General features: G+C 45.3%; 1 protein-coding gene across 3 annotated transcripts; it reads right to left on the bottom strand.

The window, feature by feature from the left end:
* Window positions 1-306: 306 nt before the first annotated feature.
* Window positions 307-101,875, bottom strand: E75 (ecdysone-induced protein 75). Of its 3 annotated transcripts, none has more exons than XM_076779090.1 (5): window positions 101,689-101,875; window positions 16,186-16,274; window positions 8,049-8,193; window positions 4,477-4,718; window positions 307-4,197 (listed from the first exon to the last, which is right to left on the bottom strand). In XM_076779090.1, the coding sequence occupies exons 1-5, from the start codon at window positions 101,858-101,860 to the stop codon at window positions 2,185-2,187; spliced, it is 2,661 nt and encodes an 886-aa protein (XP_076635205.1). In that variant the 5' UTR covers window positions 101,861-101,875; the 3' UTR covers window positions 307-2,184. The 3 variants fall into 3 exon arrangements, with proteins under 3 accessions (XP_076635205.1, XP_076635206.1, XP_076635207.1); XM_076779091.1 differs by lacking the exon at window positions 101,689-101,875 and adding an exon at window positions 77,959-78,142; XM_076779092.1 differs by lacking the exons at window positions 8,049-8,193; window positions 16,186-16,274; window positions 101,689-101,875 and adding an exon at window positions 5,217-5,694.
* Between the last annotated feature and the right edge of the window lie 20,021 nt (window positions 101,876-121,896).

The following is a 121,896-nucleotide window of genomic DNA, read 5'->3' as shown; positions in this document are numbered from 1 at the left end:
GCGCGTGCGCATTCGTGTATGTGTGTGTGTGTGTGTGTGTGTGTGTGCGTGTGTGTGTGAGTTTGTTTCTCGTGTTCGGGGGGAGAGGGTGGGGGGGTCGTTACATATCTTTTTTTTTCATTTTTATCTTCACGGATTGTATTTTGCGTTTCTCTCCCGGCTGTACTACGGGGAGCGAAAAGGGGGGCGGGGCGGGCGTCTCAACAACACGTCGGCGGCGGCCCGCCGCGTTATCTTCGTTTCCTGTTTTCCTTTCTCTCGTTACCTCTTTCTCGCCGAGTGTATCTTTTCTCGTCAGCAAACCAAGACAAAAAAAAAACCAAAAAAAAAGAAGAAAAAAATCTCGTCCTCTCGCGCGGCTTCTACGACCTAGCCTTACGAATTTACTATTTACATTTCTGCGCCGTACGCTGATTCTAACGAAGTTGCACGCGACTCCTCTCTCTCTCTCAGTATCCTTTTCTCTCTTCATCGCCATCTTCGAAGCTCTTTCTCTTTCACTCGCACGCGCACGCTCTCTCACACACGTTGACTCTAGTCTCGTACTTTTGTTTTTTTTTTCTTTCTCTCTCTCATCCGTCACGCCACACGCGACGTGTGTGTTGTCGCGGTGTTTTGGCTAAAAAAAAAAACACACACACAAACACGGGGTCTCTGTGTCTCTAGGATACCTAAGGTTCTTTTTTCGCGACGCGAATCAGAATAAATCGGATAGACCGTGTTTTGGTTCTCGGGTCGTTCGCCCGAAGACGAGAAGCACGACACCGTGGGTTTCGTGATAAAAGGTACGGTTGATTGCAAACTCTCGGAGGCCGCGGCGGGCCGGGTCAGTCTCATTATTATTAAAATATCGCGATCGTTCTCGCTGGCTCTGACTCTTTGCTTTTCGTCCGAACGTATACGATCGAAAAGCCGGGTTTTTTTCTTTTTCGTCATTTTCGTACATATATATACAGTGTGTCCAGCCACCTCTGGGAAAAATTTTAATAGGAAATTCTATAGGCCAAAATGAGACGAAAATCAAGAATACCAATTTCTTGATTGAAAAGGTATTAATGTTTATAAAGTTCCGCCGGTACACAGCTGCTTGCGTGCGATAGTGGTTTTCACTCAGGATGAGAAACTACTTACTGACTCATCGACAGCCTTACAGTTTTCCGAGTGAGAAAAAATTGGTATTCTTGATTTTCGACTTATCTTGGTCTCTACAATCTCCCATTGAAATTTTTCCCAGAGGTGTCCGCACACTCTGTATATATATACGTTTTGTTTTTTCTCTCTGTAGCTCGTTTGCTGCGATTTTGCCCCGACTGACTTGCACAAGCACGCTCACGCGTTTTCCATTCGTTCTTGTTCCTGGTCGATCGTCACGCACACCCACTCGCACTCTCTCACTCGTGTTTTCTTTCCCTACGCGCACATACACAAGATGATAACTTTTACGATTATTATACCTTACACATGTTACAATAATATTAATTACTTTTTATTATATTCAATAATTATAGTAGAGTAAGATGATCGATGAATGAGGTGGAGACTGTACAGGATGCGCGATTTCCATGATTATCACATGTAGATAGATTATTAATTTCTGTAACATTCAATCTTTCTTGTCTTACTGTTTCCTCCTTGTTTACCCTTGATCGATAACGTTATCTTTCTAGATCGTCCAAACATCCCAGACGGATCTCCGGTAGACGTTATCGTCGATGCTCTGGTGGTAGATGGGTAATCGGGTAGGTAGATTCCTTTAGGTGAACAGGTAAATCCTACACGGCACTCATTTGCTCCCGGAACGGCACTTTCTCGTCTCAAGAGTCCCGTTCCCGTTCGATCCGTCCTTCGGTTTCACCACACCATTTTGGAGAACAGAAATATATTCTTCATAAATACGACACGGAGCGATGTCCGCGAAGGAGGTCTGGACGTTCGGTTTCCGCCACCTCCCACCGTCTCTCCGATAGTGTCTCGCGCAATTATCGATTAATAGTTTAAATTAATAAATTATTTGGTTTATCACGCGCTCAGAGCGTCCTGGCACTTTCATACTTGTTCCTTCTTCGAACGGAGTCCTCCCCCAACGCGCGGTTCGCGACACGCGGATCACGGACGTTACTCGCGCCGTACGGCGTCCCCGACGCGTCCCGTGGCGCGGAGATCGTTGCCAGCCTCGCGAGACCACTACGCCTCGAGAGACAGGGCTTTGCACGGTCCTACCAGTGGCCTCGGCGACGGGGACGGCGACTTCTTGGACAGATTCAACGGCTGTTGACTGTCGGCGATGTCCACCTGCAGCTCCATCATGTTGCTGGGGCAACCGGACAGCATCAAGGTCGCCGCCGCCGTACTCGAGGTGGGCCTTGGACTCGTGCTCGTACTACTCGTCGCCGCCGCGGACAGGTACCTGGGTGACGAGGCGGGCGAGTTCCCGAGCATGAGGTAGTCCGAGGAAGACTGCTGTTGTTGTTGCTGCTGCTGCTGCTGCTGCTGCTGTTGCTGTTGTTGCTGCCGGGCGCCGGTCGTCGTCGTGATCACGGACGTGGCCGGCCACCTGGTCGTCGAGTAGCTGCTGGTGGCGCACTGCAAGAGGCCCTGGGTCCCCTGGGGCGAGCGCGCGGTGATGGTGGTCGTCGAGGCGCACTGCTCCGCGGGGGATGGCGACACCGCCGGCGACCTGGGGCTGCCCTCGCCGCGCATTATATAATTGTGGATGATATCCGTGCGCTTCATCTGCTCGGCAGTCATCCGCGGACCCTCCATCAGGCTCCTGGCCAGGGTGGAGTGCGTGCTGCTCAGCAGACTGGCCGTCTGCGGGCACTGGGGTGCCATCTGGTTCGAGGGACTTCGAGCCGGCGGCGAGGTTAGGTGCAGATGCAGCTGGGATTGCGCGTGCTGCACGATCACGGCCGGCTCGGCCTCCGCGCTGTCCTTTTGACGCAGAGCGCGGAACTTTTTGTGAGGCTTGTAGGCCTCGTCCATTAGTGAGTTGGCGTCGTAGAGCGGCGGTGCTTGGAGCACCCGCTTCAGCACCGGCATGTCCTCGACTTCCTTGTCCTCCGAGCGGGGGCTCGAGCAGACGGAGGTCGGCGCGCTGCTGGCGCTGCTGCTCGCCGGCTTGTCCGGCTTCTCCGTACCCGACTCGATCCCGCTGTCGCTGGGCGAGTCCAGTTTACGGAACCGCGGACACTGGGGCGGCTGGGACGTCTTGGAGAGGGACGCGCGATGAAGCTCGTCGTCGCCGGAGCTCGTGCTGCCGGAATTCGCCCGTCGACGATGGGGACAGAGACCGCCGGCCAGAGTGGCGGCCAGTAGGGGCGCGCTCGTCGCGTGATGACCGCTAGGGGGAGCCACCAGGTGGTACTCGGTCAGGGAGGCGACCTCGCCGCTGCAGGTGCTCTCGGTGCTCGAAACGCTGCCCAACGGACTCTTTACGGCCTCGTCCAGGGTAACGTCCGACGCGGAGCCCCAGGACGCCGGTGGTTCCTCTTCCATCGGCCAATGCTGCTGTTGCTGCGGTTGCTGAGCGTTCATCGCGTGTTGCGTTTGCTGCTGCTGCTGCTGCTGCTGCTGCTGCTGTTGCTGCTGGGCTTGCATCTGCTGCTGTTGCTCGGTCATCTTGAAGGCCAGTAGCTTCTCCGAATGGAGGGTGTTCAGGGTCCTCAGGTCGGGTATCTTCTTCAGAAGCTCCCTCAAGATGTCCGGATGCTGCGGATGGTTCTGAGCCAGCACGGTCTGAAGAGCGTTTCGCAGCTTGTTGTGCATACGCTCGACCAGCTCGGTGTTGCGCAGCCCCGGCCTGTCCGCGGCGATCACCACCACCGAACAGAACAGACCCAGCTCGGCGTCCGACAGTCGCAGGGAGTTGACCCTCTCGGCGAAATCGAACATCGAGTCCATCAGGAATCTCGCGTTGCTGCTATTATGGATGGATTCCCGTTTGAGCACTTGTCCGTTCAGGCATATCATGCTGTTCGTCTGAGCGTCGAACATGCAGGCCAGTCGGACGAGCAGCACCTCGAACACGCCGGCCTTGAGCAGCGTGACCTGGTCGTCCTGAGCCAGCAGGCTGAATCCAGGAATGCGTTTCGCGAATTCCACCACGCCGCGGATCGCCGGCGAGAACCTCTTGGAGAAATCTTGGAGCAGCTCTTGCTGGCCAGTCAACGGTTGAGGGTTAGGGTTCAGGGGGCATGCCTGCAACAGAAGGAAGAGAGCGTCGCGTTGAGAACGAGTGGCGTCGAAGGTCGTCGACGTCGTCGTCTCGCAACTCGGCTTCCTCGTTTTGCGGCCTCTCGAGGACGACTAGTTCGATTTCCGTGTAAAACCGACGATTCTCCAAGGCCCGGTTCGCGCTGACGCAAGCGAGCGTAAAAATGAGCTTTCAAAATAACGCGACGGACGCGAGCAAAGAAATAAAGAAAAAAAAGAAAACGTGCAAATGTAAAATAAATACGCATCGTGTGCGATACTCACCAAGGTTGGCGGACACGCGGTGTAGTTAGGAGTCTCTCGAGCTCGTACGAGGATCGGAGCCACTTTGTCTCTGGTGAAATCGCATGTGTCGAGGTGGGCTTGCACAACGGTGGCTAAGAGCCGTTGCTCGTCCTCCAGCTCGGCGGCTACTGCCTTCTCTTGAGAACGGCTGTGGGAACTTTGCTGCATGGCAGCCAGAATCCTGGCCTTCTCGCGCTTGGGCACACGGCCGAATCGCACCGCTATAAGCAGAAACGGATGTCCGATGGTTAGACGGGAAGAGCAAGTTCGGTCAGTGGTAAGCAGAACGAAGGACGCGTCGATGAATAGTTAATGCGATCAATGGATGAATCATGCAACGGACACGGCGGCGTATCGCTCGGGGCGACCTTCGGGCACATCGGTACTCGCGTGCGTCGCTTCGATCCGTGGACGCGGAAAAAGAAGGCACGCGTCTCCACGGTCGTCGAGCACCTCCCGTTAAAACTTATCACCGCACCAGATACGCGCGGCCGTTCGTTCGTTCGGGCCAGGGAAAAAAAATCGAGAGGGGAAAGCGCACGACTTTCTCGCGCGAGAAATGAAAGTGCGGCTGGCTGGCTGGCCGGCCTCCTCGTGCTACGAATCCACCGATAGAAAGTCAACCGCGCGGCGTGAAGGGTGAAAAGGGAACGCGTGTCACGGAACACCACCGTAAAAAACGCGAACGAAGGGTTGCTTTATCCCCACTGGACACCTACGTGCATTATGATAGTTGACAACTCCGTTGAGGATTCCCTTCAGTATAGGTAACTCGTCTCCCATGACGGTCGAGGAAAACGCGCGATTCTTAACTGCGTCCCCCTGTGCGGTGCGTGTCTTCGAATCGAACTGCACAGCGCACGAAAACTATTTTCCCATAGGCACAATCACTACCGGTCGTCGTTGCCCGGAACCCCGTATGGCGCACCATACGCGACCGATCTCTCGTATCCCGGTCTGATTATTTTTTTTTTTTTTTTGTATTTATCTTCTCGCTCGGTGGTATCCTCGCAACGGATTTGCTTCTGTTTCACGGCTGACTCGTTGTCCCGCAAGTCACTCCAGATCGTATAGTGCGGCGTGCACAGCGCGCCGCCAGACACACGGCTGCTTCGCGAGTTCAAGAAAGGAGCGCGACAGTACGACGCGTGCAGACGCGAGACAGCATCACCGCCGACTGAGTGATGTTCCGCGGGTTGCGTTCAACAGCCCCTCCACTTATTCAGCCATCAACGACTCCCACCACCGGCCACGATTGTGGCCTTTGCCGAGCCTTTGGCCTTGAACTTGGTTTCAGCGACAGCCGCACGAGGCGTACCGCCGACCTATATATACTATATAGCGAGCGAATGTACGCGCCGAGCGTAGCGACCAGCGCGCACACAGGAAGAGAGGGTGTGCGTACCTGTGTGGAACTCTGCCGCGCGTGTGTGCGCGCGCTCGTCACTCTGTGTGTTCGTGCTTGAATACGACAGAGAAAAAGGAAAGAGACCGAGAACGAGCGAGCGAGCGAGCGAGCGAGAGAGAAAGAGAGATATGACAGAGATCTCGTTGCCAGAGGTGACTCTCCTGTGCGCAGATGCGAACTTCCTTTGCCGGGGGTAAGTTACCCTCGACGACCTTGAGCAACCCCTCGCTCTGGCTATTTGCTCTGTCACCAGCTGCCGTCGAACGACTTATCCGTTCACGGACGATCGATCTCTCCGTCGCCGGATATCGTGTTCTCTCTTTCGATGGGATTAACTCTGTCGACTGCACGGCATTCGATTCTTTGGTCGAGTGTGTGGTCTGGTTCATCGTAACGCGAGCCGCTCGAATCAAATACAAACGTTGCCGTTAAAGACATACTACTATACTTTGGGGTACATATCATCGAATCTCTGACTCTATTCTTCTAACACTAATATCCCTAGTTCAATCAGCTTAATCGACGATCGTAGACGGAACAAAGTGCAACCGTGACAGCAGGTTCCTCGCGGGTGTCCAGCCGCAAATTGCGTGGCGGCCAAGTCAGGCGCATCGGTTTGGCGGGACGGCTGGAGAGGAGCATGCGCCCGAGAGCCAGGTGGCTCGACGCGAGAAAGGGGAACCCTCGCGCAGAGGAGAGGCTCGCGGGGAACCGGAGTGGGGGCGCGAATGCGATCACGAAGGGAACGAAGTTCGCGAGGTCTCCGCACGTAGCGTAGCGCCACGCGACGGCGCGTTGTCGCTCCGTGCGCCCTGGTGGGGGAAACTTCTCGACGAGGAGATCGAGCGACACGGAGTGGGGGCGCGAGGGAGATGATCGCGACAGTGTACTCGGCTGGGAAAGGAGGGGGAGCGTGGAAGGAGATGGAAGGGTCACCGGGTACGTAGCGGCGAGTAGCGGTACTCTTTCTACGGACGTCGAGCCGCATGCAAGTCGAGCAATGCCCGACTATTGACCCCGTGGAGTCCACGTTGCCATCGTAGGGACTTGCTTCGCGAACTTTTACTATATTTGTCCGACCGAGACACGCTCGATTCTTAATTAATCGGCTCGTTATCTTTCGAATCCCGATGCCTGGTACAAGCAAACGTAACGGATACTTCAAATGTAACAAATTCGTTTTGTTTTCTTTTTTAATTTTTACAATTTTAATCGAAACAAAATCTTTGATGCAAGAATTCCGTTGAGAGGGAACGTATCGCGAAAAGAGCGACCAAGTAACATCGGAAGGAGTAACGCGTCGTATTAGGTCAGACGTTTTAGTCAGCCTCCGTAAGGTCGCGACTACGCGAAAAAGGCTCGACGCTGTCCACATTCTACTTGCTCGCAGCGTTACATTCCCCTTAACATAAGATATCTCTCTCTCTCTCTGTCTGTCTGCGATACGTTACGGCCGATTTAGCATCGCAAGTGGATAGGGACGTTTATAGATCAGACCGAAGTAGTCGCATCCAAGGCGAACATAGACCAGCCGATGCGGCCGGGTCGTTGACCCCGGGAGGTCCGCGCGTCGATCGAATCACCTCTCGCGGGTTTCGCGGCGAAAGAGGTCAACGGGAGGGATCGGGCGATGTTTCGAAAAGAAAGCAAGCTCGTCGAGGCCCGATCGGGGGATAATCGTGGCTGCTTTCTCAAACGGCGAACTGGCCACTTTCGCCCATTGCGACACTCTTGCCGTGTCGCGGGGAGCAGCGTTACGCAAACGGTCAATGACCTGGCACTCTAGATTTTAGAAACTACTCTTTCGGAGAAATGTGTTACACGACGATCGTGTGTCCCAGGGAAAGCGCGGCTACGCGGTGCGGTAATAAGTTTTTTGCACGACTTTGACTCCGCGCAGAAACGAGAGATGTAGCGTGAAAGGGAACGATGCACAGGAATTTCTCCCGACAGGGAGGTGGAAAATCGTGCTAAACGATCAGGCAAAGCGTAGAGCTCGCGAGAACGAATCTAGAAAGTACCATGCGTTTAAGTAAATACTTCTCGACTCTGATCAATGGATGACGTCGCATAACGTACTCTGACGAGCTCTCGACTGCGCCTCCGCGTAGGAGAGGAAATAGTAAACGTCGAAAAGACTCACCATCACGACTCATGCCGACGGCGATGCACTTCTTGAGGCGACAATACTGGCAACGGTTCCTGTTGATTCGCAGGATGCTGCACTGCTGGTTCTTGGTGCAAGGCCGATACTGAATCTTCTGCTGAATGCTCCGCCGGAAGAATCCCTGCGAATCACCAACGAAACCCTCGTCAGTCTGACCGTCACTGTCCGACGAGGACCCCGACGAGCAATTAGTCCCCGTGCGCGGGGTGGCCAGGTCACATTCGCACAAACACCCCATTAATTCACCTGGGCCAATTGTGCGTCGCGGTTGTCAATCACGGGGGGAATCGGGAAACGACGGTCGCGTGCCTCTCGCACGCCGCACTGGGCCTTTGGTTTCCGACCGATCGGTCCGGCGAAACGATTTCCGTGCGACGAACAACACGGGAAACGACGCTACTGATACGAAACGAACCTTGTCACAATTTCTCGAAGCTCACTGATAAAGTTGCACGCTCGCCCCGAACCATCAAACTCACCAACGAACCGACCGTAACTGTTCGTCGAGTCGAGAAACGCGAGTTTCGGCCAGAGGGGGGTAGAGGGAGGCAAAGAAGCGACCGTTTGTATCGGAGCTTGGCTGTGGACTGGCTCTTTCTAGCACAGAGAGCATAGAGCCTCGGCACATTGCCTCTGGCTCGACGAGGTGGGGGACACTCTGACCCAATTCCCGGACGTTCAACCGCAGTTCACCGCGTGAAAGTGAGAGTCCCCCTTGCGCGCACTGGCGCTCCGCGTCTCGCTCTCTCGCTCTGTCCGTCTCCGTTCCGCCGCCTGACCCGTTCGCGCGCGCTGGCAAACCCTCTGTATCGCGGTCTTCGTCGGGCGAACGGACCGCGCGACCATAGAGGCTCGCGCGCTTCGAGCGCTCTACTAACGGGTTCCTTCCCTCCTCTCCCCTGACGCGTTCTGCAAGGAACCACCCTCCCGGAGTGTCCCGCCCTACCCTCGCCTCCTATTCTCGATACCTCGACCCCTCTGACAGCCACGAATAAACGCGGGAAGCGGGAACCCCCCTTTCGCCACTTTCGTGCCACGGACCGACAGTTTTTTGGGGCTTGTTTGCTTTTCGAGAACGACGATTCCTCTTTACTGTTCCAGGTGAACGACCTCCGTCCTCGACGATGGTTGCTTAACCCGAATCGAGTGCCCGGAGTTCCATTTTCTCGCCTACTTCTACGCCCAAAAGTAAAGAAAAAGAACCAATCGATCGAACAAGACGAAACCATCGAATCCGTCTATCGTTAGGCGTACGTTTCGCGTCGGGTTTTTCACGCGGTAGCGCCACTAATTGAGAATGGCAAAGGAGGTAGGTCAGGGCGGAGGAACTTCCCGGCCCCGTATCGGTCAACGACCTCGCGGCTCGGTTACGTAACGAACGACGCGTGGAACGTCGTCGTTCGTGCCGTTCGTTCGTCGTCGTCGTGCTCGTCGTCGCGTATCTTCACCGCGATGTCAGCGGGCGCAGGCGCGCGTGTATGCACGTATGCGTACGGAATTGGCGACACTCGTCGTCAAGTGACTCTCTCGTGACGTCAGACACGCGACCTCGCCTACCTCAACTTCGTGCACAGCCCGAGACGAGAGAACGATGTACCGTTGCACCTCCGCGCCCGGCCTGTCAATCGGTGCACGCGTTCGATGCAAGTCAATGAACTGTCAGCGTTGCCAATGTTAAGCTCTCCTATCGCCGTCGTTTCCGTTTCTAATTCTTCCTACCCGCTACGGGGTTTCTTTTCAAAAACTGGAATAAAACTTTCAGTTCCGTAAATATATCTTGATTATGACTTTAAAGTACTTCAAATTCCAACAGCGAGCTACTGGAACTGGAGGTCAACGGAAAATATACGAAAGAAATAAGTTTACCTCTATTAAAATTGCTCGATCAACTATTCGCTGTTGATGTTTCAAATTAAGTAGCAATCTAGTCGCGTCTAAGGAAAGATTACGGAAACTGTACGAAAGAAATAAGTTTACCCGTATTAAAATTATTCGATAAACTTCGTTGCTGATGTTTTAAATCGAGTAGCGGTTTGGTCTCGTCTAAAGAAAGATCAGCCACCAACGACTCCACCGGGACGAATTATTAATTTTTTATTAATCCAGGTGCAATGGAATTCATCGGATAACGAACCGTATATTTTCGGTGGACTATTAATAATTTCGCGTCGACGAACCGTAATTAAAGATCGAAATCTTACGATGATTTTATTATCCCGTCTCTGGCTGCGATTATTTTCCGTTGCACGACGACTACCGTGAAAATCACGCAAGCCGCTAAATCACGGACGACAAATTGTTATCGGCCGCGAGCTGGTGTCGCGGATGCCCGGACGAGGCCAGCAACCCCTGTTGAACCCTTTGGTTGGCGGGAATCGGGCAGAGGTGGGACTAGCTGGGGGGGAGGGTGGGATTGTAGGAGAATGCGGTGCATCGATCTCTCAAACCGTGCATTCGCCCTGACGGGCCAGGGGGCGACCACCTTCGCGTGCTGCCTCGACTTACGTTCGCTGGCGCACGCGCCTCCATTGTGTCACATCCACGGAAAGTGCAAACGGATTGCTATCGAAGCCTACGATCCGCCGTGGGAATCGACGGTTCGCCGAAAAATATCGCCCGGAAAGAATGTTCGAGACCGTGGCGATAGATCCGATTCTACGAAGGCACGACAAACTCACGGACTCTATGATCGTCTGAATTGTAAAATCTATCGAAATAATTCGAATCTTTGTAGATACTTGAAATTTTACGGTGGTAATAATTTCCCATCGAAACTATGGTGAATACGTTTTACGTTTGGTAGAAAAAGATAAATCGAAACTCAAGAAAACATTTTTTCATTCGAGGCTTCGGAAAATTTGTCGGATACCCGCGCGATCGGAGTAACTCTGGTACGTCTGTCCACGACCCACTGTTTCTACTTACGCTGAACTCCAACTCGTACTCTGTTTCATGCATACTCGATGAGTCTTTATTCTTTATTTTCGATTTGTTATTTTATCTACCTCCTGTATGTGAAATAAGATTTTCATAACGATTGGCCTATCGAAAACCGTTGAAATTTCTTTCACCGATGGGTACGGTAGAGAGACAGAAAAGTTCAGCGAGTAACTGTGACTCGTATCGGGTCAGACGCGTTAATCAGCCTTCGTGCACCTTGTCTACATTCTACTTACTGATGGTGTCGCATTCCCCTTAAGCCCGGTCTTTCTCGAGTAGTTCTGGCGATCGATCCGAAAACGAGACCTTCCGGCGCGTCAAAATTTCGAGTCGTTGAACGCGGACGTCCGAATCGCGGGACGCTAGGCGATCGTCATCCCTTTTAACGCGCAGATTCCTCGCGTCCAACAACCCCGGGCACCGATACTTGCCGCGAGTCACGTTCACCGGTTCGCTTTTATTTTCCGCGAAAGGAGCGAGTTCGGCGACGGTGCGGGTTTCGCGTGCATGTGCATCGGTGCGCACCCACACACGGCGCAAACGTGTACACGAGAGCGCGTACAGAGATGTAGGTAAGGAGAGTGTGGGATATACACACGACGTGGTCGCGGGGCCAACGACCGGAGCGCGCGATTGCATCGATGGTGGGGGGTTGTCGAGTGGTCCGGAGGGGGCGGTAGGGGAAGGTGAATGTATCTGCTCCCACGGGCGTAGGGCGAGGGGAAGGGGAACGAAGACGGAATACGAACGAGCGAGAAGGAGAGCACAGGAGGCAACAAAGAAGGACCAAAAGGCGAAGAGCGAGAAAGAGAGGGATCCGTCGAGCAATACCAACGGGGGTTGAGGGAGGGAAACAAGAGGGAGAGGAGAGGACAGGACACGAAACGGAGTAACGGTGACGTACATAATGCGCGCGCCCGTCCCGGCGCATGCGCCCCGATAGCTCTACGCTCCGCTCGGGGGCATTAACCGCTCGCGCGTACTCGCTCGCTCCGACGCGCACCTACGACCCCAAGAATTCGCTGCTCGCTCTGCTCCCCGGACGCCGATGTATCGGTCAAGTCGATCGCCGAGGTCAGAGATGCTGATCGCCCGCGCCCGTTTCATCCACGCGACGCGCGAAAACCAGACACCCGGCCACCAATCTTATCTAGCTGCGAAAAACGAGCGACGACGAATTTTTATCGATATTTCGTAGGTAATTCTTTTACGCGAAATTTTACTATGCTTAAAACGATTGTACTTTCTTGTTTTTGGGAGCTTAGCTCTCACGTAATCGGGTGTACCAAATTAAATTACGTTTCACGTTGAATTTTTACTGTTTCGATAAAATTTTTGTTTTTTGGTAGCTCATTTTTTATGTAATCCGGTGTATCGAGTTAAATTAGGTTTCACGTTGAACTTGTAATGTTTGAATATAATTTTCAAAATACTTAAGGACGCGAGATTCTGGCAAACTGGCAAACTTGCATCATTAAAAACTTGAAAAATAGAGTTTATACAAAGTTGCACTCAGGAAAATGTGCATATGTTTCGGGGGGGATATTGTAAGATGCGAATAATCGTTTGAGATTCCAACGAAATCGTAATTTTTGAAATGCTAGAATATATAAAAATGCACAAAAAAACGAGAGTAAAGGATTCTGTAAGCGTCGAGAAGATTTCGAAAATGTACGATAAAACTGAACAAGTAACTGGGTAAATTCAATAGAAACGAGGAGAAGAAATGGTGCCGTTGGCCGACCAGCTTTAATACTCTCGTTTGACCTCGAACAGTTCGCTGCTCTATTCCCCGGGCATCGATACCAGGGAAGTCGACCGCCGAGGTCACCACTCGAACTATTTTCTATTTCCATCCATACTCGGCATCTCTTACGGATCTCTGATTAGATCTATTAACACCATGCCCGATAAGCGAGACAACGGTTATATGCGAGACGATTGAAAATAGTCGATGATATCGTTTTCCGTAAACTACCGCGCAAAAAATATACCATCAACGGAATTCCGACTTTGAAGGTTCGAGTCGATCGGGTTCACCATTATCCCGTAATTTGTAATAAATACGGTTCCCGGCGAGATCCCCTGGCGGGGTGATTAGATTCGAAACGGTGATTCGTCGGATCCCCCGAAGACGACTGAACACGACCCAGAGAGATGATCGTTTCACCCAGTTTCCCGAAAGCGGAGCGAACTCGACGGGCGAGCGATCATCCACGGAGCGGGGTGTCGTATTTCACGGGGTGGCTTTATCGGGGCGGCACAGAAGCGTGACGTTCGATTCCGCGCGGCGGGGGCAGAGCGTTATCTTGAAGCGCTCCCGCTCTGGCCGGCCGGAGATACCGCGTCGAGCGAACACCTACCACGATAATAAGCGGCTGACCCGATTCTAAAGTAGATGCACCGGGGTCAGTAACCCCAACCGAGCACCGAAATACCCGCGCAATCAAATGAAAATGAGATCACGACTCGTTACGACATCAAAAATGACGGTTAGCCGAGAGGGAGGCGGAGGAGGAGAGTCCGCGGCGATAGGGGAGGGAGGAGGAGGAGGTGAGAGACGCGGAGGATGCGACGGAGGTGGAGGAAGGAGCTAGAGGGAGCGGAGGACGGGGGAGGGAAGGGGTCTAACCCGCGGCGGAAGGGGCACCAGGAGGAGGAGGTAACGTCGTGTGACGTAACTGGCTCGGGGGTCGACGACCGGAGGGTTAATGCACCGGTCGCCTGGTTTCAACCCTCCGGAAAAAGAGTCGACGCGCACCTCCACCGTTGATTGTCCCGCCCGGGAGATTTAGAGAGAGGAACGTCGACGCGAAAATAAAGAGAAAAATACCTGTTTTTCGTTTCGTGGCACGATGCTCGCGCACGGTGTAACCCCGGCGCGGCGACGTGCTCCTCCGCCGAAATTTCAAGGGACCTAAACCGACGGTTTCGCGCGCGAATTTCGATCCAGAGAACGTTGACCCTGCTCGAACAGTCGACGAGATATACGAACGTTTCGAAAAGCCCACGATCGACGGAGATTCGGGAGGGATCCCCTTTCGTGAATCGAGCCGCTTATTTAAACGCGACCGGAATATGCCGTGGCTTTTATCGCGCCTTTATCGCGGCCACGCGATCCCGCCAACGAGAATCTCTCGTGCCGTAAAACTGAGCCCAGGTCAGTGACGCGTGCACGAAAAGTGTCGCGGGGGGCAACGCACCGACGAAATCCGGGCCACCGGTCGAGAGAACCTACTCCCTACGGTTCCCGCCATTTTCTACCTTACTCTTTCGAAGCAAAGTTAACCCGAGCGTCAAAAGTTGCAACGTTTACGGAGGACGCGGTATCGTAATTCCTTGAACCTGCGCGAGGGAACGAGGAAAAGTAGCTTGCGGCCGGTCGCGGGAGTCGCCATGGCGAAATAGTGCAACAGCAGCGCGACCGAGCGACCCAGTCTTAAAGATACCCAACACTCTTCCGCGTTCTCTTCCCTTTCCACGGTTGCCTCTTCCAGCACCATAAGACGGTCTCTACCGCTAGCGGCTAGGTCACTCGGCGACTACTCGTTCGGCATAGCGCCTGTTACGGCGCTGCGGCCATAAGTTACTGACCCAGTCAACTAGCCCGGGGCTGAGTGGGGGAGCCTAGACGGAAAACTCGTCGTTTGGTCTCTGTCCAGTTCCTTCTTTCGCGGAGGATCGTAAAATAGGACCAGCAAGTCGGGACACTTTCTCTTTCCCGCGGTCGGCCGTCATCATCTCTGCGGCTTTTCGGGGATCCCGCCGGTCCACTCTCTCTTTCTTTTCATCCTTCTTTCGAGAAACGACCGTCGGGTGCCCGAGAGACCGTTCTGGGGGAAAGTAATCGTCAAAACTCTACAATCGTGACCATCGTCCACCGATTCGTTTCGAGGAAGCGTCGAAAAGAAAGAGAGATCATCGAGTCTCGACGGTCGAGAAAGATCTGCGAACGGAGCGGCGATTCACAACATCTGGCAGCGCGGTTCCCCCTACCCTCGATCCCTCGTCGTAGTGGAGGTGGCAAAGCGGTCGGGAGTGGGGGCAACATTCTACCACTACTTCGAATTCGCGGCCTGCGGTGCCCCCCCCCTTGTGCGCCTCCTTGAAGTCGCACAATGACGATCACGAGGACGTTGGCCTTCGCGGGACGTAATTATCGGTCTCGAGGAAAACAATTTAAATTCGATTCGGAGACTTTGCGGGGATTTTTGCCGGCGATCGACGAATACGTTTAGCGAGAATTGGAGCAAATCGATCGTAAAGAATATTTATGGCGAGAGATTTATTTTCAACGGCGAGAGAATAGAAAAAGGAGGGAACCTGGACGCAGGAAGTCCAACGGACGGATGTGCAGTCTCTGTTACGCGTACCTGTGCAATTTCAAACGTCCCGTGGCGCGGCCACACGAAAACCACCGGACACAAAGCGAAAGGTCCGAGCGTCTACCTGTCCCGGACCCTTCTCACGCGTTTTCCCAATGTCCCGAAGTTTATCGCTCGTCAAACAATTCCGCCACATTCTACCTTTCCGCTACCTTTGCGTAACCGCCCGCGAGGCTATTGTCCCGGGATCGATCATCCTCCACGATTTCCACGAAAAATAAGCGAGCTGACCGTCGTATCCTGTTTCGTCCGATGCTTCTCATCGAAAACTACGAATTCTCGACGGTGTAAATATTCGCTAATTCGTAGCGCAAATACGCGCGTCCCCGGGCATATCAGCTGCGTCAGCGCTCGATAAAGATCGACGAAAGAAAAGGGACCTTGGCGAGATTTTTCGTCTACCGGGAGAGGCTGCTCGATCGAGGAGGTAACGTCAAGGATCAGTTGAAACGTCTCGCGATTTCCGTGTAGACAAGGTCGAGCCCGTGCTCGGTCGATAGCTTCTCCCCCGTAGCCTTGATCGCATCGTACATTCGTATTCAAGCTCCGTTCACTTCCTGGCCACATGGCGTCACGGTTCAACATTTTTCGATACCTTTCGTCGACGCGTCGTTCTTCTTCTCTAATTTCTCCGACGACCGCGCGAGGAAAAATATCGAAAACGTCGCGGTTATTCGTAACGCGACTCCGTGCATAGCAGTCGAGCAAGCAAGAATGAAAACAGGATCCGTCGAATGTTAAAACGGAGTCGCGTTCGAGCGGATATCGAGTGGCGAATTTCGACTCACCTTGCATCCCTCGCAGGAGTGTACCCCATAGTGAAAACCGGACGCCTTGTCCCCGCATACGCGACACAACACGGTGGTCCCGTCGAATTCTGCAACACAAGAGAGAAAAAAAAGAATTACACTTCACTTCGCGGCGGACCGCGAACGTGTTCGCTCTCCACGTGGCGGAGAGCGCGCGTCAGGGAGAAAGGTGGGAGAGAAAGAAGAACACTTTCTCCTCTCTCGCGGCGAGTTACAGCATCGCTGTGTTACAACTTTCTGCTTTCACTCGGCTGTCACGCAGCGCGATCGTTTTTCAGTTCGACGCGGGAATATCCCCCGGATCGCAATCGTAAATTTAATTCCCTCGAGAAACCAGTTTTCGATCGGTCGAGTCGTACCTATGTTTAATTCGGGCTCGGGTTTCGCCGACGAGACGGTGGAGTCCATGGTGGGCATGTTCGGGCTGAGATGATGAGGCAACTGGGCCACGTGATAAGCACCGGACATGCTCTGTGAGACGCAAGACATGCGCGACGCGGCAAACGCGCGTGAACCATGCGACGAGATGCTAGAGATCGGCGATTCCGGTGCCGGGGACGTAGCCGCTGTGGCCTGTGCACTGCTATCCGGCGTCAGAATCATGTTTAACGCGATCGTCGACGCTAACAAGGAATCCAGGATTTTCTACGATCTTTGATCTATCATCCACTTGGCACGGCACTGCACTGACTGCGAGTCGAGGACCGACATCGGTCCACCGTGTTCCCTTGGATCACTGGACTAAATCACAAACTCACTTGTTCACGTAAAATCGATAAATCCTTCTCTCTCTCTCTCTCTCTCGCTCGATCAGTCTGTACCGACTTAGTTGAGCACCAAAGGTTAACCACGTGATAACCGAGGAATTCGAATCACTGAACGGGAGTCGAGATCCTACCGAAGGCAAGGGCAGGTGCGTTCTGTGGCGACCGATGGACACCTCCTCCGTGTTATACGCGAGGACGACAACCGGGTGCACACGAGGCGCGAGAGAGGAAGGAACGAACGAAAGAGCGCGGATGGAAGGCAGAAGAGAGAGTGAAAGTAAGTGTTCGCTCGAGGGAGGTTCGCGTTGGTCTGGCTGGAGTTCGGCGCTGCCGAGTGTTGGTTACCTGGGGGCCGTGCAGCCCTTACTCGGAGCGACGCCGGTGGTGGGGAGGGATTGATGTGGCTGCCTGCTTGCCAGGCTGCCTCGACCATCTACAATGTCTACGCCCTGGCTACCTAGTATGTAGTAGAGGACACACAGCGCACCGGTGCGCTCTTACAGAGCCCCCCGAGAGAGTTCATCGTATTTTCAATGCTGGAGGTCACTGACAACCGGCTGCGGGCCCGGGCACTGGCGTCACGGGCCCAACCAATCGCGACGACGCTCACTGGGCCGCGTGCCGCCGCGATTGGCCCTCGCGTATCCCCACCGCTCGCGCGGACCTCTACCGGCCGGCTCTCCTTCCTCCCATCGGAGGAAGTTCATCGGCCGAAACCTTGACTGAATTACCCCGCAGCAGCGGCCAAGGCCATGCGCCCTCTCGCTCGAGCCAACCGCGAGACCGTAGCTTGTCGTTTCGCCTTCTGCCTTTCGTTCCTCTCCCTCTAACCTTGCCGGCTTCCTCCCGGCCTCTCTTCTGCCTCGTTCCTCTGTCTTTGTTCCCTCGGAGCGATCCTCTGCAACGCGACTCTGTCCCGTTCTCGCGGATTCCCCTTACGCTTCTGTTCTTCTTTCGTCTACATCCAATTGTCACACTCGTCGAACCTTCGATTTTGGGACCTTTCACGGGGGATGGCCAAAGAGGGTGAAAGGTGCTCCAACCCTTGTTTCGTACGTCGATTGGAATGTAATTTGTGCTAGATATTCGGTGGATATTGGCTGTGGTAGATGATCTTTTACTTTTGCACTGTGTGCAATAGGTTCGTTTTGCACGTATACAGAGAGTGGCCCCGCCATAATCGTCCTTGTTGCTTCAGAGATGGATAGATGGCGACGTTGCCAAAAATCGCGGATTTTCAACAATTTGTATGAAACGTATATGTGTATATGTCTTGACGTTGACGACAGAAAAGGCGTTCGGGGGTCCTCCGTGTCGGTGACTCTTTTGTTTATGATACGTAGACTTCGAGAGCAGAGAGACACTCTGGTCGAGAGAAGTCGCTTATGTCTTTTATGTATTTTGTGTCATATAAACATAGGAATAATAAATAATATAGTTGATATCGTTAAGTTTAATGTGTCCGAATTTTTTAATCTGACCACACGCCTGTAACCATCCTTGATATCCTTACAAATTCATATTTTTCCAATTAATTCGTCTCGAAATGGAAATATCGATTCGTTCGTGGCTACGCGAGTTGGTAAAGTTATTTTTACGTTCATTTTTATTATTTATTTGAGTCGTTTTGATTTTCGTATTGGACGAACAGAATTCATTTCGCTAACCTTGCAGATTTTATGTCCCCGTCCGTAGCAAATGCCACATTGAAACCACTCGGTGTCCTTGGGAACACTAGAGGTAGGCCATATTAGGCACACGCACACTCGGAGAAGAAAAACTCTAGTTTCATTAAGAAAAATGCTCGCACAGATTAAATTTCTCAAGCACGCCATTAATTACTGCTTGCGCGTTCGTAGAGTTTTCGGTCCTTCTACGACTTGCAATCACAGTATGTTTAAGATCTAATTCAATTAACGACACATTTTACTAGCCAACGCAACGGTAATTTAATTCCACTCTAGAGTGGAGTTTTAGAAACACCGAACTAAATAACCGACCACTGGATATATTCAAATAAAGGGTCGAGCTGTATACTTTCTTCGAGGAAAGAACAGTTTGCAAACTTTTCCTCCTAAAGAATGCTCGCGACGTACAATTTACCTTATATCGTAGCAATGCCCTTTTCATATGAAAGATTAAAATTTTCAACGGAGCGCAACAAGTATTTCTATAAAGAGTGCTCCACAAACTTTCGAGCGCTTGCAGAGGCTAACAATTCCGAAAACTTCTTCTTCGCTAAGAACACCTTTATCGAAGAATTTCTTGTCATTTTACAACTTTGTGCAAAATTCTAATCCAGTTAAAAATTTCGAGCAACGATGAACGTTTTATGGAATAAAAATTCCAATTTTAATCAGAGGTTAATATAAAAAAAATGTATAAATTCCTGTGGTTAGCTGTTGCTCGAATGTTCTTTGGTCACGCGAAATTCGATGGTGCCGATAACAACTCCGATTCGAAGGACGAATAGGCACGTGCATGCTCGCGGGCAGAAAACGTGATGGCAGTTCGATGAACTTGCCTGTCAGGCTTCTTCGGTTACGCGGTGTTCGCGCGAAACTGTCTCAAGATTTCGGATTGTGTTTGCCGTTTTCTTTAGCGTCCTCTGCTACTAGGCCACCGCTAGTGGAATTTTACGGCTGCAGGCGTATCGTTTTACCGCTGATCGAGTGACTCGAGAAACGATTTCTGTTCGCGCGGGAATACGCAACCTCCAGGGTCCGTCGATCAACGTTTACCAGAATACCAAGTAAAAAGAGTAAACGCACGGTTATTCTTTTCCGGAGTTTAGTTTCTAAATCTTTTAAGATTTATGGCAGACCGTGGACGGTGTGCTTAAAATAATTCTAGTCTATAAACGTGAAATTTGCTTCGAACGCCCCCGCGTCGTTTGCTCGTTACCGCCGAATCGTTTCTCGAGGATCAATAACGTCACGATTAATTGCTAGTCGTGTACTTCCGTGTGATTTATTGCGCTCGGATTGCTGGCTGCCTTCTGGTCCCATTGTGAGGTCCTCCTACGCGGGCTGGTGCGTCGCCGCCACCTGTCGGATCACGATCGCCTACGCGTTTTGTAACACACTTACCTTTGGAACTTTCCTTTCCCTCGAACGATGACATGCGACGAGACAAAGAGATCGGCCGATTCTGTACGAAATGGACAATTTTACATCCCTTGTATTAACTCTGTCATAAACGTATCGCAACAAATTAGATGTCATTCTTCGACTAGTCTCGATTCATTTTTCATTTTAATTTACGATTCATCGAACTGTGTATTTTTATTGTTCGTGGCATCCAAGGAGTTAATAAAAAAAAGAAAACAAATATCTCACGGAAGTCGAATGCAAGAAACATAATTTTTCAAATCGTACCCACCATGAATTTGCATACATAGGCGTGTTTAATAACAAAGTAGGGAGAGTCTTAAAAATGAACGTTTCGTACGCAACGAGCTAATGGAGGGTGAAAAAAAGCATCGTCGAGAAGAAAACTGCTCACGGTGGAGAGATTCCTCTTTCTGGATAACCCGTCCCGAGAGATGAAAAGGGGGAACACGAGTGTCTTCCGGGTGGAACCGGAAGTATCTCTCATTGTCGAGACGAAATCCTCCCGACGAGGGGAGATTGAGCGCGGAAACTCGATATTTTGCTGAAAAACCTCGAACGAGATCCTCCAGGAGGGAAAGGGTCGTCCACAATAAACTGGAAACCCAAACACGAGCCCCTTCTCAACCCTTGCCTGGTCGCAACCCTTTGGCCGAGGAACAGGCGCTCGCGAGAGGCCGGACTCGTAAACGTCGTCGTGCTTTTTTCCTCTCGTTTGGCCGGGCGTCGTCGGTTTATTGCTGCTTCATAAACGCATAAACGTAAACTTTCTCCGGTGTGTGTGCACAGGACCGAAGGTGTCCGACCAGCTTAACGGTCGTCGCGATGGCCGTGGTGTCACGAGACCAGCCTGGAAGTTAACGTCCGCCATCATCTACGCAATAATTTATTTTCATGATTTTATGGCAGCGCTATTACGAGCACTGACCCTGTCCCTCGCCTCCGGCCGTGTCGACCTTCTTCGTCGGTCGATTGCTTTTTTCTCTGTCCTCGCTCGTTTATTCCTTTGTCCTCGTGTCGGTGCGTCGAGCAGCTTTCAATTAGAATACACAACGGCGAGGCTAGGCTACTTTTGCCGATCGGCAACCGATTTTCGTTTCTGGAGCGCGCGTCAGCCGGTCGTAAATCGATCGAACCTAATTTTTCCGTGCGACAGGACGATCGTAAAACGATGGCAAAACGTTACGTTCGATTCTCCTAGGCTTCGTTTAATTTTTATACGAGCAAACAATGTCGAAACAATCTTTTTTTAAAAAAAGTGCATTACTATAGCACCACCCAAGTCACTTCTGCATAGAGTTAGGCAACTGAAAAAGCAATTCTCAGCTGCTGCGTAAGAATAGCACCAAACGGTAGGTGTGAAATATAATAGTAACAATGATACAATTGAGATATTTTTTAGACTTTATATAAGAGTGATATTTACATGAAAGTCATTATTTATCTCTGTAAGCTTATATAGTAAATTTTGTTGCATTACAACTCACAAGTCCGAAACATTAAAGTTTGTTATGCACCGCACTGTAGCGTTCACAGTGTTCTAAAAAAATGTTTACCAAAATTAAACCACAAAGAAAATAGATAATAAAAAATAAAATCGAGGACCAAATAATTGCATAAATCGTAAAGGTAAAGGATCGACCTGGTGCGAATCTGCAAGCAAAGTTGGACGGACCTCGAGTATAATGGCCGGCGACGACGGAGGTCAGACGAAGTCGTTTCCTTGAAATCGGCTAGCGACCTGCAGCGATACCCATTTATATGCAACGAATACACCGTGGCCCTCGCGTGGCATCTAATTTTAATCGAGCAAGTGTAAAGCGATCGCACGTGTCGGCATTATCGGACTCCGGACGAAGAATCCGGGGAAAACGTGCCGGAAGAAAAGCAGAGGGCTTCTGTCTCGACCCTGTGTGCCCAAAGATTAGCAACGATTCTTCTATCCTTCGTTCGCGAGAATCTTCCCAAACCATCAATTAGTCGGCTTCCCATATTAATCAAACGGATTCCTCCTTCGTTTAACATATACGTAGTCGTTATCAGAACTAATTGCAACGCGTATCGTCGGTTTCGCCATTGCAACCGTTATTGCTCGAGTAAATTAATTAAAATAATCACCGTAATTATCTGTCTCTCGCAGATTTGATCAGGCTAGAACGTTCGAAAGCAAAATAAGGAAACGTTCGACGACTCTTCACCGCGAACGTTTGAGGAATGGCTGCGTCAGATTCAACAATAAGGACATCGCGTCGAACGCGACTGCGTGCCGCATCGGCATAATCTATCGCGCTTCCTGAGAAATTTATACAAACGGCTATTCGCCCGCTGGTCGACGACCTCTAGCAGGAAAGAGTATTAGTGAATCGTCATCGTATCGCGTATCGTTTCTTCCACGAATTTCGAGGTTCGTCACATTTCCCTGCATCGCGCGCTGGTTATGTTAATCGAACGTTATGTTTGTTTCTTCGAAGGAATGCGGCTGGTAACGGTATAATTCGATTTTCAGCGAACGCATCGGACAATAGACAAAAATATAATGATTTTTATTTTCGCAAAAATTCTTTTATTTAAAATATTAGATTACTGACTGTTTCCAATTCCAGTATAATAAATTATTCGTTGTTTGCCAACGGAGCAAGGTCAGATAGATCGATCGTTATGCAGGTCACCGTCGTATCTCGATGAAACATTTTTGATCGTGTTATGGAACGCGGCGTAAAGAAAATGACCAATTAACAGCATCGCCGTAATTCGCTGGAAGCGAGATAAAGAAACTCCATCGGTGTTCGAGAGTGCTAGAACAATTCTAGCTCTACGCCCGCCTAAACTTTTTCCACCGAGCATCGTAATAGCGGAACCAGCGACGCGTGGAGAGGCGAAGATAAAAATGTAACGAGCCAGAGCATAATTAGAAGCTATTTTCACGCGGCAATGGAGGCTTCATTGTCTACCTTGCCGTGTCCTTGGCACTGAACGTCCGGTCGCCGACCGACGTTTTGCCTTCGTCGACAGCTTCCTAGATCGTCGACGCTTGGTAACTGGAGTGGCCACGTTCCGTCATATCGTTGACCTCGTGAAAAACATGTCGAACCGATCAAAAGAAACGCAACGTGAACCCTCTCCAACACTCCTTTCAATATATACAAAGACAACTCCTTATATCGAGCGTGGTTCGTTACTGATCAATTGGATTCTTCGGGTTCGAAAACTCTAACGAACGATTTGGTACGACTATTGTAATATTTTGTTACTGTTAACAATTAGTTTTCGTCGAAGTTGGAATGCAACGAAGACTGTGTTGCTTGACCTACTTGTTCTGCTGAATCTACGATATCTAAGTAATCTCTTAAGAAGCTGGGGGCCTAAAGTGTGGACCATGACATAATTTAATGACGCTAGTGCCTCGCGTTTCAAGTTTTTGGTACCCATAAAAACTCACGAGTTTCGACGGAGAACATAAACGTTACTGTGTGACTTCCCCAAGATCAAAGTTGAGGACCTGAAAGTGGATCGAAGTTGATGAAACAAATTATTTAAATATTATTTTGTTCTAACTGTGATATCGAACCACGAATTTTAATACTCGTTATCAAAGAAGACCGAGTTCAGGGTACAAATTTCTTCGAACGACGTTTACTTGGACCACAGGACGGGTTTTAAAAAACATCTGTAGCCTGGCCAGAGGAAGTATTTCAAGGCAGTCGCAACGACGGAGATGCCGTTGCATGTTGCAAACTTTATTATGGTTTATTATCGGTGCAATCGCGAGGTTGAACAGTTATTAGAGTTCGAGTCAAACGCGACGACCTGGCCGGGTTTGGTCGTTAGAGAGCCTATCTCTGATAACTTCCTGGTGTTTTCTCGACTATTAAGTGATCACATTGACGATTATGGCAGCGAGTACGGTAGCTGGTGTAGAATTATAGACGCGTATCTTCGCACTGTGCGATTATGCAATATCGTAATCTTACATAGTAGACGGATACGGTTTATCGGTTTTAGCAGGATAGCTGAAATTTTTTATTTGTTGGACAATTTTAGTTAAAGATTGCCTGTTCCGAATTTTGTTCGATCGCCTTGATGGGGGATTTCAAATTAAATCTTTAATCGTTTCCAGCGGCGAAAGTATTCTATGCCCTTTCCCGGTGATTTCAACGCCCAGAATTCTGCACAAGCGAGATCGAGGCGCTTCGACCGAACACATTTCATAATCTATTTCCTCCGTTGTTTCGTAATAGTATTCGACTTGAATTTCGATATACAGGGTGTTATCGAACTGGTGGTGCGAGCGGGAAGGGGGTGAATGAAAAAATAAGTCCGAAAAGTCAATGATTGAATTTATAAAAAACTTTCTGATGTTCTTCGAACATAAACGTAAGCGTGATCATATGCAAATGTACACGTATTCTACGAACACTTAATATCGATTCATCTAAAGAAAGAAATTTCAGGTTACGACGGTCTAAAATCAAATTTCAGTCTTGCAGACTATCGCGCGGTTTTGATCAGGCAGTGGATGCGTTAAGCAACGTCCTTGAGACCTAATCGATCGCGTCGAGGCTTGCAGGAGTCAACGACCAGTGGAATCCTCGAGGAACCATCGAACTAGGAGCTTCCCAATAGAAACGTTCCTCCGCCAATCCGTTAACGCGACGTATCGTGCGGTTCTTCGGAACGCAATTACAGATGGTGGTGGTGGCAGAGGGGTGGGTGGGGGGTCTGCGAGCCCCTAGCGGGGCCCCATTGTCCCGCGGTCCGTTCTTTCGTGAGAAAGAACGAAGAAAGATTACATATCGCGATAATAAGGTGGTAATCTCGGGAAGGTGCACAGAGGCGTGCAGAAAAGAGAACGGTGCCGCGATGTTCTTGCGGCCTGCGAGCGCACCCGCTGCGTTGCTGCTACCACCGTTGCTGTTGCTGGTGCTGGTGCTGCTGCAGGTTCAGTGACATCAACGCACGCATGTGCGTGACGCGACGTGCGCACCGTTATGCCCATAGCCTGCCCTATAGCGCCCACTGCGGAAGTATAACCATATACTTGCTGGCACGCCGTGTGCGCGACGATCGACGACCGATCTACCTGGACGATCGCTCGTTAGGCTCCCAGTTTTCATCGTTTAAGATCGAATCCGCGACCTCTGCGACCCCTGCGCTGGGAATCGTGCTTTATTCTCGAATCGATCATTCTTCAGACGGAATCGCTATCGTTGCGACGTTTCCGTGTATTATAGATTCCAGTATAGGAGATACTGGAGGTCAATAGTAACACTGACTTTGGAATACAATAACTCAAAAAATATTACACCTGAAATAAAAATTTTTGTATGAAAATGGTACCTAATTATGTGACAGTATTCGATCACGGTTACTTTATTATATGCCAAGTAATACTCAAGTTATTAGGAAAAAATGGAAGACTTCGATTATAGTATTGTATATCATATATGCAAAATTTGCGATAATCGGTACGATGGATCTTAAATTGTTAAAATTGCCCCGTGTTACTATTGACGTAATCGGTTTTAATGTGATTTCAAATATCAAGTGGAGCTATTTATTCTTGGCTTGGTTAATAACTCGCGTCGTGGAATATGTTATATTTGCTAGGGGGACTGAAAGCTGGAGAGAAATCGGAGGAAACCTGTTCTAAAATTTCATACGTTCGCTAGTTAAAGATATATTGAGATAATTTGTCGTACATGCGTGAATGGAGACTGAAATTTACTCGTCCTAATGGGTAATTTATGCGGGCTTGTTAATCATGCGATAGTAGACTACTCTATTGACTTCCATCTTTCCTATAACGAGGGATGGAATTATAATTTTACGATGAGATGGAGGTACTTACGATCAAAATGGAAAGGGCAAATATTTTCGAGATTTGAAACTCACGAATATTTTTTTTTAATACGATTATGTGCGTTCAAGGGTTCAAATGACCATAACCTCCGGATGATCTTCAGCATGGAAATTTGTATTGCCAGAACGTAACGATTTAAATGGATACCGGCGGATTATCTGTTCGGAACGTTACGTTCTGGCAATACAAATGTTCCCACTCAAGGTCATTTAAAGGTCGTGCTCCAGGTCTCCGTACCCAAGTGCACCGTTCATGGAAAAATAATACCTGCCCCAATTTGAACGTTGCAAAATACAAACCTGACCAAACAACTGCTTTTTTTCAAGATCGATTAGACTTTTCAACTCCCTTGTAAAGTTTGCATTGAATCTCAAAGAATATTTTAAATAAATCTTAAATAGAATTGAACGTCACAGAGAAGTTAAACAAACATATCCTCCATTTTAACACATATATGATATTATTCACCGAGGAGCTAAAGAATGTAATTTTCAAGATTACATGTTAAAGAAAATAAATCTGAATAGGTCTCTTGAACTACAACGAGGCTCTAAAACTAAGTTCTACGACATATTTCTTGTTTCCAATTGTCTAAAAACAAGGTTTCGTTTTCGTGGACAATTTGAGGGGTCTGGTCTGGCAGACAACGTGTTAATCTACTTCTTGGACTCCATAAGAGAGCAGAATTCCACTAAAACGTCCATCGATCGATCGATACAGCTACGTCGAACCTTAAAAATCTTCTTTCAGAATTTTGTTACGTAACAGACACGGGTTTTCGAAGCCAACGAAGGGGGGTAGCGGTTCGAAAGCGAGGCGAGAGCTCTCGATTTCGGAGCTCTCGATAATTTAATTCCGCGGGCAAACCGAGCGGCCGCGAGCTTACCGAACCCGTTCGGTGCCGTTGACACAGATTCCGGGGCCAGTGTGGTTCTCGGGCGAGATATGATCGGGGACACGCGTCGCATGAAAAGAATTACGCCAACGGAGTGCAGCGTGCATCCTAATGCGTGTGCAGCGGCCGCGAGCACGTTGCCCGGGCAGCTGCTCTTTCACGCCCACCGAAACCTTCCGTCTTCCTTCCTTTTTGACTCATCTTCCCCCCCCCCCCCCCCCCCTCCTCGTTCGCCTCTGTCGGATTTTTTTGCTTCCTTCGTCGCGCGGGCAATCGACTTCCTCGTGGTCGATTCGAGCCCCTTGGAAAAACGTTCCTTCTCGTTTCGATATCGTCGTTCTGTTGGATATTTCTGCTGTAGCGTACATTTGTACGCGGAGGTCTATCTGCTCGATCAATTTCACCCGTTAGACAATTTTCTTCGGCGGAAGATTCACCGCGAGAAATGCTCCTGGAGCCAGATTTAGGTTTAGAAGTTACATCTTTAAGAAGCAGAGACATCTTTGTCTCTCCAACTGTGTAACGAAATACAATTCTAAATATATTTTGCGGGTGCAATTGTTGCACTTTTAGAAACAGAGAATATCACAATCCGTCCCATTAGCGCGACTCGACCTGTAGAATTAGATCTAGAGGCTGATTTATAAATAGATCAGGTTCAGCAGTTTCATAAGGCTGTCAATTGAACTAGTTCTAGAAAAAATCGGGTACATCGGTCAATTAGCAATTAGATAACGTAGATCCAGAGATAGAACAGGTATCTCAGACCACTCATCCCTCGATTATAAGTTACGGCTAATCGTAGACGCTATTTCAATTGCTGTTTTTATTGCTGTCTCGCCTCTATATTCGTTCGCGACAAGCTGCATTTTCCCTTTCGCGTTCGTCCAGGGAAAATCGTTCGTTGGAGGATTCTTTGTATGATATTCGTCCAACATGTGCATATCAAAAATGTGATAAATATTGTTGTAATTAATATATTTCATTGAAATTTTCAGGAGTTATATTAGAATTTCTTTTCTTGCGTTGTCGGGGAAATTACTAGAAAAACACACGCTTGTCGTAAAACGAGAATACTCGTTTCCCGTCGGTAATGTGTTAACATTCTGAATCGCAAATATTCCACCGTTCATACGAGATGGTCAGTCGTCGGCTGTTGACAAGGTTTTGTAAGAGTCGTTCTCGATACTTTAAAGGAAGTAAACGTGTTTTCATCAATCGTATACCTTTCCCCGTAAACTCAGTTCGATCGTGTCGCGTTGTGGCCGCGATTGTACCCGTCGCTCTGTTGCAATATTTTCTTTCGTTTCGATAATCAAGTCTTTTTTTAGGTTCAAACATATACAACTTACTTTAATCGATCTAGAATTATTTTGTACAATCTTCGATAATTGTAAATTACCAGAGATCGAACACCGTCGTACAAATAACGTGTGATTTAAATCTTTTTTATTTCGATTCGATGGAACCATACGATAGGAGTTGAGTACGAAGCCCGATACGATGGCGAGGGTCGCGATTAAAATAATTTAGCGGTTGCTGGAAGCTGGCGGGGGTCAACGATTCGCGAATGGAGATCGCTGGAGCGACACAGGCCGCGACGAAAGAAAAACGGAAAAAGTAATTTCTCTGCTGGCGCCTCCCGTTGCGGGTCGGACGATGGACGACTTGCGCCGCGACCTGCAAACCGAGGCAAGGAGGCCGTTCGATCACCTTGTTGCACGCGTTGCACATGCATCTCCGACTAGTTTCTCCATTACAGTTTCATTTGGTAATGCATAGTCATGCGAGCGCCTCTGTACCGTGAAACTGGGCATAATTGAAATGGAACGGCCACGGTCGTTGCTCCAAATTTCACGGAACGGACGAACCAAAAATAATTCTCGTACGTATCGCGGAGAAAATTTTCTTTTCTCAAACTTACGTCACTTTCCTGCAAAACACCCAGTCAAAGTTCTCAACGCGAATCGTTAATAGCTTCGATTATTCGACGGCAACAGTCGTGGATATTTGTAAATAAAAGTTTATAGAAAATACAAATTCTAGTTCTATTCTGTTATAGCTCCCCTGCTCTATCAATTAATAATTTAAAAATAAAAACAACGCAGGAACACAATAGATACACATCTCGTTTCCTTAATTCATATACCATCGCTCGCATTAGCATTAGGTCGTCCCAAGAGTTTGTACCGTTCGATATTTTGAAATTGGCGAGGATAAAGTTTCTAATTTAATAGAAAAGAAGAGAAAATTTGTCAGTCCAGGGAACCCTTGAAATTTTAAACGTACTAACATCAAAGCTCAAAGTTTGGAATTCAAACTGGCTTTTCTTGATCGTGCTTGAATCCGATTGCATGAATATTTTAGTCAGCATATAATAAAACTGAACAGTTAACGTTTTAATGAGAAGCGTTCAACAACATTTTAATCAAAAATCAAACAAGTTTTATAACGATCTAATTTGGCTTTGCTAACCGAAGGGGAGAGAATTGTGAAACGAAAAGAGATTACTGCTTTTCATAAAATTCCACTATATGTTTAAAATGTTACCTTAAGCTGTAGTACAAAACTCGAACATACTCGACCTAATAGATAATCTGTGTCTGTCGATCTATTTCAGATTAACTATCTCTTGCAATTTTTTATCTTAAGCACTATGTGCAATTATACAGGGTGTTTGGCCACCCTTGGAAAAAATTTTAATAGAGGATTCTAGAGGCCAACATAAGACGAAAATCTAGAATACCAATTTGTTGATGGAGGCCTCGTTAAAAAGTTATTAAAAAATTAAATTAAAAAATTTCAAATCGTTCTGGAAAAATTATTTTCGGTTGCGGGGATCAATTGCAATCATTTTTGGTCATTATACATACCGCCGAAATCCTACCCACTTTCTAGAAAAAAATCGAGAAGGTGTGAAATTTTTCGACGGAAAAAGAAAAATTCCAAATCGTTTTAAAAAAATTATTTTCAGTTGCAGAAGACAAGTACAATCATTTTTGGTGAAAAGACATACCCCCGAAGTCCTGCCCTTTTTGGAGAAAAAAATTCAGTACAAGCGGAACTTTAAATATTAGTAACTATTTAACGAAGCCTCCACCAACAAATTGTTATTCTTGATTTTCGTCTTATTTTGGCCTCTAGAATCCCCCATTGAAATTTTTCCCAGGGTTGGCCGAACACCCTGTATGTAAATCGATGGGTTCGTTGCCCGTTAAATGAATAATAATTGAGCCATTGATGACGAGTGCTCGGTTGGACCAAGAAGAAGGCCGATCTTCGTTCCGGATTTTCACTTTCACGTTCCGTAGGATTCCCCGCCAGGAAAGACGAAACGCCGAAATTTGATCTCTCGATTCGCGTCGATTCAACAAGTACCGAGGAGCCGCGTGGCCGGTCTGCGTCGCGTTTTTCCTCGTTTTTCGCGATTAATCGACGGAAGAAAAAGCGGTTTACCGCGAACGTCGACGGTGGGAGGTGGAATGAAGCGTACTCGGCGCAATCGACTCGAAGTGGCGATGCGAAGCAGGCCACTTCGGGGCCGCGGCTAGTGGCACACGTTCCTTCTTCTCCGCTCTTTCTCGTGGTCCCCTTTTCTGCCGGTCGAGCATCCAGTACTAATCTCTTTTTGCGCCGTGTTTCGCAGGTATTCCAACAACACGACGCTTTCGTTGAAACGCTCCGGATAAGCTTGCCAGGGGAATCGAGCGTCCACTATTTATCTCCGACGATCGCCGCGCGTTTTCGACCTTGCGATCGAGAGTGGAATGGAAACTCGAGGAAAAGCAAGCTCGAGATACCGGACGGACGGTTGCAGCGGACCCGACCGGAGACTTTTAAGTAATCACTACTTGGATAATTGAATAGTTGGAAAAAGGGCGCACGTTACGAATGCTCCAATTCCTTTTTATCGCGGAACCGTGGTTTGCAGGATACGATTTCTAGTTAATCACTTTCTTCTCAGCGAAGCACTGATAAATGCTTTGCTTCTTGAAATGAAAAACGAGCTTCTTAATTAAAATCGATCGGCAACGATTATTTTTAATTTTATTTCGAGTCACGTCGTACAGTGGGGTATTTGACCCGAAAATCCAGACATGCCTATTATCAAACTTCCATAATTTCGTTAATATTGATACTTTATATTGGAATTGTAGGATTATGGGTAGAATTTCACTTTTATTAAATACGTAAAAGTATATCTTAGAGATCTGTTTTTGAACTGTGCAATTCACCCGCAGAAGAAAGGCAAGAGTGAAGCTAAAACTAAAACGAAACTGTAGACATAAACAGTCATCACTGGAGATGATTTTTGTAACATCGTGAGACGGTCAAATCCAACACTTTATACCAACGGGTGCCCAAGAGATAAAATCTTTTTATCTAGTTTATTTTATTTGTTTTCTTTTTTTCCGAGATTACCGACAGGAATCTTTCGTTTCGTTTCGAACAATACCTTCCAACCTCACAATGCGGTGCACAATTCTCTTTCAAATTGGTCCTGAAACGGTTCAGAAGCGGACATTGCTACACTAGCGAGCATTATCGTCGAAAATTCCATCCCCGGCAGTGTAACAAAGCCAATTCCGGATAATATATTATTGGTCGTATATTAGTCCTAATCCCACCGTGGTTTTCCACTTGAATTTCACGCCGTTCGTCGGTGGACATCGATCGTGTAACGGTTTCTCGCAGTGTTTCTTAACCTTCCCTTTTGGTAGACCTCCCTAAATAGAACTAAATTATTCCCTCTTCGATAATATTCTATCCTCGCGCAACTATTTTCCCGAACCTCGTCAATGTCCAATATTTGTTCAAACAATTTTTAAAAATATACATTCAAACGTTTTACATTTTCTACTAAATAATCCCCCCCACCCAAACAAAAATACATTTTTCCCGCAGAATAGAATCTTTTAAAAAATTCTTTTTTTTCGCCAAAAAATTTAGGCATCTTTCTGAATTTTTTTTCTCGGAAATACGTAGGATTTCGGGGTTATGTCTATTCACCAAAAATTATTGTAATCGACCCCTGCAACTGAAAATAATTTTTTTAGAACGATTCGAAATGTTTTAATTTTGTCGAAAATTTCCACATCTTCTCGAATTTTTTTCTCGAAAGTGGGTGGGATTTCAGGGGTATGTGTATCCACCAAAAATGCTTGTAATTCAACCCTGTAACCAAAAATAATTTTTTCAGAATGATTTGAAATTTTTTAATTTAATTTTTTGATAACTTTTTAATGAAGCCTTTTGCAGGGGTGGTCGTACACCCTGTATATTAAAATCAACACTTTTTTACATTCACGAGACAATCAGAAAATAAATTTATTCTTTTCCGTGGCCACAGCTCGTAAAGATTTTAAACAAAATGAAATAGTATACGTTTGAAAAATTACATTAAATCGTACGTCGAGGGGTTAAGAGGCACGTTTCGCAAAACAGATGTCACGACTGTCTCGTTGCAGAAATGATGTCAGTATCAAAAAGCAAGGGAACCTAGCAATCTTGATAGGAAGGCGTGTCAAGCACCTGCTACGACGAAACAAAGTGTACTAGCTTGGAAACTCTCGACGTCCAGACCGATGTTTACCCAACACTCTGTTGCTTATTTTCGCGTGTACCGCGCGTATCGAGAGCTTAGACCATCAATTTCGACCGCGTCCTTCTATTTTCCATGGTTTCACGTAATTTCTAACTCGAGGCTTTCATCGACCACGATCTGAGAAGCACTGGTTTATTGCGAATCACGGTCGACCGCGAGCCTCGTCCACGAAAAATCACCGGCCATTGTCGACGAATCGGGGCCCTGGGTCCCAGAATCGGACGTGTACAGGTACCTGCACGTCGGTCGGAACAGTAATGCGATTATAAGACGTTGTTTGTCAACGGTCGACGTGATTAGCCGACGTCTGTTTGCCTTCTACGGTAGGATTATCCAAAACAAACGCCTCGACGATGGACTTGGACCGGAAACGACGGGCCCCTTCGATCGAGACTACGATACCGTCGACATTGTCACTGGGGAGAGGTGGCTGACCGCGGTCTACGGAGATTTCAACGTAATTGGGAGACAATGGCGGACTCGTTACGTTGCGGGAATCCTCGTGGGCGTGGCGGTTCCCCGGGAAAGGGTTAAGAAGTCAATCGGTCACGGAAGACACGCTCGTAAATTCGTTGCTTACGGGGCCTCACGGCTTGACATTTCACGCCAAGTCAGCCTCCTTCTTGCTAGTCCTTCTCGAAACTCCAAAGTCCGGTGCTTCGGGGGCGGATACACGAACAATCGAGCGTGAATAATTACCAGACGAAAGCTGGCTACCGTTTTCGTTCGGTTCGGGGAAAGGTCAGGTTCCGAAATTTTACTTTCGCGCCAAAAGATTCGGGAATTTGTATGCGTTATAAACTACGTGTGTAAAAACGTGAGGAGCGTACACCGCAACAATTTTTGCTATTTTCCTTTTTTATCGAATAGGTTACAGTCTTTCCTCTAATTAGGGCATGTATTCGTATCATTACGTCAATTAAATTCAACATAAATTGCTAACAAGTAATATTTATGAGTACTGTAACCTAGTATTAATAGAATATTATAATGAGCGGATACGTGATTATAATCCACGCGTAGCCATTGATTTCCCGGTTATTTCGAATCGTTAAGCAATTCAACGGAGCACTATTATACGCGGAAGTAGTGAACGGCCTTGTATTTCGGCAACGACCGTCCCTAAGGTCGTTTAGGATCGTACGTGATGAATCGTTCGAAGCTACGGTCGATTTCACAGGCTCCTCGTCCTCGATTCTTCCCTTCGTCAAATCTATTTAGTACAAGCACAATGCCACGACTAATTATTATGCGTCGAGGTTACGTCGATGGTCACGTGTAATACTTTTAAAATTCAAAATATAGTGCCTTTCGACACGTTGGCTGCCAGACCAAACCCCTCAAATTGTCCACGAATACGAAACTTTATTTTTAGATAACTGGAAACTAGCATACCCATGAAAATTAATAAATTCTTTGGCAGCTGTTGTACATTTTCCTCCCAAACATATATGCGTAAACAAGGGATGAGAGTTACGAACTAACATTCTACACACGTTTGACGTTAAAAAAAATTCCCGTTAATTTTTTTTTTAAATTTTTCGCTCGCGTCACCCTCGTCGTATGGGTTGGGGCGTCCGTGTATCCGCATAATTTTCACCCCTCGTTACCATAAAAATGCCCAACAGAAGACAGTTTGAAGAGGAGGCGGGCGCGGAGGCCGATTTCCGCGTTGCTTTGATCCGATCCCGAGCAGCTCCTTCCGAGGCCGCGAAGAGGGGAAAAAAGTGGAAGGAAGAAGAGAGGAAAGAAGAGAGGCGATCTCCTCTGACGGTCATCGATCCCAGAACCGCGAGAAACCCTGAACGAAGCTCGGTCCTTGAGCCGAAGCCGGAGACAATGAACGCCGACCGAGTCACCGTCCTCGGAGCGTTGACCCAGAGAACGAGTCCGCGAACGATTAACGAGGCCTTTGCATAACCGGCCGCGGTCGATCGATCTTCGATCCGTGGAATCGTAATTCCCCCGTTCGTATACGTTTCTCAAACGTCATAGATGACGCTCGCACCGCTGGCTAAACCAGATCCCAAATCAAATAAAATATAACCACCCAACGAATTTCTTTCAAATTTTTTTTTTCGCATATTTCCCCCGTGAAACGAAACTAAAGACTGCATAATTTGTCATTTTCTTCTTTGAAAATATTTCTATTTTTAGTAGCAAAGATAACTCCAAGGTTGGGGCTCGAATTTGGAGTGTTTATAAATATGTTTGTGCGGGACTGGAGATTTTGTCATTTTTGTAGGGTTGTGGAACGTTCGTTGATTCAATTTGATGAATAAAAGTTGTTTTGTTCGTGATATTGTTACAATGAGATTTGCTTTCGTGTCTTGTAATATTGTTTCTATGTTTATAATTTTAATACTCGATCTATTAGTTTAGAGTCTTTTACTGACTCATAATGCTCGTAATATGGAATACTATATTAAATATATTTATATTTATATTTGAAGAAATAATCGAACTAACGCAAAGCTGATGCACTTACTTTATTATGTATAATATTAATCTTAGACTGCGATATTTTCTTGAATATATTTTACAAACGTTGCTTTGGAATTCGTGCATATGCACGCCAAATGATAGATGATAAAATCACGATTCTTTAGTATTCAAAATTAGAAACGTATTCCATATTAGGTCAACCGATTCTGTACAATGAATATATACGTTCGATCCACTTCATCCCTCACGCGTGCACATTCCTTTAGGTAACTTAATTATTAAATACTTCTCTCGTTCTATTTACTAGACCCTCGTGTTAGTTTATCCATTAGCTCGTTCGTCTTAATGTATTTATATTTTCTACCAATCCGTGTAAGGCGTTCCAAAAACGTGTAACGCGAAAATATTTTCACCCTGCAAACGAAACAGAAACGTTCGAACAGCGCAACAAAATAATGCCTCGTTGAAAAAGTGAAATACACCCGTGGTGCTTGGAACGTTTGAAAACGGAGAAGAAAAAAGCAAAAAACTATCGCTATAATTTAGTCCAGTTCGTAAACGCCCCTCCCCCAAAAATGGTACCAGGCGCGGAACTCGTAAAAATTGCATCTCTTGTCCAGGGACCGCATTCTCCCCTGATCTGCATCCCGAGGAACGAGACACCGAATCGTCTCGGGCGATCGCCCCGAAACGTCGTCGCCGGGGATCTTTCCCAAGCTGAAAAGCGTCACCCCCGGTGGCTGTCGAGGCGGCCAGACAGAAAGGGCGAGAACAGTCTCCCCAGTAGCGAAGGAAAACGAGATCCTCCGGCTGGCAGACGCGCGAGAAGAGGGCAGCTGGAGGTACCGGAGCGGACGAGCGTCGAGGGTAAGGTCGGTCACGGGTGTATCGCGGTTGCCAAGTCAAAATCGGTCCATGCAGAAAGCGGCTCTATGCCACGAAACGGGCCAAGAGGAGTATAGAACCTTCCAAGAGCTCGTCATCGGGGAGGGGTGGAAATAAAGCGCGAGAAAGAGAGAGAAAGAGAGAGAAAGAGAGAGAGAGAGAGTGGCGGGAGGGGGAGAGACGGCTTCCGCGAATGTTACGGGACTGCATAGCGACGTGGGAGTGTAGCGACTGCACCAGCGCGCGTCTTGCACCGACATGCACGCACGTGCACACGCGCCGATCTTGGGAGTGCGCCGACCCCTACCAGCATGGAAAACGGTCACTGACCTCCCTCCCCTCCCAGCCACCACCACCAACACCCTGGGAGCTCGCCGTCAGACGCGGCACCTGCGACGTCGCGCGAGGGTTGCCGGGGGTGGCGCGGAAAAATCGCGATTCTGCTGTCGTAACGCGTTAACGAGAGCCCCGGGATCCACGGATCCTACGATCACCCGCGATTCGATCGTTAACGCGTTTCGTGACGGATCGATCGTTAGGTTAATTCACGTTGTACCCCACGCTATCGAGCTTGAGGGGACCAGGCAGTCGGAAATTCTCATGTAAATGTTACAAAATTTAACCATTTGTATCAATTTTTTTTTAAGTAAATGTTAGATCTAACACTATAACTCGTTTCCGTAGTCTACTTAACTATCCTTTGGGAATACCAGAAACGAATCAGGTTGGAAGGCAGATATTTAGATCCTTTGACAAATTTTAATACCGTATTAATCGCCGAGGCTCGAGAAGAGTATCTCGATCGATAGTATTCCCAAATATAGTGCGTCGAAGAATTTTGAACGAAGGATTTCGGGTTCGGGCGCAGCGAATTTCGCGTGGCGGGCAAAGTCGGCGCAACACGCTGTTGCGCTACATGACTCTAATTGGTTGGTGGAGAAAGTCGCTCGGAAAAGTTGATTGTACGTTTTTTACCCTGTGTACTATATATAGCAACATGAGCGATCAATTGCCCTGTCATATATATTCGTTTCGTGTTCTGTTTTATTATTTCATTTCGAGGAGTTCGCAAATTGTAGAAAGTTCGATAGACAATTAGTACAGTAGACAATTTTATGATATTCAATATAAATAAAAACACTTCGTTGTCTCTTTCATGCACTAGTTTTACCTTATTCGGAATATGCATCTATTATACGGTCTCCTAGATTAAGTATGAGCAACAATTAGAAAGTACTCAGCATAAATTTTTAGCATATAAGGTTGGTCAATATGCGTTCTCTGGAATTTAAAAGAAAAAGCCAACAGAATTTTTAATCTAGCCAACTCGCCTGCCGATTTGAATTTGTTTAATTAATCCTCTGATAGTTTTAAGGAGGAGGTAATCAGATTGTTAGTGTCTTCGAATATTTAGTTATGAGCACTATACTCGTAGTCTCTTTTTGCGTACTTAAGTAGGTAGAGAACAATGTATATCCTATATAAGTTTATATGCAATTGTACTCCTTTTAAAGGATGTTCACCCGTTAAATAAATGATTTTAACAATTCTTTATACCCAAAACGAAAAATTTTTGAACGTTGCCTTTGATGTACATAAAAATTATCAAGATTATTTTAGTTCACGCATGGGGGATACGTAAAACTGCCGTTTCCGCGTCGAGCAGTTTATCTCCGTTTCCCAGAGACGCGCGCGCGGCAAACGATTCAGCGAACGGCGATAAAGTATCGCGGGGTTGTCAACCCGTGGAAGAGCTACGCGGCAACCGATCGACCGTTAGTTGTCAAATAACGCCAACTAATTTCTCGCGCGACGCCATTTTTCTAAGCCCCAACGCGCTCCGGTCGCATCGGTCCGCAGACGAAATTCGTTTTCGTCGCGAATCCGGCGCGTCAAGTTTACAACGTTGGTCCGTGCAACGTTTAACAATAACTTTAAGTTCATAAGTATTTGAATATAGAAACACGTCTCGTATTTGTATAATCCTCGAGACAAGACTTGTGTGAATTTCTTTTCCGTACTGTTAGTATGCACAGCAATGCGTAGCAATGTTAAAAAAATGAAAAATGACGGGCTATATGGTGGATATAATATTACAATTTATATAGCATTCAAAATCCTGATATCTTTGGTTCCTCTATGTAAATTATTTTATTTTATTGGCGAACAAAACCGTTGGATAAAAAAAATTCAACTACGTGACGTTCCTCTGCAAGAATTCCGATACGTTTTTTATCACGTCCCGGCAAACGAGGTCTCGTTAACGCGTTTGAAATCGATCCGATCGAGCTAGACTCGCGGACATTGTACGTCTGTTTTTACAGAAGTCGTACCGACGAGTACATGAATTCTGAATCCCAAAGAACGAGTACAAAATTGACAAAGTTACAGCAAACGCTACGTGACATTTTGTATTAATAAAGAATGAAACTTCATCGACGCGTTCAAAGAATAAAAGCACGGCGAGCAACCGTTGGGGAGTGGGGGAGGGGGCGAGTGGTCGAAAGGAGATCAAAGGAACAAAGGAGCCCATTTCCTCGATAGGTAACCCAGAGACCATTGGCCGCGTATTCCGAGGTGAATCGCGTTTCGCGCGTATCTTTGTAGGAATAGAGGCGAGGAAGAAGATGTAGATGCCCCGGTACACCCAACGTCGTCCTTCCCCCGCTTCTGTGAGGCGTTAGGTGGACGCGCTTTTCGCTTCCCGGTGAATACGAACGTTCGAGACGCGTCGTGGAATCGCGCGAACCCGCGAGAGGATCGCGGGAGCAGACGTCCAAGAGTGAGAAGAGAAACGAGAGGGGGGAGGACGCGGAGGAGGTGTAACAGGAGCGAAGAAGAAAGAGGGAGAAGAACGCGAAGAAAGAAGGCGACGGGGGAGAAGAAAGAAGGCGAGGGAGAAGAAAAAGAAGTGGAAGAAGACGAAGAAGAAGAAGTAAAAGAGGGGAACGCATCCTCGGGGCCGTCCTAACGGTAGGGCGGGTCACTGCACGCGGCTACGCGAATGCAACTCTTTGCAGTTGCACCGCGAGCGTCGGCCAAAGACTTCGGACTGCAGCGTCGCACCGGTGCAATGCCCTACCTAGGTGTAACGCTCTCGGCTACCCTTGCACATTCTCGCGTCCTGCCTCGTCTGGCTTCTTCCTCGGCCTCCTCTTCCTCTTTTTCGTTCCTCCACCCCTTCACCCCTCCAACCCTCCCCACCCCGCTGCTGCCGCTCTGTGTAACCGAGTCCTTGAACTCGCTCGCAGGGAGGGTGACGTCTGAGAGGAGGAAGAGACCTCTCTTCCTTCGGGGTTATTCTTTGCACCTGGTTGTCGCGCGCCGAGAATCCTCTGCAAAGGGCTTTGATCTCTCGCTGCAAGCTGCCCCTGTCTCCTCCCGTCTCTCTTCGTCTCGATTTTTCTCTTTTTTTTCACGACGCGTTCACGATTAAACTGAATTTTAAACTCGGAGCCTCACGAGCGTTCCAGACACTCTTCTAATTGAGTTGGCGGCTCCGATCACTCTTTATCTTCTTTCTTTTTAACAATTGGGCAAATTAGATTTTGTAGATCGTATACAATAATACGTACGATGAACGTTTGTCAAAAAATGGTGGTTTGAATGGTCAGACGCTATCGATCTATGGTGTCGATTGGCGATGGAGTCGCCATGGTACGCTATTCGAGGAAATGCAATGTGGTCAACGCACAAATCTATCTTGATCTACTTATATTTCTGCTTATTTTTCTTCTATAATAAATGGTAGTGCACGTATCGTGAGAATAAAAAATATTCGTCGTTGCGCGAAATGATATAAAAGCCGCGGTTGAAGCACGTACGTATGGATGTCATTCCGCGCGCGTCGATCGATTAAAAATAGACGAAACGCATTCCTAACAAGCATGCTCTATATTCTCCGCGTAAGGATTATCCGCAGTCGCGTACTATGGGGCTCGTAACGCTCTGGAAAAGGGCGATCGGAAAAGTGGTTCCCACAGGGGTGAACTGACGAAATATTGAAAGGCTAGTATGTAAAGAAATTATAATACAAATTATTATAATATACTACAATTGTTGAGTATCTGTTTGTTCCGTGGAGATTCTCGTGGGGATCGCCATCTATGATATGTGATTAACAGATATAGGTGGCAGTTCTTAGAAGCGTGCGTGATTTGGGTTTAACAACAAAAGATATACAAGAGCGAACAAACTGTAGGAATCTCTCTTCCTAAAATTAATTTCTACAAAAATATAAATATAAAGTGTTAATTACGGGTAAGGAGACATAGTCTTCACCTCTGCTATCGGTAAAACGAAGAGAGATACTTAGGTAAGTAGTAATAGTAAAAATGTAAAGTGGACAATGTGAATCAACGTAGACAGGAGCAAGTGAAAGAAAAGCTAGTCTAGGCATCGTTAAATTAACACGAACGTGAACGCTCTGGAAAAGTTCGGTCCGTGAAATCGCTGGTTGGTGGTCGACCTACAATCACGCGGTACGAAATTCGTCGTATTCCGCGACGGTGCACGGTGCGTAACAGTACTCCTACGTCTCTGCGCTTAGAACGCATGCACACGTTCACACGCTTGCGTAGCGAGAGGTTACGTGCGTGCGTAAGAGCATGAATGACATAACGATCGTAGAGTCGTCGGGCGTCGACCCTGGGCCAGTGCACTACCAGCGCATCAGCGTTCCCGCCAGGAGAGCCTTTCTTACCAAAGAGACGATAATACCGCCGCTTCCTACTTCTAACCTATCATCGTATCAAAAATATTCCTCCTCCTTCCGTAAGCTTACGCATACGCTAACACGAACTGGCTGCTTAACTCGTTCGAATATTTCTCGAAATTTTTCACGTCCTCGGGCTCGCGTTACCTTCTTGATTCATCGTTAGTTGCTTAACACGCTTCTGCATTAATTGTTAAACCTTTGCGGTTGTATTTATACTCGGGTGTCATATTGGTCGAAATTATTTGCCTAATTACGCTTAAATACAATTTGCGAAACATTACTTCGAATTCTGTGTAAGATATCGGTATGGCGAGAGCAGACGTACGACTGTCATTGGATAAGCAAAGAGATGGACGACTTTTCTTTAATCGCGAAGAATTCTTTGTCTGGAAATTTCAGACAGTTTGAGGCAGCTTGAGACACTTTTCTTCTGGTTTCCTTGCTAAAGAACTTGACCACAGAAACTCGGACAAATCTCTCGAAGACTCTCGAAACATGAAATCTGTCGTCGTCGAACAGAGACTCTGTCACCGCGTAGAAATAATATAACGTTAGCGACCACGTAGAAGACGAATTTCGCGTCTAGCAAGAGGCTCTTAAGAAATTCTGACAGTGAACCTGCATAACAGTACTCTCGCGTTTCTACGCTTACGCACGCTTGCGTAAGAGTATGAATGACAAAGTCGTCGACCCGGGTCACCGCGTCACCGCGTCACCGATACGTTCTCTTCTGAAAACGGCTCGTTGAAACGAACGTTGTTTTGACTCGATCGTTTCGGTATTCGTCGCGTTCCACCGTGGCGAGATGTTATCGACGGAATAATTAACCGCGGCGTTAATTATTTTTTCTCGACGCGATTACGAGACACGACCATCCACGTATTAGATCGATACGAAGCTTTTAACGCGATCGAGGTATTCGGCTTTTTCCTATTCGGGTTCAGCGTCGGTGTTAATTTTCAAGCAGCTAATCGCGCGCTAATTCCTCCCGGCGCTCGCGATCCTGACGGCTCGTTAATTAATACCTGAGCTTGATCCGCCCGGCGAGAAACTCGTCGGCTCGTTTTCGTTCGTTCGACCGTTTCTTCAGCGCCGGATCCGCCGGCTTTTGTTTTTCTGACCCACATCGCCGAAAGTTCGTTGCCCAAGTCCCGTGGCCCCCGAGTAGCTGCGCAGTTTTGCTAGGTGAACGATCTTCGGCGTCATTGACCATATCCTGTGTGTACGCTGATGTAACCTCTTTCGAGGACTCGTTGGCGCCACGTGTCGAACAAAATAAAATCCTACATTTTTCAAGACGATCCTTCGTCTCTCGAAATACGTGGATTAAACTGCACCCAATTTCGACACCGACAGGTTCGATTTATTTTACTAGTAAGATTGATGTTTTCTGAGATGTTAGTTAATCGTAATTACTATTTTAAACACGGCAATGCGATAAAATTACGATTAAAATTATATTTTTGTTTGCACTGTCGAGCACTCGTACATCGATTGTGTGGATGAAAATTGATTTTGTGATTGAATTGAAAAATAAAAAGCAGAGTCCTTGTATTCACAAAATGATACACATTAATTATGAATACTATTTAAATGTTAAAATTCGAGTTGCTATCGGACTTTGAACATCCCTATGTTGGCTATTTCTCAGAAATTTTCTTATTTAGTTTCGAAATAAAATTTCGACATCCATCTTTCTCTTCATAGAAAGTATATAATTGCTCCGTATTCGTCGATCAAGAAATCGACGGGGTATTTCCACTAGATAGAACGCCCGAAACCGTGAACAGCGTTTTCGGGAACCTTGGACTCCTTGAACCTAAACAGTACTTCCGAGGAATCTCGATTTGGAAGCGCCGATCACGAACAACGAACCGTGGGCTATTAATAGACGGCGGTTTAATTCACTGCTCCGGTTATAAATAAAAGGAAGCCCGGCGGGAGGGGCGCAGAGATTCTGCCAACTCTGGTTTCCGGCGTCTCGGCCCATTTAAAGAAGATTCGCGTCCAGAAATATTGAAAAAGAAGAAAATCCAGAATTTTCGTCGTTTCCCACCGTTGGTACGCGCGGCGGAAAAACCTGGCTCGGGGTCGCAGAAATAAACGGACGATCCAGAAATAGGCGACCAAGCGGATCTATAGAGGACGTTGAACAGGTTACTGAACCGCGATCCCAGGAATCCACTTGTTTTTTATTCGCTAAATCCGCTGGGGAGGTTCTCGCACCTACTCGTGGCGGCACGCAGCACGTGCGTGCGTATTGCGTGAGCGTAAACGGCCAACCGGCGTATCATCCTGTGCGTCACTCGGCCAATCGGACGAGCTAGATTAGTCAGGCTCTCGTTGCGCCGCTTCTGAGTCATCGGTCATCTTTCAGCCAGCATCTGACGCGACGAGGATTCCCCGACGTTTTCGACGGACTCTCGAACGCGCTCGGCCAATGACCCTGCGGGGGAACGCACGACTCGCGTCTCCGACAATCGACCCGGAGCGGACGGGGTTTGGTGAACCCTCCGCGGGACGCGAAGAAAGTGTTCCACCGTGGAAGGGAAAACGGTCGAACGTTGCCCCGATCTTGGACCTACGGCGGCGTTTGGAGACGAGAAATCGCTGGTTAATCGTTAATTCAAAATTTAAGAAAAGAAGTTGGTTCCTAGAGGAGCCATTTGTAGTTCGAGAACGATCCAGTCCCGAAAACTAGGACATGAGACGATTTTTAAAATTTGATGCAAACTACTATATTTTTGCTGCCCGAGATAGTTCAATGTGCGAGGAACATTGTATCTGTTAAGAATAACTGAAAATCATACCGATAAGGTAGTACGCGATCTACCTCTAGAATTAAAATTTAATTAAAAATTAAGGGTTAAATTTGATCCCTCGACGCGACCAGTGACATCGATTCGCTATTCGAGGTTTTGGGAATTACTCCAGCGAACGGTTCTCGACCGCAAGAGAGTTAAATTTCGAATTCCCCCGAGGAGCGATTCCCATGGCGAAAATCATCTCGTTCCCCGGGTGTCCCGTTCCAGACACCCTCCAGGAGGACGCCAATTAGTCGACGCATAGTCTCGGGCTCGCCTCTCGCCAAGTTCTCATCGTTCGAACGCGACAGCGGGGAAAACAAGACCAGTAGCGATTCCCTGTTCTCATGCTCGTTTATCTATTAATAAACGTGTCCTTAACTGTTCCACCGGGTGCCTAGCTGAAACGCCGGGGCGCGGAGAGTCACGAAGGGAATTTCTCATTAAAAACAAGCAAAACGACCGAGCAGGAAGAAGCGCGGAGGCGCTGGCGGGCGGGTGGCCGGGCGGATGGCGGTACGGGTCGAGGAAGGGGGAGGGAGCAGGCGTTCTCCGTTCGTCGCGAGATTAGCCAACCTGGAAGAGGGCCGATGCCAGTGAACTCGGTTGGCCGGTCACTAACCAGGTAACCCACACTAGCAACAACGTCAACGTGCTATGCAGCGCCGGCAGCAGGCATCGGGTACCACCACCAGCGCCAGCAACGGTTACTATAGGCGGCTATAGGCTTTTTCAGCGTTACTCGCGATGGTCCCCGGCGTGCACCACCATGGAACCTAGATGTATCCGCGGGTAATTGCGCGCGAGAGATTCCTACTTGGCCTCCACCGTTCGATACAGCCTTCTGCCCAACCGTCGCGCCCTTTCTTCCGGGAAAGATAGCGCAATAAGCCTTCCAACCCGCTCACAGGGCTCCGGAGGGCAATTAATGCTCCCAGGGCGCGAGGGATGCTCCGTCAACTGGACACCAAGACATCACGATTCACATTTTCGACGAGAGTGGATTTTTTTGTTGAAACAGACCTTTTGGACGAATCTTGAAACCGTTCGAAGGTCACCTCTTAGCTAATGGGAATACTATTAACCCTTTGCACTCTTTCGATCACTTACTACTAACTCAAGCACAATTTCTTACGAAATAAATAGTAAATACTTCAAAGCAAACATATCTTTTCTTTTTACATTTTTTGCTTATGTATTCTGCTCTATATAATCACTTTAAAACAATAATATCGTTTCTTTAACAAACGATTCCAACGACCTCGCCACGTTAGCTGTTGGACGAAACTGAACCTTTCAAAGTGTTTCTCCTCGTTCAAAGGTCGGCTCAAATGTTCGATATCAGCCCGACGTAAGGGAAATAAAGCAAAGGAGCACGGACAGCGAACGATCGTGGCGCAAAACGAAAAGTTCGCCACGGACACTCTTAACCCTGTTTCCCCCTACATGCACGGGATTCTAGCTCACGGCGTGGAACGTAATATTAACGGCCTGTTGGGATATGCTGATAACGGTTACGAGGAAAAACAAGAGAACGTCGATCCCTGTGCGTGTCTTCCACTCGATTATCCGGAACTTTCGATCGTGATTGCGAGAGCCGATAGCTACCAGCGTTTGGTGGCCCATTTACGACCATGAGGCTTTTCCTTCGTTCCACGTAGGACGAACCGGAGGAGTTTGTGCAGGCGAATATGATGGATGGCCACGACGACGAGGAAGCTTCGAGACGTCGTTACAGAGCGCAAGAGGAACCGCTATTCCGTACGGGCGTTCACGTACGATCCAACGCGTGACGAGGATGGCTCGTGAGCGAGAGGGAGAAACAGAAGGGAAGGTGGGGGCAATGCTCCAGCGGAGAAGTCACGTTTCGTCACCGAATTACCTAATGCCGCTGCCCGAATCGTGTCGTTGGGTCACCGATGTCGAACTCTAGCGACCGACCAACGGAAACTGGTCTTCGATACCTCTAGTCGCCATTTTTCGTCCAAACGATCGACGAAAGCGTATAATTCATTCTCGAGTAGAACATTGACTTTAAGATTCCTAAAATTAGACACCCTTTTCGTCGTCTCGAAACTAATACTTCACCAGAGTTCACTAAACTTTAAACGATCCTCGCAATGGGCCGATAAGAATTCTCTGCTGGAATCGCGCTACTTTAAAGCCGAAGTTTCGTAAATTTAGCGTGTTTCAAGTCACGATTCTGAAAATTTCATTACCGAAGTTTCGTGTAAACTTTCCGTCCCCCGGAAGCGACAGAAATTCTATAACATTAAAGGCAATTAAATTTCATGACTCTCGAGTAACAGAGCGACAATTTAGAATATTACGCGCACGTACGATTTGTTGTTCTCCCTTAACTTTCGCACGATAAAACGCTTGATCGCTAACCTCTTAACCTCTTAAGATTTTCCACCGTGAAACTAGAAAAATTAATTCTCAAGTTGAGACGCCGAGGAAAATAAATTTGGACAGGATTTGTGAATTTTAACAAGCTTGCAAAAATAAGGTCATGCAGTTTACACTGGTTTAAAAATCAAGATTTTAGTCTCGCAGAAAATTGCACGAACGCGTTAAAAGTCAAAAATATTTTCGTAAGGTGGTAGAAAATAAATTTCCGGACCGGAGTATACAAAGAAACGATTAACCCAGATCTTCGACCGACCATCGATAATTACAGAATTTAACAACTCTAACAAAGCGAAGATTAACAACTGAAATGTTTTATTCAATGATTTCGTTACGTGCGTAATCCTTTTCGAATTGATGAAATTTTAATCGGCGTCCAGTCCATTCAGAAAGATACACGCCTTTCGATTCGAGGCCCGTATCGGCTTATGATTCTCACTATCCAATTAATCTCCTCGGCCACTCGTAGAATTTTGTAAGTTCCTTTTCTAGCTCGTTAACGTCCCACAAACCTAATCTAGATTCAGCGCTAATGTTCAATGTAAACGTTCGCGTACGTGTCCCTCTAGCTATACCCCATCTGTTCCCAATCATCTTTTTCTGATCTCTGTCGTCCTACAATTAAGTTCCAAACTACGTTCCTGTCAAGTTTACTTCAAATTTAAACTAAATAGGGACAGACATTTTTCAGTTTAAAATCAAATTAAGCAAATTGAAAATTTCCACAATTAGACTAAACATTACCATTATACGGCTTCCTGAATTTTCTTCGAATTGTCCATGCCTACGATCGTCTAAAAAATTTGAATCAGCGGAAAATAATTTTTCCCCGACCGTGACAGCGAGTAATAATGATAATGGTGTACCGGGGCGGGTCCACCGAATATTTCCTGGTCGTGGCAGGAATTCGAGAACGTGTTCAGAAGTTCACGGTCACCTTGGAAAGCACCATGAAGGTGTATTACGAAACGGTGGCGTGGCTCGCGTGTGCACGGACCTTCTCCTCCATCGGACGAGGATGCAACGATACGTTTTCCAGGGCGAGAAAGAGGCGGACGGAGGCCTGGGCGCGTTGGTGGGGCCTGCAGTTTGTTGCCCGGTGACCGAGTTCATCGCCTCCTCGTTGCCGATGCCCCGAAATCGAGAATCTTCGAGAAGCGCCGTAGCCGCTCGACGAGACTCGCTTTTTCATCGAAAGCTGTCCGCGTCGAGGAAATCGAAAAAAAGAAAAGAAAAGAGCGGAGAAAAATAAGGAACCGATCGGGTCTGGGGGAGGGGTGGATGGAGGGAGGGGGAGGGGGGAGCACGCGTCGGGCAAGAATGCCCACGGAAGCAAAATGGGCGATCGCGAAGGCACACCGGCGTTACCATTTCGTAACGGTACACACAGCTGCGCCTTGCACTTGGCGCTTCGTGAACCACGGTGCATTTGGAAAATTCGAGATCAGAATGGCCGGCGTGTGCCATTCCTCCGCCACGCTACAATGACCGTTCCGGAAACTTATCCTCGCGAAGACCGCGTGGGTGGTCAGAGCTTCGCTTATTTGGCCGCACTGCGACCGGGTTAGCCTCGAACTAGTCGCGAACCGTCTTTAACCGAATTCTTTTACCGAACCTGTGGAAATCTGAAACGCCTGGAACGTTCATCCGGCGAGAATCCAAGTTTTCGTCCTGGGTAGCTCGTATTAGAAAAGTTCAGACGCTTCCGAGCATCGAGAATAACTCTGCGTAGTTACAGTTATGGACTATAAATTTATAGGCGATAACTTTGAGGAATCTGTCTCTACTGGGAACCGAGCATGAAACTTGTAATCCAACGTATTAACAATATAATGTATTTCAACGGTAGTTTCTAAGTATTACGCGGCTCGCGACGAGAGTTCTGAGACCTGATGGAGAGACGGCGCTAGGCGAGGCCATTTTCGAATAAGCTAATAAATTAATAAAGGAATCGTCGTCCTGTGTTCGAGGTTGGAAGAGGGTGTTAAAGATTACGATTAGTGTACTGTTTTAATATTACAAGTGTAACGTACAGAATTCTTATATAAATATAAGATTGTATATAATATAAGGCGACCTTAGTAACTAGGTAAAACGAGAAGTGATATTTGACAATTTTTTTACAGCATAAGGGTTTCATGGAACCTTTCGCCACTTTCCACATATATTCTCTAACATTTCAAGATACAAATATATTTTTTTCTTGGATGAAATAATAAATGTTACTCCTTATGTGCAGTCACATTTTGTTCATAACAGTCCTACGCGTCGTATGAACTAACATCCTTCGTAATAATAATTATTTAAACTATGTTTGCTGCATAATTTTTGTGTTCAGAGCCGTGCATCTTCGACAATTTTGCATTTTTTAAGGAGGACTTTAGTTCATAGGAAAATGTACACCGATCAACGCCATCGACATAAAGAATAACGTTAATAAACGTAACGAAAAACAAATATTTATATATCGAAATGTTAAAAAATATACGTGGACAGTGGTGAAAAGTTCCATCAAACTCTTATGCTGTGAAAAAAATTGTCAAGTATAGCTTCTCGTTTTACCATTTTACATGAGTCTCCCCACTTATTTGGTACACACACGTGCGCAAATTTGGCCAGTAAAAGGCGCTATTCGCAATAGAGAGGGAAGAATTTTTCTGGCCACCTCGAAATCGCTTGAATCGAACACGAAATGCACGGTTTAACGATCCATTCGCCAATCGTGCGTCCCGTTGGCGTCGAAGATTAAACGGCCATCAGACAACGACCGTGAACTCTCTTCTCCGCCTGGCCTTTACAATTTTTGTCTGTCAATCCTTGGACACGTCCGTCTTGCTAGTTAGCGATCGCTTAAGAGGAAGTCGATCTCGTCCAGAAAACGAGAAAAAATATTCTAAAGGCAATAACTGTCTTATTCCACTTCGATCCCATTAACGCCTACCTAGTAATTACACGCGTTCGAAGTAAATATTTCGACGTTGATTTTGCAACGATCCGAAACGATTTCTTTATCGAGAATTTAATTTTCGCGCAGCATTCGATCATTAACGATTTCTACATCGAGTACGGTCGGTTCGTTCGCGTGAATATTCAATATGGATATCATGCGATGGTTCTGCATAAATTCGATTTGTCGATTCTTTACGTTTATTCCGATTTACTGTGTAAATTTATTCCGTTGAACAGTTCCGTTCGATGAATGTTCCGTCCACCCTTTCACCCTCTATTACAAAATTAATTACATAAAAAAAGGATCCATCCTTTTACTCGACACGTTATGTCTCCGCGAACTTGAACTTCGTTTCGTTACGGGGGACGAAGAGGCTAAAATAAGAGCGTTGGACGCCCTGTTCCTCGATAAATTTCTTTAAATTGACGCTACCGTATTTTTCGCGCGTTGGATTATTTACATTTACGTACTCTGTCGATAGAGCGAGACAGATCGAGTGTCAGTGTCCTCGATGCCGTCACCGAGTAGGTGGTGAACTTCTTCGTGTCCCACCTTACGTCGCACGTACGTAAGAACACGTCATCCTTTCCACAACCTGCGTGTCGTTTACCGACTCGCTGCACGTTGCGCTCTTTGACTGCAACCAGCCACGATTGAATCACTGCTTAACAAAAACAGGTAAGTGCATCGACACCGCGATCAACGAGCTATCACGTTTACAATGTTGCTACGATTAAACGCGTTTTCCCCTCGAACCATCCATATTCCTGGATAAATACCAGATTTACTCACTGGAAGACCAAACATCGAAATCGTAACATTTTAATGTAAATAGCCAAGGACAAAGGTTTTTCTTTATATTAAAATTTTGGAAAATGTTTTATCGAACACGCTCGTTGAATTGCAACCCTCTCGTGTACGTTGTTTGAAATTTCACATACCCGGTTGGTTCTGGAGATTAAATTCCCTTTCGGTAAATACCAGCGTCACGATATTCGAGCGTATCGCGGCGGTGATCGAACAATATTAATATTAACAGGCGTTCGAGCCTGGACTCTCAGTCCGGGACATTAAGCAAATGATAATTACCATTCGGGTGTAACTCGACGTAATTTCCATGAATAACGAGCCCAGGCACGCGCGATCGCGATCAAATTTGAGCGAAACCATAACGAAACTACCTTTCATTATCGTGATCGATCGAAACTCCGAGGCAAACAATACGTAATTATTTATTATTACCACTTGCAACATTCGAAATACAAAAAACAAAAAGAATAAAAAGGTTCTTTACTTCCAATCCTATTAATATTCTTAAAATATTCGTATTTTTAAGCGAAGACGTAGACTCGGAAATATTAAAAAAAGAGGCTAGTTATTTTTCAATTTCCCAAAGAATTGTTTAAAAATCGTTATCAAGTACCAAACGAAAAAAAGAAAAACAGTAATCAAAAGAGAAATTAGTTCTCGGATATTGTTCTGGATGCAGTTCGATCGTTTCGTGGATTATTTTTCGCGGCTGGATCTTTCGTTATCTAGATCCCCGCTAGTTTCACGGGTTCACTGGACCCCGCAATGGGCAAGATAACTGAATCTGCATCCCACTTTTCACGGCGCGCCACGATACTCGAGTAACCGCATTTGGACGGTTGCATCCCAGGAAAGTTTCGAGCGAACACTATTTTAATGCTCGACCAGTCTTACCGGTCAACGAGAAATATGAACTGTATCGCTATAGTTCAGTGAACCGCGGCCGAATACTACTACGCGGCGTAGATCCCCGGTGCCTGGGTAAATCGCGATCGCGAGCAACGCAGCAACGTTTCCTCCCGTTGCAAACGCGATTTATGGCTGAGCGTTAACCGAGTCGAATATAATAATCGAATAAGTTATGGTCGGTCCATGGCTGCGCCCGTAAACCAAACGCGAGCCTAACGTTCCCGGTCGAAGAGACGCGAGTTGTGCGTGGCTTCGCGACTTATCTCGATCGCGATCGCCATTAACAACTGCAATTCGTTCTTTGCAACTCTCTAACTTGCTCTCTCTTCTTTTCCACGACGTCTCGGATGTGATCAAAGTTTCGGTTAGAAACGATTTTTTAAATCGTATAAATGTAAGTTGGATGGAGGGACAATTTTTTGGAACTTTCTGGCCACTACTAAACCTCGCAGAGACCATACGTTGAGTCATAGAGGGTTAATTTTGAATATAAGGTACTTTCAAAGGCGGAGTTTCCTTTTAATCTTGCAGAATTTTCTTGAGAAGTGAAATATCTTGCAATTTGCTAGACACGATACAACTTTTTAGAAGACAAATATAAATTAACTCAAAGGAGGTTAATTCTGAACACAAGTCTTAAACGCCTGAAAGTTTCCTACTAACGACTCACCCTTGCAGAAGTAAAATATAACTTCAGTCATAGGGGGTTAATCGTACCCACAGAGCACTTTCGCAAAATGGAGTTTCATAAGCATTACAAAACTTTAGTAGCAATCTAAATACATTACAATATTCTACCTACAACCTAACCTTGCAGAAGCCAAATATAAGATGACTCAAAGGGGGTAAATAGTGACTATGAAGTACTTCCACAAAATGGCGTTCCAATTTTCCGGTTTAATTCTACGCAACTTCCAGAGGAGCCTAAAATATCTCTGTTGTTTGTTACCCACGACCTAACCACGCCATCGACGGTTCCAAAAGCGTGCCTAACAGGCGCAACCGTAAGGCGTCGGTTCTGTATCGCGGGTCTGCGAGGACAATGCACGGGTTGAGTCGGTACAGCGTCGGTCAGTGGCCGTGTGCCTTGGACGGTTACGTATCACGTATTCACAACGCGAACTTCTCTTTGATCGGTCATCGGCACGACCCTCGGCCAGCAGCGTGCACACACGCAAAGTACTTGTCTCTAGGTGCACGCACGCGCGCTCGCGCGGGTAGTTAGAGGGAACAGGGAGAAGGGGGGAAAACGCCTGCACACGTTTGTCGACGGCACGCTTGTTCCCCGTGCATTAGACGATCATCGTTGTACCCGAGGAACGAAAACCCGACCAGGATCGCTATCCTGGCTATGGATGCTTGCCTGGATCGATGTCTGATCGATGGCGGCTCGATGAATCGTATCAGAGGCGAACGATCGGGGTCCACGAACGCGGATGGCACTCAACGATCTCTATCTACGGGTAGAGATTAATTTTAGAAACGATCGTCGTGTCTTCGAGGCGTCTGCCCCGGTAATTAGTCACGAGTCGACCGAAGTAGATCAGGGTCAAAAGTAACGAGTCGAATGTTCTTGGATCTATCATAGTAATTTATGGGACGAACAAATCGATCCTCTAGCAACGTTGTAACCCATGATGCAAATGAATATTTTCAGACTCGACAAGCTTCCTTTTTGGTTCGAGTAGTAAACGGAGGAAGCTGAATCGTGGACCTGCGGTGGAATTTCGGTGGACCTTTTTTCGAATCGTACAGTTCAGAAACCGATCTCTGAAATGGATCTTCGCGCTTGGAATAAAGATTAAATATCGAAGTTTGATTTAAATTTCTCCGTAGAAGGAATAGCCTCGAACAAGAATAGATTTACTTTACGAATACCTCGTGAATATAAAAATGTGTTGATTTTTAATACGTAAGACTCGATGACCAGTAGCCTCGCGATTGCGAAACTTGTCATCGAGAATTGCAACGAGTCAGACACGTTATTATACGACAAGGGGTTAATCATAGAATTCCAATACTTCCAACCCCGAAATGCAAAACCCGATGGATCGATACTATGGTCTACGATGGTAGTCGAATGCCAAGCATGGCGGAATGTAAATAAAGGAGCTCGGGCCCCCCGATTGGGAGTAACGTCCATTGCCGAAAGTAAGTTTCGTTCGAGTAAAAGTGAGGCGATAAACGCGTGGCCCGCGGAGCGAAAGATCGACCGGGGATCGCGTCCACGGTGCCCGCCGCATAGAACCGGAAACGGTAAACGGCTCCCCCATCGGCATTCTTCCGCGAGCGTAATTGTTCGTCCCATTACGTTTAACTGTGAAACGCTAGACCCCAATTGGGCCAATCGTACGGGCCACCGAACACGCAGAACAACGGGCCCGTCCTCGATAAGATCGAACAACCGGCGTCGTGCCCTGGCTCCGGTGGATCTTTCGTATCGCGGCTCGAAAGTGGTTCTACCGGGGACTACTTTCGTTCTTAGGGAAACGGATGAAAGAGATTTCGACCACGCGAACGGGGGATCCCAGCACCTGTCGAATCGTCTCTAGTTCCGACGATTAAATTCGGTATGGTCGTCGAAATCTCCGTATTAGTCGAGAACTATATACTGATACGTAAATAGTGGATAGACAAAATACAACGATGGTGCCACGTGCACTGTTCGGGCTCTCGGTTTCGAACTGAACAAGGGACGAACATTCGTCCTAAAATTTGTGTCGTGCGAGCTAATGGAATATATGAACAACATCGTATCAGTATTATTTTTTTGATTGCAGAAGACCCCCTTAAATATAAGGATCAGACCGTTTAAACAGGCATAACTGGACCGAGCAATACGTATACCTTCGTTAATTTTACGAGTCGACGATATGCTTTTGCACGCATATCGTCGTTTGGCGATTCAAGATAGAAGGCACCCTCGAACGGAACTTGTTCTGATCGTTCCGAAAGAAAAGGACAATCACCGTGACGAATTGCCATCTAGGCGTGTTCCAAGTTTCGCGTATATCGGGGCTGAGAAGCGCGACGCGTCGAGTGGCAACGATCGACGTGCTAAGCGCCAGAAGCAACAAAGCCAACGGCCGAGGCTAGGTGAATCGCAACGCGGCGAACCTCGGCCGCTCCAGATCCGTCGCTCTAAATTCATAAGTACCGACAGCGTAATCGAGTCCAATCCGTGGATCGAATGGCCGGTCGGCTCGCGTGCCTGGAGTTCTACAACGAGCGTGAAAGGGGAAGAAGGCGCGGCGCGGCACCGCGGTAAACGTGTAACAGAGACGAACGGGCTCGAAGGGGAATACCAGCCGCGAGGAGGAGTGGGGACGCGAGATTCCCCGCTGCTGGAAGGGGAGGGAGGTTAGTGAACGCAACTGGACGTCGGTCACTCACCTCCAACCATATTGCTCCACATTCACGGAAGATAAAGGAGCGGAGGGGCGCGGCGGGGCGGGAGGGTTCTCGATGGAGGGAGGCACAGAGTTATGCATCGGCTGCGAGTGACCCGACTTATGTAATTGCGCGAAATTTCACTCGTCGTCCCTCTCATCCCCCCCTTCGCGTACCGGGCAATTAGAAGCCCGATGTACCGGCGAGTTAATTATTCACGCGATGGGGATCGACGACGCGACGATATTAATCTCTGCGTTTCGGGGTTGAAGACGCTTACGCGATGATCGAAGGTAATCGACGATCTACCGAGCGGCGAATCTGGGTGAGATTTTAGATAGACGGATTTATTATCCGAGATGCTATCCTTCGAGGAGAAAAACTCGCGTATACTGTTATTATTTTAATTTTCTTTCTGTCTGAAAAAGACGATATCGGATCTTTTATGCGTCGACTGTTTAACTAGCCCCGGCTCTTTCATCCTACTTTTCCATCAGCGACGTCGTCGATGTTACGTTTAAAGCCGGCTGTACTTTACTTTCGCGCGCACCGCGTAATTACTCTCTGTTAGGATACGTACGCTTTAGTACAATTTACGTAACGCGAACGTAATAATTGTTAACGCACGATAGTACGACGTGGAAGACGATTCATAACTTTATGTACAGGGCGAGGCACGAATTAGTCCACAGAATTTTTCTGCCCCTTTCGATGGTCTGACGAAAAAATATTTCCTATAGGGACTAATCGGTATTTCACCGGCAAGAAATTGCAGCTGCTTGACCCTTTGCACTACGGAGGCTTTTCTTCGATCTACTACTAACTCAAACACACTTCTTACGAAATAGATAGTAAATATCCAAGTAAACGTATCTTTCTTTACAATCTTTGCTTATGTATTTTGCCCATATAATCACTTTAAAACAATACTATCGTTTCCTTAGAGGGTACAGCCGAGTGCAGAGAGTTAAATTTACGTTCATCTGTTTACGTCTAAATAATATTCTGGCAATTTTTTTTTCAATGTTATTCGAAAAGTCATCGTGTGGCAGGTCGTTGAACTCGTTTGGACATCGCCTAGAATACTATCAATTTGTTTTTAAATTTAAAAAGGAACTGAAAAATTGTACCCAATTCGTACCTCCCTCTGTATAGATATATAAACATTTGTCTTAGAACGCGCAGATTCTACGACCAAGTTGAACACCAGAAATGGGATTAGATTCAATGTTACAGTCGACACTTGCACTGCTCGATTCGCTGCGTCTCTATAAGCGGATAGCAAGTGGATCTAGGTCGATACGATTCTGGTCGAAATTTCGTTGTACGATCGTATTTCCATGGACGCGACGATCATCGTTGCGTACTCCGGGGCCTACGACCGGCGAGAGTGTCGCGAAACAATACACAATGTGTGCATTTCTCCGCGGAGAAAGTATTCGCGTGTATCTGGAAAAGTCAGTCGTCGTTGCGTGACGAATACACCCGTAATATCGGGAACGGGACTGTCTTTCGAGAAACCGTGTCCTTTGTTTCTTGGGGAGACGATTCTCCAGTACGCCATTTTCAAAATGGTCGTTCGATCGTGACACGACGCAACCCATTTACGATCCATTCGACTTCCAATTTTCCGCGACGATCGTTTCCTCTGTAACCCGAAATCGTCGACTGCGTCTTATATAAATTGGCCCAACTTTCTTCGCGCCACTTTGTCGTCGATTCGCGACGCAACGAATTTCGCAACTACCGTAACAAAAGTTCGCTCGACTTTCCATCGCGACTCCTATGAGCAGAATGAAGATCGACGCCGGAGAATAATGGCGCTTGAGGTCCGTTCGAAGTGGGTCCCCGGGGCACAGAGCTCGAACGGACCGTTTCGTTACATAACGACGAAAGTAGGCAACCATGAATTTGGTTATTCGGTCAGCGGCGCAGTCCGGGGACCGATCGACGCCGCCTCGGGCCCCCGGCGTCGACGACTGGTGTCGCGAAAGTCGTTAAAAATAAACGAAAGAAAGGCAACGACGACGGGATTTTCTTTTTATCGATCGAAACTGAGAAAGAGCGTTCTCGACGTTTCTCTTTTACGACCCACTTTCTTCGATCGCGGACCTATCATCTACGACTGTTAATCATCAAGGAAACGGGCTAAATAATTCGATTCAGGGGCACGGTGAAAATATATGCTTCGAATTTAAAAGTTACGAAACATTCTCGGAGTGTCGTTTAATGGTAATTCCGAAATTATTTCTTTTAGAACAAATACTAAATGTGAAACTTGAATTACCAATAAAACAGCTGGCAATTTGTTGTGTTGCTCATTGTTAGTATCAAAGTCTCAACGTCACCCACGAACGTTCGATTGTCGACCATCAAACTTAAGTCTCTCCGTAGAAGAAATTCAAATCGTATCTTAGGTATAACAGTTCGATCTAGCGATCTGAAAGTCAAATTACCCTGGAAATCAGGGCTTTCCAGGATCCAGCATCTCCGAGTTCCATCCGATAGCCACCCGTTATCTTCGCTCGATCGGAATCGCACCGCCTACGTGCAATTCGAGAGTATTTCGTGTCTGTACGAGACCAAATACTCACGGTATCGCGTACTGTACTATCGACCGTAGAATTCAAACTCCTCGCGATGAATTCCAATCGCGGAAATACCAGATTTGAGACTCGAATTCCTAGCACAACAGGACACGTCCGATTTTCATATACAGGGTGAGGCACGAATTAGCTTCCACGATTTTTCAATCCCTTTCGATGATCTGACAAAAAAATGTTAAATTTAAAAACTGATTTTCTATTTTATTAACTATTTTTGACGTTGAAAGAAAAATTGCCATGAATCGATTGCTAGAATATTTGAAATCAGACGCACTGAGACGTAAACATTGCGAATGTTTTATTAATAGCATAATATTTATTCGATTTCGGAACTTGACCCACAAAAGAATACAAGTATATACAACCCTTGAGTCTTGATATAGGTCTACGTTAGTTTTTCGAATATCAAAACATAAATTCGAATCTGAAAAGTAACCATAAATCGGATTTACGATGCAGGAAAATTCCCAAGCGAAGGGAGTTCCCAGGCTGGTCGTCGCGGGATCGAAAACCGCAGGATCGACGGCAAAACTCGCGATCCTCCGCGGTTCGAACGATCGTAACCGAACGATCCTAGACGCGAGGATCGTCGGAAACGGCTATCGAGGCGTTGAAACGCCCCGGTGGAGCCACTTTTCATTCTTCGCTCGTTCCTCGCGATGCACCGGCGCACCGCACGATGCGTCGGGGTTCGTTGAACCCGACCTGACCCTCGCTATATCGATGCTAATGCGGGACCACGCCAACGCAGGACGGGGACCAACGGTGGACGGCCTATTGGCCGGGACGGTTGCTCGTTACCGCAACCGGGCCGCACGCGGTGCCTCGATCGGCGTGTTTCAGGCCTAACTGCCCGGAAGGGACCGACTCGGACGCCATCCTTTCGTCGGAACGGGAATGGCCAAGGCTGTAAATCTGCGAACCGAAGTGGCACTCACCGCGTTGGCTAGAAACGAAGACGTTCGCTCGGGACGCCTCGAGATTACGGGGCCCGTCCCGGCTGGAATTTTAGAGACAGTTTGACCGGCGCGTTTGACAGTTTGACTGCCGCGGCGCGTTCCAGCTCGTGAGAAACTCACCGGCTGACCCACGCGCTGGCTACGGGGATCGATTCTTCTTCGGGGCGTGTACGGGTGTTCCGAGCTAACGGAATCTCGCCGGTGAAATATTTCGTTTCGCCGCGTTATTAAAACCGGGGAGGTCGTTGGTCAACCACCGGGGGCCCGTAACGACCGCGAGAAACTGTCTCGGGAAGCAAATTAATCGCGATTCGGAACGGAGGAATCCGTTGATAATTAGTTGTTGCTTGTCAATGGGTATACCCGTGCAGAATGCTGCGGAGAAACCTGATACCGGGCCCCTCGGGCTAGGAAAATCGTTTACGGATCTCGGGACTCTGCGCGATGGGAAAAATCTATTCCGCGCGGAGTATCTCTGAACGTATCGTTCTTTTTTAAGCTTTATTTTCAGCGTGTAACGATCTAGAAACGTAACTGAATCGAAGAGAAATTTATATCGCTGGAAACCAAATCAATTTAACGGTGTCATTAAAATGTTGAAAGTAGACGAGCTCGCAGTAAGATTTTAAAAAAGCAGAAACGAGCTGTCAGATATTTATTAATCAGCATAATCGGTCGTGTCTATTTCCATCGATTATCTGGGATGCGGTACTATGAAAAATATATGTATGCTCGAAAGACTAATTTTGGAAGTATTTTCCCCCCTGATATCGACAGCCGTGGACCAATGGCTGATCTTAGTTTCGGTCTGTCTATTAAAAGAACAATTTTTAAACATGGAAAATAGATACTCGGGGAACAATAAAAACAGTTATTGGTTTCGTATACGTTGCGTGGATCGTAACTAACTACTTCTTAGTATCAGCTTGGCTCGTGAACGATGGGAATCTAGATCGTATCTTTAAAACGTATATATTACTTAAGTGACTCGTATACTTTTATTTATTCGCGAACCTCCCGTATTTTATACGTTCCCAACGATGGGATCAACGTCCGTAGACCTAGTGCCGAACGTTTCAGATCTCAATTCAGAATTATTTCCTCCAGAATATCTAAACACGCAACACGGTCGTTTAGGGTCTTGTACGTATCGAAAGGATAAATCTGCGCCGGATAAAAAGGAGATTTATCCAGAAAATTTCCAGAAAGAAGACCACGTGACGTTATTTATCTAATCCGATGATAAACGAAGATTGTTAACTGTTTTCGAAAAGAATATTTCAAGTAATATACGGTACTACCGGGAACGTAAGATTAATTATATCGAAATACTAAAATTAGCTACAATTTTTTACAACACGCAACGCTCGCGTTCACTTAGATATCAGAAACGTATTTAAGTAATAATTTTATCAGATTCGTATCAAATTTACGTTAATTATCCACTTTCTATTCATCGCTTCCTGTATAAAAATGTATGGAGAATAAATAAATAAATTTCTTCGCGAACGTTTCAGGAGTAATTTATCGCCGAGTCGCGCGGTATTTCGATATTTTCGAAAGAATATAGGAATGTGTATCGCGAAGCGCAACGGTCCTCTGCAGTTCTCCCAGCGGCGTAGCGCGCTCGCCTCTAACGATGCATCGACCTCTCTCCGGTCGTGGCATGTGCATCGGCTAGTGCACCGACGGATCTACAGTTAGGCGAACCGAATTCGCGACAATGAACGAGGAAGTCAGCCGCGGCTCACCGTCCGACCTATTTTTAGGACCGCGAGCGTGCAGGCCCGCGTAAATTTAAATGGCCCACCTTCTCGTTCCTTCCGCGCTCCGAGCTGTGATTCATCGACTTTTTGGAGAACGGAAATCGATCCCCTATTTTCGCCCGCCCGGGTGAACGCCCTCCTTAAAATCACGCGCCAGCATCGAGCATTCCGACCGATGCACTTTGCTCTCCTTCGAATTCGAATTTATTTCACACACGTAGGCATCCTTCGAAAACGTGCTTTTTGATCTCTGCACGAGAACGAAGGTAATTAGATTCGAGTTTAAATTAGAAAATAACTCTTGTTGTAATTTATAAGATGAGACTTTTTTATTTGCGTTGGAAAGACGTTCTCAAAGTAATTAATTCAAAATATGTAAATATACCATATTCAATGACGATTTTCTGAAGAACGAATCCTCGAATGAAAAATTTTTATTTTCCATTTTCAATTTGTTATTTCACGTAGAATAAACCTGTAGAAGAGAAACGAGAACAAGAGAAATTTCAATATTATTACACCCCATAAATGTAACACGAAATAATCGATGAAATTAATATAAACTGAAACTATCTTTTAGAACCAGTCAACCGGTTTTGATACAAGATTCCTAATAATTCTGTTATCGATTTCTACGAAAATTTGTTTGCAAACGCATCGTGGTTTCTTCCCCTGTTCTCACGTTTCTAATTCGGTTTCGTCTCGTTCTCGTCGATTCAGCCCAGGCCAAGTAGCCGCGAGCGTTTCGATCGGCTTCGTTACGTGTCCGTTGCTCGGCGTGCTCTCGATTCCGATTAACCCGCTTCGATCGATCCAGCACGACCGGTGTTCGATCTCGCCGATCCCACCCACGCGATCTGCTCGACTTCTCCTTTAAAGGGCACCTGCCGCTGCGATGAAAGCGAGTTTACGCAGATAACGCGAACAATATCGAGCAGCCAGAGATCATTGTATGCAAATCGCCCGTTCCTTTTCCTAGACGGAATTTCGCAATGCCATTTTCCACGTGGAAAAACGCGGTTTAATTAGACCGCGATACGTCGATCGCGGATCAAGAATCTCATATTCCCTTCGCGATTAATATCAACGAAATGTTCGCGAGATAATTAAATTTATAAAACGCGTTCGTTCAACAACTTCGTACGCGTGTATGATAACACGATAAAAACAAAATTGAAGATAAATATTTAACTTGTTTATTAAATTTAGTCGATTCTAATATAACAGAAACAAATACGCAAAAAAGTTTAGTTTTTAAGTTGATCCTTAAGTAGACTCTCAATCTCAACTGAATTATTTTAGTGTTGATTTTTACCAAATTGGTAAATGGAAATAAACTTTTCTTTGGAGCATTTAACAAATAATGGACTAACAGAGTACGGTATTAGTTTAAACTTGTGGAGGGCCCCAATAATCCACTCAAGGGTTAAGTAAATATTCAACGTTCTTCTCGCGAAAATGTAACTTCGTCGTAGAAAATCATTTGTCCCCGAAGAAGTTGGGGGAGATCTGAATTTTCTTGGTCCACGAAAGTTTTTCCAGAGAGATCTCGGAGAGACTTTCTCGAGACTGCGGACAATGCTCGATCCGGTCGATCGTGTAAAGTCAAAGGCAATCGCTTTCGAGCATTCCGGGCGCCAAAGGAAACTTAAACGTAGCTATTACGTTCGAAGACGACTGCCGTAACGTCGTTAACTGAGGCCAAGAACGATCCAAAGTACAGGGCCACCATATTCTTCGACCTCGTTCGGTCATCGGCACCATGGACGCTTCGACGTTCCTTCGAATTTTTTCTGATACCAGGCGGAAGCTGTTACAATGTTTCTCGGCTCATTCGGCGCGACATTCATGTACTGAATAATCTATGAGACGAAACGTTGGGATCGAATTGTCCAATTACGTTCGTTGTAATTTTTCAAAATATTTCCCTTAATCTTATAATTTCTTCGAGTCTACGTTATGATTTATCATTAAAATTCACCCTTCTAAGGTAATTTATTACTATTATTACTAATAGCCGTCTCGTGTAATCTTCTTTGCAGCCAAACGTAATTGGGGTTGGAAAGGGTTAATTACTTCCAAACCACAGTCTTCGGCTAAGATCGCCATCAATCTCCGTTACCGACACTTTGATCGCGGGCAGCCCGAAATAACGAATATAAAACGACCAGGCAAGAGCACGCGTTTCATCTAGTCCTAATTGCGGCCTCCTAGACGCGGACTAGACGACCGAAGTCGACGTTTGAATATTCATTACGCCGTCAATGAAGCGTCGCCTGCACTTTGTCGTCACGCCCAGCTCTTATGACAATCGACGCTCCGTACACACCCCAACGCTTCATTACTTTCAGTCGATGAAGCCTTCGTCAAGACAATGCAGTCTGATGTTTTTATCCCGCGCTAAGTATCTATCGTTCCATTAATTCTAATTTATATTCGATTAACCCTGCAATATTATACATTCCGTTCCGACCGTACTGAATTTTTTTCTCGAAAATGCGCAGGATTTCGGGGGTATGTCTATTCACCAAAAATGATTGTAATCGACCCCTGCAACTGAAAATAATTTTTTTAGAACGATTCGAAATGTTTTAATTTTGTCGAAAAATTCCACATCTCGAATTTTTTTCTAGAAAGTGAGTAGGATTTCAGGGGTATGTCTATTCACCAAAAATGATTGTAATCGACCCCTGCAACTGAAAATAATTTTTTTAAAACGATTCGAAATGTTTTAATTTTGTCGAAAAATTCCACATCTTCTCGAATTTTTTTCTAGAAAGTGAGTAGGATTTCGGGGGTATGTCTATTCACCAAAAATGATTGTAATCGACCCCTGCAACTGAAAATAATTTTTTTAGAACGATTTGAAATATTTTTTTTTCGCCGAAAAATTTGTCCACCTACCCGATTTTTTTTCTCGAAAGTGAGTAGGATTTCGAATATATGTCTATTCACCAAAAATGATTGTAATCGACCCCTGCAACTGAAAATAATTTTTTTAGAACGATTCGAAATGTTTTAATTTTGTCGAAAAATTCCACATCTCGAATTTTTTTCTAGAAAGTGAGTAGGATTTCAGGGATATGTCTATTCACCAAAAATGATTGTAATTGACCCCCGGAACCGAAAATAATTTTTCCAGAACGATTTGAAATTTTTTAATTTAATTGTTAATAACTTTTTAACGAAGCCTTCATCAACAGATTGGTATTCTTGATTTGCTGTCCGTGAGCCTGGTTCGTGATATTCAGGTTTGGGCCAAAATCTCCGCCACAAATCAGACGTGTTAATGTACGGGGAGGGGTTAAAAGAATATCAACAGATTTCAATAACCCTAACACATTAAATATCCTTTTTAACGCTCTAATTCTTTGAAACCTTGAATATTGTTCCCCTATTAACATACCCACATAGACTTTTACACATGTTATGCAACTGTATTATATCAAAGGGTGTAGAAACCCGTAAATAAGTAAATTATTATGCACGTATGTCCCCGTTTCTAAGTTGCTTTTGAAAACGTTGAAATCGAAATAATTTGCGGCAGCTTGCAATGTTCGCGAGGGATTCAGATAGCAATAGACGACACACCCGCTAGAGAGGACGCGCGGGTCCCATACGAATCGTAACGAAACCATTCGACGGTCCTTCCGGTTCGAAAGACCTTGACCAGCGTTCACCTACGTTGGCCCGGTATTTTCGACGCGATACACGCTCTCGACGGTGAACAACAACCGGGTCCGTTGACCCGTCGTCGAACATGGCGTCGTTCATGGCGTCGCGGAGGCGCGCGAAATAATTTGCGAATGATTCTGCGAAGCGGACAACGACTTGGACTCGGTGGCACCGTTTCGGCGAATACTGATACGGGCGACGGAAAAGAGGTCGACGACCAACGCGTTCCGTTCAGGGTCTCTTATCGTCGATCTGCGTCGTAGGTCTCGTTCGCGTCGAAATTTTTGGGCCCCCAAACTGGACCCAACGAGTCACTAACCTCTCCTGGATCGACCAATCGAAATCACACGCAAACAACTCGAAATAATTCATTTCATATATAAGCTTCGCGTCTCGAATGGTTTGCTATAAACGTTAAACGAATCTAGTAAAAATATATCAAAATTTGTCGATTTCTTTAACGTATCTTTCGCGAATTTCAGAGGTCGGATTAACAATCTCTTGTAATCTTTTATTTTAAGCACTATGTACAATTACAGGGTAGTTTAAGTGTGTGTTTGTACAAGAGTTGTTTGGTAAAATGGGCTACATCATGTAGTACTAATTGTTTTTTTGTGGGTCAAGTGGTGGAGGAGATCTGAATTTGTTTCGGAAAGTCACAGCAGATAGACAAATCTAAAGAGGTGCTATACGATATTATTTTAAATTCAATAAACGTGAAATTAAATAATAAATGAATAAATTAACGATGGCTACAGTTGCTTCAATCCATTTATCAAAAACAGTATATCTCTATTTATAATATCTGGGAATAGAATTTTCATATTCTTTGCGATCTTGCTTTTTCGTAACAATATTCTTCGTCGCGATTCCGCGTCGTCCACGACATCGCGTTTTCACGATTGCTATAAATTAATTTCGAAGGACAATGGTCAAAATTATTCGTGCCATTCACGCTTCGTTTGGAATCGTTCCAAAACGTCGCTTCTGCTTCGCCAAAAATCCACGAGCAATTTAAAACCCTTGATTTCGAGACTCTGGATCCTGCGATTAATTGAATTTAGATTCGCGTCGGAAATTTTCCAAACTACGCCGCTAGAGAATCGAAGACCATTATCGCGTGTCTGACTCTGTACGGACTAACGTTACCGAGGAAGTTGGTTTAATTTCCGGTTATAAAGTAGACATTCCTGCGTGTTCAGTTTCTACGATTAGAGCTGCCAGGAATCAGCATTCTAATCAGGGGTTAGAGTGGGAATTGTCTCCTGTACAAATCGCGGATTCGCGTGTCAGAAGCGTACAGTGAAAAGACAAAAGCCAAGAACGATATTACTTGTTGGTGGAGTGGGCCCTCTTGAATCGTAATCCAACTTGTCGAAACAACGTTTGTGCGACGAACGATTAAAAAAAACAATTATTTAACCCTTTTGACTCTGAGTCTATTCTTCCGTGAAAGGCGTGTTCAGGATGACGCAGAGTTCATAGAACCACGGATGACACAGAGTCTACGATAACGAGTGACGCGGTTCGCGAGAAATCGCGCGTAGATTAGAGTACAACATCCACCCAAAACACTGACCTTGCGAGTCCTCCGCCCCCGCGCGTCATGATAGCTTCTAGCGGGCGTTCTGGCCGCGTTAGGCGAACTTCGACGTCTTTCGACGTGGGCCAGTCATTCACGAAGGCGGTTCCGACATTGACGAGGTTTGGGCCCCGTTCTACGACGACGAGAGGAAAGGGGGGTCCATCGATAGGAAGGAAGAAATGAAAAAAAAAAAAATGTCCTCGCCCGAAGGTGTCACTGACTCCCGTACGTAGGTGATCGACCTCCATAGTCCCCACCTTGCCACGCTCCGCTGAGAACCTCCGTCCCTTGCCTTCTCCTTTTCTTCCTCTTTCTCTGGTTGGCACTGTTGCCCCTCTTTCCTTCAGGCGTCTGTGAACGCGTGCGGCAGTGACGTAACGCCGGTTATTCAACCTGGTTGGCTGACCAGTGACGAAATGCCAATACCCACGCTCGGCTTCGCGAAAGTTCCTTTTTTGCCCGGATCGCCCGCCATTGTTCGCCTCGAGGATCCACGGACGCCCGGAAATCGACGACAACGCGTGTGCTCCTCGGTGGCTTTTCCGCGGTACGGGTCACGATAGAGGTCACCGAGTCACGTGGGTTCGGACAATTTTTGGATCACCCGATGGAAAGTACTCGCGAAACGTCCTTGCGCGATAAATCCGTCGGTACGTCGAGGAGGATTACCGATCTCGCCTCTACGCGTGGGTTTGTTCGGTTTTTTTCCTGAATTCGAATGAGATTTGGATCGGGGCAACCTCGATCGAAATGTTTGTTGCGTTTCACGATTTTCCATATGCAAATTTTTAGAGAGTCTACGAGTGACGTAACGAGACAGCTGAGTTTCAGTAATGGAGGAGAGAAAGTCGCGCGGCGTCGACCGCCGTCTAATTCGAATCTAACGCGACAGAGGGGGCCAGGAGGTAAGGGGGTCAGCCTAAATCTACGGGGGGACTTAGCCCGAGCAACGAAAGTGTTTACTGTTTACAGGCGTTACTTTCGGGCTTTGCCACCGCGTCCCCGTGGCCTCGATCGTGGACGTTAGAAACGGCGAGTTAGAAAGAGTTGGAGCTAAACTTCCGCGTCGAATCTTTTTTTCTTTACGATCTCCAGCTCTGGACTATCTTTGTTCGTTATTTGCTCGCTTGGATTAGATTCGATACCATTTTTATTAGGTATTTTCTGAAACTGCCATTTTTAATGCAAACTGAAGGTTCTTAATTAATCTACCAGCTTCGTATTAACTTTTGCTAAGTTTTCTGTATGAAACGATACTACCTAAATCGTACTCTCGCTCATTTTATTTTATTAATATGAATATTCAAAAATTTTTTATTCCTGCGCGCTGAGGTTTCCTGTGTCCATTAAATGGAATGTTGTATATTGTAATTTTTACATAGTGGCACCAATTCTGATACAGCATAACGACGTCTTCATAAAATAAATCATTTGTTATTTATAAAAAAAAATATCCTCATGCGATCGAAGGTACGCGTTACCAAAAAACATCGAGAGGACATCGTTTACGTGAAATTTTGTATTCGTTGAAAGCAAGTTGCGTTTATTATTCGTATCAAAATGTTTATTTGAATCAACAGTCCTCGCCAGAAAAGTATATATAATAAATTTTGAAAATTGTATTATTTCATCCTGAATATTACGTACAATGATATATTTAAAATTGATTCACAGCCTGTGCATAAGTTTCTCTAGCAATTAACTGTACAATTTATATTAAAAAAATGTCTTGATACGATCGAAGGTATATTCAGTCGAACAGAGTATCGAAATTAAATCTGGGAACACAGTGGTCCACGAACGACGAGTAAACGTCGAAGGTGCTCGAAGTAATACGATTTTACGAAGCCTTCGGAAAGACCAGTTACCACTCGTAATTAATTAATAGAGTACGCGAACGTTCGATATCCGTGCTCCGTTTTCGATGACTCAGAAACGAGTCCGGGGGCCATTATCGCCCGACCGGCGCTAATAACATCGCGAATCTAGTCCCGGCAATCATTTTCCAACGCTCGACGGTAGCCTTCCGCGATCTCGCTTAAGGATTCACCGTTACGCTAATCAACGGCAAAAAGCACCATCGCCAGAGGTCTAGCAGGGAACTCCACTCACACGGTTTCCCCCTCTGTAGCTGCCCGCCCCCTCTGTCCCGCGTTTCTCGCCTCCCAGCGGGACCCTGAGAGATCGTAAACAATTTTCGTCCATCTGCTTTGCGGAACCCAACACGCCTACGTCACACGAGTTACACGCGTCGCGACGTGGGCAGACCGTCGACGAGGAACGTTCGCGAAAATACCTCCATTTACTTCGACGAAACTCTGCAAGGCTTGTGAAGTAGTCGAAGAATGAGGATAAGTCAAATTTAATGAAGTATTTGTAAGGTCTTTAATTGGTTTCAGCGAAATATTGCAGGATATATATGGCGGGCATAAATTAAGAATACGTAATTTTGTGTAACTACGAAAAGAAGAGTCTAGAGGGTGAAACCACCTTTGATAGACTCGAAGGTAGACCCCCTTTATCAATTTTAATAATATGAACATAATTTTTCTTAGCTACAGTAACCCAAGCGTAAGGGATGCAACTACCCCTTTAAAATCATTCCTGAAGCGACAAGACCCCTAGATTTTAACAAAAATCTCTTGACTCGTGGAACGAACCTGCTTAAAGGATTTTATAATTCAATCGTACTGATTTTAAAATCGATCCTCGAAGCAATACTGCACCAGTGTTCCATCAGGTGCTAGATGTTCGACGGAAGAATTATTTCAGGGGGTAGTTTTATCCTTCAAATTTCAATTGCTATAATACTAGTAAAAACTAAATAACCCCTCAGTTTCGAGCGCTCTGCAGATCCACAGGTTTAATAAGTATCGAGAAGGGGGTTGTTTCTCGAACGTTCCTCCGGGTTTCGAGGGCTCCGAGGGCGACGCTCGGAAACCGGTCCCGTTTTCGCGAGGACGTTGCTCGTGCACGTGCTCGAGCACGAGGACACTGGGCTCCGGTAAAGCCAAGTGCGTTGACACGGAATGTCCTCCGCGGAGGGCAGGGATGAGAGGAGCCATAGGTCACTCACCGCGGCGTGTGCAGCGTGTCGCGTCTTCTGCTCTGTTGTACGCGTGCGCGCGCGCTACGGTCTCGCATCCTTGACGCGTACACCGGCAGGATCCTAACGGCATCGCGGTTCGGGCCACACGTGCCAGGACCATCCAGCAACCGATCGAACTTTTCGCAACTCGGTTGCGTCACCGACAGAATTTTTATGAGAGCTCGACCGACCCGACGTTTCTTTGCTCCCAACTATTTGCACGACACGAAATTTTCGACAGGTAGATTTCTCACGAGGACAAATCCTCTCGAAATCCTCGGTACCTGTTCCTCCACGATTTCGCGATTCGTCACTTTCCCTCTTGTTTAAACAAACCGTACCTTTTTCCCGGCGAAACTGCGTATATAAAAATGGCGGGAACTAGAGATGAATTGTTTTCCATTTGGCATTAAAGGGGGAAAATTTGTGATATAGAGGGAAATTTTCGTAGTATTTTCACCGTATTGTAATTATAGTTTGAGCAAAAGAAATATGTAAATTTCGAGTATCGTTTTTCCATCTTTTTCAAACTTTTCATTTCTATACGTTACGTGACGTTATCAGAATTTATTATCTAATAATATCCTCATGCTTTTGTAATACTCTTTACTTGAGGGGGGTAACCACTGTGACTGCTGAGGATAAAAGCAATTTTTCTAATCAATGTTGAACGTCTTCGAAAGTACTCTTTTTGAACTACTTCCTCTAAAAATTTCTAGTAAAAATATTAATTATTATAGACCGCCATGAGAGGCCTCCGAAAATTTGTTGGAAACGAACGTTTAATCGAAACTCTTTACTTTTGATATCCAATTTCTGTAAAAGATGTTCCGTCCACCTGATTCGAGCTCGTGTATAAATATTGAATATTCACAACCCGCGATTACGGACGCTTTTGAAAGCAAAAAATGATTTTAACGTTATTTCAACTTGTTTTCAGTTGTACACGTCTGTTCGTAAATCTTCGAGCTGACTGTGCATGACTCTATAATTTAGTCTTAATAACAGCGTATCCGAGCCTTGCCTTTCACACCGTTTCATGTACGTATTTTCTTTTGAATCGTGTAATAAAGTAGTCCGAACGGTGCGATGCGCGCGAAAGTCCAGACCGTGGAGATCGCTGCAAGTAGATTCGGACGGTGCGGTGTCAGACGTTATAATTGGCGTGTAAAGTCGGTCGCGAATACTGTCGCGGCAGATTTTGCTTGGAAGGATCGTAGGACCAACAAGAAAATCCCTAGGTTCGAATCTGACTGGCCAATGGGATTTTGCGTAACGAGAGATTAAACTGCTCCGGTCAGGGATTACGGTTTTGCGGTGAACGCGATTCACTTGGGATATTTAATGTTAACGTTTTCGTGATCGTTTATCTCCTGAAATGCAAACAAAGTTATCAAGCTGATTCCTTTTAACTGCCCCCGTTATTTACAGTGAGTTTTTTTTACTTTCGAATTAACGAAGAAAGTGTGTAATTGCAAGTACAGAGCCAAATGCAACGCTGTATTTTTACTTTTGTTTGAAAGTTCACAATTTTAAAGGGTTCTAAATCCTGTTTAAAATGGTAATCTATAAGTTTGCCGATCATAAATTCTAATTAAAATCTAAACAGCTGAGATTAAATAAACGTTACTGTGTATTAGACGTTTCGACGCCCACGCAGTATTAAATTGGAGCAAACGCGTTGGGTGGATATCCTGATATTGACTAAATAAAATACTCGCATAAATTCCACTGTAAATTGGTAATATCATCCCACGCGAAGCATCGATACAGAACGGCTGTTCCACGACGAGAACATTGCCGATCATAACTGGACACTATCTATTTCTATGAGTTCTATTTAATCCTCTACAATATCGTACGACTCCTAGATCACGCACCCGTATAATCCCCTTTACAAAGGCTCGGTTTCATCGTCTTATCAATGCACGGGCATTATGGCTCTAAATCAATACTATTACTTAACATTGCTCGCGTCAGGAAACGTTATTGCTACTAAAACTTACCTATCGATTCGTGCTTCGTCAATTTCTATCCAATTTTTTTCACGAGCCAAAACTAGTCTAGGTTATGAAAGTTCGAAGTATCCTGTATAATCGTTCGTTTCTTGGATCGATAAAGGGGAGAAACCACTGTGACGGATTGAAAAAATCGAAATCTTTTATCTCTCTTCGATGCTTGGAGCTTTAAAAATGACTCGATAAAATATTAAAGTAAAATTCGCAGATATGACAAAGTTACAGAAGATTTAGTAGATTACAAAAGACCTCTCACGCTGGATCCTATTATGGTTATAACAATTAATATTTTTATATGAAATTTTTACAAGAAGTAGTTCAAGAAACGTACTTTCAGAAAACGTTAAACATTGATCAGGAAAAGTTTCATAATTACGGGCAAAAAATTCTTGAAAACCGCCTTTATTTTCAACCGTCCCGCGTCGGTTCAACAGACCCTCAGGAACGGTCGTTTCGCGAATGTTTCTCGAGAAGACGAAAAAAAAGTCTCGAACCAAAAAGCAGATATCGCAAGAGTACGGATCGAGGGTAATCGCAGATTAAACGAAGTGATTCTCGCCACTCTGGAGACCGCGTATCGTCGTGTTTGTGGGTCAGCCGCGTCGATCAGCGTCTCGCCAAAACAACCGCGCCGAAAGCGAGCCGCGGAACGAAACCAGGAAACAGAGTCCGGCAAAGTGGAACGTAAACGAGTCGGGGGCAACGACCGGGGCTCCTCTCGTCACCGTCGACCTGAAATTTCATTAAGGGCGTCGAGCCATTGCGCAAGCGATTAGGATCGTCACGGTGTTTACCGACAAGCCGCGCGCCCGGTGAACGGGACGGAATTCTACCGATCGGTATGTCGGGCCCACGGAGCCAATGGAAAATTTCCAACGCGCCAAACGAACCTTCGACGTCGGTTCCCCTTTCGATACTTCCTCGGGAAGCCGTCGATGATCGAGGACCAAAGAAATCCCGACCGATCGAAGCGATCCCCGACGTCTCGCGGGCATACATATACAGTAGATCTGTACGAATTGAAACAAGACAGGTTCGAAGCTCGTTCGAATGGATGAACGATCGAAAATAATCCGGGTTTCGTAAGACGCTTCGATTCGACGCAAATAGCAAGGCCATCCGGGTTCGTAGCCGTCGACGTTTCGCTGAGAAAGAAGATGGACGCGATATCGGTTCGTCGACAGCAGTATTGTTAGCGCAGTTTATTGTGAAGTATCGTCGTATCATCCTGGTTCTAAAGCTGAGTCTTTTTTGATCGATTTTCCTTGAACTTGTGCCTCTGGATCGGACTTTGCCTGGACAGGAATCATTGTACTCCGATGTCTATCGGATATCCGTGCTTCCGTTTTTTATTATTCGTTTTGGAATAATAGTGGAATATTTAGTTGCTTTTATTAATCGCTGGGGTTCGTATTGTTTTGGGAAAAGTAACTTTCGACGAAACAATCGACAAGTTTCATTTCAGCTATTCTAGTTAGGACAAAGTATAGATTATCGGTACAATTTCTCTTTAAAAAGACACTAACGTTCCCTTCAACCGTTTCAAACATGCGACAAATATCGAAACTATCCTACCTTTGCACGAATTTCTTCGATACTCACAAATCTGATGACCTGCTATTATAGTCATGCATGAAATTCATAGGGTGTCCAACACGAAGTCTTCAAACTTACAATGATGATTTATAACCCATCACGGTTTGCATTAGCGAACAACAACCACAGTGGATGAAACTGTCCTACTAGGATACTCAAATTCCATTTTGAATTCTCCTTTGACCAAAGGACTTCTTGAATTAGAATAAATTAATCTTAAACTCGAGGAGTATATCCTGCGAAATACCTGTTAAAATTCGAACCTAGGAAAGTGACAAAATACTTAACGCGTGTACGTAGTAAATCGAACGTTGCACACGTTGATTTTAATTTATAAGGCTCGACGACGAGTGAGTGGCCTCATAATTGTGAAACTTGACACGAAGAACTTGCGACGAGTCAGACGCGTCAGTGTATGGAAAGGGGTTAAATCGATCGGGTGAAAACAGCGTGGAGAGGATCGTTGGACGCGTGGGCAGGCGAGGAGGAGCTTCGAAGGTCCCCCGAATGGTCCACGTAACATTCTGTCGCTGATATAAGCGAGCATAAGCGCCGTCTCTAACGCGTGAAAGTAAGAGCCGTCGATGTGCGCCGGCCTTGATTCGGCTTGGGGTTACCGTCCGACATCCAGGACGGCCGAGGCCCGTTTGACGTTGCTCAACAACACGCTGGATATCGTAAAAGCGGCCGCCTCGCGAGCCACCGTGACGAAATTCCTGTTACTGACTCTGTTAGCGCCAGCCTTCGGAACCTTTAGAAGGGGACTGGTCGATATTCCTGCCGATCGTACGCTTTCCTTTCTTTCTAGCTTCGCTGGTGACAGTTTTCGACATCCTTCGTGATCCTTTTCGCTCGCAACTCCATGCGAAAATGTCAGTCAACAATGGCCACGCAACCCGACGAACGAGTCAGGGCGTGAACAGCTTCGAGACGTCTTCGTTGGCCTCTGACAGCGGAGTTGTGTCACCTTGTAACAACTCCGGTACTTAAAACCCCAGATGAAAGTACCAGGTGTAATTTCATAGCTCCTAAAGCCGCGGTTGCATAGTCTTTTTCGAGCATGCAAAGTATTCATACGAAATCGGGGACAGCATAGACGGTGCCGTTTTGCAATCGAGTAATCAGTTGTATTTGGAACTCCAGGTGAAAGTACGAATCGCGATTCAACGACACGCTTCGATCGACTTACGATATCAACAGTTTTGGACATCTCGCTTGGTCCCCGGATGGTTCTCGTAATAAATGTGAATTACGATAGTACGAGATAGGTCGAGTTAGGGTGTGACTGGTTCCGTTTCAGCGATCCGGGTGAGAGTGCAAGATGCGATTGCTCAGCTTCCCGCCAAAGTTTCGACTTCCAGCGCTAAGATTTCGGTCAACTTCGAGGGGCAACATTGGAGAATGTTTCGAAGCGTGTTGTAATTATTCAGGAATGTGTTCCACCTGCGACCGCAAGTAGCCAGACCGCAATCTCTGGTAAAACATCGACGCGTTACAACGATTAGGAAACAGTGTACGAGTTATTCGATCGTGGATGATTCATTAACGCGACAGATAGATCCGTGACGAAGTTGATCGTGGATGGTGGGTGGAAAAAATAATGGGTCAGTCAAGGACCTACTTCGCGGCCGAGCTGGGTTTCTTTCGGTATAAATCTCTTACCCATCGAGTCTGCTTTCGCGAGAATCTAAAAGGCTTCCTACGTACGCGCACCAGATTTGATATCCTAAGCCCGCTTAAGATGTAAAGAAGACTCTGAAATTCCAATCCTCGATTTCGCCCGGGGAAACGTTTGCTCGGAAGCTACGGGAGACGATCCGTCCACTTGACCGAGAATCAGACCCCTCCGACCTCGCTGTTGTACAATAATCCATCGATCTATTTTTACGTTTACGTCCATATCATAATACGATAATATTTTATGTTGACCAAAAGGGATCGCTATCACTCTGCAACAGCACATTAACCTTTGTTTATATAAATAGCGATTTCTTAATAGGAATTGTTTGGACCACTCGATCAAGCATGTGTATGTATAGCGATATGACACGACAGATAAGATATCACGTTTCGTTAATAAACTCGTCGAAACAGTTCGAAGACTCTTTAGCTTTAGCTCGCTTGCTGAAACAGTGCAAAACAGATTGTCTAGGTACGCTAAAAATAAATAGAAAAGGTATTCCCAATATATGTATACATTGATAGATAGAAGGAATTTCGCGAATGTATGTACAGGAAAAAGTTGTTCAGAATCTTATTTCCTATAACATATTTCAGAATCATCAAAATCGAAGTTGAGTTGCCCTAAAGTAAATAATTACCACGTTAATTTCTATCCTCTACTGTTAACGAGCCTCGAAAAGTTTCGCAGTCTGGATAAAAAAATCTCGACCGAAGCAACCTGTACGGCCGTCGATAAGGCGCGAAGCGACCCACTGAGCGTTTCGCCCGTTACGAGAAACTACGATATGACATAACTCGCCGGGTTGAGTCACCGCGAGGCGAACGCCAAGGGAATTTCGAGGAGGGAGAGAAAGAAGACGCCGGGAAAGAAATGTCGCCGTGAAGACGACGAGGTCGGAGCTGCTTTCTCCGTGGAAGAGCAGCCGGGCAGCAGGTAGCGGCGATCGAGAGTAAAAGCGGCCAACGAGCGAGGAGGAGAGCCGAGGCGCGCGAGCGAGAAGACAACGTCAGGGAGAAAGGTGAAAGCACTCTCACCTCGACACGTAGCCACCGAGGATCTTTTCGGTTTTTATATCGTACTCCGGCGAGAATACGATTCGGACGGCGCCTCGGGGACTTCGTCCCAGTTATGTAGTCGCCCGGGCGTCCCGGCGCGATTCATCATCCCCGTCGAGGCTCCAGGATCGTCCACGCGCCGACACGCGACACATCTTCTATACTCCACGCTACCCTAACGCGTCCAATAGACATTCTATCGAGGACGAATTCGTCCATTTTTTGTTTCTTTCACGAGTTTAGAGTCGCATCAACAACAGGTGTTATTAGCGACTATTATTGGCCCGATTTATCTGACTTGGTTGGAAACTTGCGGGGGAAAATTTATAGGATTAGCGAGGGTGGTGTCGCGGTCTTCATAGATTGTCTAAAATTTCGATGGTTTTGCAGAATAATAATAGTATGTCCTGGTACGAGGGTAAAGTGGTCGCCTCGGTGATGCTGTCCATGATTTTCAGGCCTCTTCTGACTTGATCGTACTTCCTACAACCGAGGGTGATGTGGTTGATAGTTGAAGGTGTACTGCATGTTTCACAGAGCCTGAGTTGACTGTTATTAAGGAGATGCGAGTGTGTTAATTTGGTGTATCCAGTTCTGATTCGGGTTATCGCCACTTGCTGCTTTCTATTGGATTTTGTATTTGTTGGGCTCGCTTTATATTTCCTCCATGTGTGATTCCAGTCCTGTTTCCACAATGATTTAATGTGTAGGGTTGACCTTCCGCATACAGGGTCGTCGATCTTGGAACCAAAAGTTTGGTAGAATTCAAACTAAAAATGTTTCTGCGGATTCCTGATGTCCCTTGCGAGCCCATTCTCGTCTTGTTCATCGTCTAATGTCAATTTAGGTACCAATGCTCGAATCAGTACTATACAGTGCGATGCATAACTACTGCACCACCCAATTTCTTCGATGTTTCGGGCTTCTGAGTTGCAATGCAAGAAAATTGGCTATACAGGGTGTTCGGCCACCCCTGGGTAAAATTGTAATGGGAGATTCTAGAGGCCGAAATAAGAGGAAAATCAAGGATACTAATTTGTTGATCGAGGCTTCGATGAAACTCGTCTTAAGAATCATTACTATTAATAAATGTTCTGATTTTCTGACTTCTTTTGTAATCTTGTAATTTACGCACGACGAACTAAAACTGTTGCAAAAAGAGGAACCTGTAACGATGGTTTAGTTTGCAGCGTTCTGGATCGAAAACAGCTTTGGAGACGACTCCAGTCCGCCCGGGGCAAGCTGCCCTTCCGGTACACAGCCGAGGAGCTGTTAGGCGATCCGTTGACCTTCGAGTTCCGGGTCAGGATGCGAAATCCAGTCGCTCAACCTCGAGAAATAAAAGTTCCACGGTCCCGGAACGACTCGATTATCGGCGACTGTCGGAATTGCGTCATCGTTCGCGATGACTGCCGGTAATCGTAACGAGTCGCCGCGATCGAGTCCCGGAAATCGCGTCATTTCGGGCGCATTATGTGGGACGCGGAGCAGCGAGTCTTGAATAGCGGCGAAGGGATAAAGAGACCTCGATAGCGGGCGTAGACCCCGCGAGCGGTTGTTGTGTAGTCATAGAACAACGGCCCTGAGCCTTTGTGAAGCGTTGCGAAACACAAGAGGCAGGCTGCCGCTGGTGCACGCTCGTATCTATTATTACGTGATTTTTTTATTTTCGCCCAGGCTCAGGGCCGCGGCGAGTGTAGCCTTCCATCGGGATCAGGTGTCCGGCTCGCGCCCACACGCCTCAACGGCTCGATTAAAATGGGATTACGCGGCGAGAGGCGCAACGATATCTCGACGTTCGCCAACGGGACGACAAAAGGATCTACTGACATCCTGGAACGAGACTGGACGAGCAAAAAAGGCTCTTACCGCCGATCCAAAGTGCTGTACCATTGTTACCAGCACCACCGACCATGATGGATGACTCGAACTAATCCCGATGATTCGGAACACGATCGTTGGGTGGAATAATTCCCGAGATACAACGATGTTATTGAACCGTAGACTAAATTCTACAAATATCTTAACTGAATTGTTGATTGCTACCAAATTGCTAAAATGAAAATCAACTTTCCCTTAATGCATTTAAAAAATAGTGAACTATTTGGAGGATTACACAAATTTTCAAATAATTACATTGATATGTATTGAGCCTTTGACTACGGTCGATTTTGACGCAAGCCCAAGTCGTGTGCGGAAAACTCGTATTGCCAGAAAGCTACGTTTCCCAAATGTCGCGCATACGTATGTCGAAAAGACCGCAAGAGGAGAACTCCGACGGACAAAGAAGTAAACTAAATTTAAACGGCTTCCGAAATAACGGGGTTGTGTGTCGTAGCACCGACATTTAGTTTAGAAGATAATAGAAGCGGAGGAACGAATCGACAGTAATTGTCGCTCAACAGGACACGACGCTCTGCTCCTGACAGATAAATGCCTTTATGTAACGCTGCCGGAGCTCTAGTCTGGGTAAAGAGAAGTAAACCGTTGCGCAATGACCCCGTTGCGCGTTTCGGCCAGGCCGGTGTTGGGAAACCCATCGAGTCGTTAAAAATGTGGGCCATCGTTACGTTCGTTTACTACGAAAACAAGCCAATACGCGAACCGATGACCCATTTGCCTTCGACGATTCCAGGATATCGTCGTGGACTCCAGTCTCGCGACGACCGCTAGTCCGAGGAGTGGGGGGACCTTTTGGCATTGAAAAGCCACGTGTCGCTACGCGTAGTCAATTATGCCAAAATTATACACGGGAAGTCTTCTTAAGAACCCATCGCGACGAACGAATAATTCTTTAGCCTACGTCTCGCTTCCGCGTCTTGTGCCAATAACAAGATAACGAATCTCGTTTGAAAATGTATAGATAAAAATCTAGTTCTAGAGAAAATAATGGCCTGGACTTTATATTTTTAATAATTAAACAAACACTTGCAAACAATTGCAGTAGGTACAGAAACGGTGAACGTTCCTAGTGAAACAGGTATGTAAATATCACTTTAGATTTCGTCATCCTTCAAAGAAGAAAAAAGTAATTCTTATATACTTCGTTCGAGCCTCCATTTCTGCACTATTATGGCGACCAACGGTACCTTTACCTCGACAAAAATTCTCTGCTTCGATATTCCCAATCTATCCTATTCGTTAAAAAAGAAAAAGTTATTGCAGTAGCGAAACGACCTAACGCAAAGACCTAACCCAAATGGAAGAATCCCTCCGGGATTAATTCGAGGAGTCCGAGTAATCTCGGAACAAGTTTCCGTCGAGTCGGGAAAGTTCATTCCGGGGAATCCCGAGGAAGGCGTGGGACGCGACGTATCGCAGGCCGTTTTCCTGCGCAAAGGCGCTGAACTTGGGAAACACCGAGGTAGACGCGCCGAACAGTGAATCGTTGAACGCTCGCAGCGCCATCGGGCAACGGTTCGCGGAAGTTCGTCGACGGGTACGCATCGGTTCGCGAACGCTAGGTGGCAGGTTGGCTGACCGTGGCAGCGGGCAATGTCAATGTCAACGAGCACGTGAGCCCCGCTCGAGGAAAAATCGATACGCCTCAGTGTCAAAGCTTTTCCCGGCGAAAAGGGGGTAGCTGCATCCGCGAAACGATCCCGGGAATATCCGAGGGATCGTCGACGATGCGATAAAATGTTTATTTACATCCTCTTCGCTCCTTCGACCTTAAACGGCGCCTCGTTCAGCCTCCTCCGTGTTTCTTCGTCGACCTCGTCCGTGAACGTATTTTCCTTAACGGCGTGGTCGAAACGTGTACTATTTCGATAGGAATATTAATTAATTACCCCATAATGCTGGGCTAGCTACTCGCTAAAGAGTGAATTTCATTATTTTGTTCGATGAAAATAACCTCTCGACGGATCAGCGATCTCGAATTGCGCGTGAAATACTCACTGTCACACCCTTGTCGGCCCGGGTCGTTCCATACGCCTTTAAAGGTGGATAGGATCGAACGCCACGTAAATTCGAACAAAGTAACCCCAAAATCTGTATCAAAAGTTGCAACGTCGACTGAATCGTCTCCTTGTACTCGATGTACCCGTGTATTCGTTTGCATTTCCCAACGTCGCTCATTCTCGAGCGCCAGTCTGCGATCGTGTCGACGTATCCGGGGTTAAGGGACACAGAGAAACCATTGAAAGGAATTGAGAAACGAACCTTTGATGCGCTGTTGGTGGCTCTGGGTGTTTTCCGTCTCAGCTACCGCTATGGTGGCCTCGCAGACCTCTATGGGGTTCAGGCTTCCGACGTGCTCCATATTCCGATCGACGATCTCGCTTTCGACCGGATCATCGGACGCCACGAACGCTGACATACCCGCACTAATGACAACGCGTCGGACACTGTTGGCGCTAATGGTAGACAGCGCGTACTCGAGGGTTGATGTCCATGAATGGGGAGGAGGGGTCGTTCGGGGGTGAGCAGGCGGCTGTTTGCGCAAGCGCCGATATACCCACGCGATTCGGACTGTTCTAAGTGACCCTTCTCGGATGGATACGCGTTCTCTTTTGTGTCCGCTTCCTGCGTAGGACTGATGACGCACGGGCTCTGTTTACCCTACCATTTTTATGATCCGGGTTTCAGAAGAGGTGCAAATCGACGGAATTATTCTAATCTCCGCGGTACGTTCCCGGAGAGCTAATGGTTCAGAGACTCGATCCCGTCCGTCAATACGTTGCGAGGACTACGAGAGCTCAGAGTCCCTATACTCCGTCCAGACGGGCCGGAAGAAATTAAAGAAAAACTCATTTGCATTGTACGAACAAATTTATAATGTAACCTTATCATCGAAATTTAGTTTGAATCGAACTCAAGTAGAAATACTTGAAAAAGTGCTACGAATTTAGTATTTTTAGTGATGTATACGCCAATGTCAATTTAAACTTTGTTCGACAAAATTCGATATAGCTAATATGAAGAATTTGTTTTGCGAGACAGTAAATAAAATAATTGTTCAAAATTGGATGAAACGTCAACGCGACACCACAGTCGAAACTGCTGTATTTATTACTACTTTCGAACGAAACACAGGTTGAATATTATTACAAATGTGTTATTAATAACTACGTAAAATTATTTGCGGTCTGCCTCGTCGAACGAAGTATAGAGCCCCAGACTCTAGACGGTGTTTTACAAACTTTTCCACGTTAAAATTTACAATGGACGTCGTAAACTTTAACCTGGAACTTGACTTTGACACAAAGCCGCCTATTTATACGGCGAGCCAACCTGATTTTGCGTGAGATTCGCGTTAATCGTTTAATCTGCGATTAATATTCAAATTACTTACGGGGTCGCGGGGTCACGGCATAAAGATCACCATCGACTTACCTGCAACAGAAAAACATTACAGGTTGTTAACGGTTGTATGCTATGCGTTAACATGAAATACATTATTAATAAGCAATCGACGCGTGGAAATCGTCCCGCATTTACGAACGTTTGTCTAGCCTCCCCTTCGCACGTAAATACGTCACCTGTGTTATCGATATTTTTGTTTCGTTCGCCATTGTGCCACAGAGTATACTTTTATATTCGCGTATACGAGCGGGGCGGATGACGTTGATGCGACCAAGAATAGATTCCACGAGGAACGAAATTTAGCGACAATGTGTACCGCGTGGAATAATTAAGATCTCCGTAGACGACGAAAACAATAATATCGTAGCACGTTTCACCCCTCCGAAATTTCATTTTACCGGTTATTTCGGAAACAGTTCCAGCGAAGCAGTAAATAACAGTTGAAACGAAAGGCTTAAATTACTCGTCGTTTCCTCGTGAAATTCCACGCGAAATCATAAATATCTATTCGATTCTCCCAAGACATCGTAGCGAGTACCGCTTACCTGGCAATTTGAATTTTAAGCACCCCATTATGAAATTAAGTATACAGCTTCGAACGAGGGTTGCTCGTCGTTTACGAGGCTTAAACCTCGTTCGGTTACCTTTACTTCGCCCCTTTACTTGTACCTGACCCTTCCCCCGTACCAGGTAGTCGACGAACCCTTTCGTCGTTTATGTTTCCCGCGCGCACCCGCGATTCGAAGATCCCGCGTAAATCCGGCCGCTCGAAATTGGTCCTTCTGGTATCTATTAGACGATAACGTTATCGGGAGGAATTCGCGCCTCCCGATACCGACCCACGAGTCGCGAATTTCCTGTTGTACCGACTCGCGGGACGGGATTCGCGAAAGGACAGTGGCGCCTCGCGGCGGAGCGTGCCGCAACCATTTCGCGATTGTCGCTCGCGTGCAAACGCACCCGTACGTTTATGGATTTACACGTGCGTGCAATTATAGGGACCCTAGATTTTATTCTCCATCCCATGTCGTATCATAGTTGATATGAACTTTTATGGAATCGTAAAATTAATTTAGGGGCGTTCGTTGACCCGTGATGCAACCCGAAAGACATCATCTGGACCGCCAGTTTCGACGTTTCAGAAACGACACTGTATGCTTCAAGATCAGGGATCCCAATTACAGAACGAAAATAATGTCTCTAACGAAATTTCGTCACTTTTGTCTAGCGTCAAGCTGTGTGTGAAAGGAAGTCGGATCGCGTCAAGTCTCATAGAATTCTTGAGAAAGGAAATCAGTTGCAGAACTCTAGATTATAGGATTTCAGGGAACCCCTGTTACAAAACTGTTAAACCAGTTTACGCCGAATCATAGTTTCCGACTACCGTCACTTCCCTCTAACAACGATTTCCGTGCGAAAAGATGTTAACTCGAATCGAGTCAAGTTCCACGAAACGTTAAGAGGGGATAAGTACGCGTAGAGGCGAAATTAGGCTATTGGATATGTCCACAAAAAAAAAACATCTGCGAATCCCATAAAAATAGTCTGAGCGAATATTACTTGGAATTGTTTTTATTGGATTTCCAATTAGGCACACAGTAGTAGGTTAACACCAATGAAAGAATGTTTTCCTGAATGGTCTCTAAATTAGACACTAATGGGTTATGAAGTAGCTCTTATAGCAGTTCTTGCAGTAGTTCTTATAGTACTTAACTTTTTTCTTACTTGATAACTATTCATATCCAAACACTGTTATTTTATTACTGATTTTAATGGATGAATTTTAGTAAACCTATTATTTTGAGTATGGAAGGTTCAACTGTTCATAGTTCTTACACGATACAAAGAAACGTCTACTAAACAACGTCGACCCATACCTCCACGAGCCTCTACTCGTTAAACAGTTAAAGGGTCAAGAGTTCTTGATGCATGGAGCGAGGGTGACAAAACAAGGAAGGTTTAAAAAGAAGTGTTTCAATGAGCGAAACAGCTAAAACGACACCGAGAATGCTATTAACCCTATGTTTAAATTGTGTTTTCGAAGCGATAATCGGGATCGTGCGTAAATTGGGTCGCAGAGAATCAATCGCATCACATAAGATATGAAGGGCTGACTAATTGGGAAATTACGAAAGAAACGAGTCGTAGGACTTCCAGATCGAAGGGATTTCAAAGTACCTCGATTCTCAAGCACGCCTAAATAACCTGAAGAAAAAGGATTCTCCGCCATTAGTCATTAAATACCATTAACGATTTTAAGTCACACATTTTTCCTAGCTTTGATCAGACTGTTTTAAAATACTCCTCGTCCATAATTCTGGCTGGAAATCGATAACTGCATACTAAAATTGGTTCTTTTCGATTGCCTGTATTTAAAATTACAATGAATTTTGATCAACCGTTTTTACTCTAAAATAAAGTGTGTCGTTTCCTGTGCAATATTCATACGGTAAAAAATGAAATCATTGTGATATCATTAGGAGAAATATGAACTACAAAAACAGATTTACAATAAGAATAGAAACCTCGAGTTCCCGAGTAAAAATAAACCCGTTTAAACAATTTCTATGGATAAATAACGTTTCAAAGATCCTCTAGGATTTACAAACTTAACGATCTAAAGTAAAATGATCGTAGATGGTAAAAAATTGGACATTTTCGCGTCTAAATCGCCGTTTTCGAACACTGTGTGGCGTGTCGTTTGTCACGAGAAAGACCCGAGAAAGGTCTGGCTCTCCCAACGGGATCGACCGTCGATGGAAACGCAAAATAGCTGCGCTTGAGAGACACTGCGGCAATGTATTCTCGAATGGAATAGAATCGTGATACGCGCGTGTTGGTGCACCTTGGAAACTCATCTACCTACCGGGTCGTTGACCGGGCGCTAAGGAAAGTGGGACGAAGCAAACAGCACTCAGCGTTAATGCGCGAAGGCCTTGAGGGATCACTGACGCATGCGTCCGCGCGTAAAGATCGAGAAGGACCGCCATATTGGTGAGACGAAGATCACAGCGAACGGCAAAACCGAGAGAGAGACGATATATCGAACGCGTCCTTTCCCTACGAACACGCGAGCGCGAGGAAACTAGGAAAAATCACGAATCGCCGCTGACGAACGATCTCCTCTCTGCCCCTCTGTGAATTTCTTCGCTCTCGTTATCCTTTGAAGAATTTCTCTCGCGTCCATGAAAGTCCTTTACCACGAAAACGCCGCGAGTAAGTGGCCGTGCACGTTGGTTTTATTGCTCGACTATTTTTCGAACCAAATTTCACCTCCACGACTCTTCACCGGCCATTTTGGATCACGTTGAACGGGACTTGGAACTAAATAGCGAGAAAACGAGCAGATGTAAACATTCGAATCTTTTTTCGTAGTAAGTCTCGGTCGAACATTTTTGTAATCGTTTTGGTTCCACTACTACTGAAATTTTTAGATTTGTTTTATCAATAAAGTCGTTGTGAATTTTAAGCATCTTTGATTTAGAGCAGTGCTCTTCAAAACGAGGTTTTACAATTCGAAGAGGAACGAGAGAATAATTTCAATACTTTTTGCTACTCTTATAATTTTGCACCTGCTTAATTTGGGACCGAAAATCGATCTCTGTTCTTCGCGTGTACATGCTTGCTACGTTCAAACAGTATATATGATCAATTATGAGTTGTGTTCCGCATGTTTCACAATTGGGTGGGTTCGACCTTTCCGTGAAGTGATTATGTGTTACTCTTGTGTGGCCTATTACGAGTCACGCTCGTGCGTATTGTACTTTTCCACGATTATTAAACGGTTGAGGCTATCTGTGATTTCATCTGTACCTATTCGCTACTTTCGTGGATTTCGAAATTCAGTAAGGAATTTTTTTCTCGAAAGTACGTGAGACTTGGAGAGTATGTGTAATGACCAAAAATAATTTTCGTCTTATTTTGGCCTCTAGAATCCTCCATTAAAATTTTTCCCAGCACTGGCTGAACACCCTGCATAAAATGTTTTCCCTGAAAACACCTGTTTAATTCGTGAAGCCCGTGAACTCAGGAGGAATCCGTGAAGCGACACGTGGCCTTCTAACGTCGAAAGCTTCCCCCATTCGTGCCCTGACCCCTTAATAACAGAGTGCTAATCTTTTAATACAGACTGTATTAAACGGCGCGACAACCTCGATTTACGGATCGCGATTCTTTCTCTCGCCTCCACGCGTCTCCGACAATTCACTCTTTTGATAAACTTCGATCGACCGGGAGGCGAAAAGAAATCGTCCGTGGCCAGCTCCAAGACGATCGAGAGAAAAAAAAAGCACACCGCGTGGTTTCGTCACGAACGAATTTGTGTACGTTCGTTGGTTTACATAAGGCCTCGTGGCGCGTCAGTTTCCGCAATTCGCTCCGACCGATTTAACCGCGTTGACGTAACGACGTCAACGCACTTTTAATCTCCGCGGGGCTGAAATTTATCGCGCGCGACCTTAAAATCGAATCGGCGTACGTCGTGCGTCACGTTTCGCGATTAAAAGCTTCGCCCCGTTCGCTCTAATTCCGTACGATCGACTCCGAATGCCCCATTTCCTCGACAACGATTCGATCGTGTTTTCGCCGTAGATCCGATCCGAAAACTGGTCCGCGACCGCTGGGACGCGCCAAAGGGTTCTTCAAAAATGCACGCGGGAATTTTTAACGAGCTTCGTTCCGGTAACAATTTTCAATGTTTCTTTATAGCGAGTATCTGTTTGCATTTGCATATTCTGTGGAGATTCCCGTGGGGATCTATGGCGTACGATTAGCGGATAAGGTGGCAGCTCTTTGTAGCGTATGTGAATTGGATTTGGCAGTAAAGTATACAGGGTGTTCGGCCAACGCTGCGAAAAATTTTAATGAGGGATTCTAGAGGCTGAAATAAGACGAAAATCAAGAGTACCAATTTGTTGATGGTGGCTTCGTTAAGAAGTTATTAACGTTTAAAGTTCCGCCAATACTGAATTTTTTTCTCGAAAGTGGGTAAGATTTCGGGAGTATGTCTATTCACCGAAAATGATTATAATTGACCCCCGCAACCGAAAATAATTTTTCCAGAACGATTTGAAACTTTTCAATTTCGCCGAAAAATTTAGGCACCTACCCCCTGTCGATTTTTCTTAAAAATTCCTTTTTCACTTTTAGTAATTTTGTTTGACGCCCTACAGAAAAGTTGTTTAATACTTTTTTGTAGGTACCCATGAGCTCTACTTCAGAAAAAAGTTTCATTCAAATATATTCACAATTGTAGGAGTTATGGCTGTTTGAAAATTGGACCATTTTTATGGGGTTTTTCTCATTTTGCGGGGTCAAGGATCAACTTTTCGAATATTTTTATAATTGCTACATATTTTACATTAAAATACGCGGCGTTTGGCTTTTTGAACATTAAAATCGTCCAATCCGTTCAGAAGTTATGACATTTCTGGCCAGAAATTATATTTTCAGTCTCAGATTGTATATTATTATTATTATTCCCATTTAGTAAAAACCCAAAACATCACGACTCTGAAGGAAATTAAAAGGGACGATTAAAATTAAAAAGGACGATATATATTTAAAAAAGTATGCAACGACGCGTTACCCAGGTATGTTTCTAAATTTTTTACCCCCGAAGAGGGTTAAAACCAGCAGTTGACTGAAAGGATAACAAAGCTTTTACGCCTGGAAGCGAGTCGTCCTAAAATACCAAAGAACGTATTACTCCTTCGACCGTTGCTTATCTTTCATTCGTTATTCAACACTTCGTACCCAAATGAGAATTTTAGCCATCCGTCTGTTTGAGTTCGACTTGTTTCGAGAACAAAGTCTTGTCCAAACCTCTTTGCACGTAATTTAGGGGTCTCAATTTGATCGCAAGGGAGGCAATACTCTGCACAGTTTGTTCCGAAAGTACCCAAACTTCTTTGGCTCGCATATAACACGATATTTCGGGGGCCTGTTACTCTATCGATAGAAGAAACTTTCTTTGGCATCAGGACACGTGTTACGCCTCGTACGCGTCGAAGGTATCCTTTTCAATAAATCCTCGTAGCTACGGTTATTCCGACCCAGATACGAAGTGGATGCCATTAATCACGATGTCACAAGTGACAGTACTACTTTCTTGACGCTCATCGAGAAATTACGACGGGGCAAAAAGTTAAGCCATCGGTACGTGCCACTTTTTAGCTTCAAAAGGTGCCGTAGCGCCCGGCCAACCGTGGTATCCGTGTGATTTATCATACCACTCTACGACCATTTTTTATTTCTCGTACCGCAAGAAACGTAGTTCGACAGGATATCGAACATCCCAAAGCGGGACACGCGACTCGAAAGGGACATCCTGAAATCACAGACGAGGAACGAAAGAAAATTGCTATCAATATATTTTCAAAAATGTTTCTTCCAAGAGGGAAGCCTCTCAAAAAATTTGTAAGAAGTATCAGAGACGACTCGTGCACTCCTTTGGATGTGTTTTCGATAACCGGTGGTGAAAGTTAAAGTTGCTGGGCGAAACGGTGTTGTTTTGATCCGAGTTCGGAAACTTTTGGAACAGACCGTGTAAATTCGGTTGCGAAACCGGAAGTCGAACGGATCCGCGGCGGCAATCCAGGACGACGACGACACGGCGTGGCTGGTGATGTCAATCGGTGCGCCTCTCGGAAAGTGAAAGCACGAGACGACGTCGTGTTGTAAACTTCATGGTTACACGACGCCGCGGGCTACGTTTCGGTACGCTCTTTCTCGCTCTCTTCTCCACGACGTTCAAAAAATCTGACCCGAAAGACTAGGGTTCGCCAGACCCTGCAAATTCTGTTGCCCAACAACCACATCAAAAATCACTATCTAGATATACATCTCGAATAGACGACTATTTATCCGTTACTGGTTACAGAAAAATAATAAGAAAATTTTTATAAACAACACAGATTAACCAGCATGAGTAAATTAACGATGAAAATCTTTCGCCGAAAGATAATCATTTGCTCGAGAAAACATTGTTAATGAGAACATACTAACATCAAAACGAGAAGATATAAAATTAGGAAATTTAACGTTTAAATTGTGATTTATAATAGAAGAACTGATCTTTTAATATCGACCGTTATCAAGAGTTTCGTATAATCGACTATTAAAAATCAGTATTATTTGTCCGAGTCCTAATAAAATGGCGCCCAGAGGCATGTGCTCCTTTTGCCCCTGCACCTTGGCACGATCCTGGTCGTTCGTATCAAGAACACTTTCCTTGAATACAGAGCGCATACAAAATGGGTTTAAGGCTATACACAGAATACCTAGCATTTTCGAGCGAGTGCAGAACTGAATGCTAAGACGCGAGTAACGTGTGTCGAGGCACAAGGCGATTCGAGAAGTTTGTTGACTTAGTCTCCAAAGCATCACGTACGCAATACGCACCTTAGAATTTCATATTTTACTTACGAAAAACTATCCGGTAGACAAAGTCGCCTTTAATTACTCGTTTCTAGAGCAACATTATTTCGATTCGTTAAACAAATGGCTTTGATGCTATTTTTAATTTATTAGAAAGTGAATATGAGAAACATCAATGCCCTGCAAGTAGAATATTCGACGAAACAGGTTTAACTATCGAAAATTCTAGCAACGGAAGGAAAAAAACCAGATTGGTTCGCTTACATCTGCAGAAAGAGGAAGTCTAGCTTGATTTTCGTCTTATTTTGGCCTCTAGAGTCTGCCATTAAAATTTTTCCCAAGTGTTAGAGCAATTGACCCTATTAAAAATTGAAAAAGTAAACTAGTAACTTACGCCATAATTCGCAGCGGTTTTCTATGTTCGGTAGTTGAAAAGAATTCTGTTGAGAGGTTTTCGAGTGAAATTGCTTTTGGTACACCGTGTAGACGGTGCGTGGCGTATGCACAGGCCGGTGCAGCACGCAATCGCGTGGCGTTACGCAAGGGAAGGAAGGCGAAACGGGTGCACGGAATCGAGGGTGTGCGAGCGAGTTGCGCTCGAGCGAAATGGCGGATCGATCGACGGATAACGGCGCCCCCTCCGCGAATAGAGAAAGCTCCTGCAATTTCGACGCTATTCTTTCCCTCCTTTTATACCGGTCGCTCTATTCCTGGCCCCCGGGTCGAAGACCCTGCGCGCGTTAATGAAATAGTTGCATAATGCGACGACTGATGAAACTCTTGCGTCTGAACTGATTCTGCTGACCGAGTGCATGCGTGCCCCGATTGTGCAAAGTGAAAACTGCACTCGAGCGGCTTCTGTATATTGACGCCGACCGTACAATGTTATTATTTTTTCGGCTTCAATTCGCCCCGATGGATCTCTTCTTCGCTCGCGAATCGAGCTTCTCCGCAGATTTCTGTCCTCGAGTCATCGTTAACAAAAATTAAATACGACTCGTTTGACACTAAAGAATTTTAAAAACTATAAAATCGTATCGAGGTGAACTTGATTGTCGAAGGGGTTAATTTACAGTACAGAAACGCGAAAAATAGTTCAATTATTTTTATCGCGCTACGAATTAATTCTGGCTAGCTGTACGCCAAGATCCTGGGACTTTTACTTTCTTCGGGCGTCTGTTCGTGTTTTCTGTCTGCCCGACTGCTCGCGGGATTGTTGTCGATGGGAAATTTGCAGTTTCTCTCGCCGTTTAAGTAACGCGTTCAGACATTCCACGGTAGCGAGTGGTTCGTGATTATTCCAACGAACGTTGTGCTAGATATCTAATTACCGAGTTCTCAAACTTGTATGTTCAGCACCTGTTTAATACTTCTTTACAAATTATATAAAACGATCAAAGCAGAAATGTCTGTCTCGCGAAAACCTGCGAGAGAAAATTTCTCTACCGATAGTAAATAATTCTAATTGGCGGTGATACTCGTTCCGAACGCGTCCAATAAAAATAGATGGAATTCGAAGGATTACGAGAGCTTCGTTAGAGGGAATGCAACGTTGCGTGAAATTCTAACGGGTGCACGAAAGTTGTCGTCAGCGAGAAAGCAAGAAAGTTCTGATTCGTAGGGCGACCGTGATTGGACGATTTCCGGAAATGGCTGCGCTAATTCGGCGAAATCGATGCTACGGGAACGCATAAACAGGAACAGGTGAGGAGGCGTGGAGACGGGGGGTTGCTACGTGGGATCTGTGTCGCGGTTGACTGGGTTAGGGATCGTTGGGAGTTCGTTGTCCCCGCGACCCGATACCAACGACCCCGGGGATTTCTAGGGTCGAACGAGCGAAATCGGGGAGGCGGAGAGCAATGGTATCTTTATTACGCTTCGAGATATCTGTCTTGCAATGCCGGGAAATTTAATACAAGTCGATTTCCTCGTTACTTTTATCGCTGAGATTCGAACCAACGCTCGATCGACGAGTTCAATGGATTTTACGCGGAACGACGATACGTTTCCCAGCAAAGACTGCGCGAAATAACTTGAATAATCGTCGGCTCAAACGAGAGTACTGTTTCAAACGAGCGGTATTCAATGGAATGCATCGATGGAGATTATATCGGGGATGTTTTTTTTATCGCTGTTTCAGAAATACGTCGATCTCGCTAAATTATTTCGATATCGTTCTAATCCTTATCGTTTCTTTTACGTCAGTTTATTACCCGTTCCGTGTATTTCGTAGAATTTATAATATTTAATTCCTCGAAGCACAGGAGGGTTGATTTCTCGCAGGTCAGCCACGTGTACCAACAGCGACAAACGTGTGGGAATAAAACGACACCCCTGGGAACGTCCAAGACAACCCTTCGTCCTTTGCCGAGGGAAGAAGAGGCGAAATAGTAAATCTATTTCGAGACCAAAGAAAGCGTGATTCGTCGCTCGAATCGATTTCCAGTGAGTCAGGTTCTTTCGATTCTTGCTCGACGTGCTCGACTCGGGGAACGAACACGACGTGAAAGAATAGTCAGAAGCGCGGCTAAATCAGTCGGAATTCATCCCCACTTGGAAAGAATACTAATCACATATATAAAAATACTTCTATTGTTGCTACAGCGAATACAATTTATTTCTTTCGTTCGAAGAATCCCACGATCGAGCTAAGGAACGACAAATTCCATACGCTCCCTGTTCGCAGATATCGTTTCTAAGTTATCTGTCGATCGAACAATGCGCGTAAAAAAAGAAAAAGAGCCACGGTGAAAGGAAGAATAATCGATGTATCGGTTTCCTAATTAAAGATGACCGTCGCTTGTCGTTGCCTGCAATTACGAACGATCGTGTAGCAACGAGGAAAAAAGGGGATAAAAAAATCAAAACGATCGCAACGGTGCGTGTCTCGTTTGTCGCCGACGAATTAGTCATCCGGTGATTAACCGTTAGAGGCGTATTTGCATATTGCACAAACCGCTGCCGGACGATAACTTAACGAGATGCAATGGGGGAGCCGTGCAACGAAACAAAAAAAAAAAAAAGAAAAAAGAAAAAAATCGCGAAACGGTTGCGTCGATTTCTCGACCGATCGCGAGGAGTTGGTCGCGGATCGGCGCCCGCGTCCTTCGAAACCGGAATCCAAGCAACAAGTGGTTCGTCGACATCGAACGAGGATAATCGTTCCGCGATCGCGCGTCATTTATTTTTTCCATTTTCTCGCTCCCCCGTGTCCCGCGAGAGAGTTTCGATCAACGCTTTCGATTAACACCGATTACTGTAATCGACGTTCACCCGGCGAAAGGTCCGACTTGGATCGGTTTTCCGAGGGACGCAGAAGATCAAGATTCATAGAACGATCACAAAATAGACGATGATCTGGAGCTGCGTTTTTTTAACCTTCATTTTCCACCCCTTTTGGCGGTCCAATGAAGCTCGAAGCTTTCTCGGCTTGGAAGAACCATCAGACTTTCTCAGTTTCAATTTTTTGCTATTTTTGATTCTAAAATCAACGTTATTTTTTACTAGGCCTGCACCTTCGATAGAGTTTATGTTGGATTGGAAAGGATCGTGGATCCGCGTTCAATTTTAACATAATTGGGATAAAAATATTCGTTAAGAGAATTCTGTGGTATTTCCAGGTGTTTGCAATATTCGTTTTTTAAAAAGATATTTTAAAGATTCCAAAGACGTAAGCTTGTAATTTCTTGGTACAAAATATAGTGGTAAATTCAGGATATTGAATCGAAACTATACATTTAAAATTTCTATGTGCAAGTTCGAGGATCTACATTTACTTGTATCAACTTTACCATTTCTTTCACATTATAGTAGCTATTAAACTAAAATGAATCTTTCGTATCGATGTCCTGAAATTATAAGCTATTTTAACTCGGCTGCTACTACAAAAGGAAATTTTGTAAACGCCTGGAAACACTACGAAAACTCTTCTAACGATAATTTTTATGTCATTGAAAATAAAAATTCTCACATTAAAAAAATAAACTATAAATTCCATCGAAGGCGCAGACTCAAGCGAGGATAAACTCATTACCAATCGAAAATTTTCCAGAATAGGGGCAAGAACACTTATTTGATTAAGTAATCGATTCTAGACTCGTGGTGCTTTCCATGGAGAAAAATCAGGTCGTGCAAAAACGTTCCTGACCATTGTGTCTCGAAATTTACGTCGAAATCGAAGGCGAAAAACGACAACTCGGAAACGGGAGTAGGCGGTTACGGCATCGCAAAAATGGTTCGCGTAGAGCTGGCGATCTTTTTTGGCCGCGTGTAAAGGAACACGCTACACGTAGCCGCGATTGCATTCACGTAGAAAGTAAATTAACGGCCTCGGTGAATGTGAAAGTCGCGCCATTTCGCACACTTTCCACGCCGAGTGCGTTAAACCCGGTTCGTGCTTTTGTAACGTTCCGCGCGAACTGTCGCGAACTCCGTTGCGTAACGCGCACGTTTCGCAGCTGCGCCGATCGTACCGCGAGATTGTTATTAATTATAGTTGTGTCGCGGCCTCAAGGACGCCCCCTTAGTCTCCCGCGGTTCGTTCACCCCGATATCCCGTTATCAGACAACGATCACGAGGCGCTTAGCTCTCGTTGTTATCGTTTCGACCGGTTTTGATACCGTTTCAACAAGTGCTTCACAGAGAAACTGTTCGTTTTCGTTTTTTTCGTCCACCTGTCCTTCATTTTTATTTCATTCAACGTGCGATGAACAATTCTACGCTTGAAAATAAGTCGAAAACATTATTTTAACACGTTCACTGTCCATGACCCGTATACGAGTCATAGTACCACGCCTTTGGATACGCCGTTAAGAGACCGGACAGTGAACGTGTTAACCCTTTGCACTCGTATACATTTTATTATCATACATACGTATTTACATTGGTGTTTCATTCTGGGGACCCTTGTTGCAATGTTTTCTTATAGTTTCTGCTCAAACGAAGTTTCTTATGAAAAATTTGTATACCCCGTTTTTTATTTATTTTTTCACGCGGAACGAAACTCCGTTGTCGTTGGCACCATGAATGTAACGCGACAAACCGGCATAAATATTTCGTCCCGTTCGGTCGAGGGCGATAAAAATGTTCGAAACAGTAAAAAGAAAGCGAATAATGTGCTCGTCTTGCACGTTTTCCGACGAAAAATCGATGATTTACGAGGCAGAAGGGTTCCTCGGGAGCGTCTCGGTAAATTCGATAACGGTAAAAAAGGGAAACAAAGCGGAGGAGGACCGTAACTGTACTTAAAAAGGGAAGGGTTTTCCGTGCATGGCAATATCGGTCAGTAAAAAAAAAAAGGGGTAAAGCCGTGGAGGACCGCTAACGGGTTTAAAAAGTACTCTTCGTCGTCGAGTCGCAAAGTCAATTTCTTTGGCTAATCCTTTGGCGAACAACGCGTACCCACGACGCGGCCGCTCGTAAACGCGTAAAGAGCAAAAGGATTAGAGGAAGTCGCGCTGCACCCTTTTTTATGCTCCTTTCCTTCCCCTATTTTTAACGCGCGAAAGCGGATTAACGAAAAGGCAGCGCGCATAAAAAGCAGTAAAACGTTTCGCTTTTTCTCTTTCTTTTTTTTGTCGCCGTACCGCGACGTTTCCGAGCCTCCCAATTTGGAAGTCACTGGAACGTGTCCCTTTTTTCCCCTCCTTGGCTTTTTGCCTGCGTTCGTTTTTGGCGCGACAACGTGTTTTTTTTCCTTCCTTTTTTTTTTTTATTGGCCCACTCGCCTCGAGAACCGAAAGGAACAACAACCGGGCGAGAAAGAAGTCGAGCATCGACTCGAGACTCGTGAAATATTGCCCAACGAAGACGGTTCGAGCGAGAGTGAAAGAGTTAATTGCTTTCTCCTTCTGGCCTGAGGATATTCGTTCGGACGCCATTACGTACCTGGCGCGTACGCGTTCCATCGAAACACGCTTTCATAACGCATTTTTTACGCTTTTCTATGGGTCCCCGCGCGAATTTCGGCGAAATTTATGGACGCGTGCTTTCGAAAGTTCGCCCGCGCAATTTTCGCCCGGCAAGTGTGTCGCGCCGAGAATAAAAGCATCAATTTTCCTCGTTGTTATGGCATCGTATGTTAAAATTCATCGTTTCGTAATTTGGTAAGCAAATACGGCATCGTTTCCATCGATCGTTCGGAAACTAGAAATACAATCGTACGTATGTGGCACGAATGAATTGGAAATCTATGATATCGTGTACAGGGGGAGCATTTTTTAGACTATCTGCATTATTGTGTAACTCTATGATGTTTCGTATTTGAATTGTATCGGTGCTACCGACAGGTATATAACGTACTAATATCGACGACGACTTATTTCCAGATCTGTTTGATACTGAGGAATCGATAATATCGACTCATAATTAACTATATCAGTGTGTTCACTCTTTTTAAGTTATTTTAGATTATTATCGCTAAGCTGGCAACATGATAGCGAAATGGTTAAATATCGTGGGTTACTATCGGTTTAAATTGTTTGTTTAAGAAAAAAATAATTAGTCCCCGATGAGGTTAAAATGTTAGTTATAAATAAACTTTAATATCTGTAAGCTTCTGAATAACATTACTATCGCGGGAGACATGTATCGCATCGTCGCGAAAAAAGTGACGCGATTAGAAAAACCTTAACTCTATGTTAAGGGAAAAGGGAAATATTAACCCTTAAGTGGATTATTGGGGCTCTCTGCAAGTTTAAACTAATAATTGTTTAATATATGTAAATGTAATTATTTGAAAATTTATGTAATCTTCTATTAATTCATTATTTTTTAAATGCTTGAGAGGAAAGTTGATTCCCATTTAGAAATTTGGTAAAAATCAATATTAAGTAAAATAATTCAGTTGAGATTGGGAGTCCACATAAGGGTTAATCATGTTTCAATATCTATTGATCCGAATCAAGATTTCGTCTATTCGATCATCGTGAAAAGAATTCGATAATAAAACATTTGCATCCTTTCGAAAGAACACGTATTAGTCAAGATCAACACTAATCTGTACAGTGATCATTAGGAACAACAAAAAATTATAATCGATTCAAAAATAATTTCAACAAATTAAAAAATTTTAAAACACCCGTACATCGATGCAAAGGGACGGAGCCAGGCAGCGTGGTGGAAGATCCTGGAAACGTAATCAAAAGGTCCTCGAAAAATCCATATCCCTCTCCGCGAAAATCAACTACCATCGACGACATCGTCGACGTCCAAAAGGAAAGAGGAACTCGCAAGAATCACCGCAGAAAGTACGCCCCACCCCCATCCCCCCTCGTCCTCTCCGTCCTCCATTCGCATGACGCGCGAGGACTTCAGAAAAGGTTGAATTATCGAGGTAGAAAACGCGCTCCCAGTGGTCTAATCAGGCCGAGGAAAATGCGCGCGAAAAGTGACGCTCGTCGGTCGTAGTGGGGGAGATGGGGACGGAGGACGAGGAGGGGTGGTCGAAGAGTCGCTCGGATTGCGAGCGCCGAGGTCGCGGGGTCGTTGACCGGCGAGGGTAGCACTCACCCTAACTAGGCCAGCGGATCTCTCTTTCTCTTGCCTCCACTGTTCCTCTCTTAACCCCCTCCCCCTTTCCTACACACATACACACACACACACACGTGTAGCACAGAGCCAGTTCTCTCTCCCCACCATCGGCGAACACCGATTCTCCTACTCGCTCGTCCTCTCGCCGCCTCTCTCGGACGGTCCATGGTTCTGCTATTTTCGCGGGGGCCACTCGACACGGATATATACGGTCCGCCTACGTTTGGCGGGATAATTTACGTTATTGAGGCCGTTCCACCCTGTCCCCACCACGTAGCCCGTTCGAGCTGCCGGGTGGAAAGCTCGCAGCTTTTTCCTACCAATCCCCGCCATTCGTCCTCCCTATCTCCCTGCCGTCGCAGCCCCGAGGCTCCTCGGTCCACGCACCGCGGAGGATGAATTACGATAATTACTATCGCGAGGAAGCTTTTATCGGGCGGGAATATTCCCGTGAACGCGTGTTGCGCTTTGTGTCGTCGCGCACGTGCTCCCGTTAGGCTGACGCTACAAAGCACCGACGCCACGAACCCATTAAGACGCTCCAAAAGGGTCGACTTCTATGGGGTCACAGCCCCTTCGTTTCCATCGTTTCTATTACATTTCTTTATCGAGGGAGGAAACCGCCGTGACGGATTGAGAAAATTGAAATTTTTTTATCTCTTTTCAATGCTTGGAATTTCAAGAATAACCCCCTACAATTTTAATGAAAGATTCCAGAGGGTAAAATAAGACGAAAATCAAGAATACCAATTTGTTGATTTTCGTCCTATTTTGGCCTCTAGAATCGCCCATTAAAATTTTTCACAAAAGTGCCAAACACCCTGCATGTAACGCCGATAACGAACGTGTTGAAAATTCGAAACACCGTGCCACAAAATTTATGTTGCTTGGAATTAAATTTTTACCAAGCATCGAGCAAACGTGATTTCTTTGGGAGGGTTATTCCAAACTCGTTCTGGGGGACGCGATTCATCGATGACCGAGGGTAAACTTCTTTCTGATCACGACGCGGTTGCTGCCTGCAAAATTGGCAATTTCATACGTTCTAGCGATGGGATCCATTCAATGATGCACTCATTAATACCGATACGTATTGACTTTCAGACCATATTGACATATCGAAACAAGTCCTCGATATTGGCAAGATATACTTGTTGAAATTTCTTGCGGCATCGATACGATTCAAATACCAAGTATCGTGAGCCCTCGAGAAGACAACGACGTTCTAGTTTGGTATAATAATTGGACATTGTATAAATAACTTCGAACGAATGTTCGTCTAAACAATTAATGTTTGCGATAAATAAAAGTTTACCGGGACAGAAATTTGTCAGGAAATCTGTCTAATAGTAACGCGAGATCAAGAATTTTTATCGACGATCAGTTTGTATCGACCATCGTTTATTTTCGACTCCGAACAAATTCTAAGCAGGTATTAAACTTGACGTAATCGATACGTATCGATACGACAGTCGCGTGTTCAATAAGTCTCGAGCCTGTTGGTAATCATTTCATTCAATAAATTGATACAAGAGAATCGATCTATGACGTCAATGTATCGATAGTATCTAAACACGACTCAGTCCCATTACTAATTAGGGTTAGGAGTAATTATAGAGAATCGTATACACTGATGAATACCAATGTCCATAAAGTGTTTCTTTGATGCTAAATTCAATTGTTATATTAATCATGGAGAATTCGTCGAAATCGAGTCGGATAACATTAAAAATGATAGTGTCTAACGGAGTTGTAGTTTTGCACTATCTTTCTGTATCTATTTGTATCGAATATTCATGAATTGCTACATAGACCGAAGCTTTTAAAGTAGCGTGCGTCTGAATAGAATAACGAATTCATTAGAGTATGAAATCCACTTATTTATTCTGACCAGGAAATTTGCTTTATGAATATATATTAAAAGGACGGTCTAGGAGAAAACTAGATTCGAACGTTATAATATTAAATTGGTTAAATTGTCCTTAATTTGTAAGATAATCAACCCTCATCAAAATGCAATTTTTCTCTTAACAGAAAAATCATTACTTTTCCATTTATTATATTTACTATTTTCCACGTTGTCTGGGTTTGCATTCGTCGTTTTCCCATAAAATAAAGTCACCCACGAACCTCAAGTTACCACAGAACATCATCTTTTCCAAATTATAAATGATAAAGAGAGCCGTTTCGATATTATTAAACTTCGTTTCGCAAAACGAAAGATCGTATATTGTCGATCGCTCGGTTTCCATGCTTCATCTAAACTGACAACTACGGATCTCGTTTTGTCCCACATTCCTGGTTCAATTCGAAAACCCCGGTTCACTCTGCATTGAAGGAATCAAGGACGGCCAGAATAAAGGAACAATGCGCGTCGTCGCGGTACGAAGAAATTCAATCGCGATCGGTCTACTTTTCGCCAGTTATACTCGGCGCGAATCCTTTCCGATGGCCAAGACACGAGCGGGCAAAAAGTTGTCGTCGAGTTTGGCACGCGTCTCCGCGATTTCGCGGGCGAATCGCGTCGAAACGTTTGGTCTAAAGCGGTAAGAGGCCAAAATTACTGAGCTTCCCAGAGGAGGAAGAGACAGCGGTGAAAAGCTGGGTTAGGGGATGCGTGTGGGGGTAGGGGGAGGGGTAGCTACGGTGTAGATATAATATCTGTAGCAAGGGGCGACAGGTTGGTGGAAATGCTATACTTAGCATCCGTCCAAGGGTGGGGGTAGCAATACCGGGGCTGGCTGGTGGGTCAGAGGTCGTTGCCCTAGGGGCTGCCAACCCTCTTACCCCGCGTGCCTCCCTTCGTCCGTAACCTGCTCCTCAACCGAGTTTCCGGGGGTTGACTGTGCGAGTAGTCGCGAAGCTTGTTCGAATTTCCGCAAAATACGCGTTATCGTTCGCTTCGTTCCCGCGTTGGCTCGATTCGGTTCGTTTAATTTGCCCGAATTTGCTCAGAGAACCGTTTCGTTGCGATTGCGTAACGTCGTGAAATTTCATTCGGGCGGGAAGAAAACAATTTTTAACAGTTTCGTATTCATTGACATCAATTTCGATTCGTTTTTAACTCCTTGTTGTTGACAATTTCCAAAATGCAACGATATATGCAGATTGTTTTGGCAACTGAAAAAGTAAGTCGAAAATGTGGAACAAAATTTTATCGTACGATGCTTGTGTTTCGAGACAATTTGAAAATACGCGGACGATCGAATGTTAATCGTTTGGCGTGTCTGGTCAGTACCTGCTGTTTCCACTTACGCTAGCGTCGTCCACGTTCCGCGTCTAATCGATAAATTCTTAAGTATCTTACGTAGAATTACACGTAGATCACTTGTTATAAAATTAAAAAATTACTACTAATACGGATAAGCGTAGCAGTCTCTACACTTATTATTCCGAATTTATGCGAACGCATTTCTGTGTCCCTGTGTATCTTTACGACTCGATCTGTATTTGATAGATTAAATCCTTAAATGTAGTTATTACACTCTAACTTTTATTGCTTTTTTTTCGTACTTAACAACCGAACCTTGTACTTTTGCCTGCACGCCATTCTCCAATTTAGTCTCAAATCCTGGCACCATTTTAACACTTTGACTGCCACGTCACCTATATATGGGTGACAGAACTTTTAACAGTGGAACTAAAACAATTGATTCTCGAGTCGAAACGTTAAAGAAAATAAATTTGAATAGGCTTCATAGTTCGAGTTTTAAGTTATGCAGTTTGCAATTGTCCAAGATCAATGTTTTGGTCCCGTAAACAATTTTACCATTTTATACTGGCAGTCAACGTGTTAAGTACGGTTCTAGACATCGAGTCTGATTGTAATTGTTGTCTTTATAAAAAATGTAACTTGTGAGCGCACCTAATATAAATTATTTCGTTTCTATTTCTCGTTGAATAATCACGAATAAACACTCGTTTCCGTTTTATTTCTTGCTTGTACCTAAACGAGAATCCCGTACAACACTGAAGACATTAGAAAATTCTCGGGAATCTCGTAAAGCACAATTCCCGCCCGAAAGACCAGTTCGCCGAGAAAATCGACGAGCGCGAGCCAATTTAACGAGACGGTCGTCGAAGAGAGAAAGTCTCGGTCCCAAGCTCCGAAGCAGAGAAACAGAGAGAAAGTACCAAACACGTATGAGCCAAGCGAGTAAACGAACGACCTGGGAGAAAGAGAGAAATCGTTCCGAGGCGCTTCCCTTTCATCGGCATCCGGACGGACCGCCTTCGTCGGTGCTTTAACTTCCTGGTCAGATCACTCTTACTTTCTTCCAGGTGAACCATGACTCGATCGTCGCGCGGCGTTTCGGATAATGAAACGAAAGACGACGCACCACGGTGCATTCTACGCGGTCGTCGATACAGTCGTCGATTCGCGTTGCTCGTCGAGGCAACAAACTAATAACCGAACCGGTGAAAGCGCGCGTCGAAACGTGAATCACGTCGAGAAACGAACGATTGCGATCGCGATACGAGATCGTGCGTCTCGGTGTCCCTAATCCTTAGCGTTCGAAAGTTTCTCGCTTGCGCGAGGGCGTACGCGTCCGAAGGACAAGCTGTTGCAAACCTGGCCACCAGAATTTTCGAAACACGGGAATTAGAACGGAATTGCGTTTCCGTTGCGAAAACGGATACCTTTTACGTTCGCCTCGACGAGACTTCCAATCAAGCCCCGGAATCGAAACTCTGGAAAAATGCCGAACGGTCCACCGATTTTTTTAATTAATCGACGACTGGTATTTAACCTTTGCGTTCTCGAGAAAAGAGGGCACGAGCGATTTAACCGTTTCAACGAAGATGCCTGAATTATATTCCGAACCCCCTCGAACCTTTCGGATCGCTGCGTCAGCTCGAGAAGAGTCTCGATTTTTCGCGAACCGGTTCAGCGAACTCGATGGAAGAAGCGCGAACGTACGCTCGCTCGATAAGGGTCCAAGCTCGCGAGCGATAAGAGCTCCGACACGGTTCGAGGTTGTTCACCTTGGCGCGATGGTAGAAGCGAGAGAACGAGGAGAGAGGAGGATGGCGCGATGTACGCAGCGCGAATCAACCGAAAGAAACAGCGACGAGAAACGAAGGCGAGAAAAGGAGGCGAGAGATTAGAAGAAGCGGAGCGGGAGGGTGGGGAAATGGGGGAGAGATCGTACTCTTATCGGGCTTCTCGTCGGTTTGGCTTGTGGCGTAGGGACGTTGCGAGATTAGAACGACCCCAAGAGCAGCTCAGAGAGTCGACGAACCGGCCCCTGATTGGGCGATGTCGAGTCAACGCTCCTCTCAGGTGGGGAGGGGGTGAGGGCGGTTGGAGAACGGTGGGGGAGGGTAATCGTGGACTGGGAGAGGACACAGCGCATCAATCGAGGTCACTGGGGACCGGGAGGAGACCAGGCCGTTGCCCGTGTGTCTTGCTTTTGAGGTTAGCCAGTCGTCGGCACAAGCGCAATTAGAAAATGCCCAACGGAGTTCGCGCGGTGTCGAAACGTACTTTTTTTCTCCCCCTCCCCGCCCCTCTCGCGATATCCTTTGCCGCGGTTTTCGCGCTCTCGCTCTCGCGACTGGTCCGAAATTGGCGCCGCCGGTACAAGAGAATAACCATCTATTTTCAATTATAAAAGACGAATATGGTAAACGGGCGAACTAGTAAAAATCGCGAAGCACGTATTCGACGGGAGTCGACGTGCGAAAAACTGCGCGCCAAACGTCAAACGACGAATACACGCCTCGCGTCGCTAAACTCTCGAACCTTCTGCGTGCACGGTATACACCTTGGTCCGGGGGAAGCGTTGCGTGAACCGATCGGTCGCGGCATTGTTGCGCCAGGAGCGGCGGACAAGATCCTTCCAGAATTCGGAACGATCGAATCGAGCGGTGGACGGTGGCTCTCGACCCACCTCGTAGATACGCTCGGTGAGGCAGGTCAGTGCTCCGACAGCGAGTGCAGCGCGGGGAAACGGTGAAAGCATTCCACGGCTCCTAGCGAGAGTGATCACGGTCCAGCAGCGCGGCTAATGTACTTTCTCCGGGGACAGAAGGAGAGATCCAGAGGGGGAGGGGGAAGAAATCGACGGGAGACGGAGACGGCGAATGGCTCGCGAGTAGGTAGTCCGCACGTAATTCACTATCGCGAGGTTACGTAACGGGGCCTACGAGAATTCTCAGCCGGTTGAACGGACCCGTGTGTGCGTACGCTACCGTGCGTGCGTGCCACGCGTCTGTATGCGCGACGCCGCTCTCTTTCTCTCGCTCTTGGAAGAGTGCACTCGCGCGTACCGCAAATTATGCGATCAATCGTGATACTGCACGTTTGCGTTTACCGGTCCTATCGACGAGAAGCAGCGATCGGGAGGATACCCACCCCCCTCGATCTTTTAATAAACCCGGGCACTTAGCGGCTCGTTTGATGCTGGTTTACCCGAGTCAAAATAACTATCGCGAAACGTGTATTCGCGAGTAAAGGGCGCGCCACCCTTAACCCATTACAGCCAGGCGATAGCTCCGGGTACTTAGCGTCTCGTTTAGAGGCTAGTTTGCCAAACGCAAACAAACGGTCGAGTTACGGAGCCGAAACGCAGGCCCCGCGTTCCCAGTTCGAAAATAGAAAACGAGGGGCGCCGCGATGAACAAAAAGGTGGGCGAACGCTTATGAACGGCTCATTGTAACTGTACAAAGAGCGGCGCATCAGTCTCTCTTTTACGCGAACAGAACAGGAGGGCGAACGGGCAGGCCGAGTGTGTTGGTGACCTTCGATGATAACCGTAGGTGGGGAGGTTGGTCGAGTAGCTAAACTACTCGGTGGAGAAGTAGGGGGAGTGGAGTGTAGGGGAGGGGAGGGCGAGGGACGTGCGGGTCGGTAGGGAGACCCAGTTCGAGTTTGTTGAACCGACCCGGCGGCGATTGGCCACACGAGTCGCGGAGTTCACTCTACTTGCCGAACGGAGGTAGGAGAAGGCGAGAGGAGGCGGTGGGGCGAGGCGACGGGCCGCTCGGTTAATTTCATCTTGCCCCAGTTACGGGCCAGGCAGGGTGAACGAACTAGCCTCGCGCCAAGGCCCCACCGACCTATTTTCCTGTTCTACGGACCGCCGCGAGAGAAAGAGACCGACCGATTCTCTATACACCGCGAGTTCACGAGGAGTTCAGGCTAGAGCGAGACGATCAGAGCGAGAACGAGAGGATACGTGGAAGCGACCGAACGAGACAGAGAGGGAGCAGCGAACGCGTAGGGGGAGAACTTGTAGGGTGGGAGCCCCGCTAGAGAGGCTCGCTATCTAGGCTAGGACTGCGAGCAAAAAGAAGAGAGGGAAGGAGAAACGTTGGAGGAACGGAAAACGAGCGAACGATAGAGCGAGAAAGACCGCCGGGGAGACGGTTAGGGACGTAGGGGGAGAAAAATTGCCGGAGCGCCGAGTGGAAGGCCGCCGACCGAGGGCAACGAACTAGCCTCGTCCCGGGCCCCGCGACCTACATTCCAACCACGCTGGAAAGTGAAACCGCCTCTTTCTCTATTCCTTCCTACCTGAATCGTGATCTAACGCTAGGTTAGGAATGTTTTTACCAGCCTGTTAGTCTACCACGCACGACCCTACGATTCGAAATCGAGACACGGGGAAAATAATACTCTCCCTTTCGTTCTATGCGCGATGCATGCTTTTAGGAGTCCGAACGTTTCGCTTACCGGCCAACACTCGTCCCAGCAGATTCTCGCTATCCTGGGCTGCACCGCGATAACAGACCTGGCCCGATGGCTCCTTGTCGTTGTCCAGGGGCTCGTTCGACAGTGACAGAATGTCGCCGGACTGTTGTTCCTCCGTGGCACTGCCGCGAGGCTTGAACTTTTGCACGGTCATCTCTTCTCGACACGACAGTCTTCCGTACTTTTTGCACTGATCTTACGTTCCGTACTTTTACCCTTTCGTTTCTACTCCTGTTAACGATCTATCGTTCCAACAGTCCTACCAACAGTCTCACGTGTAAACAAGATTTTGGTTGGCATAACACGACACGCTTGTCCCGTCCGTGCTTGGTCGAAACGACGCCGAACGGTTCTCTAATATTTTTCTGACAACTCACTCCCCCACGAGACGACACCGGCGCGAAACTCGCGAGTTTGTTTTGGTCGTCGATCGTCCCCCCTTTTGATCGACGGATGCACTCTCTCTCGCGCACGCGACCACACCGACTATCGCGACGAAACGAGCTGTTGCTTTTCTATGGCGACCGCGTGGTTCCTCGCGGTAACTGCAAATCGAACCTTGCACGTTATTAGTTGGTGTGTTGTGTGTGGCATGCGATGCGGTGCGCGAGTGAGTTCGCCGCGGCGTGGTGTGCCGTGGCTTCGCGGCGCCTGCGCGCTGCACCGTTGATGGACACCGGCGTATCGCGCCATTCTAGCACCCCCCACCATTTACAAACCGCGACTTTTCGTTATTTTTCCTTTCATCCCCGGATTATTTCATGTTTCCTTTCGGAATCGCTTCCAACTCTATATTTCTTATCGGAAAAGGAACACGATTATGCCGCGATACAATTTCGCGTGCGCGTTTCTTCCTCGTCTCAATTCCTATTTTACGAAACACCCAAGCATCGCTGAATCGATTCTTCTGGTCGATACACGTTTCCAACCCTGCTTCCCTTGTTTGTTTTAGGCTTTAAGAATAGACGATCCTGACCTCATGGTCACGTCTATCGAATACTTGTTAGAAAAACAACTTGCATAAGTTTAATATTTTCAACGTTTCCGCGATTTATATAATCGAATCGTAGAGACTGCCTATAACGAATGGGAATTACTTCGGTATTTTTTTCGCTCCGTTTGCCACATGCTCCAAATTTTTCGATTCGAACGCACCCGATTATCGAAGCTTCGCTGCGAGGAAGCACGCGATTTCGCCGCTTCCGAACGATCGATCTCGCGTCGCGGGAAATTTGCTTTCGAAAAATTCTGATTTTCGACGGTGGACCGGATTGATAACGCCTCGAGCTTATCGGGCCGAGATTAAGCTACGACAGTGTCCTCAAAGCACAACCGTTTCATTCCTATGGCCAATTGGCACGGTTGACCCGTCATTAGGATCAAGGATTTTTATCGGTCTGTACGAAGAGAGGCTTGGCCTAGCCTTTATTATGCGTGCATGCGTGCACGTCGACGGGGTCTCGCTAAACGCTGTGTATTGTCGTGGCCGCGGACCTAACTCGCGCAGAACAAAGTAAATTTGTAATCAAGGATCGCGGAGGTCACCATGAAACCCGGTGGTCCTATTTTACGCGTTACAACCTCGCGCCAAATATACCTCGGTCACTCAAAATTCCGCGCTAACGCGATAAACAACGTCCAGAGTATTGGAGTTAACCCTTTGCATTTCACTCGCGCCATTATGGCGACGTACGTAGCACGCACCACGGGCTCGGTTCGCGATTTACATTTAATGCAAACTGAATTAACGAATTTTAATTACAAGTGTTCGCTAAATTTTTAATTTTTATAAACAGCACGTTGTTCTACGTAAAACATGGGATGTATAGTGGATCTCGATGATCGACACATTGACTACGTGAATTAAACTTTGAGATGAAAATTATATGCTTCGAAAGTAAATAACTAAAAACATATGTACGTATCTACGCAATTAATCCTTAATTTTCAGTCGAACAGTAGTTCTTGATGAAAGGGTTGAGATTAGACGTTGGCCAAGTTTATTAAATTTCAGGTGAAACGTCTGTCCGTGGCGCTGAGGGATACGCTCCTGATCGACGCGATACAGAATCGGAGAATATAGTGCGTTCCCCTGCCACGATGTTGACTCACTAACACTCGGAGAGTGAAAGCCGCTTAACCCCTGACAGGCACGTAGTCACACGTTTGCGTGTGTACGTGCCTTCGCACCTTCGCTGAACACGTGGGTTATGTCTGCGGAAAGGAGAAGTTAGATCACAGGTAAGCGGGACTCGGACGCGCGTCTAACCAGAGGCCTCCCTAATCCGGCTCTTAGAACTAACCTGCCGCAACTTTGGCCCGTCAACCATTTGCCAGCCTTTGGGTTCTGCTATCTAACGACATCAGCCACCTTGCTGTGTATTTCGAGTACCGTTCACGGATCTGATAAAGCGTTCATTTCGAATGGGTTGGTTTTCACTCGACGAGAAAATGTACCAAAGTACCCATACCGAAGCCACTGATCGATAATGAGAACGAAATTATCACGGGGACAGGTTGCTTATCAGCAAGATTTGACGGTCGTTGATCGTCGATAAATATCTTTTTGCAGTACGTGCAACGACGATTCCAAAGATCTCGATTACTCGTCTGTTTTGTCGGTGTTCGTACATTAGATGCGAATCCTGATTCGTTATGTGTAATCAAGGTAACTGTAAATAAGTTAAGATCTCTGTACGTAGATTTTACAATGATTAAAAGCAAAATCTGAAATCGCTAACGCTTCGGATGCAAATTAGTTTTTTTGAATGAGAGTTATCCCAATGAAGTAATCCCAGCAATCGACGACGGAAGGTTAAACTTAAATTGATGCAAACTGGGCGCTGTCCAAGCCTAACCTGCCCTAACTACGGGCCTTGAATGTACAGTTAGTGTTAGCGCAGTCAGTGTGACGGAGTGGAGCTAACGGGAATACTTCTAGCGCCACTTGGACTCCTTTCTGAACCCAAGCTGCTCTTTCACTTTCGCTGTCATTCTCCTTTTTACGCCGCAGTCGATGAACCGATCGTCGTTCTTTAAATCCCGATCGATCTCTAAAATCTCCTCAACATTAAACGACCCATAAATCGTATTCCGTGTCTGAACGAATCAACAGTTTGTCAGTGTTTCATAGTTCGAACGATTTCAGGTTCGCGAAAGGTTAATCGTTTCACTCGTTGTCTTACGAATCAACGATTCGCGAACGTTATTGGGTGACTCCGTTTTGTCTAGATCATGGTCATCGTGCAAATCGGTTAAACGGTTCGAATTGAATATATTACTATAGGCTGTCACATCCAACGTAACTATTCTAAATATAATCGAAGCTTGACCTACCCTAACTACGGCTTGCGATCATAGAGACACGCCATGATTGAGCTCAAACGTTCAAGGAGATACCCAATGTGATTCCAGTGCCCCCTATATCGCTGTTTTTTATCATTTTCTTACCGACTCTTTCTAATCGAATGCTTTTCGATGCCTGGAACCTTCCAACCGAGGATATCTCAACGCGTAAAAATAAAATTTTCAAATATAAACCAGTGAAAAAGATTTAGTTTATTTAAACCAGAATTTCTAACTAATTTATTCTCATCAAACAATTTACTATCGTCGGTAGTAAAAGTATCGAAAAAGAACCTGAAAACTAAAGAGCTCCAAAAGTTTCTGTTAAAGATTGCTTAACACAATTCCACAAAAGAAATTTATTTATTTTTACAAGTACTAGAGGACCAATAATTTTAAGTACAAATATTTCCCCGTGGAAGACCAAGTCGAAAAGAAAGCATTCAAGAAGCTCGAGTATCGTAAAGCGTTGGAGCTGGAAATTGGTGGAAGTAGAAACAGCGAGTAACGAACAGACGGTCCAGCCAAACCGGCGTGTTCGATGAAAATAATGTTTGCCGCGTTTAGATTTTTCACAATGCGTTCCAGCGATTCCATTATATGTACTTCGAATCGTAGAAAAAGAAGCAAAGGGGGAAAAAATCTATTGTCGTTCGATAAAACTGGGGTCGCTCGAGTCGGTCGCTTTTTCTTTGCGATCCGTGATTAAAAGTCTCGAGTTGAACCGGTGCTTCCACGAGTCCTCTTTGTGCGGCCAGAAGGAAGATTTATCGCTGGAGGATTCTAGGTTTTACGGCGAGAGCGTGTAATCGACCTAGCCAGCTTTACCTGGAACACCTGTTAGCTGATCTCTCTGTTCTCCTCCCGATTACCGTGAAAAAGGAAAGCGGAGGATTCTGTTCGCGAATGGATCCTAGAAGGAAACTTTTCCCTTCGTAAAAGCAATCCCCGACCAACGGAGTTAGCGGGTTCCAGTCGTTCGTGAACTTCGTTAAAGGTTCTCGTTCTTTCGACGGTGAAAGAAGATGGTGGTTAACAATTTTTACCGTTTAAACGGTCCTAGCGCCTTCCCTGTAAACGAAAGTTAATTCGATTTTGTTGACACTTGTGACTCTGTCGATTAGTAGTTTTCCATATTCAGGTTTGATACGTTTTTTGGAAAGTTACCGAAAGGATTGGGGACGTTACGATAAACGTTTGAGGGGACGGAAAAGAGGAAGGAGACATCGAGGAACGCTGGAAGGGATAATTGAGAGGTAGTATTATTGGAATCTCGCGTGATAAGATAGCAATGAATTGCGCGATAATGAACGGTGAATCATACTTTCTGGGTCTTTGACTTCATTTTTATGCAATTAAATCGACTACGGTCGAGTACGGTGCATCGTATCTGTAATAATTAAATTACAGTATTGTGAATTTTACTGTAAACTGGGTGGGTGTAACTGTCTAAATCTCGCTCTCAATTTCGTACTTCTTTGGTGACGCGAAAAACTTTGCAATAAACCTTATCCTGGAGAATCTAACGACACCTGTTATATTTAATTTAATTCTTCTCGACTCTATATGAAATGAATTGTAAAAATCTTCGATTGAAATTTACATCTATTTAGGAGCCTAAGAATCATAAGTTCGCGTATGTATAAGTTTGATCAATGAACTTTTAAAAAAATTATTTTACAAACGAGATAAACTTTAATGCACTTGAGGACACGGATATTTAAGTGCCATCCGAATAACTGTTTCGAGCAATTTTCTAAAAATAGAGCGCTTCTAGGCATCGAGGATAATAATTCCTTGGCAAAAATGCGCGAGTTCAAACAGTCAACAACTTCGACTAATAAAATTATCTTGCAAAGAAGATAAAGCGTTAGTGTTTGATCTCGATAAACTTCCCACATTTTATGTAATGCTATAAACTCGTACAAGGTCTTTCGAACTTTCCCACGAATTGAAGAGTGACTGCAATATTATTTTGTTTCCCGCGTTTATACGTTGCACGCACTTGTCGTTGAATTCTCAAGAAACGAAGCTATTAAATTTTATTTCTGGCGGATTTAAGGTAGAAAACCGTAAGTCGAGCAGTCGAATGTTATTTTCTTGTTCGCTTCTTTCGGTGCTTACCAAAAATTCGCAAATTTTCGACAACCACCAGCGAGGAACCCAACACTGGGAGTCACCAGGTAGGAAATTTACGACCGACAACCGAGTTGGAGTGGTTACAGGGTTGCGGCCAAACTTTATGGCTGCGGTTTTCGCACTCTTTTCGACGACCATAAATTTTAAAGAACGGTGTCTGTGTTACGCACTCGTAAATCACCCGAGGCATAACGAAAAGATTTTCATCCTTCCTGACATGATCGATTCGACATCCTCGAAAATACCTGCTGAATCGACTCCTCCACGGTTCCAATCCTTGTTAAAATACGCCGGTTTGTCCTGGAAAACCTTCGTACAGTACAGTTTTTATCAAATTTATGTGTGAAAAGAAGAAGTGACAAGTTATTGGTCCAATACGAGAACGGGGAGTAAGAAAATAATAAATAATGAAATAAAATATACAACATAAAATGAAGTTTAGAGACAATAGTAGTACAATAATACTAGCAAGCGGAACTATAGAAGAAAGAACCGTGATATTTGGATGTATGATAAATGGGATATGATAGGTCGTTGTCGCGTCTGGTGGAAAACAATTTATCACGGTGACGATAAGCTGTTTATCGTAGATACGTGCACGTTTTGTGTTACGATGTATCAAGTACATCGTAAAATTAAATTTTACGTCAGGAAAGACATTGTTTGACGTTGTTCTAATTTGAATTATTTCTTGATCTCACAGTATTTCTCGTAGCACTAGACAGATCTAGAATCTGACGTGAAATAATCGCGATACTAATTACCAAGCAAATACGCGAAGTAATGGATATTTTCTGGGTGGTCACGAAGCCTCCATCAATAAATTGCTATTCTTGATTTTCGTCTTATTTTGACCTCTAGAACTCCCCATTAAAATTTTGCCCAGGGGTAGCCAAACACCCTGTATAATAACGGTTTAGGAAACGTTTATTTTTTTTTATTGAGGTTCTCATTTCCCATATTAGGCTCATAGTGCTCTTAATATGGAATACTATATTAAATAATCGAGCTAACACGATACTCATGCAGTTTCCTTATTGTGATAATATTAGGTCAAAGACCAGCTTTCAAAAACTCAGACTGTAACATTTTCCTCAATATTCTTTTACAAACGTTGCTTCGGAATTCGAACATATGCACGCTAGTTGCAACAAATGACAATCGTAATCGATTGCATTAATCGCCAATAGATGAAAAAATCACGATTCTTAAATATTCCAGTGTTCCAAATTAGAGATGTACTCCATATTAGTGCAATCGACCCTACTTTAAAAATATTCCCGAATCGTAGATGATTGAATAATTCGTGGCAGTTTCCCTATCCGAAATTCGATCTTCCCCGGTGAAATAGTTACGCGACTGTCGAAAGGGGGGCGAATAATGGCGGGCAGAAACGCGGAAATCGGTCTGCAACTGCAACACGTAATCCGCGAAAAGGCATTACGCTACCGGATAGTCGGCTCGAGGATAAAGTTCTTTCACCCAACGCCGTCGTGAACGCGTTTCCGCTACCTCGACGCCCCGGTCCCCCGTTTATCGAACGATCGATCCACGGATTTATGCCGGCTTCCGTAATCTTACAGCGGCTAAAGTCCCGTTTAGACGATATTGCTCGCGTTGTTTTCGCGGACAAAAAGCTGGCCCCGGGTGGTCCGATGCGGAATCGCGATACCCCGTTCGTATTGTCGGTGGACGGAGTTTAATTTCGATGTGGGAGATAAACGAACAAACCTGGCGCAACCCGGACGAACAGCCTCGCGACTGGTTTCGACGTCAAACGGTTTTTAACCGGCGTCTTAATTCACGTGACACAATTTGCATTGTAAAGTCTCGTTCGATTTCTAAATTTTTCGTTACAAATTTGTGCTCGATCAAGTATCACGGAGTATGGAGCTTGGAGTTGCGTGTGTTTCGGTTTGATCGAACATTGAAAATTCATATGTTGAAGAGGTAGGTGCAGTAATCGAGTTATTTACTGTGATTGTTGCACGACAGTGGCGTTGGCCTTCCAAGAATAGTGTTTATATTGTTTCTATCGCAAGAAACGTATTCATAGAAGACGTGTCAACTTGCTTCTCGAAGCGACTATATATTGTGTTATTAACCCATTGATATACGATTTAATTTTTCCAACGTATACTATTTCATTTTGTTTATATGTACAATGGTCACGAAAAAGAATACATTTATTTCACGAATACTTCGTAAGCGTATAAGACCTGACGACGAGTAGCCTCATGATTCTGAAACTTGACATCAAGAACTAGCGACGTGTCAGACAAAGAGTTAAAAACAATGTGTTCATACTGAGTTTCCTGATTTCAACCAGCAATTTCAACATCGTAGTAAACGAGATTCGCCCCTAAATGTAAACTCTTAATTTCAGAGAGTTTACCAGGGATTACGAAGGCTGGAATAAAATAAATAGGCGTAGAAATTAGTTTTGTTTAGTGTGTCGTCGTCCCACGTGAAACAGGGGCAGAGAAAGACTTTTCGAGGACGCGTAGAATTCGCTGTATCGCAATCGCGTATTTTTTCCCTGGCCCCGGTGGGACTCGCGGGAATCGAAAGCGCAACCTGCTCGTCAAAAATTTCCCCGACCGGTGGGTAGGCTGTTGCAACGCCAGAGAAGACGAAGTCCCACGCGAGTCTCCGGCAGCCGGGTACGTTGCACCGACATATCTGTCCTGGACGGTTGCATATCTCGTTGGAGCCATTGTCTCGATGCAAGTAGGCCTGCATCAGAATGCAATAAAATTGTCCCCACCAGCTGCTGTCGATGCGTGGGCAGCGCGGGCGTGTGCATGTGCACGTGCTCGACGCGTGTGTGCTTTTCTTCCGTAGGTACGAGCATTTCTTTCGTACCATCTACGGGCGAACGTTTCACCGAAATAAATTTCCCTACCAAATCAACCGAACCGCCCAACTTGCCCAGAGTCTCAAATATTTTCTTTTCTCTTTTATTCATTTACGGGTTTGCACACCCTTTGATACGATACGATTACATAATGCGTGTAAAAATCTCGTTAATTGCGTATGTTGCGAGATATTAGTGAAATGCTTTTTAAAGGAACACAGAGAGACGCTTGACTAAACAGATTCAACATTTGTTTAGTTTAGTTTTCAAGCTTTGAGTTTTAGGTTGACTCTCGGTTCGATACCTCGATTCCTGCAGGTTATATTTCCTTCCAAATTCAATTTACAACAACTTTTGTTATATGCATTCTTGATGTAGCGAAAGTGGTAAGCGAGATATCGTTCGGTTTATGGTTGGCGCCACATTTTCTCTCAGAGGTAGCTTAATTATATTTTCAGTCCCATGATTCTGCAAACACGAGTTCTACCACAATTTAACGTGGCTAAGATTAAGATGTTTTCCTCGTCTTGGAGACCATTCAAACGATTAATCTAAAGCAGAACTATTAGGCGAGTCTCACCGAAAAGTCCAATTAACAGATCCGATTATTATTTCTCGTCAAGTGATAACTATCACAACTAAAAAAATTATTACCCAAAGTACAAAGCAATAAAATATTTTTAACTGCAACGTTCTATTTCCTAATAGAAAACTTTTTCCGCCAAATTGCACGAGACAAAAAACGATAGGACCGCGATACAATTTTCACAGTCGTTTCGAGCGATTTCAACGCGGCCCGATATTCAAGCGACGCTGAAGCGTTCCTTCGTCGATGAAATCTGTCAATGGACAATTATTAATTGCGCTTAACGTATTGCGTTGCTCCTTTAACGAGCATCGATCCGTTTACGCCTCTAATTTAATATATTCCCACGAGGGGATCGCGCGCAGAAAAGAGAACGAACGCGGCCCGCGAAGTTGCGGAGGTGTTTCGAAAACGTTGCGTCGCGTAATCGTTCCTCGAGCGAGATGCAGCCTCGCACATGCATTCGCCGTTGCAGATGCAATTGCTCAATGAGCCGCATTGGTATGCGCGCCGGTCACCGACTCCCAACATTTCATTCGATTCGGTATACTGACCGTCTTGTCGATCTATGAAACTCGTATGGGAACACCGATCGAACGTTAAAATAATTATAAAAATAATTTCTTAATTTTAATTAAAATAAACGCCTTCACGATTAACACCTTACCATGCAATCACGAGTCTGACTCGCAGGTTCTTGATTTCAAATTTTACAATCATGAGGCTATTCACTATTCAAAGATTTAATGGGAGATTCTAGAGGCCAAAATAAGACGAAAATCAAGGATACTAATTTGTTGATCGAAGCTTCGTTAAGAAGTTATAGAAACATTTCCGGCCACACGGTATATTTTCGGCAAAGAATTTTCTTCTCGAAAATGCGTAGGATTTCGAGGGTATGTATAATGACCAAAAATGATTGTAATCGACTCTTGCAACCGAAAATAATTTTTCCAAAACGATTTGAAATTTTTTTTTTTCGCTGAAAAATTTAGGCACCTTCCTGAATTTTTTTCTCGAAAGTACGTAGGATTTCGGGGGTATGTCTATTCACCAAAAATGGTTGTACTTGACCCTAGAACCTAAAAATAATTTTTTTAGAACGATTTGAAAAATTTTTTTTTCGTCGAAAAATTTATTTTTTCGATTCTTGTACGGAGAAATTTAAACGAAATTAAATAGTATACGTTTGAAAAATTATTTGAAATGAAATCGTAAGTCAAGTATGACGCGTCATTTATGCCGTAGATTCCTCGCCGACGAGGAATCGAACGAAGGAAATAAAAAGAGAAACTCGCAATGTGAGCAAAGCAAATCTGTAATGCAAATCGTAATATAATTGCGAATGAATGTACGAACTGACCTGCTAATTGAAAAACTAGTAGAAAAAGGAGAAGAAGTTGTAGGAAATCGGAGGAGATTGTACATACGTGTGATTAATCATAGAATTTACTCTAATACTTTTTTGTCAACAACGAGCGATGATGATAAATACCTGGGGTGAGAAATTTCTTTCGCTGGTAGCGTTCGACTGTGTTCACTTTTCGGGACTTACCTGAAACAAAATGGAAAAATCGAATTAGCCGGGAATAATTATCTTTGGCCACTGGAAAGTCGCAAATCGTTTGTTCTCGGCTAAATACTGAGCAATTTCTTTTCAAAAACCTATTAAACAATTTTTATTTTCCGATCTACAAACAAGAAAATTATTGTAATCGAAATAGATTCTGGAAATATTTTGGAAAACACGTTTTAAGACCTCGTTGAAATATTTTATGATCTACTGCAATGCACCTTGGAGCTTCTAGATAACTATAAATCATTCGCAAATCCGACATAACTTTAAACGAATTCTCACAATATCAAACCTTCACGATTTATCTCGTTACCTGTAAACACCGATGGAACGAAACTGAATTAAAAATAATTTTCCTCCGACTCTCTATTCGTTTCTTAACATAAATAGCTTTGCATCCACCGGTTCGTTATTATTGCGCGAACGTGGATGCAGTAGATTTCCGTATTGCTGGTCGGCGTTGGAAGTGGGCGGGAGAATACAGTTATACAGATCGTCGCGTTATGTTAATTCCTCGCATCGTTAATTATCTGGCCCAGATATACGCGAATCGGTGATTCGAAGCAGCGCGCGAATTTAGCGCGACTAAATCGAGACGCAATTAAAAAAAAGCGACACGCGCTGTGTAACGTTAGATCGTAGACCTACTGTAGGCACACATTTCTAGACGAGAACAGTCCTACGAGTAGCGTCCGCGAGAAAACCAAACGAAATCAAACATTTTCAAATCGAAGTATCAAAATAATGAAGCTACTAGAGATACTAGACTTTTCGAGCGACAAGTAAGAAATTTTGCAAATCGTCACATGTAGAATCTAGTTCCATATTTATAAAAAATTGTTGGAGGATCTCTGGATAGAGGTGAGATCGAGATTGGCGAATAAGACGTGCACATAATCGAGAGATCGATCACTTTGAACGTTATCCGGACGTAATCGGATATCCGATCCGTCCATCCAGGCATCCGTCAGTATCGCGTATCCCGGCTGATTTCCAACTTTGGATGTAGGGTAGGACTTGATCGTTCCAGCGAACCTACCTCGACCAGGCCCACGCTTCTACGGCGGCGTTGCGAAATAGGGACGAGACCTAGTTACCCACATTCTGCGCCAGATATTGGCCGGTAATTAAATAGCCGCCGATTTTCCGCCAACCTTTTGCCTTACGACCTAGCCTCGAACCCGACGTCAAGCTTCGCTCGCCACTGCAAATGCCACTTATTATTATGCACCCTGCTTTCGGTTATTTTTTCTCGCTTTTGATGCCCTCCCTCCCAGGCGAACAACCGGTCGAACGTTGCGCGATCGTCGGAGGTGCTAACCAAAGTTTCGTCGAAATTCGCCTCTGAAAGTTTCTACAAATTCACACTAAACGAAATCCTTGGTTCCTAAACACTCTCTATTTACTTTCTTTACTTCGTGCCTTCCACGAATTTTCCATTTTACTCGCGGGCATAAATTAATGCAACGCAACCGACATGAACGCACGATTTAATTCCGAATTTTTCAAACGTGTACTATTTAATTTTGTTCGTACAACGAGTGGCCACGAGAAAAAGTAGATTTGTTTTACGAATACCTCGTGAATATAAACATGTGTTGATTTCAATATATAAAGATATTATAATACAAAGGAACTTTACATCGAGAATTGTAACGAGTCAAGGAAGATCCAGCAATCGTTCTTTTTCTCGATGCAGGAATAAATACATTCGACAAAGTGTTTAGATTCTTCAAACATTGTTCGCCAGCTAATTAGTCGCCACGGATTACGCAACATCGAATGCACGAAACGGCTGAATCGAAAACGAAAATCTCCGGGAGCTGCACAAACACCGGGTATACCGATCATGTAACCGGTATTCACTTTCTAATGCTTCGTTAAATTGCGTAACACCGTATACTTGAAATTAAGAATCGTCCGACTCGATTAAGTCCGTTGCCCGGTTTTCTCGCTTTTCTCTCCGCCCCCCGGTGCACGAAAAACGAACGTTTTTCCTCGTAACGGCGAAACATCGTGCCATTGTTCACCGTTAAATGTTAAATCGTTAACGTTGCTGCACGGTAACGTTCACGCGGATGCAATTAATTAGCGACGTTCGAACTGTATCTCGGTCTCGTAGACCACCGTCGTCGTGGGAAACCTGCCAAGTATCGAAGATCTATTGGACGGTTCGAACCAATTGATTCTTCGTACGCGAGCCTCTTAATAACGCCGAACGCGAAAGATATTTGTTTGACTCGCGGAACGTTGGGCAATTATAATCGCCATCGTTTCGTCGGGGCAATAAATTTCTGGAAGAGATCACGGCTTGATAACTCTAACGCTACTGGTTTCACTCCCAACGAACTGGTATTATCGCCGCCTCTTCGACCTGAGAACGAAGCAAACGGTAATTAAATGTTAATTGGTGATTACGAAGCAAACGTAAGTCAACGACACATTATCGTGTTTACTGTGCATTATTTTCTCTCTTGCTTCGCTGCAATTCCTTTCTTGTATTTTGACATTTTTTACTAACAAATAACTTCAAGCATGTTGTTAAAACCAGTACGCTTCGTATATGATAAAATATTTATTTAACACCGTGATCATTGATAACAGAGAAAATGTGCAAACCAAATTGAAAATTTTCGAAATAGTTCTACGGAAAGTTCTCCTACAAGCACTTAGGAGGAACGACGATTAACCGGATAAAAGTTTCGAAGAAAAGAGTGCAAGTTTCGTGGAAACAATGGCACCATAAAATGTCACGACGGCCTCACGCAGCCAGCGGATTCGTTCGAAATTCATGCTCGTTGAAATTGACATTTTGCAGCCGATAGTCCCTTTATGACAACAACACAGGGAGAAGATATAATTGAATTCCCTGCAAAGTTAACCTCCGCGCGTCCCCCGGCTCGTAAACTTTCCAATATGCGACGACGTTTATGCATCGCTTCGTGCTGCAATAGGAAACGCTCGCATGCTGGCCGTGCCTCTTATGGTTTCTTGCGCGCTGCGATATCACGGATGCGATGTTCCGAGGCGAGATCGCGTTTGCACTTTTATGGCCGATTAACTATACAAATCCCCCGACGATAAAATTACGCGTCTCCGCGAAACCGTCCTTCGAGCAATCTACGATCCAACGACGACTCGACTTTTGTCCCGGTTTGCACAAACCGAAAGCGTTCCGATTTTCTATCGACGCTTCGCGATTTCTTTCGATAAAAAGATATTCCTAATTCTGTATCTCTAACAAATTTCCAGTATCTTTAGGTTTACGATCTGGACGTTTGCTGGTTCTTACTAGTACACAGTTATTACAGTTACCGAAGAAATTATGATTTTTTATGCATACGTATGAAATTTCGAAGAACCATTTCTGGCCACACAGTATATTTCCGGTAAAGAATTTTTTTCTCGAAAGTACGTAGGATTTCGGGGGTATCTGTATTCACCAAAAATGGTTGTATTTGATCCCAGAACCTAGAAATAATTTTTTTAGAACGATTTGAAACTTTTCAATTTCGTCGAAAAATTTAGGCACCTGTCGATTTTTCTTAAAAATTCGTTTTTCATGTGTAACTAATTTGGTTGACGCTCCACAGAAAAGTTGTCTAATACCTTTTTGTAGGTACCCATGAGTTCTACTTCAGAAAAAAGTTTCATTGAAATATATTCACTATTGTAGGAGTTATGACTGTTTGAAAATTCGACCATTTTTATGGGGTTTTTCTCATTTTGCGAGGTCAAGGACCAACTTTTCGAATATTTTTGCGATTTGTACATATTCTCCGCCAAAATACGCGTAGTTTGCTTTTTTAAACATTAAAATCGTCCAATCCGTTCAGAAGTTATGACGTTTTAAAGATATGCATGAAATTTCAGGGAAGCATTTCTGGCCTCACATTAGATTTTCGGTAAACAATTTTTTTCTCGAAAGTACGTAGGATTTCGGAGGTATGCCTATTCACCAAAAATGATTGTAAGTGATCCCCGCAACCAAAAATAATTTTTTCAGGATGATTTGAAATTTTTCAATTTCGCCGAAAAATTGTTCCGGTCAAGGCAAGTATAAGTACGGTCCTTTGCTTTTTGTTTAGTTCTTTATCAGACCTCGTCGCGATATCTTGTGTATTTATACGTATAAATAAGTCTATAAAGCCGGGAGTATTTGTAACTTTTTTGTTCGATGATGCTAATGCTCAGTGAATTTTCTATCACAATGTTTTGAAGCGATTAATATGAAAAATCACCATTATCTGATGCTGAGAACAGGACAAAAACTAGAACGTGATAAAAACGCGAATTCTTTGGGGCCAAGAAGAACGGTCGCTGGAGACGATCGTAAATTTTTCTTAATACCTAGTTTCGGGGACCTGTTGCGTGGTAATACCGACGACACGATGAAATATAATGGCTAATAGCATCGTCGAGAGTCGTGGATTTTGAAAGCGAGAAACACACGGATACTTTGTTATTCTAATCTATGTTATTCAAGTGCTCTATTATTCGAACGCTTTGCTATTGGAACATTCTATTATCCACACGGAGCGTGTCCTGTACAATATCCCTTCTCCTATTCAAACATTCTTTTCCGTAAAGGTCAACGCTGATTCTTGTCATACAAATTTCGCTCGAAACTGACAATGTACGCGTTCGCGCAACCGCGAATCATGAATTATAATACGGGGGGTGGTTGAACCTTGAGCTAGGCGCAGAGTCGAGTGTTTCTTGTATCGCGAAAAAGAAATATTTCCGAGATTTCAGAAACGATCGTTCCTTCAAGAACCAAGCTTTACGAGTCCCGAAGTTTGTGCTGGTTTGTCGCGATTGAAATTTCCCCGACACCGAGAGTGGCCGATTCGACGCGAGCGTGTCGCAATACGGCCCTCTTTGCCACCAAATTTCAACGTCGTTCGCTGTCCGTGCGCCAAGGTCGCAACAATGCGAACCCCGCGAGCGTGTTTTTGCGATAAAAACTTAAATATGGGCCAGAATGTTGCCGAATTTTTCTCGAAACGGCGCTCGCCGATCGATTGTCAGCTTACGTAAAGCGGCGAACGATTGCACAACCGTCTGTTAGTCCGCGTTGGGTAATGTGTGTTACGAACAAAAAAAAAAAAATTCGGTCACAAGGTCGCGTATTGTGAACGCGAAAAAAATCCCAAGTCGGTGGAATTACCCGTGAAACTCTCCTCCGTGGTCCGTCGCGGCAATCTCGTTCCGGGGGGGGAAAAAAAGAAATGTTTCCGACGCGAACTCGCGCTGTATCGACCAGGGAATCGAGTACTGTCGGGTTTTTCGTGAAATCTTTCAGATTGTAAGTCGTCGAGTGGAAAATCGAGACGATCTCGGTTCGCGTTTCACGCTGTGCTGCTTACTACTAGAGTTACCAATACCTTTACTCAAATTTATACCGATAGCCAAACGGTGTTTTACCGTACACAGAATTTCCTAGTTACTTTCAGTACTGTAGAATTTTAACTGTACCGTTGTTTAACAGAATAATTTAACTGTGCTGTGCTCGAGTTTATTTGCAACGGTTTGCTCCAACAGTAAATTTTCTATACGACTATATTTGCTTAAAACATGATAGATCAAGAATTGAAATTCCTTTGCGTAACAGTCTACGATCATTTTCAGATTCGAAGAGAAGTGCAGGTCGTTACGAAGAGTCACCAAACCAACCATCGATCAACGTCACTCGAATTACAATAATCCTTCGAAGCAAAAAGATGTAATTACCATAAACACGAGGAAAAAGCGACAGGATGAATTGTCCATTAGATTAATGTCGCTGTGAAAACATTGAATCGTTTTGTTGCTCATCGTAAAGCTTAATCAGCGGCACACTGAACACGAAAAACACTTTGAATAGAAGCTCTAGAACAATTCTGGCTGATAGAGAAATTTAGAGAGGGTTGAAATTTCAAATGCATAATGGATTCGATTCTGAAACTCGACAATGATGATCTATACTTCCACGCGAACGTTTTCAAAAGGGAAAATGACTCTAATTGTAACTAGATGCCAATTGTCACGAAGCACGCCATCGATCAATGTAACGATAGCATTTAATCGTTCGTTATTTAAAAGGCTGTATTTACAATTACAAACGTTTCATAATACATATCTGTATATGTAAGATATTTATTGCATATAAGTGTAAATATAGTCTTTTTAAATAAACTATTAGATGTAACTGTATGTACATATAAATTGTTCCTTGGTACTTCTTGTCCTTATTTAATTCTTTAGTGCGTCACTAAAAATTACATATAAAATTAGATATAAACATATCTTGTCAATCAGACCCACGGAATGGTCAACTTTAAGTAGGTGTCTCGATCATTATTTTATAAAATCAATTTGGAGTTTCCTATTATTGGAATTCCAGGGCTATGTACGTTTGAATCAAACTTGAATATTTAACTATATTAATATTCAGTGTTTATCCCAAACGCAAAGATATACCTTAGACGTCCGTTCTGTCTGAGATCGGTTTCTAAATTGTGCAGTTCACCCGCAACGAACTCCTATCTTTGTATAATAAACACCATGAATTCGTAAAACCCATGGCCAGAACAGGAAAGAAACTTTAGACATATACATCGTTACTGGAAATCGTTCGAAAACTTTTCCACTAACTTTGCAACGAAAATTAAAAGATTCCCTGACCAAAAGTGACTTTTGTCCAGTCAGATACCCAAGCACGAAATCGTCGCTCATTCTAGTTCCCCTGGCTCAAAATCGCACGAAACGCGACAGAACAGTCGAAATCGCGGGGCTGATCAAAAATAATCCTCGCTCAAAACGCGCAGAATTAATCACCGGTCGGGTGGTGGGGGCGCGAGAGGTCAAACGAGAGGGGGCTAAAAATCAATCGTCCGGATCGCGTTCACCTGCACACGGCCACGGTACGTGACGAATGCATCGTATATGCGATTCCGATGCAACGGCCTGGCTGTCCCAGTGAGCGGTCGTTCACCCTTACTCTCGGTCCGAGCTCGAACGAAGCGGACCGACCAGCGAGGGAGCCGGAGCGATCGCTCGCGCGACGGATCGGGGAATTCTTTTCTCCGGATTTAGACTCCCTTTTGCATCTTTCCTCGGTTCGGGGTTCCCGCGCGGTCCCCCGCGACCAACGATACAAATAACCGATTCGGTGGACAATCATGGACTCGAAATATGCCCGAGGCAGCTCCCTCGCGACCGACCCCGCTCCGACCGAGGACGTTGCACTTTGACCGCGTCTAATATAAGACACAAGCTGATACGGGAACGGAGGACGCGCGGGTATCGCCGCTCCGATTACTATCTCCGTCGCGCGCGGCTCCTCTCGATTTTCTGAACCGATCCCGACGACGATTCTCGCGCGAACTTTGCCTTTCGGGGATGCTCGATATTAGGAATAATTGTAAATTGGGTCGATAAGATAGTACGCGATCTATGTTATAATATGCACGCAGGTAAATAGATGGGTGACATCTATTGTCTTGAGACGAACGTATTTATCTTGTATGTACGTATAGGGTCAGTTGCCCTAATATGGAATACTTTTTTTTATATACATGTTTCACTCGCTTGCAGAACTTTTATAAAAACTTAAATATTATGAATTTATAGGAAATTTTATCTCCTTTTTGCCGGTAACAGACGAATTTAAAATACAATAACGATTTAGGAAATGGTTACTTGTTTTACCGAGGTCCTCATTTTTCATATTAGGCTCAATGTGTTCGTAATATGGAATACTATATGTTTTGTCGAAAATCGTGGCCAGAACACGACGAATATTTTTCTCATATATTTGTCTTTCTGCATAGTGTCTTATTTATAGTTTTCTAGAAGTATACTAGTACAAAGTTGGTACTTTTTAAATATAAACTTCTTTAGTCTTCGATAATACGTTCCTAGTACTTTATCAGACTATAATGCTAAAAATAATCTTAATTACGAGGATAGGTAATAATATATACCCCCATATCATTAATTTATTTTACTTTTTGAAGCTGTCGTGAAACACTAGCCTATAGTACGCAAATATTTTACTTCCAATTATAATATTTGATTAAATATTCAAAATTATCAAAAATAGAAGCCGAGCCAAGACTCTCAAGTAGCTCTAAAATTTTTCGTCCGTCAATTTCAATCCTATCGATTTACTGAATTTCGTTTTTAAAAATAACCGCCCACTGTTTATGGACACTGCCAAACGTCGAGGCTATTTTTGTTAACAAACTTTAATATCCATGGAGCACGTTCTAACGAGAGAACAACGTTCCAGTAAAGCAGTATCTTAATATTTTTTTAAAAAATATATCTCCAATTCGATCGATTGAAGCGTAAGCAATAGAACGGCATTTATTATTTAACGAAACGAATTATTTTGTATTAAGAGACAATCGACCGCGGACTCGAAGAGTTCAAACGTTTTTTACACGTTTTATCCGAGTACCGTTACGATGCCAGAATGAAAAAGCGAGGGAATTATTTTGATTAAATATTTTCAGGGACGACAGCGAACGGTAATCGTTAAAATGGAGCGAACGAGCAAGGGAATCGTGAAAAATCGAGCCGCCTGAAAACAAATACGAGCGTCGAAAGAAGTTTTCTATTGCAATTTTATCAGCCAGTTGCGTCAACACGCGGTGTAACTCGCAGTTGGCAGCGGTTCTGTTTGCGAACGGATAAAATCGAGATTCGAAATTCCCGTGCCGTTGCAAATGGTTGCCCATGCAACAGCTAGACAAAGATAAAGTAGCTGCGCTCGATAGCGGCGCGTACGATCGCGACAACGATCATCGTGGGCGCAACTAGAAAGTCATTGAAATATAATAACTTTCTACCCCGATTCTGGCTTATTGCGTCACGTTAAAATCCATCCGCTTGCTTCTAAATTAATAATACAACAAATTCTACCGATTTTCGAACGGTAATTTTATTTAATTCCAATATCAAATCCACAACATAGATCGTTATTGCGTTAATATATTTCGGAAGCATATTGTAAAGATAATTAAAAAGAATTATCGGGAATTCAATTTTCACTCGTAATCGTAACATGAAATTAGAATTTATCAAATCTTTTTTCTCTTATTGATTTAAAAAGAATTCCAGCGACGCTGGTTAATCTATCGATTTGAAAGAAAAATAAGCCATCGATCGACGCGCGTCGTTTTCAATAATTAAGCAACGCTTGGCCCTGATACGTCGACTCGGTTTAATTATCGGGGATATACGTTCTCTGTTCAACCGTCTTCTGTGTACACATATTTCGCAGCGCAATCTTACCGCCAGCAACTAGCTGTATCTCGAAGGAGCAATGTTCGACTTTTTTCCCGACCGGTTGTTATCGTGTAGCGCACGCGAGTGTAAGTCTGTCCCCACGTGTGTGGGTGCATCTGCGTAGGAGTAAGCCACTGACCTGCATCACTTCTTCGCCGAGGATATCGACTCGCCGGTACCTTCGAGAACACGCGTCGTTGTTTCTCCTCTGGGCTTCGGTTTTCGGTCTAGATCTTTTCCTTAAGCCTTTCAACTCGATTCAGGGCGCCGCGAATTAATACCGAACTATTCGGAACCGTAGGTACCAGCCTCTGATTAATAGAGCACGAAACAAGAGTTGGAATTTTTCTATCTCCGTTTTCTAACCGTCCCCGCGGTTCCGAAACACCCTCTAAAATCGATTAAATTCGT

Source organism: Colletes latitarsis, chromosome 11 (genome assembly GCF_051014445.1).
Source record: "Colletes latitarsis isolate SP2378_abdomen chromosome 11, iyColLati1, whole genome shotgun sequence".
Classification (NCBI taxonomy): domain Eukaryota; kingdom Metazoa; phylum Arthropoda; class Insecta; order Hymenoptera; family Colletidae; genus Colletes; species Colletes latitarsis.
The sequence above is the reverse complement of the archived record's forward strand: the minus strand, read 5'-3'. Positions and strand labels throughout refer to the sequence as shown.

What these genes read in the sequence shown, in the direction of transcription:
- E75 (XM_076779090.1), bottom strand. Translation starts at nt 101,860, where the DNA reads ATGACCGTGCAAAAGTTCAAGCCTCGCGGCAGTGCCACGGAGGAACAA. An exon ending in ACTCCTGCGAGGGATGCAAG is followed by an intron (nt 8,194 to 16,185) that starts GTGAGTCGAAAT and finishes GGTGATTCGCAG; the next exon opens with GGATTCTTCCGGCGGAGCAT. An exon ending in CCGCGTGTCCGCCAACCTTG is followed by an intron (nt 4,198 to 4,476) that starts GTGAGTATCGCA and finishes CTTCTGTTGCAG; the next exon opens with GCATGCCCCCTGAACCCTAA.